The following is a 144,179-nucleotide window of genomic DNA, read 5'->3' on the forward strand; positions in this document are numbered from 1 at the left end:
TTTGTGTCCATGTGTTTTTCAAAACACAGAACAGTCAGAACGGAAAAAAAAATCTGAGGGCCGATGCATCCCGAGTGCACACCCAGCGTACACCCCACTCAGGCCACACTAACTTTTTTATATTGTAATAAAGCCAATTCATAATGACATAATTCATACCATGTGCCGAGGAATGATTGGTTAATCTGTACAAGCTGTCGATCCAAAAGAAGTCATGATGATGTCATTCTTGTGGTATCACACGATATGGGAATGAATTCCTGATCAGTATGAGGTTAACCTTAACTTTAACAGCCACATTAACACAATTACAAAGTGACCTTATTAGCACTTTAAGAACATAACTAGGATTAAAAGATTTAGGTCTCAGCGGGATTTTGAAAAATTTGCATTTATCTTCAGCCAGCTCAACTCTTTTAAAAAGCTGAAGCTAATTCAAATGCTGCTGCTCGAATCTTCACTGACACAAAGATGGTGGATCATGAGATATTGATGAATAACTTTGCCTTGGATATTTTTGAAAATTTACTTTTGGAAGATATTTTGTAAACCTTGACCTTTGACCTTCAGCTCCAAAAGTAAACCCAGCTCCCAAGTAATATAGGTGAAAATCCAACCCTGTATTGTTGACATATTTTGTTCATACAAGCATCAGGATAACACATGGTGTGATCATTTCTCCAGAGTTCATAAGCTGTCCAGAAGCAGACAGTGTAGTTATGTTTTCTGGTTGCTATTAAATATAACTTGTGTGCCGGAAAATGTGACTTATACTGTATCTTGTGTAGCTTACCTATGGGGGAGTATGCTACCTTTTCATAAACATTCACTTAAAGGTGCAATGATTCATATTTTTTCGCTCTACAAGCTGTTTAACATCCTATGAGTAGTAAGTATGACAAATACTACACACACAATAAGATTAGATTAAGGTTCCCCGATATTGTCAAGATAATGTACTTTCAACCCTTTATAGGCAAAATATACATTCTTTCCAAACAAAAAGCTTTCACAACTTTTTTAAATTTGTGTCCCTTTCTTTTTGGTTGAGCAATGGAGGAGGCTTAATCTATAATTAGTAAAGTCACTCCTGTACTTAAACTACACCCAGGGAGCTTTGAGATGAAAGTTATTCCCATGATGCTTGAATGGGATCCATTCAGAGAGTCTGCACGCCACTAGGGGAAATCGGCTATTACCCTCGGGGCAGCTCCTTCAATTCATCTGAAAATGGACAACACATTTGCAACAGTGGAAGAAGTAGTTGCTCTACTGACGCAAACTTAACTAAAATATTAAAAATAATCAATTTAGAATAAAAGTGGTGCTTCCCAACTTACGGCAAAGGTATTTTCATGCAAAGCAAAACTCTACGTTATGCAGAAAGTAGTCCTCTATGTTTGAAGATTATGTTATGAAATAGAGGCTGTTTCTTTTAAGCCTCAACTAAAAACCTTATTTTTTCAAAAGGCATATTCCTGAATATATTTTTTAATCTTTGTTATAACCATTAGTGTTTAAGTACTTCATTCTGTATTTGAACTGTTTTCTTGTTGTGCAGCACTTTGTACTTTGTGCTAAAAAGTGCTCAAACAATAAAGTTGTATTATTATCATTATGTTTTTTTTATAGATTACAATGTTTCATTTGGATGCATTTTAAGCAGCATTTTACTGATTCAAACTACTCTGACTTCAGTTTGATAAAAAACACAATCACGCGTTAGAGGTTATGTTTTGTGTGTCAAGTCTTGAATTGCACATGTTAGATACATGTAGAGAAGCGTGTGCTATTTTCTCAAGTGGAGGCCCACTTGTTATTCACCACATCCCAGTGTTGTCCATCCACACGATGGGAAATCACACATAGTGTCATGAATGAAATGCATCATGTAGCCTTGTCCTGGGAGCAGTGGGAGCTGCAGCGAGCCAGTGACTGGTGGATGGGGGAGGGAGCTGACGGAGGAGTCACTCCCATCCCAACGGTAGTCTGTCTGGGGCAGGAGGAGCTGAGTGAAGGGGGGGCGGGGGGTCAGAGCCAGCCATTCATTCTTCTGTGGTCCCGGAGAAAAACGTGAAGGATGAAGAGGAGACACTGAGCGGCGGAGGAGGTGGCGGAGGAGAAAGAAAAAAACAAACGAAACCGAGCCAGGACCTGGGTCCCGCAGCTGAACTTACGCTGCGTAAAAAAACGCAGGAAGATCCCTCAACTCGCCGGAGTTCAGAGGCGTCGCTGCTCAGCTCCACGTAAGTAACTGTCCCTCTCAAACCGGGCAGGGATCTCCTCTTGTTTCTAAACTAACAGCACAGAGAGATGGTCTCTTTTATGAAACACGTCTTTGTTGCGAAAAGTCCCACATGGATCTTCGTGGCTTCCGCCCAAGTTCCTCCACATTGCTTCTCTCCGGGCTTTGGAGGAAAACTCGTGGCAGGGAAAGCCGAGCAGCCTGATGCTTTGCCAGGCAATGCAGCTCATCGCGAGCCCAGCATGTCACCGAGGGCTGGGTGGATCAACAGTGAGCTGTGGAAATCGAATTCCTCCATTAGTTCAGTTTGAACTGGGTGACAATGCTTCAAGTGTTAGATATAGCTTTTTGAAATTGCACTCGTGTCTTCTTAGTTTTGTTTTTTTTGTCCAGCAAACGCGAAAAGGCAACCAATTTCACATTTCAGAAGTTTAACCAAGATCAGTTTCGGGTTGTTTACCAATAATGACCTAATGAAAACAACTGGATTTTCACCTCTTATAACAATCCTCATCAGTTGTAACCCTAACAACCTTACTCCAGATGGAAAAGAGACTTGTGAGGGACTTAATTTCTTGTTTTATCCATAAACTTGAAGAAAAAGGTAAAAAGAAGAAGTCCAAGAAAAGAGGCTAATGTTTTGAGATGTCTTTCTTTACACAGCCGACGCTGTCAAATCAATAAATGCTCCAACTTAGATCTTCTCGTAACAGATTTTCTGGCATAAGATGATCGATTGGTTCTCTTGGCTCTAAATGGGAATCCCCATGAATGCACCATGACACCCAAACACCTGCTGATCTCTGTATGCATCAGTGGACGCACCGGAGGTCTAAGGTTGCCCCTGCTATTGTGAGGTGGAGGTGAAGTCAGTCAGTGGTCCTGACAAAGTGCGACACAGATTGTTATCCTGTTTCCCGTGTTGTGTTTCCAACAGTAAACATGAGAACTGGTCCGGCCTGTAAACCGGTGTTTGTGTGTGAAACAGAAAGGTCTCCCGAGGGCAGAGCTCTTTCATATACACATATGAAGTCCATAACGCCGTGTAACCAAAGTCAATCATTGTGTCACGTCTTCTGCCTCGGGACAGCCCCACTTTTCTTTTTCCTCCATGTGTTTCCCAGCAAGCTGTGATTCTTCTTTTTTCCACATGTGATGCTTTATTGCAGCGATTTAATAGACAGTGTTCACGAGAGATGTAGTGCTGTTGTTCCAAACCTCAGTCACTGATTTATTGTGGTAGGAAACATCCGAGCCATGCGATCTGTCTTTTTCCACATGGATGTTGCTCCTGCTGCCTGTAGACGACCACTGCTGGTGTCGCTTCGGCTTCCTGCAGTTTAACGTTGTAAATCTGAACGTGCTAAATAGTCGAATTTCCATGCATCATCGTCGCCGTGTTTCCAGATGTGCGAGTGGCAGCAGTGCGACCTCTGTATGGTCTCTGCCGTGAGTCGATATTCTGTAATCAGCCGAAACCATTTCTTTGTAATTTCTCCTTTTTTTTTTTTAAAGTTAGCACAAGTGAGCTTTAGAAGTTTAATGATGCTTATGTCATCAGAGAACGAGCCACTAGCATTAAAGATGGCGGTCAGTTGGAGTCCACCGTCAGGGATTGCCAGTGGTTTCAAGTCATGTGCCAGTGCACGTGGTCCCTCAGGGTTCCGTGTTTGGCCCATTAAAAAAACCTCTGGGCTTCATTCATTACGACCCGGCCGAACGCTCTCTCTCCTCCGTGTAGGCCACAGGAAAAGCAAAAAATACTTGAGTTTCTCTCTCTTGGCAACTTGGCGGTGCAGATGCTTTGGAAAACTTCTTTAATGTTTTTTTTTTTCTCCTTTCATTTCCCTAAACAGAATGGTAAACCTTTCAAAGCATGGAAAAAAAAAACTTGCCAGTCACTCTTTTTTCCCCGGTGCCGCTGAAAGCAGCTGGTGATACTTTTAGTGTAAAAATAAATAAATAATTAAATAAAAAAGTTTCACTGCTAACCCATTCATGCAGACCACATCATCTGCCTGCCGTGCTTCTCTGAGCTCTGAGTGCGTTTGTCATTAATCCAGCATCCTGGCTGTAGTTTATGGGACTGGTCAGCATATTTTTCCAGGAATGACGACTTTACATTTTTTTTACCGGGGTGTTTGATCTACATCTCCTCCGCACATTTGGATCCTAAATAAACAATTCACTTTTATGCGTCTGTGAGTGTAAATATCGCAGAGAGGTCTGCTGATGGAAATCAGACCCGGGCACTATCAGTGTGTGCTGGAAACCCAAGAAGGGACCAGAGTGAATCTGTGACCCGAGTGTGAAATCCACTAATTGAACTGCTGCTCCTGTGTCAGAGGTTAAACCAGATGACTCCGGCCGGCTGCGACCAACATCTGGAATACAGTTTGTCGCAGCACTCCGGATTTCCTCCATTGTCCATGGCCCTGGTAACAAGGCTGGCTTATTTGTACCATATTTCTTCAGACTACTGTAACTGTTGCACTTGTACACGGAACAGCAACATCTGTTTTTTCTTCAGTCTCTGATTCGCCCTACGATCTATATATTTTTTTTGGTCTCTCAGCGAGCGGTCAATAAAGCTTTCAACAGGAGCATCCGGGAAGTTCTCTAATGAAACCAACACACTACAAAGTTTCTTTTTTGTTGGTACGCCCCCTTTTGCCCTGAAGATTGTTTATTTGGCTATAAAATTGACGTAATGTGGGGAAGGCAAGTCTTGAAATTCAGATATATCTTAACTGGGTCACATGACGTTATGAGGACTCTCAATTCCAAGCTTCTAGAGGGAGTACTCCAGAGAGAATGAAAAGCAGCCGTGTGTCCGTCTTGGTTTATAGAACCGCTTCAGAAACGGGCTAAGTTTCTAAGGTCTGCAGAACCCATAGGAAGAGGAAGACGTCATAGAGGCGTTATCTTGTTGTCTGCTATAGGGAATATAAAAAAAACTTCTTCGAATAACTTGTATCTGACCCTGTAATTAGCTCAAATGAAGTAAAACGCAACACAGCCTTAATAACCTGTATCATAAACTCTTTACCCGCAAGTATTTATCGAAACGTTCTCGCATATTTCCCTCTCAGATGTTTTGGTGTCATTATCTTTTCTGCAGGCTTCTCATAACAGATATGAACTAGTTTTCATAAAGACCTAGTTAACTGATCGGAAAATACTGGGCTGCATGGACAGACTGACTACTATTACTATCAAACCTCGCTGTAGACCAATGCACGACCTGCTGCCATGACTATATAGTGCCTATAAAGATACATTTTCGGTTAACTGCCCAGCCCTAGTCCGGAGTGCTTTGCGGTGAGGACCTTACCTATGTGACCTGGTCCGTGCAGATTCATCTCTCTAAACCTTCCATTGACCTCAGAATGATACTCGACCAAACCTTTGCTGGCCGGTACTCACCCCCTCACCTCCCTGCCACGCTGTGGGCCGGCCATGCATGAGCTGATTAGATTAGGCAGCACTGGAGCTAATCACCCTACTTTCTCTTCTCTGCTGCTCTTTGCCTGTCTGGTCCTCTCTCCCCCCCACCCTCCCCTGTGGCCCTGAGCCTCACCCGGGGGGTACATCTACCTCCAACAACAGCTCTGTAGCCCACTGTTTACTAGGAAACCAGCAGGGTGGGGTCCAGGACAGGAACAAAGCCTGCACCCTACACTTGTTCCCTCTATCAATAGAGGGCTGACTGTAGGTCTGTGTGGAACGTACCCTCCCTCAGAATGAAAGAGAGATATCCAGGGAAGTGAATGACTTGCGGAGGGGCAGGGAGAGAGAGGGGGGGAGAGGCAGGACCCTCCTGTCGGGTGAGATGAGGAGAGAGAAGTGGGTTTTGTTTCTTTTGTGGCGAGCCGGGGGTCACTCTCAGGGGAATGCGCGGCAGACAGACGGTGGGGTTTGCAGCTGCACGGCCTCCAGCACCTCATCTCGTCGCGGAGCAGCTGCAGGCTCATTAAACTCCGGCGGTGGTGCTCGGCACTCACTTCAGCTTACGTCTCCTGAGGCAGCGGCAGCGTCTCCTGTTTACATTCCAGCCAACCGCCCCTTTCGCTTTACTGGCAATCCTTGTATCAGACACGAATATTGATTAATAAGCTGGATCTCTGGGACTCGGCCCTCACAGCTGTATGCTAATGGTGGAAGGTTTACGACCCGCCACAATAGGCCGTCTGTGTGTGATGCGCGATAAGGCCGTATCATATGTTTCCCTTTGGCTTAGGTCATGGAAAAGGTTTTGAGATGTATGAAGAAGATAAGACCAGCGTGCACATTGTGTTTGTGTCCCTGCTGAAAATGCCATAGTTTGCTCTCATGTTCCAGTTGGTTCGTGTTACAATGACAAAGCAATGAGATGTGAATGGAGACTATAGGTTTATTGTCGATCCAAAGCAGGACGGCAACGGCCTATTATTTCCTTTTATTAATCAATTATGTGATAGGATTAACCCTTTAAGACTCTTACACACTTATTATGAAGCTTGAACCACAAAGCAGTTTACTCTTTCTAGGTAAAAGAAATCTGTCTACCAGCAACACTCGTCCAAAGAGTTTACGAGACAACAGGGAATCCTCACATAAGTAGCCAATTAATCACCAAAAAACATTCAAGCTTCAGAATAAGATAGTTAATAATATAGTAACATACGTTCTTCATGTAGGTTAGGTATTTAAAGACTTATTTAAAGACTTATTCAAAATTCACACAACTTTCTGCAGTTTCTCTACTGGTTTCATTTTGAGTATGACTCCATATACGACCCTGATTATTTCTGACTGGACAGACCAGACTGGAGTCATTTCACTTTCACTCAAACAAATCTGCTAAATCTCCGCACAGCTGAGAAACCCTCCAGCTGCTTGAAGCCTGTATTACTCACAACCAGAGACATGATTCCCTGTGTTTGGGGTTCTGGTTTCACCAGCACCATGGAAACCCTCCTTTTTGGTTTGGGCTGGCCGACTGTCCCCGGTCATTATCACCGCTGAAGCCTGGTATCCATAGCACGGCAGGACCAGCAGCTATAATGCTTTCACTGTCTCCATCCTGCTTTGGCAGAACCCATTTTGAATAAAGGTGACTCATTCTAAATGTAAGGTAGGTCACTGGTTCAGCCTGATGCTGTTCATATTAATAAATGTAGTCACAAAATGACAATTCGTAATTTAGTTACTGTTTCTTTGTCTGCCAAGCTTTCCATTTTCACATATTACATAGGCAGTGTTCAAATACTGAAAAAGTATTCAATACTTTCAATTAGCAATACTACAAAAATCAATTCCAAGTAAAAGATTTGCATCGAAAACAACGACAACTACTAAATAATGTAATTATAACCAGGTACTTGTACTTTAAAGTCATTCGTCGTTTGTGTAAGTGATAGCAAGTGAATTAATGTCTATTGTCTATTTTTTAGCGTGTTTGTTTTGTACAGTCCGGACCTCAAAATCAATGAAATTACTTTACAATGATTGAAAGGGAAAAACCTTGTAATGTGATATTTAATATAAAAGCTTGGGAACCTCTGACGGAATCTGTCTCCATTAATCCTCAGCCCGTCGCTGAGAGGCCCTGGTCACTACCTAATGGTCTGCGCAGCTGTGAATTGATTTGTAGTGGGAGCGCTCTCCAGGTGAGGGTGACTGCTCAGCTAGACTGGTCGGGGATAATGTTACAGCACCCGTGGGACCACAGAGACATGCATACAAGCCTCAGGACCAAAAATTTGCCCTTTTGCAAGTTTTCTTTCCTGTTTATTTTGTATTGCCAAATCTAATACAATTGAAGTAGCTTGTGACCACTTTTTGAAAAATTTAAAAACAACAGTTAAAAACATAAAATGCCTCTATACTGCTCCTGTGGTTTCATGCAAGTGTCCGTAAGCCCCAGTATCCGATGATTGGATCACAGCAGACTAGCTTACAGACATTCGGATGACCCCACAGGAGCAGTTTGGTGGCATGTTATGTTGTTTTCTATTGTTTCTTTACGTTTGAAGAAGTGATCACCATTTCCTTGAATGGTATTGGATTTGGCTGCAACACTGTTTACCACTGAAACTCCAATAGTGTTTTGTGGACTCAAACACTTCACCCGCCCCTCCATCGGTACAGTGGTGGGTAGATAATGAGTGGATTTTCATTTTTTGGGTGAACCATCCCTTTAAGAGATTTGTATGCCACTCGAAAGATATGCTTGTAATTATTTATCCAAGTTGTGTTTTAGACTTGGAGCCGAGGCTGATGCCGGTTGTTTTTGTTTTTCGGGAGGATGGACATGTGACAGGAGCCTGACGAATCAGCGAAGGCTACTTTGTGACTGAAAAGACCCAAGTGATGTGGATGTAGCCAAAGCAACCAATTGCAGATTAGACAATACGCTTGTTGTTTAGACATGACCAGTGTATGTGAAGTCATGTGAAAAACGTTTTCAGGTGTCTTAGTATGGATGCTTAGCAAAATGTTGTTTTGATCCTAAAACATTTGAGTAAGGACGGAGCCGCAACTGTTTTTGCCAGGAAAGCATCTTCGCAACAACAGTTCACTCCAGCTCTGAATCTGCTGTTGTCTCAGTGTTTATACTTTCATTGCAGACTAGAGTTCTATGATTTCACTTTTTTTCAACCCTCTCTCTGTGATTGACTTCTTCTCTGTTCTTATGCAGCTTGCACACATGCTTTGGAGAAAAAAAGAATGCAGGGAATGAGGCATTTCTTTGTTTGCTGTTGTCGTTCGGGGGCGGCCCTCGACAGCCAAGTGGTATTTGCCGTCTGAAGACAGCAGGGATTACGGCGTCGCTCGCTGCGTGGAGAGGGAGAGTAAACACAGGCCTGAGAAAAGGGAATCATGGAGGGCAGTAATAACAGTGGAGGGAGACGGAAAACAGACACAAAGGAAAACAAATGTCAGAGAGAAAAGAGAAAAAGGGAGAGATGAAAAAGAGGAGAACAAAGAGCTGAACACTCGAGACGGAAAGAAAGAGAAGGTGAGGCTTTTGTTTCACAATTAGCTGGCGCAGCTCTGGGTCACACATCTGTGACCCGTTCTATCAGGGGCAGGAATCTGGAGCTGCCTTTGTAACCTTGCTGCCTGATTCTATCCATCCCCCCCGTCCTTAAACCAGCTCTCATGACTCCAGGGGTTCCACTTTTTAATAGCTGCCTCTGACCTCCATATATTCATCCCTCCATCGGTCAATTATCCGTAAAATACCCTGGAGAGCTGCAGACCAAAACGGTCTTGGTTCTCCTTCCACACGACTGTATGACAGCTTTTGGGAAAAGGTCTCTGAGGTGGATGCTTTGAAAATACCTGTTCACACATAGAGAGAGCTGAATCAAAACTACAGTACTTGATTAAAGGGAAAATATAAAAAACTGACTCAGAAAGGTGCCTCTCTCAACATGTGTAATTGAAATGATAGTTTTTTTGAAAAACAGTCTGATGTTGCTGTTTGTTGGATATTTATGTTTTAAGGGGCCCTTAACAAACACCATTTTTATTAAGCTCTAGATGATGACGGACTTTCCAGATTTGTTTGAGGAACGATGGAGGAGAGCACGGATGAGTTTTATGGATGAAATCATGTTATTAACTTGAGTTCAAATAAAAATATAGTAGCATACTATTTAATATAATTTGGTGCTGTAACATATAGCAAACAATATAAAATATAAGGCATACAGTATAACGGGATATGGATAGTCTTTCGGAGCACTTTAAAATATATAGTTCAATAAAATATAGAGTATATTGAAACAATAAACAATTACAGTATTTTATCACCCAGTAGAAGTTAGTGTTAAATGTAAAAGTATATTGTCAAATGTGAATAAAAAGCAAAGTGACTCAGATTTGACTATTTAAAAAAAAGAGCTCATATTAAAACATTTGCATTTTGAGATACAGCTAGAGGTATTAAAGAAAACATGTTATTGAGAACAGACCCATTCAACTGAACACACCAAACTCTCCGTGTATCTGCAGTTGTATTGACGCTGCTCAGTTGAGACAGTTTAACAGCGGGAAGGCACTTAACCAGATTATGTAAACACTTCCATGATCTTATCCACCTCTCAGGATGGTTAGACACATTAAAGAGGCCGTTATGGGCTAGTTAGTGCAGAGCCATCGGATTCCTGGGGGCCAGTGGCCTGAGACACTGAATGGGAATCTTTATGACTGCAGGTTCACAGGTTCAGGGGCCAGACAGAAAAGACCATGCCTCACCGTCTTTTAGCCTTCATAATGTAATTTGGGGAACACAAGCGAGGTTGCAACACATGCACTGTGTGCGTTTGTGAGTGCGTGTGTGTGAACATGTGATTGTGTGTCTGTGTGCAAACTCATGTGAAACCCCTTTAACCATTATGTCTGTCATCGCAGTCTGGGAAAACTTGGCCTGCATCCAGTCCAGAGAATTGACCCTCCTATTCACATTATAGAGCACTTAATACACCTGTTTTTTATCATATAGAGAGAGAGAGAGAGAGCGCGCAGTGATGACTTCACCACGTCAGATCAAAGAACATTGCACACACATGAACTCAAAGCAGGTTAAAGGTTGTTGTTTCTCATCCTCTTCTTCCTCTTTGATTTCATATCTGTTGTTTTTTCTTTTATCTGCGTTAAGAGTTAGATCCCAGTCTTAATGAATGACGCTATGAGGCCATCTGCTGCGTTTCACTTTGAGCTCACGGACTAATCACTGCAAGGTGATGTCATTTTGTGTGCGGCCTGTGGTTTACAGGCAGGACATGCACACACACACACACAGATATATATATATAAATAGGAGGAAATTGGATAGAGTGTGGATAATCTTTGCATTAGTGCAGAGTGTGTAATCAGCGTGCGCCTGATGGAGTAAAACACACCTTGTGTTTTTACTTTTACACACCGAGTGTTTTTTTAATGGCCCGGCTTGTGTGCGCCTATTTTAGTGGAAGTGGAACGGGGGGGACACTTTGTGTCAGAGGAATTAGGGGCGAGCCGAGGAGATCGCGCTGGACGTTAGTGGCGTAACGTCATCGAAAAGGGGGGATAATGTCACAGAGGATCAGTTTTTATGTGTCGATATCGCATTAAATCCAAAGAATAAATTATATAAAAAGAGATAAAGATCCAAACTGAGTCACATCTGGATTTTTCCATGTCTTTGAATCGTCCACTCAAATGTAGACTGACAGTCAGCACGTTAATCAAGTGTTTGTTAAACCGTAGCTCACCACCTAGTAACAAAGTGTTGCTTCCATTCCCAAGGAGCATATCATTTACTAAGTAAATTAGTTTGTGGGGTTAAAGGTTACGCTAAAAAATAGACCTGCTCACAACTATCACATTTACTATGTAACGTTTCTCTACTGTGTGAACGTGGATGCTGTTAGCGTTAGCGGCTCTGTCCAGCTCTTTATTGGATTTTGGAAAGTTTACTCTCCAGCAACTGGAGTAAACGTTCCCAGTACGTTTGCCAAAAACACCAGTTAGTCCTCATCATCAATGTCTCTTCTGTTTGTTATGTTAAAACCGAATACACACAGTTTGAAAAGGCACAAATTATGTCAGTCGAACAGCGCCATGCTAGAGTGAAAAAACAGATTGATCTTAGATTTATGAGATAATATGAGGACCAACTAACTTTGCACTGAAATACAGGAGCAGTACGGCCTCTTTATCAACTTGTCACCTGTACGGATCAACAACTTGTGAGGATAATCACATTTTGCCTCGGACACCATAGGTTTAGCCTCAGGCTTTTAGCATGATGTTTACATTAGAAACGCCTTTGAACGTGGTTTCTCTTTGGAAAATACATGAAAGAGAAGGTAATGTAAGATTATCTTTTATCAGTCCCGCAGTGGGGAAAATTGCAGAGAACCAAAAAAGACGTAGATAGAAAGTGAGCGAGACCTGCTGTAACAGGCTGTTACTGGAGAGGCGCCATCTTGATATCACAAAAAGTTAGTTGGAGACAGAGTTTTCAAACAACTCGTACAGTTAATGTTAGCATTATTTGATTGTTACAAGTTTCTCCACTTCCTCCCACTATACAGAAATGAAGCCAACATATCCTGGATATGAACCCTACCATCTTGACCCAAATACGCCATTGGCAGCCAGAGTCTGTCACTCACAGTAATCAGGGGATGGAACTGCAGTGACGCGGTCCTGACAAAACAAAAACTTGACCATCGCAAGTCAAACTCAGCTGTCAATCATAGTGTTTCATATTTTTAGCATCGAATAACTAATTTATACTAAACTTTCTAGAACAAATGCACATTTGGACATCAACCATCTTTGAGTTTAGTGACGTGTATTTTGACTTTGATGGCTGGCAGCTCCAAACCTGAATTCAGCTTCAGCAAACTGGCAGTGTTACTTTGGTACACTCAATAAGTGCTATATAACTATAAGTAAAAGGTGTTGGGATTGGTCAACCGGACTTTCATGCACATAGTGGAACGTCATTGTTCAGCCTAGCGCTTGCGTCTCAACTCAAATCGGAAGCTGCACAGGCCCCAGAAAACGGTTTTTCCTTCTCTCTTTGAAGAGATCCTGGCAAAGTTTTCAAAGCCCCTCTGTCTCAAAGCTGGCTCCTAAAATAATGTGTGGTGAATGTAACCCAGCTGCCCAGCTGAGCAGGAACAGACAATGCTTATTATTTTCAAGAACGATAATTGCTTTGATTTATCCCTTTTAAAACGTTTGGCTCTCTTTTTGTGCACATTCCATACATTTTACATGACAAATGGGAGAATGATTACGAAGTGCCACTTGTCCTTGACTCAACGGATCGTGCTAAATATTATCCTCTTGTCCCACATGTCCTGAATCTACTGGGCTGCCATTGAGCGGTTTCTGTGGTGCTGATGCAGCAACAGTTCGCTAGTCCTATAAAAATGTTCCAGTGACACAGGCAAAACACACGCCCCTGTGCGCACACACACACACACACACACACACACACACACACACACACACACACACACACACACACACACACACACACACACACACACTGGCTGCTTAGTGAAAGTATGAAGTCATTGTTGGTCAAATCTGTTTTGTATTGAATGAGTAGACAGCAGCTGCAATGCCCATTCAGTTCCAGTCTTAAGATAGGGGGTTCCTATAACCCAGTTTACACTCACAATATGTATTGTGTTTTTATAAACTCCAGTAACAGATGTTCCCAAATGTTGAATGTTTGGGAATCCAGTTTTATACTCTCCTCTCTCAATTCAGATAAACGTGTTGCATTGGACCCTTTAGAAGAGTTGGATGAGGTGGACTTGTGGATTCGCTTGGGGCTGATCCCTGTTTCTATTTGCAGGCCCTCAGTGCTGTGGAAATGTTTGCCTTCTTCAGCGATCGCCCCCAATAAAGCACTCGTTGAACACTCTGCAGAAGCAGTTGCATGGCGGTTGATTAGTGTTCGGAAGCAGCCTGTGCCCAGCTCCATCCACTAACACCTGTGTTGTGTTTGTTAGCCTGAGGGATGCGACTCCTGAGCTGGTTGTTTTAACGACAATGCTTTCTGCTACAGCCCCACATGCCTCTCATTAAGGAGAGAAGACAATAACACGTGTGGACGGCAGTGGAAGATGTGTCTGATCCACCCTCTGCTTCTCTTTCTTCTCTGCCAGGACACAACAGTAGTGGTTGATATGTCCCAGCCTCGACCTTTGACCCTGTTTAAACAGCACACTTGGTCAATCTTGGCCTCGACGTGCAGCTCCACTTAAACAAATAGTCTGACAGTGGTCTAAGGTAGTTCCTTGGTTTACTCCATATCTCTGTGGAAGCTACAGCCAAGAGCTACAAAAGCTTAGCTCAGCATTAAGACTCCGAGGGAAACAGCTAGTCTAGCTTTAGCCAAAGCAGAGTTCCCTTCAGACATGCACTGAATTCCAAATATCGTGAGAACGCACATGTCGGAGGTAGTTGCTGAGGACTTTTTCTCTGGACATTTTCTCAAACTTGACAATGCAGAGGGATGGGAAATTCACTGCAGTCACTTGGATTGTTGATGATATTTCTAACATGAGACAGATGCCAAACTGGATTAATATGTTTGAGGGCATTTTGGCGATAAGGACTAGAGTCGGCAAACTCCGGTAAATGTCAGGACTCAATTCAATTTTTCAGAGTTGCTGTCAGGAAACAGTTAAGGATTGCAACTAAGTAATTAAGTCAGACGCAAATCCACAATTTTTATATTTTCCTTAATTTGTGAGCTTTACCTGAACACTACAATAGAACCAGGCTAACCATCCCATCCTCATGCTATGCCAAGCTGCTGGCTGTAGCTTCATATTTAACAGATCGATCCTCTCAACTAACCCCTCAAGAGGAAAGCAAGGCCTTGTTCCCAAATGTTAAACTATTTCTTTAAATGCTAACAACCCACATACTTCCCTTCCATCCTGCTCCCCTGTTCCCAAAGCCCTTAAATACTATAAGAAAGAGCCTTTTGTGGTGGGGCCTGGCAGCAGTGAACATACCTACAGACGTCCCCCCCCAGTCCTCACATAATAGCCCGCCCCCCAGCTGTGTTAAGGTTGAACAGCTGAGCTTCAAACACCAGCACCTAACACAGCCCAAACTAAGGTAGTCCCAGGTTGAACACGTGTGCAGGCATTATTTTCTGCATTACTTTTAAAGGCCAGAATCGTAGGTGGCTGGTGATGCTGGGGAAAAATACCCACAGCTTGGCTAATTTTCCAACTAAGTTAAATGCTCAACAAGTATTCACACCGCTGAGGTTTACGTAAGAGCCAAACTCATGGATCTCGTGGATGGTGAGCAGTGGAACACTCCACAGTGATTATACGAGGTGTCACGTTGTTCTTGCCCTTATCTCGGGATGGAGGTTCCCGTTTTATCCTTCACCAGATCCCGGTGTGAGAACACAGTGTGCAAAGTGAAAACTGCTTGTAATGACATGCAACCTGAAACGTTTACCTCGAAGCTGAACACACACCAAATCACTGACAAAGAAATCGCAGCATGTGTGTACAGTCAGTGTTTCATTAACCTCCGCTAGCTCTGTAACATAAGTGGAGTCATGAGCACGCGAACAGACTTTATTTAGATAACACCTCATAATGATTATAATAATAAGTATATTAAAAATTATAATTACAATTTTACTAATTAAGAACTTTTCAGGTTTACAAAGTTCTTCACAGGCATGAAAGCAGAAAATACATACAGTGAATTTTAGTTTAGTTCAAAACAATGTTACAATGAAAGTAATAAATTATAGCAAAAAAACAAGCAATAATCTTGTTAAAAGTTTTAAAAGATTACGTCCTATTACGTTTGCATTATATGTTGTAGACGGTTCATGTTATTTACTATTAACATGTGTGTGATTGTGTGATCAATGTGCATTTTACATTAACACTGAGTCTCCCACGACACCTGAGCAGCGGCCGAGTGCGGAGAGCTTTCCCAACCTGAGAGCCTGTGGTGTTATGAAACATTAGATCCGGGTTTTGTTCCCTACGACCTGGGATTATTTCCCTGTTCTTAGCGGATGAGCCACGTGACATGCTGTTAGGCTCTGTTCTAAAGCTGGATTTTTACTTGTTATCATAGTTACAAGCTTTTCTCACAAGTTCTGGTTTCACTTGCAGAGGCTCTCTGGTGCACCTCTGGCGAGTGAAGCGAGGCTCTGTATACACAGTGAAAATAAACCTATAGCAGAGGCTTTAAAGGGTTTATTTGGTGTTGAAAATGATTCTGCTATTTTTTGTGGTGCCGGAAAAGTTATATATACTAATTGACCCCCACTAAATTATTCATTGGCGCCTGTGTACATTTATTTGGTTCCCACTTTGTGTTGAGTGAAAAGCTTGATAAACATCAATCTCTGTGTTTATTTCTTTCGTTGTGATTCTGATCACAAGGCCTGAAGAATAAAATGATCGCACGTGTTGGAGACTCTCATGATTAATAACGGTGAGGACTGTAAATATTAGATAAAAGCTAAAAAGTATGAAGACTTGAAGCGCATTTAATGGATGCCTGCTGTACGTGGCTGGTATGTTGTTTATTAGCGTATGGAAGTCGTAGGGATCCAAGTGAAGCTGCTGAGTTGAATTATATTATTTTAGGCTTATCTCAGAGTTATTGTGGTAAAATACTGCTTGTTTTTCCACTGTTCATAACTCAAAGCACACAGTTGGCGCTTGGACAGGTTTACACTGACGTCAGTATTAGGGACGGGAATCGGCAGGGACCTCCCAATACAATACTATCACGATACTTAGGTGGCGATACAATATGTATTGCGATTCTGTAAGTATTGCGATTCAATATTACGATTTCTTGCGATTTCTTTTGGTTATATCTTTTTTTTAAATACTGGACCATGGAAAACAGTTGAATCATACCTTCAAATACAACACAGTCAAATTAATTTAGAGATTAACTGAATGACCAATAGAGCCAATAGAGAATATAAATACAAATGTGCCATATTATTGGATAGTCCCTGGCAACTGTACACAAACTGACAGATTAAGAAATGTATACCACTTCAAAAATCTATTTGGGAGGCAGCATGGCGATTTAAAATCGTCATTCACAAGAATCGCGATTCGTAACTGAAGATTCCCCCCCCCACCCTAGTCAGTATCATGGGCTGTTCCCGGCACTCAGACAGTTGTGAGGAGTGGTTTGTGTAATTAAAGGAGCTATTTGATATCATTACAGTCAAATCCATCATCAAGTCTTTTGTGCGTCTTTGTATTTCACTCCATAACCTTAACCGTGGAGATTCTCCTGTGCTGAGTGAGTGTGAGGCCTTCCTGGAGGGAATACCCATTCAACTGTGTCACTCAGCAAACATACAGGTGATCCTCACATGATCCACTTGAGGTTACCTGAAGGGAAAGTGGTCATTGCACCGCTGCAAATTTCACACTCGTCACATATAATTCGGCATATAGCCCCAGTGGTGGGTTGAGGTAGTGCACTTGCCCTTTTTTCAGTTATCAGAAAGGCCACAACACAATAACTTTTACGTCTCATCTTTTGTCACAACAACCTTCCTTCACGTGTATCACAGCTGTTCTGTGACTTTGGTGAAGTGTAATAGTGCTAAATACAATTGGGGGTGCCATCATGAAACCATAAACCATGGAATATATTGTATCTGTTTATTTTCAGTTAAGAACTGTTAGTGTTAGTGTTGCTGGATTATGCTGCGTTTTATAAATCATCAACAAATAGCAGTAAACTCTCACTAATTATACACCATCACATGGTGCAGAGAACCACAGGCCAGTCAACAAACTCTTGTAAGATTAGTTTAAGCATTCATTTGTATACGTCACCATTTTTTCTACAGATTATTGTGGTGTTTCCAAAAGAGGGACAATAGACTAAGAGAGATTCTGGAATAATGGATTTCATAAGGGATTTTTACCAACTTGGTAACCACAACCCTAATGCACACAGCTTTCCAAACCCTTATTGTTTAGTGGTTGCCTGTGTGTTATTGTAATGGCTTTTGTGAGTCTACTGATTTAGTCCACTGTCATATGTCATTCACCCATTTCCACAAAATTCCACTTTTAGCTTCATTTTGAGATAAACCTAAATTCATTGTCTCTTTCCTCTGTTATCTGGTTCCATTTATCTTATTTTAATGTCGTTGAGCACTGACAGCGAAAAGCTCTGCAATCCTGTTATCGCGTGACTATTGATGTCAGATTTGTGACCTGACTGTTAACCGAGCTGAGTGCTGCTCTCTCTGGACAGAATCCATTAAAGGGCCTCGGCAGTGCTGAGTGAGAGGGAGGAGAGTCGGCCATTAGTTAATTATCTACATCCTGACGTATGTGTGGTCTTTAGTATGAGGAGGGCAGAGTGACCTGAATCTGCTGCTGACAGCAGGAAGACGTACGATGAGTGTCATGAGTTTTTATTGATTAGTTCCAAAGGTATGATTGGTGTCTCGCCACATACGGCCCATTGATGAGGTGGTGATTTAATTCTTTAAAACTGTCTTAGTGACAAACATATTTTGAGATTCAGAGTGACTTGCATTTCCAGAGCGAATCATCAAAAACGTATCGGCAAACAGAAAAAACAAACAGAAACCCGTTCAATAGGATTTCCTCAGTATCAAAGTAGGGTTGTGGGGTTAAGCTTTGGGTTGAAGTGAGTAGAAGTCACTTAATAACCAGTAGGACTCATGTTAATCTCAGTTGGTCTGTGTTGAGGTAAAATTAGCATGTGGGGAAACTTGCACCCTTCACACATGGGTTTATGACTAATCCCACCTAGTGCCTTGGTTGGATTACATAATAGACATAGTGTGTTTTGTTGTGCTAAACATTATGAAGCTTTGCCCGAGGGACCCACAATCACGTCAAGTGAGTGATGCAGACATCAGCGTCTGTCTGTCCTCAGTCATTTTTTTTACGAACATGTGAAACAGTTTAAAAGCTTCTCCAGGTGCAGGCCCTGCTCACTCTCCGGTTTGGGTGGAAAATACCGATGAGCACAGAGAAAATGATGCTCATTCTTGTCGAGGAGCCAACAATGACTGAACTCTGGTTGCCTCTCAGGAGGTGGTGTGGTTTTGCGATTTGGACTCATTGCCTCGTTTCTACTGTCTCCCTGCAGGTTGTGAAGAGTGAGAAAGGACTCGCACGGCATCTGGATTTATGCTGAAGACATTTGCCTCTGTGCTCGCCTCGAGACTCCACACAAGAGGTCGGTGTCGTCACTTGTGTAAATGAGTAGATCTACGTTGCATATTGTGTATTTTTTTCCTTTAATTTCATCTGCTCCCTTTTCTTCCGCTCCAGTAAACACTTTGTCCTCCGGAGATGTGTGTGTCTTTGGAGTTGTGCAGACCAACAAAACAAACAGACACTGGTTTCCTGCTTTTCTCTGTGTGATATTATTGGGGTTCCTGGCAGCTGTCTGTTACTAATGGAAACCAATGCTGTTCCCATGACTCCTATTGTTCCGGGCAGGTGTTACCTAACATCGCTCCCTTAAACACCCTGAAAACTTTTTTTTTTTTTTCTGACTCATCTTCCCACTATGAGTAGTTGCTTCCGACAAATTAATGTGTGAAACTGAATGAATACCTGTGGTTGTTTCCTGTCAGACTCCTCCATCAAATGGCAGAATGTTAATGTAATGTAAATCTAAGGAGGACAATTTCTGCCACAACAAAAATGAAAAGTTAAGCATAGTAGATAATAATACACACCGAGCACTCACACAACTGCTTTGAAGGCTTCAATCGAAATTCTGCTCATTCACTTTGAATGGAGTGACACCATGGGCTGCCGAACTGCATTGCGGTTTGCATTTTTCCACTTTTCTTGCGTAGCGTTCGATAGCAGTTGAGAAAAGCTCAACTTTGTGAGCGTAAGCGCAGGTTACACGTTTGGTGACCACAGGTCCTGCCTGATGTCAAATGTCAGTATGACCCTGGAGAGAGTAGGGTGGACCTGGTGTGTGTTCATGTGGTTGTGGACTATATACTGTGTACTTCCCTGTAGCGTTGCATGAGGAACTAGCTTAAAAAGCTGGCTAAGTTTGGTGTACCAAGCAGGAAACTCTGGTCGTTGTTGTGATTATAATTGCGTCATAACAAGGCATCGGGGGCGTCCAATGTCAAGCCTCGAAGCAACGTGTGTGACAAAATACGTTGAAATTATGGCACAATATTTTGACTTACTTGCAAGATGCTAAAATAGTAGGGGAGAGCGGGGTAATGTGGGACATTTTTTACATTTGATCCCCTCTAGGCGAGCTAAAATGATGTATTAGTAAAATATACACATTTTCCATTAATTCAGGATGTTTCCTAGCAATGGAAATGATCAGAATGTCTTCAGGACAAAGGAAAGTGAAAATATTATGTTTATCAAAAAGTGGTCTTGTGTCTCACTTTACCCCGGCAACGGGGAAATCAAGGGGGTAAAGTGATCCACTTACTTTTTCCACTTTAAAACTACCATAACAACACACGTTGTAATAGTTAAAATCCAGACAGCTAGATTGACAACCACACATTCCAAAACTAATATCGAACAAGTAACAGAATCATGGGGATTGGTCAATTAAGCACATTTATGATTATTATGATTAATGTGATCTCTTGCTCACACTAGCTTACCTGCACATTTTTTCTCTGTCCAATTGGCAGGGACAGGGATATTGTTTTTCTCTGCGTATTCAAATGCCAGTTCAGGCCACTTAACTGGAGCAAGGCCATGGAACTGGTCAGCTAGTTGTTGAAGTGTTTGGCTCCTCCTCCATCTATCTGTGAGTATTGTCTTTACCTCAGCTACTGCACCCCAGGCTACTGATTTTACTTTCCATTTTCTCTTTTTTCTTTATGAATCTTTTGAGGGTTGTCTTAAAAAAACACATTTTGTGAAAAAACATACTTTCCACAGCAGCTGCACCAACTTCTCCTTCATTGCAAGGGGGAATGGGAGGGGCTTGAAAACATAATGGTCACATGACCCGAAATGTGTTATGTTGCCTAGATACAGGGGATGTCTCACATTACCCGATGTCTCACATTACCCTGCTCTCCCCTACTTTTCGGTAATGTGAAGAAAAAACAATTTTGATAACAAACCAGCATTATGGAGGAGAATGTTTGTGAGTTTTTAGTCTTGTGTATTACAACTTTTTAGATCCATGGATGTTTTATATTTGTTTAAAAAGTGAGTTCTACGTTACATCATCCAAGTCTAAAGGCCACATGTGAATAATTAACTGAAGGTGGTTGAAGCATCTTTATCTGCTTCAAGTCCCTGTTGTAATTTCATCCTCTGTCATGCTTACTTTTGAAATCAGCCTGGTGTATTTATGCGAATGAGGTCGGAAATTGGGGGTGTTGGTGGGTGGATGGAGGCGGGGGGGTTCCATGTTTTTCCAATATGGAGGAAAACAATGGAGCGAGAGATACTGAGCAGAGACCATCTGTGAAGGTCGTTGCAAAGTGGAAAGCACCGGCTAACATAATAAACAAAATGATCGTTTGTCATTTTTCCTAAAATAGGGAGACCTCATGTCAGCGCGCCCCCGCTTCCTGTTATCTGACACGTGTTTTCTCCTGAACCTCTTTTGTCTTCACGCTCTGTATCGGACCAATCCATTACAAAATGCTGCGCTTTGATATAACAAGTACAAACACTTACTTTTATCAGGGGTTTGGATAAGAGTAAAAATCAGTATCATCTCAGCTGGGGTCCAAGGAATGTCTCCGCTCATGTAATCTGGAGATATGAGACTTGACACTTTTTATATCCTGCCATGTCAGCTGTAATTCAACCTGATAAGTCCTGTTGTCTCTGAAGGACACAGCGCTGGTGTCCATATCTTTCCTGTTTTGTTCTAATCTGACACGGACAGGTTTTTGTGAGGGTTTGATACGAAAAGGCTCGTCGACACTCATCTCTTTGTCTGCAAGTGAAAGCCTTTACACATCTCACTTTACTCCCCCCGAAACCAGCCCGACAAAAGCAACACGCTTCTTCATTTCTCAGCTTCCCACCTCTTCTTTCTGTCCACAGCGTCTCGCTTTCACCCGGGGTCTCGCCTCGTTTGTCTCCGTCCTTCGCCTCCCCAACTCCTACACATGCCGGTAACGTGTTTTGCCAAGAGCCCGAGAGCCGGGGATGATATCACTTGATACGTTTATTATCTGAAACTCAGGAGAGGGGGAGTCTGGTGCCAACGCTCGTCAGCGGTGCTTACTTTTGATTTTGAGCGGAGTATCAGGTTGAACTCCGAGTGCCCACAACAGCTATGGCTCTGCCCCCAGGGGCGTTTGGATAAAGCGGCCGGCGAGATCTCAGCTTGCAGGGGGTTTGTGTGTTTTTTTGTGTGTGTGTGTGCTATAGGGGGAAACTCAGCTGGGAGCAGCAGGTCAGAGCCACAGGGAAGTTAGGATTAAACTGCACTCATCCCAAACACAAAACACAGCGAGAACAATGGTTTGAGCCCCTCCAGAGAAGAGGGCCAAATACCTACCATCCACCCAGCTCAGCAGAGTCGGGCCTGGAAAACAGACACATGGGAATTTGAAGTGGAAGGAGTTTTCTCCTGCGACCCCCTACCTTTTATGGACCCCGGGGGCTGTTTCCAGGCCTTAGGTGGGGCTGGAAATGGTTAAGCATAATGGAGACAGTTTTAGGCCTGAGGGCCCCCAAACTCTACAGCTCTTTAACAGTGGGAAACCGAGCAAAGGGGCTGAGGCTCCTCGGGGTCTCCCAGTCCCTCAGCAGTCAGAGGAAATAGGTGTGAAGAATGTAGCCCATAATTGATATTTCACCCTGGTGAATATTTTCTGATGAATATGTGAAGTACATGAAAATCACATTAGTCTGACCAAGACCTATTTTTTATTACTTTGTAGTTTGTTAGGACAGATGTAAATTAGTCTCAGTATATAACATAATACAGATGCGACAGTAAGTCAAACAATCAATTGGTCAGCTTATCAGCAACTACAATTTATTGGTCAACTTGTGATGACCAATAAATGGTTTAAAGCAGGCTGACTTCTACTGGAGTGTCAGGGACCGAGCAGGTAGACCAGAGAGACCCGGGTTGTTTAAAAAAATATACTTAACAACAACTTTGGGCCCATAAAGATCAACCTAACTAAACTAACCTGAAGACAGGTTAACAACACAAAAAACTGAAACACCGGGGAAACATCCATAGCGGCTGATCAACCCTCAACTCAAACACAAAAGGGGGATAGACCAGGACATACTAACATTTAAACAAACTACAGCCAGGTGCAACTGGACCTCCTTTAGACGGCCAGCCAGACGCCTCCAGCAGCGACCTCCAGGAACTGGTAACTCCAAGAAAAGTGGATTAATTAATATAAAAAATATAAATAAATTGATGAACTATGTTGTATGAAGCCAAAATCTATGTGTCCAGTTATTTATCTGTGACGTTTGTTTGCATTTTAAGTGTGTGCACAAAGAAACTTAAACCAAGCAAATTCAACAGAAAGGTTACCACCATGTTGCAGAGGTTCAGTGTGGGGCTGTTGGTGCGGCCATCACATCGAGAAGCTGCTGTGGTCCTTTTGAATTAAAATGTATTAAACTGAATGTCTTGGTGTTTTTAACTGTTGGTTGGCAAAAGGGGACTTTAAGAAACAGGACACCATGTGGCCAAATTTTACAATGGACATTTTCAGTGTCTTTTTTAGCTGAAGTCCAACAACGTACTGTAGTGTCTTTGTGATGTGTTTTATAAGCAGTCCATACCCAGATTGTTGAATTGGAGCCTGAGTGAGTCCATATCATATACTGTATCACTTTGACAATGTCCAGATACTAGTCTGGCCTAGAGGGATCCTCTCTGCACTGTTTCATTGTGATTGACCTTCTGACTGCTGCTGATAGAGGTTTGAGATATACAGTCTCTCACAGTGAACATTATATGAAGATGACGTTATCATTGTGTGCTAATGCCGCTTCAAGCAGATACTGTCCTGAAAGCGTTCCTACTGATTAGTTCAAGAACAATCAGACTCTCAAGAAACAACTTAACAGAAGATTGAAAAACTAATTTGCATTCTTGGTCCTACTGTGGCTACGTCCTTATGCCTTAACATCCATTGAGTCACGACGGCAAAAATATGTTGGTCCCTATATTTGGGGCTTTTTGTGTTGAAAAAACAAACAACACTGTTTTGGTTTAATCTGTCTTTATAAAAGGAAAGATATTTTGTCAAATTACCCTGAGTTCAGTGCTGTACAGTCGTGCAACAGCCACTTTTTCTGTTTTGGTTCCAACACTATAAACAGACGTGATTGTAGCTCTGCTGTTGTTATCCCTCTGTTGTGATCGATGTTATCTCTGTTTTGTGCTTTTTTAATCCTCAGCTCCTTAAGCACCAGCTGATATCTATCCCTTACAGACGCCATACATATGGCGTCAGGCCAGTGACAAATAAAACTCCTTTGTGACAAGCAGCATGGAGCGATCCTTTCGCAAGACGCCTATCCAGTGACCCCTCCCTCCCACCCTCTATCCCTCCACCACCCGGTCTGCGGCTGATCAGCCGGCCACCCACTTTGAGGCCCGGCTGTGATGTGTCAGATGGTCTTTGTTTTCCGTCACCTCCTTTACCCTCGTGGCGTTGGCTCGCCGTGCGACTGGTGTTATGGTCACTACGAGAAGATGAGGGCCTCGGCCGTCCTCCACTGAAGCACAGCTGCAGAATTCCCATGTCCCTCCTACTGGAGTGACTCCTACTCCACTGCTCAAACCAGACTGACACACAGTCACTCAGATTGTCCAATCACACTGAGATCAAATGGCGGTGTGCATGTTTTGTGCACTCAGTTCCACATGTGTTCATGTGTACACTGCTATGCTGTTTTTTATTATGTATTTGGAAAAAGAAAAAGGCTCTTGGGATAGGTGAAGTAGTTTTCTTTCCTCCACCCCTCATACTTCTCAACAGTGCCTCGGACTCCTGCTCTCAGTCGGAGCTGTTAGAAGTCCTCTGTGACTCTGTGGCCGACACATTCGCTCCACACCTCTCGCGGGTGTACTCTGACCACGAGCTGTGGAATCTGGTCAACACTCCGGTCTCTGCATTAATGTTCCCTTTCCCTCCTGCTCTCTTTCCCACGCTCCCGTCCTACTCTCCCCCCCCCCCCCACCGAAGCGCTCAGTGTTGGGATTTCCTCACCCTCAACACATCCGTGTGTTTATGCTCCAGCGGTACTCCCCAGAAAGTTAATAAATTAGCAAATACACTGCTGAGATAACACTCCCTTTACAAAGATACGGCGGAATAAAACCACTGTTCACAAAAGCATAATGGATGAAAATGATGTGCCGTGACCTCGCCGAGGAAATTGATCTGTCTCTTGACCTCAGCTGTCTTATTAAATCAATGGATCGGTGTCAAATATATGAATTACAGCTTAAGGTTGGCAGTGAAGATATTACTTGCACTTGTATTTACACCCTCAGCGTTGATGTTAATAATGAGGTGGTACAGGGTTCAACTCAGATCTTGTTGGCTTGGACCAAAAATGTGTCTGTAGCAAGGACTTAATATACGATTTTAGTTTTATTCATGCAAAGGCTGTTTAAGGATTTCTTTTGTTAAATAATAAGAAGTTTTTTATAAAAAAAACAGGTCAATGTCTCTTTAAAGTAAGTTTCACCTAGTATTTTGCTCTGAAACTCAATCGGTGTGAGCCCAACCCTGCTCTTGTGAGTTAGAAAATATATAGTTCCCGGTCGATGCGGCCCCTTCCCCTGTGTGAACATGTTAAACATATGTCTCCATGTGCCTGTTGATGGGACTTACACCCATCAAGCTGTGGCGGGATGGTTGGAAGGCCAGATGTGGTGTAAGTGGCCAGATGGTCATAGCTGCTCCCTCTGTGGCATTCTAACCGAGCTCAGACTTCTCTGATTGCACGAAGAAGCAAATGTACAACGGTGAACTCCCCAACATCCATTTGTCACTTCGGATCTGCTTTTAGACTGCATTGAGACAGTCCTTCTTTGGGGGTGTAAAGAAATGCCTGACATATTTGAACGATATAATGAGAAGGGTATACTGTTAACATCCATATGCTACCATCAGGTATCAGATTCTCCTCTTGTCTAGACTTCTGTTTGTGCATCTGTGAGTTTTTCTGTGCATCTGACTTCCCCACACAGTGAGCGGCCATTGCTATTTTCCTCAAGTGGAAACTCCATGAGCTCTCGTCTGAGTCAAATACACAATCTGTCCGTCCGCTGCTTCCACCAATTTTTTTTTTATGTCTCTCCTTCGCTGCCATCTCTTTTCCACAGAGGCTTTTGGAAAGTGAAGTGAAGCCTCTTCAGCGTGGCTGGGCGGTGGAGTGACGCAACACATGCAGGCCCTGTTCCGATTGAAAACACGTGGAGATAAAAAACCTCATTGAGATATCCGAGGCACGTCCGGGAGTCATGTGTCCACACGAGCCAAAAATATTTGATGTAAGGCTGCGTATCTTGCAGATATACTCGAGTTGAGGAGTTGTAGGTCCCCTGACTCGCTTCCCACAGTGTCATGTGTCCAATGACATTTCTTTGTGGCTAGTTTGGAACAGGACATTTAAGGCTTTCATCCTCCTGATGATAGCAATCTTGCTAAATGTTGTCACGAGCCTGATGGAAAACAGATGAGGGGATGCGATAGTGGTGTGTAGAAAAAGGAAAATATGTTAAACCACCTGAAGAACCAAACACGTGACTTTGCATTTCAATCAGCATCCAATCTGTTGACCTGGTGAATGTAAAAACTATTTTCAATCCTTTTTTTTTCTCAGTTTTGCTCTCCACCAACTCCTAAAGTGAAGATCTCTGGAATGTTTGGCAAAAACATGCTCCATTATATTTACCAGCTTGTTGCTAACTTTGTTGTCTTGCTCTTTGATGGTTGAACTGGGGGGGGTGTGGTGATGAGGGCGGTTAAACTGAACCAAAACAGCAAAGTTGAGGGTAATAAAACCCGAAAAGCTGAAAGATGTTGAAATGCTCTGTAGAGTGACAGATTTTGGAGCTGTGGGTTTCTCTCTTTAAGGAAAACCTTTGACCTGATCCAAATATATTGATCTGTGTAGGTCCGAACGTAGCTGAATAGGCAACAAGGATATTTGAAAACTGCGTCTTCAGGACTGATTCGGTGTCGTTTGATTAGAATTGATTGACAGCCGAGGAGCTGCAACCGTTTGTCGATTTAATCAATGGAGAAGAAATCGATTGTGATGTGATGGAAGAGACCTCTCAGAGTAAAGCCTCTTTTCCCACTGTTCAAAACACCCCGTAACATCTGCTCACATCTGGCTCTTGTCTGCAATGGGAATGTACACAATCAGCATTCACTCCCGGGTCAAGTAACTCTGCAGTAGAAACGGGTTTTATGGAACGTGACACCCGAGTGAGAGACTGCCTTTGTTTTTCGGTGCATTTTTGATGTCAAACATGTGGCGCAGGGGGAAAATATACAGAAAGGCAAACCCATCTACTGACGGTGGGGAAAAGGACTCAATCGTCTTTTTTTTTGCAAATTTGTGCGCATTTAAAAAAAACGGCATAGTCTTGCAAATTTGGGTGTAAAAGAGTTAAATGAGGCTGACCATCGCTAGATTGGATTTCTTTTGCACCACCTGTTATCTGACTCTTATCAGCTGTGACCCTGCTTCACTTCACACTCATCCACTTTCCTCAGATCTACAAGATACTATTGATCGGAGTCTGACAGGGAAAGATGAATCACCAGCAGGATAGGACCAGACCCTAGCTATAGCTCTGTCCAATCCGTATGAAGAAGGATTCAGCCCCGGCATGTGTCTGGTGTGTACATGTGTGCGTATGTGCTGAGAGGATTAGGACTGCGGAGGATCTTTTCTCTCCCCTGTCCTCTCTGATCCTCTGGTCTTTGATGTGAGGGGTCTGCGCTGTGTCGGAGCTGCCAGGAGAAATCTCCAGCTGCATCTTTAGTCCCACAGCACCACAAAGCTTTCCGCCAGGCTGAAGAATGATGTGAAGTCAGCCTCTGTCTGGCGTGTTCTGTATCTCAGGGTCGCCAACACCAGCTACCGTAAGGCTACACATCAGATCTGCTAGGGATAGGACCGGCAGAGATTAAGAGCCTCTAAAACAGAAGTAAGGGAACGCTGCTGACCCTTTTAGTGTGGACAGGCAGAAACAGAGATGTTCGGGAGCTATGAGCGCAGGCTAACCCTTGAAAAAAACAAACATGCAGAGAATAAATGCCATAGAAATTATTTTACTATTAGTGTGCAGTGGTGTAATGTGCACAAGGCTCAGATAGTAATCTGAAAATCTCATTGTCTGGTGTATTATAGAAATACAGTTTTCGCTTTCACCTTTCCCTAAACTGTCCAATCACAGCTTAGCGTCCTTAACCAGTCACAGCAGATATGTGTAGCTTTGTATTTCTCCACATGGTGAAGTGGTGTGCATGTGGCCTTGGTGATACTGAGACTCTGCATTGGGGAGTTTTGGAGGCTGGTGTCACTTCAGCCTCCCATAAACCAAAAACCACAAGAGCAGAAGGGTATAGGAATGTGTGTGTGTGTTTGTATGCTGCCATCATAAGCGTGACAATTCAAACTTGCTCCAATCTGTGTGTCGTGGGCTCGGGACGAGAAGCAGCTCTGAAATCGAGGAGCTATTCTTTCAAAGATGACGTTTTGGAGTTGTAAATCTACCACTGTGACCATTGTAAACATCCGCAGCAGAGAGGAAAGTCTGACAGCCGTAACAACAGTGTTCCAAAGTAGGCAGGGTTTAGGGAACAGCCAGTCGTCTTTAAACTTGTCTATTAACTGCTTCCCACCAATTCACAGCAACGGGGAGAGGATGAATCACCAGGGTTTATTAGAAAGGGTCAAAGGAGCGGTTTTAGTAGGTCTGGGAATGGTTCATCTGTGCTGAAAGGATCTATTTTTGTGCTGTCATGGTCTAACTTCCATTCAAACTGATAAGGACGGCCTCTTTTCCTCGGGCCTTCCACGCTGCGCTCAACTGCCTGGCTGACCTATCGGCTCGTCTTCCTGTTTCACAAACTTTTTTTTTCTCTCCGTCTTCATATGGAAGTCATTTGTGAGCGAACACGAGTCAGACAAATACTGTAGCTGACTTCAGTGTTGGCTCAAAGCGCCCTATGCTGCTGCAAGCAATCCTGGAACACTTCTCCCATCAGCCAGAGGTTATCCATTAGTCAGACAGTGAGGTGACTGCTCCATCAGTCAGTTATCTAGACATCCAGACAGATATCCACTGTGCCGTTTGTTGAGATTTATGTTGCAAATGCAACAACCACACAAGCTTTGTGCTGAAATCGAGTAAAATCGAATTCACACACAATTGTTTTTCAGTCTCACTGTAGGAACATTTTAAACAAAAGTTGAGGCTTAAGTTGAACTTTTCGAATTCATCTTCACTTAACGCACACTATTCCAAAACAATTGCTCACTTTCTCTGTTCATTGGCCAGAAGTGTATTTTCACAACAAAAATACACATTAATAGTAGTTATTTAGAACATATATGCATTCTACAATACACTTTGAAGTTAACTAAACTAAATATCGGGCCAGGTTTAACTACACGTCACTTCTTGTTTTTAGCAGATTTGTATCTGATCTAAAAAAACTGCTGATTGTAAATGCGTTCATGAAGCTTTCAGCCTCAGAATCAAATGCAATAAAATCGAAGACGTATTCTTGCCAGATGTTGAAAAACATGACAATGCATCTGTCTTTTCGAGAGGCATACGCAAGCTCCATTCCTTCCATAATATACTGTAACTGCGTCGGTCTGTGGAAATAGCCACACATTGCCTGTTTCTCTAAACACGTCCTCGGTCCGTCTCCTCTGTCCTCCGTTACTCTGAAATTTCCAATTGTTCTTCGTCACCTAAAAGTAACAAGGGAGGGGAAAAACTGCTCCATCAGTTTTTCTACACTTTCGATCAAATACAAGGCGTGCTGAGCTGCTGCAGCGTTTATCTGATCCCTGATCAGCCCAGCCACTGAGCTGAGCTGTGTGGGTGAGAAAGCATTGAACTGTAAGAGCCTGTTTATGCTCCGTCAGAACTCGTCCATGAGATGTGCTGTTGGACCATGTCGGAAATCTGAGGTTTTATACCTGATCCAAAAAGATACAGATGTCCTAGATAAAATATAATGTGGATAATTGTGCAAATTGATAGACAGTCTTTCTAGTAAAAGCACAGTTGTTCACATGAGAGGTGCCACAAATACTTGTGTGAGACAAATGGAAAAACAGAGCTAGAAAAAAAAGTAAAGACCCTGGCTTCACTTTTGCCTCTGTACAAACTGACCTGGAACTGCTTGAAGTAGGTAACAATGTTATATCGTCTGTTTGGGAGATTTATCTGTCTTGCAGGTTTCCCATGAAAAATAAAGTTGGATTCAGTATCGTCATCTGGCCGACAGAGATGCATTTATGTGGATACACGCGTGTGTACAAGTGTGAAGTGTTAGTCTGAGTCTTAAACTTGTCCACTTCCAAGAATGCCAAGAGTTAATCCGACTATATCAATGCTACTGTACTTATTCGCAGAAGTATACTTTTGGGTGTCTGCTTGAGGTTTTTGAACAGCAGGGAAAATGCAGTTGTCACGTAGGCTGATGTCAGATGTTGGCGTTGGCTGATTGAAAGAGTGCAGAGAGCAACGAAAACACGACAAGAAGGTGTGAGAAACTGAGACGGAGAGAGAGAGAAGGAGAGAAACCCTCTGGAGCTCCAGCTCTTGTTATTTTAACCCAGATTCAGCACTGAAATATGGCCACCATGTGGACCCTCTGAAGAAGTGTGGCTCCAGTGCGGGCCCGGCCAATCACAGGGGAGTGCGGCGCTCCAGGGGGAGGGGCGCTGGGAGGGTCTGTGAGTCACAGTCTGAAAGAGGCATTAGAGAGAGTGTGAGCGGTGGAGGAGAGTCAGGGCAGAGGAGCCACATCTCCAGGAGAGCTGGACTTTACCCACAGGCCAATGGAGACAGGTTGGACTACTGTCTTCTTTCTCTTAATTGTCTTGCATTCTTTTCCCATTTAACCCAGCGATGGTACCATTCCTCATATTAACTGTCGGCTGGGTTCCTAGCTGATGCAATGGGATATAAAAATTGGGTTTTAGGTGTTAATCACAACCGCTTAGTAGCGTTCTCCAGGATGTTGAGCAGATGTTGAGAAGTGTTCGGAAAGACTGGCTCCTTCGCAGTGGAAAGTCTGACTATGACTATAACCTTTGTTACTGACTATTACTTCAGAAGTCTGCAATTTCCCTGAAGTAATGAGACATTTTTTTTACTCTAACCTTTAACACAAAAAAGATGCAGTTTGCTTTTGTTGTAGGTCGATTCACACGGCTGTTGTCACCGAACCTGGTCTTTATAGAAGTAACTTTTTCTCCCACATGGTTTTATCTTAATTCCAGAACTGATATTAGAAAAGGAAGTGTTCCCAGACTAGTATTTGAGGTCCTCTGTGACCAATCGGCTCCCACATTCCCTTTCGGTAGCTGCGGGGGCTTCTCATTCAAACGGATCCTCGCAGATTATGAGCGCTGCAGTTGTTTCAAATTTGCTCTGCTGTTTGCCGGGTCACTGAGGCAAAGGGGGTGAGGCCTGGCGATGCAGGGCCTCCAGAAGGCAGCTGGAAATGTCCTAGGCTGTCATTGAGTCATATTAACCACAATGAGGTATAGCTGAACTGCAGATGCTTCATAGCAGGTTGCATTAGTTGCTTTCGCTTGATGTCCTGTCAGTATGGTCAACTTTCCATAAACCCCTTTCATGGTGAAACATGACCACTCGTGGCGTATCCATAGATATGTAGATTGTTTCCTGTCGGCGGCAGCGTAGGAAGGCGCTTCCTGCTGTTCTGTCGCTGTGATAAGAGAAAGGCTGAGTTGACACTTGAACAGGATTTTTTTAGCTTTAAGCTTTTCAGCCACAATAGCAACATGGCTACAGGGGTGGCACGGTTGTGTCTGTCAAATTGTCCCCGCTCTTCAGAACTAAATATCTTGATGATGATTTGATGGATTCCTATTTTCATGTTTCCCAGAAGGATTTTCTTTACAGGCTTTATAGACTCTTACAGACCGGTGATTTACTGACTTCACCTGTAGATCACAATGGCCTTTTTTGTTTTGACAACTTTTGTATTGTCCTGAAATTCAGTACAGACATTAATGGTGCCCAGAGGACCCATCAACATCAGCTTGGTCATCCTATGACTTTTCTTTGTGTGGGTCAGTTTTCATTGATCTCTGAGGTTTCAAAGTTTCTTTCCCTATTAAAAGTTTTTTTTTGTAGTTTTTCCTTCAGCTTGTTGAGGGACACCCGGATGTCACACCTTTTTTAAGCCAAGTGAGACAAATTGCGATTTGTGAATATAGGCAATACAAATATAATTTGATTGATTATTGATCACCAGCAGCTTGGTGATCCTCTGACTCTTCTTTACGTTCCACTAGTATGTCATTATTTTATTGATCATGTTAAAAAGCTCTGTGTTTTCTAGAAGGAATGGTGCAAGATCTAGCAGAGACATTTATTGTGCCTAGAGGATAGATCATCATCAGCTTGGTGATCCTCTGACTTTTCTTCGGTGCCACCAGGGTGTCAATTCCTTTTATTTATCCTGGTAAATATCTCAACATCTCCTCGAAGGGACGGAACACAACATTTGGTAAATACATTCATGGTACCCAGAGGATGAAGGCCAGACTTTTCTTCCTGTGCCACACTCTCCATATCTTTGGTTCCTGCACTGTCGACAGGTCAAACTCTTTTGGGAGCTTGTGAAAGAAGCCAGGGAGTCTTGTAAGTGTGTGCACCCACGGGTATTAGTGCTGGGGGGGGGGGGGGGGGGGCAGAAGGATGGTGGGTGTACTCTGAGGGCTGTAAACTCTTACGCGTATGTAAACTGAAACCCAAATAATCCTCAGTTTCCCTCCCTGGTCGAGGGTCATCATAAATCCATCTAGAGCTCCACATATATAGACTGCCATGCCTCGCTCTATCTTGGGAAACCCCTGTTCATGATAATGGCTCAAATCTGGGAACAGTGAGCAGCCGTCTGGACATAAGTTGTGACAAATACCAGGCCCATTAATAGAAGCAGACTTGTCCAGACATGTTTCAGATCTATTAACCCTCATAGGTGCTATGCAATCAACGGGCACGTGATGCAAACACACTGCTGAAAAGCAAGGTCAAAGGTTAAGTGTCCAGGTCTTCAAAGCTGCGTATCTACCCATGTGGCTCGAGTTGTTTGAGCTGCTACAATATTCCTGTCAGTGAGGAATTAGTCTTTGCCGCGTGCCAGCAAATGTTTGACCTTAAAAACTTTGGACTGCCCCGTGCTTCGTGCCTGAAAAGCCGTTTGTCTCAAACCCTAACGTCAAGCATCAGTCTTGTCGGAGGACTGCTGGGACTCGCCCCCCCGAAACGTCAACAGCCTTTGTGTGAGGGGGTTTGAAGGAGTGTTTCCAGAAGGTTCAGTTAGCGAATGCGTGTGTGCATCTGTTCCTGCATCTGTTCATGGTGAGGCAATGAGAACGCTTGTGATTCATAAAATTAATTTTGGTCCAAATCCACAGAGGCGGCTGTCCGTGCCTGTTCTGATGTCATCTGTTTTACACAGTCCAAACATACTCTACACACACACACACACACACACACACAAAGACAAACACACACACACACCACCCTTGAGAGACCACAGAGTCATTTTCTCCACTGGAAAAGAAGAACTCGGGGGGGGGGGGGGGGGGGGGAGAGAAACTGAACTGTTGTTGATATCTCGACAGGATGACAAAGATCAAAGTTTGTGTAATGCTCTTACTCACACAGTGAGTCTTTCTTGCGGGGATGTGACCGCAGAGGGATGACTGTGGCTCCCCGCCCCTTCTCGGTCCGGGGGCCGAGTGATGGGAACCTCGCTGCGCAGGGCGGCACACGTGTCAACAGCGGCCCCCGGCTCCCTCTGCTTGCCCTGCCAAACACTGCTCAGAGAATGACTTACAGACACCCAGGAGACAGCAGGGAAACCAGAGCAAAAAAAAAAGGGGCTCCAAGAAAAGAAGCAACTGTCAGCTTTGGCCCAGAGCTGTATTTATAACATGAGCACAAAGGCCTGTATGCATCTGGAAATCTTCTCTGGAAAACCTGTTCCTGCGTTTTAGGCTACATCCACATTAGCACCATTTTGTTCATCACCTCTGCTACGGAAACGCTGCGGACCCTGTTTTAGTCTGAAAACTCCGGGGCTGCATTTTAGTCTGGACGGGCTGAAACTGAGAGGTTTAGAAACTTTGAGGTATGCACTCCCAACCGTTTGACGATTGGGTCTTTTCGGTCATGACGTAGCCTTCACTGATTCATCAGGCTCCTCTCACCCCCCCTTCCGTAAATGGAACGTGTGGACAGAGATTGTTTGAGTTTGAACATTTTTAAACAAACATAGTCAAATGGATGTATCCTTAGAATATGTTCAGCGCAGGTTTAACTGTCTCATGTATAAAAGCTCACTTTGTAATTTAACTTGATTACTTTGTATCAGCCTTTCCTTGTTCACAATCTCACTGTGTTGCCTGGTAACTGGAGCCTGTCAGTAAGTATTATAGGGTTAGTGCTGAGTCACTGTATTGGGCTTTTGACCGTTGCTTAGGGAAAGATATCTGGGAAATTAGTGTTCTCTGACATTTCATTGTCAGAGAGAAGACACTTTTCCGTCATGAGTTTATCTGGTGCTTCCTCATTGTGGTGTCACTGTGCGGTGCAGTGCAGTGGGGTTGAAGTCCCAGAGGTTATCAGTGGTCATGTGACGGCCGGACGGACGTTGTGTTATCAACCGTTGGCTGACCCCGGGTCAGCTGTGTGGGCTGCTTGATGAGAGGCCTCGGGCTTGTTTTTCTCTCTGTCTGTATTCGCTTCTGATTCTGCTGTTTCCACATTTGATTAAACCCTCCCATTTCTACACACACACACACACACGCACACGCACACACACACACACACACACACACACACACACACACAGTGACATAAACTTTCTGTTAAATGACTTGTTATCTTTATAGCTTCTGTCGTGAGGATCCACTGGCAGTACAGAGTAAACTGAATACCCTGATTACAAATCCTCAAACATAAACACACTGGAAACAGAGGAGGCTCTCTCTTCAAACGAACACATCCCCACACAACTCATTAGACCCCCCCCCCCCCTCTATCTCCCGTCCTCCCCCCTCTGCTCCTCCTCCACACTTTCCTCCCTCTCCACACTTCTGCATCAAACAACAGTAATCAATAATCCTCTCCGAGCATTATCTGATCAAACTGTTCCATTTTATACACGTCATCAAAGGACTCACCCTGTTTTTCCCTCTCTGTGTTTTATCTCTTAGGTGTGTCTGATGTGACGCCAGCGGGCTGGCTCGGGGAACTGGACTTCAGTACAATGTAGACACCAAAAAGCAGACGGAGTCAGAGTCTGAGCACCGAGCCGACAGAAGGAGGGAGAGTCCAGGGAAGAGGAACAGCAGCTGTGCCGAAGTCACAGCGGCAGAAGATAAGAAGTTACGGAAGCAGAGAGGAAGAAGCGGGAAGCAGCGGACTGTGAATCATTGACGTGAACTTCTCGTGAGGAGCGCGGCCACCTACTCCTTCCTGTGAAGCATACACTCGCTCTAACGTCTCAGCCGGAGCAGGATCACACCCTTCACTCTCGGTTCTCTGAGGGTTTCCGACCCACAGCTTCCCACCTTTCCACCTCTCAGTGAATCTGAACAGAGGGACACTCCAGCCACCGTCAGCATGTGCCATGTCATTGTCACCTGCCGCTCCATGCTGTGGACCCTGCTGAGTATTGTGGCTGCGTTCGGAGAGCTCATCGCCTTCATGAGCACTGACTGGCTGGTGGGATCTCCCCGCACCCCGGATGCCGTGTTCGGCCCCCATGGGGCCACCGCTGCCGGAGAGGCCTACAGGCCCACTTTAGGCATCTACGGCCGCTGTATAAAACTCCCCCACCTGCAGCGTGGGATCCTCTGCGGGCCGTACGCGGTGCACTTTGGGGAGATTGCCAGCGGGTTCTGGCAGGCTACTTCTATCTTCCTGGCTGGAGGGATCCTGCTGCTGTGTGCCGTGGCGTTCATCTCGGTCTTCACCATGTGCTTCCAAAGCATCATGAAGAAGAGCATCTTCAATGTGTGCGGACTGCTGCAGGGGATCGCAGGTGAGATCTACACACGATAACACACATGTTGAAATGGTTCTGGTGCAGATGGATTACTGGCTGCCAAACACTTGTTGAACTCTCCCTTTGAAGTTTTTGTCATATTCTATTAAAGGTTTCCAGCCTCAGTTGGCGCCTGTTTTGTAACACACTCGGGTTTGGAAGAGTGAATTGCTGAATTTGCCTATTTCAAAAACTGACTCTTCACATCAACTGTGTAGAAGCGAGAAAAGAATCAAAAGTTAAACTTACTCTTTCAGCTATTTTTACATAACCACTTCAATTGTTTGCCCTGTTAACAACCCAGTGCAACACTATGAATGACCTTCAGTTTTTAAATGAAATGCTGTGTTAAAGGGACAGTTCAACAATTAAGAAATACAGAATAAAAGAGAAACGTGACTTTTGGTTTAAGCTCGTGAGGACGGAGGAGTCCTGAAGCTAACTCAGGTCATGAAACCCTCATTGTTCCTGTTTGAGTCCGTGGCGTTCCTCAAGGTAAATGAAAAGCTACGCTCTCAGCTGAACACATTCATTACGAGCGCCACAACTTCCACTGACTCAATCGTGTGTTTGGTTGTTGTGGAGCCTTCAATTGACATTTGAACCAACCGGTCAGGACTCTTAAAGACACAGTGACTTCTCTCCTGTCGCTTATTGCTGCTGCTGCCACCCAAATATTTACCTGCTGCCTAGTCGGTCGGAGCTCTCCTATCGCCTGATCGAATAAAAACAAAGTAATTGAACGCGCTTGCGTATCACAGTTTACGTGTGAAGGGTGTGTATTGCTGTGGTTATGTGTCTCGAGGCCACTTTGAGTCACAGTGGTGAATTATGGGAGGGAGGAGGACATGAGATCAGGCCCGCGCAACCTCCTTCTTTAATTTCTTTCTCAGAGACTGTAGCTCTAGGCTCTCTGGTGATTATGGCTCTGCTCCCCCACGGTTGTTTATTTGGTGCAGACAGAAGAGGGTGGGCGTGTGGTGAGGGGAGATGGCGAACTGTTCACACAGATCCGTGCGGCCCCTCTGACCTGGACCATGGTTCGAATCCGTTCAGCCAATCTATTCGATTAGATGATGTAAGAGATTTTGCTGTAACGTCCAGACAAAGGGAACAGACGTTTTAATACTGACTGTATTAGGCAATTGTGGGCGATGTTGCAAATCAACCATGCAGGACTCCAAGGCCTTGTTGGATTAATGTGTGGTTTTCACATCAATGTGACGAAGTGCTTTAATTTAATCAGATGGATTAGCCAACACCAGACATTCCTCGTTGCTTATTTCATATGTAAATAGTTTCTTAATGGATTTTCTACACTGACTAAGAGGCTTTAAAAGGAGAAAATCCAGTAACACGTACTGTAGAGCTGAACGTCTCCTGCAAACAAGACAACAGCTGTGTTCAGGCAGTTTTCACTGTGGTTTGAATGAATATTCAGAGAAGAATCAGTCTAATACCGTGGTCAATTTCAGGACTGATATTAAATAGCTGAGGATTTCTCTCAGGAAATTAATTTTCAGAGGTGGTAAGAGCAGCTGTTTTATTTCCCTGAAGCTTTAAAAGCCTGGTAAACCTTTTTTTTTTAAGTAGTGGGTTTACTTTTTATCTTTTTTTTCTACAAGATTATTGCTTAATATTTGCTTTAAACTTTTTTTGACTTACCAAAAACATATATTTTATTTTTCTACATCATATTCTTTATAGTTTTCAGCAACATAATATTAATGTGTTATCTTAAACAGCATTGGCTGATTTATTGGTCAGGCTCAAGCTCAAAAATATGTCACCGCTTTGCCAATAAATTGATAAATGTGGTAATTTTGGCTGAGCTATGAGTTTATATAGCTCCAAATGTAATGGAGACATGTTTGAGACAGACTGAACACACAGGAAAAAAATGGGACTATACTATTTGAGGTGTTGATTTAATAAGATGTACTGCATGTTTGGGTTTATTTATGTTGCCACAAGAAGACACATCTTTGGAGGAGTATTCCCTTAAGTGCACAGTTCCACTGTACTTCATATGTTAGGTCCATCACAAAACTCGGTTTGTACATTATTGACTCTATTGAATTTGGAGAAAATGGATAACAAGCCGTGGCTGTAGAAAGGTTTTTCGACGCATGGTATTGTAATCACTTGAAATCCTGCTGTTTACCATCTATATAAAGGCCTGAGAGAACAAGGTAATGCAAGTAGGGAAATGCACAGCTGAGTCTCCTCATTGTGGAGAGGATGAGGAAGAGGAAGAGGAAAGGGGGCGACGGGAGCATCAAACAGCAGAGGAGGTGGGAGGGTTTCCTTCTGGAGTTTGAGGCCGATAACCCGTCAACCACAGAGGCAGATAAGGACCATCAGTACGGCTCGTCAGACACCCAGCAGTCTCCCTGCTCTTTGTCGTTCCACCAGCATTAATCATCGCTCCGTTAGCGTGCACACAACCGTCTTCGACTTGAGCGCCGTCTTTCCACGAGGCCTGTGGATGATATCACTCTCACTGATATCCACCACCACGCCGGCTATTCTCCTAATCATTATTTCCACAGCGACTGCCGACCCGCCGGTAATGAGAAAACTGGAGCCAGACGGCAGATGTTTGGGGAAGTGATTGACCTCAGATGGGAAGAGTGCGACGCCTTTGCCAGAGATGGTCACGTCATTGCACTGGAGTACCTCCAAAACCCCATTAACCTAGTCTTCTCTTACACTGATGTCACTGGTGCTTTTCACTCGTTGACGTCCCCCCGGGACACACTCTCTGATGGCAGTTTATTGGCGGTCAGGTTAAGCTCAGGTGGCTTTTCAGATTTCAACCGGGGGTAATATTCATTCCCACGTCTTTACGTAACAGAATGGCTAAAACAGACTCTTCTGCTGAGGGTCAGTGGAGTTAACTTTGCGTCCTGCTGGTGCAAGTTTAAGGGCCCCTGAAGACTCCCTACACACTCCAGTTAGTGTGTCAGACCACCTGAAAGGGAATTCTCTTCACGTTTACACATATTCTCATTCACGTTGAAAAGGATTAGAGACAAGACTGCAAACAGCTCGGCCGTAAAGCTGTCTCCAAATCTGGTGCGTTTGGTGTCGAATGCTTTTATTGCCTGCTGTAAACTTTCCCTCCAGCCGTGAGTCACACAACCCCATCACAAGTGTAACCGCTGAAGGTGACTCTAATCGCCAGGCTGGGAGTGAGGAGGGAAGAAGGGAAACAAAACCTTTACAGGAATTTGAGCAGCGTTGCCGTCAGGTGATGACTCTGACTCTTGTGTAACTGAAAAGAGGAAAGCTGAATCACCAGCTCTCCCTGATAAACACACGCCAGTCCTGTTTCTGTTGTGGATACCTGTGTTTTATAATGGACGTCAGAGGCAGGGCCGCAGCAACCGACAGTATTAACAAACTAAGTGTTTTCTGAACATTGGAGCTGTATACATTGTCAAGTAGTGCCCCGAATTCAAATGGTGAACCGGGGATTTGACTCACGAAAAGAATATTTTGATCAGAATACTTTGACCCAGTTATCAGTGGCGTAACGTCCAATAAGAAGGCCGTCATCAGATTTGCAAAAGCATGAAAAGCAGAAAGAGAAAAAAAAAACTCTCTCTCCGCCGCTCTCTCTCTTTCTCTCTCTCTCTCTCCTGGATCCCAGAGGTGAAAATGGTTTCCCTCCTTTATTTTCCTGAAAAGGGGGAAAGTCGGCCAGATTATTTTGGAGCAGCGTGCAGAGCTGTGTTACAAGGCGGAGGCCAGGGAAGCAGAGGTTGGATCGAGAAGAGGGGATTGGTTCTGAGTTGGTTGGTTGGTTGGTTGGTTGGTGGCAGGGAGTGAGCTATCAGAAATAGATTAATGGTGAAGAATGGACAGTTTGGAAGTTAACCGAGACAAGAGCCAGTGCAGTGGGAGCAGTGAGGGTGGAAGGGTGGAGTGCGTTGGGATATTAGGTTAGAGGGTCTTGGGTCTCGGGGAACTAGTGTGTGCGTATGTGTGTGTGTGTATCTCTGTGGAAGGAGAGGAGGAGGAGGGTTGGGGTCCTCAGAGGGGCGGGGTTGGGAATTAAAACCATACCTTCAATCCATCACTGAAGCCAGTCTGGACGTCAGGGCAATGCAGCAACATGTGGAAAGAATTTATGACCTAGTTTTCATTTCCTTGTTTAATACGATATTGGGTGCTTCAGGAGCAAGAGAATGGGAGGAGAAAGAAAGGAAGCTGAGAGAGTAGGGGGTGTGGGTGGGGGGGGGGGGGGGGGGGCAAAGAGGGAAAGATTAGGAGAGAATGAAAGGAAAGAGTTTCACCTCCACGCATGTTTTTATGAACCACAGCAGCGAGACCTGCTCGGTGGAGGAGAGCGAGACTGGTGAAAACATTCAGGTCTGAAAATCTCATCTGCTGCCTGGTTCATTTATTATCAGTAATTTTATTATTCTAAGTGTTTCCTGCTGAGGTTTGATTGGTGGCAGGCTCCTCCAGCTCACTGCGAAGGCTCCTCCAGCTCACTGCTCCTCGCCTGTGCAGAGCAGCAGGGCATCTGAAAAGGCATTCAAGTCACTTCCTTAAAAGATAAAAAGCCTTCAATTAATTTTACCTGGAATATTGATCTCGTCTGTCACGAACAGGAAAGTTAATCAAACATTCTGGTTGTGGATAGGAAGCTCACTGATTTATAATCAGTCTACCTTTTTATTTTTTAATTGCTGCAGCATATCTGGGTCCAGGGTCAGACTATGAGTTATCTGGCCCCTGGGCATAGAAGATAGAAACGCCACCTGCGCCTGTTTCCATACATTTTCTGTGGTTGTTGTAAAAATATTCCACTCCTTAATTTGTAGAGAACACGCCAGAATCCTCGTGATGTTTAATCACCTGAGGAGGGAAGGTTGTTTTTCGATGTGTGGGAGCAGTGTGTCAGGAATACTATCAGAGTGTTGAAGTCAAGTCAGCACGGCAGCAAAAGTGGGTCACGGTAACACAGGAAGTGACTCCCCCCCCCCCCGTCCTTCCCACCGAGACACAGGCCGACCCTCCAACACAGGATGCTGGAGGGTCGGCCAGGGACTGGGGCAGACGTTGAAACCCTTCGGTCGCCTTTTCCTGTTGTTCTCCTCTCGTCGTTGTGCGCTGACCCGACAGGACCGGGTGCCAAGATTCAGGCATTCAGTCGTCGTGGTCGTCTTCAGTCACATTTCAGGCGGTCGTCAGGAAACTGTGTGTGTGTGTGTGTCTGTGTCTGTGTCTGTGACTGTGTCTGTGTCTGTGTCTGTGTCTGTGTCTGTGTCTGTGTCTGTGTGTGTTTGTGTTTGTGTTTGTGTTTGTGTGTGTGTTTGTGTTTGTGTTTGTGTTTGTGTTTGTGTTTGTGTTTGTGATTGTGATGAGATGCTTTGGATGTCAGGATGGCACTGTGGCAGGAAATGTGTTGTGCGGGGGCCTCACAGATCATATGCTGCAGTCATCATTAACAGAGTCCCTCAGAACGTGAAACATGTTTGATTGATTGTGAGGGTTAGGATTGAGTTTTTCTGTGTAAGGATGCTGACTCTGGTCAATTCTTTTAAGTTACTGTATCTGAAGCTACTCAAACTACTGGCAAGATTACTCTGAACATTGTGTTAGATAGTCATAGTCTCCAGAGGATAGATTCCAATGGTTATTATTAAGGCCCCATTGGCTTTTCCTTTAGCACCCCCCTAACAACCTGTTTTAGATTTTTAGCTCTATGTGTGAAACCTAACACACTCTAATAGGGCTGCAGCTAAAAATGTGTCTTAACACAAACAAATGCTAAACATTAGGAGCGCCTTGAGAACCAATGTTGTTCGACCATGCATTATCAATGTCTGAACTAGTTTTATGTTTCAGGTCTAATGTTGACATTTGTTTACATTTGTTTTTGCACACAATAGCCTCTAGGGGGCGGCTGTGGGTAAACTCTTTCAATATGTTACCTTCAGTTGACTTCCTCCTCCCTGTTTCCCGTCTCGCAGGCCTGTTTCTGATCCTGGGTCTGATGCTGTATCCCGCTGGCTGGGGTTCAGACAAGGTGCAGCTGTACTGCGGCCAAGACGCGGCTCCATACCGGGCCGGCCTCTGCTCCATGGGCTGGGCCTTCTACACGGCCATAGGCGGCACGGTGCTCACCTTCCTCTGCGCCATCTTCTCTGCGCAGGCCGAGATCGCCACCTCCAGCGACAAGGTGCAGGAGGAGATCGAGGAGGGCAAGAGCCTGATCTGCCTCCTCTGAGGCCTCCGGTGCTAAAGTCCTGTGGAAGAGAAGAAGAAGAAGAAGAAGAAGAAGAAGAAGAAGAAGAGGAGAGACCATCCACACTTGCTCTCCTGCCTTTTCTGAGGCTGGCTCCTGAAATGGAGTCCCCCAAATTGTTTACCACTAAAACTGACTTGTTTTGTCCATGTGTGTGTTGATGTGGGAGAAATCTAAGAGTGCCAAGTTCTTTTTTCCTCAATGTGTGTCTTTGTCCTTCTGCCACTAGGGGTGCTGTGTATGTTATTGTATTCATGTGTAACCATGTGGACGCCCAGACAGGCTTTGTCCGTCACCACATGCTCTGTAAATACGTGTGATTATATATATTTTGTACATAGTTGTGATCACAGAATGATCCGAGCTGGGCTGATGATGTCACTCTTGCCTTAAGGAAAGGAACCACACACTGGTGTTGCCTGCAGACCACGACCAGTGAACCTGGATCTTTTAACTGTTTGAGTATGAACTCGAGGGAACCACTACACAGTCAGAATAAACTACTCGCAGCATACAAAGGCCTTTAGCTCAGAGTGGACTTCCTTAAAGCTCACAGAATGTACTGTTATAGGAACGATTGATGTTGTTTTGCAGACCCTTGAAATGTATCAGTGAAACTGCACGAGGACGAGCGAACCAAGCTCTGCGGTGCGTTTTGTTTCCCGTGTCGAAATGAAATGAAACGTAATCCTAGCCTAAGCTAAGAGGTGGGACCTGTGAAGGGTATCCGCCTGCTCCCCCCCCCTTCAGCGGACATCCTGCGACCTGTGCACAAAGACATGGACTGAGATAGGAGGACACACGTAAAATGAAGTATTGCGGTTTCTAGGGATGTCTGGTTTCAGGGAGTCTTTCGAGTCGGGGATATTGTCCAAACTGTTCTCATTTGTTTCTGCCAAATGAATAAAGAGACCCGGGGGAGAAAAATCAAGTTTGTTTCAGATTTGTGAGAGAGTGAAAGCTGCACTGCAGGAGGAGGAGGAGGAGGAGGAGGAGGAGGAGGGAGGGAGGGAGGCGATGTATCCAGTTTGGTGCCGAGACCTCGGTTTGGCCTCAGGTGGGGGTGGGAGCATTTTCCATCCAGCGGGTGATCAGTTTTTCCACTGATGCAGAACTGAACTCTCCGTGTGTGTGTGCGTGTGCGTGTGCGTGTGCGTGTGCGTGTGTGTGTGTGTGTGGTGAAAAGTAACTGATTACATTGATACTTTTATTTAGGTATTTCTGTTTCAACGCCTCTTTATACTTTTACTCTTCTGCATGGATGGATCGTGAGACAGTGGCAAATGTACCTGGGAACATGACCTGTATGAATTAGATCAGACTAGTTTCCCCATGAGCAGCAACAGCTGCATCGTTCTGCAGATTGAGGTCTTCTTTTGATACATCGACTACATTTATCTGATAATACTTGTACACGTTTGAGTGTTTGTACATCATTTTATTGAAACTTTTTTTTGAAGTAAAACATTTGACTATTTTCTCCACCATTGCTTAAATCTTCAAAATTACAACCATACACTTTCCACTTCTAGCCTCCGTTTTGCTTTCTACTCTGTACTGTATCTCGGTGTGTGTGTGTGTCTGTGTGTGTCTGTGTGTGTCCGTCGACTCCCTCCCCAGATGTTCCTCCCTCCCTGTGGACGACGGAGAAATCTCTGGCACAACCCTGTGGCCGCCGTCCTCCACCAGTGCACTCAAACTAAACACAGAGCCTGATGACTTCCAGATTATGACAAATCGTGCAATCCCAGATTCAGGCCGGTTTTCACTGCCAGGGGCTTTTAGTCATGCCTCTCATTTTCCTCCTTTGCAGAAAGCATCAGAGGGGGACGAGAACGAGCGGAGACACAGCCTCCCGGTTTTGCCTCCTTTCACACCTGGGATTGGAAAAATACATAAATTCAAGCTCAGGAGCCGCCTCCTCACTTCCAACGGTTTCTCAGCAGTCTTAACATTCTCTCCACTGTCAGTGCTACTGTCACAACTGTTTCATTTTTCAGACAATACTGTGAAAGGAAGAGCGGCCCTTCCTCTAGCTGTACTGTCGGGGGTTTCGATTCCTGGTTCCTCCGATTCCCTTGAGCAATATGCTGAGGCCCAAAATTGCGTCACAATGGAAGAATGTTTAGAAGTTGTGACATTTTCACGCAGAATCAACTCGTCAATTTTGATTAGAGAGTCGTTATTGTACAGACATGGACCCTTTTTACGACAACCATTTTGACATTAAATGGTAGGTAAACATAGGTGTTACTAATTCCTAAAAGTTGTGCTTTATTTGGATTGAGCCCTAGTGAATATGATTTAAATTACTGTTGCTGTGAAAAAGGGGAATTGTTCTTATTCTTTTGCACACCTGGGCCAAAGCAAGTGCATACACACCGGCCCTCCCCACCCGAGGAGGGAGGAGGCTGCATCTCTACAAACTCAAAATCAAAACAAAAAAAATAAAGAATAATGAATTTTAATAAATGTAAATGCCGCTCCCACAAGATATATGATCAAGTTATTTTGAAAAAAGTAACAAAAATAAGAAAAACCAAGAATTCAAGGTCAAAGTTAAGTATACACTTTGAGGAGCAGTTTCAGACCTGAAACCTGATTGAGTACAGATGACTTGCGGAGCACAATGAGACATTTACCTCCAGCCTCATTTCGTTTCACTGTAGGGACTCACCTCCCAGGCTGTAATGAAATCACCTGCATCAAACGCGTCATATCACCTCAAATGAATTCATCCTTTGACAGCACAATGTGAGCAGAACACACACACACACAATCACACACAGACACACATACACTGTCCTGTAATGGACGAGAGGCAGAGGAGAAGCCCCCCAAGCCAGTGACAGATTGTTATTCCTCATCCGTGCCCCTTCCTGTTGGCAGTGAATTGAGTCTGCTCCCAGTTTCCTCTCCAGTGAGAGTGTTCCTCTGCTTTATTTCACACAGGGCTGCTTGAGAGCAGAATCTCTGGCATTGTCTTAGACTATGTGTGTGTTTTATTTTACAGTGGCTTTAACAGGTTTGTTATTGCCACTGCTTCAATATTGTGAAAAACAGGCAGAATTCACTCTGTTACTCAAAACCATCCATCCGTTCTCTAGACCGCTTACATGTCCCTGCAGGAGGTGAAAACAAGTGATCATTTAGTTCTGCAGTTTATTAGGTACCCCTGCAAACCTGCTAATTCAAATAGAAATCATCCAGTCAGCCAATCAGATAGCAGCAGTGCAGGGGTTACATTCCTGCAGACACAGGTCAGGAGCCTCACTTTAAGATCCCGTCAGAATCGGAAAAGTGTGCAAAAAAAAAAACATGACTGAGGTTTGACTGTTGGAGCCAGACGAGCTGGTTCGAGTCGTTTTAAAATGTTGCTGATCTCATGGGATTTTCACGCTCCACTGTGGAACAGCTTTACTTGTTGAGTAACTTTTAACATGGATAAAAACAACTAAATTTGGGAGCTGTTGCATCACATTGCCCTAATGAGATAACACTTGTGAATGTTCTGCATGTACGGAAGGAGACAAAACGGAAACTCGACAACAGGAATAGGTGAGATGATGAATGAAGCAGAAACAGGGAATCGTATCAATGCTCCTTCTCTATAGCTCAGTGTGCACTTGCAGGGACTGTTGTTTCCAAGATGATAAGTATTGATAATTAATAATAAATACACATCTACCAGGTGCTTTACAAGTTGAAAATGGAAATTGAAAGGCAGACAATTTGAAGATCGCACTGCATTAGAGCAAAAATACAAAAGTAAGGAAAGTAACAGATGGGAAAAGAGTAAAAACAAGATAAAAAGAAACAATGTAAAATGATGAAAAATGGTCTGAACTCTGAGAAATCACACCAACAAAAATATTTCTTTAAGAGATTTAAAAGAGGATTTTAAAAGGAGGAGTTGGTCAGATCTTCATAATTTTCACCATGTAACAACCAATGAATTGTATTGTTCTAAATATGAAGACGGAGGATTCACCGAGAAAAAATAGACGTAATCTGTAACACAGCTGCAGTGAACGTCCCTGTTCTTTGGTCACTACTGACCTCCTCTGGTTTTCAGCTGCTATTTCAATCCACATGGAATCTACATGGAGGAATGATTTGTGTTTAGCAAAGAACCGACAGATGTGAGAGAAACGTTACAGAAGAAGACTTTTATTCAGTGCTTATACAGTAAATATACAAAACTCCACTGCTCAACATGCGACTGAAGGAGAAACCAGAGTGCACCTTTAAATCAAACACAAATTTAGAGCAAACTGCCGACCATCAGTAAATCAGACAAAATATACAAACATCCCATAGTATGTTTCTGAATAATAACACTCCTGAATCCTTTTATTTAAATTTAAGAGAAGCTGGAAAAAGGTTTTATTTTTGTTCTCACTGTTTCCAACACAAACCTTGATCATTAGCACAGTTTAAAGCCACAGTCCCATCCCACAGTTCCCATCACAGTCGACCTGTCGCCTTCTTCACATGTGTTGTTTGTTTGTTTTAAGCCAGAAAGTTTTTACAGTCAGAAATCAGCAGGAATCTCTTTAAAGAACAATCTCATGATGCTTTGTACATGCATGTGCTTAGGCAGAAAGAAATGTACTGGTCCAAATTAAGCCGATGTGAAATAAAAACAGCAAAAAGGGGTCGAGGGAAGAAGGCATGTTGCAGCCTCGGAGGATAAGTTGATAGTTCGAATTAAAAAAATGGCTCCTCTCCAGGAAGAAGGATCCGTACTCTGCCCTTGACAAATATTAGGCTCCACAGTCCCTCTATTTACACTCCTACACGTCACATACTCACAAAAGGCTTAACTGGCTTTAACACGCGATGCAACAGAAAGAAATAAGAAATGGTGAAAAGCTGCTTCCCAGTTCCTAAATTCCACTTACTGGCTCTAAGACATTTTTGCAGGTAAAATGCATTTGAACATTATTAATGACCACAAACTGGTAATTAAAACGAATGACCTCATCTGTAGATGTGATTGTGCATCTGCTTGTGGTTTATTCAATCCACAGTTCTCCAGTTATTAATAAGCAAGCAATCATTAGAACATCACAGGAAATTTACTGACAATGTTAGTGTTCTTTTTAATAATTTTTTCATTGCAACATATTTATTTACAGCACATGTATTTAAATCTAGGTGTTAGTGTCTGTAGTTCTGTACGGCCTGGTATAATTGACTTTTATCCTTGTCATGCAAGTGACGAGCACATCCTGAGTACAACTGAGGTAAATCTCCAGAACACACGAAAAGCTGGAGAAGAATGGAACGTTCCTCTCAAAGAGACTGTATAAACATGCAGCTGTATATTCACAACAGTGTGTGTTGTAGGCTCCATGAGAAACTATGCTGAACTCAGCTGGTGCATGTTAGAACGTATGAATTACACGAATGAGAAGGATGGCGTGAGGCCATTGAAATAAATATCAATTCATTGCACCGATTTTATAAACAATATAATGACTGGATTTAAAGTGCAACTCTGTGGGATTTCACTGTGGATATGAAGATCAGTATAGGCAATAGATTTAAAGAAAACAGAGATACTGGAGAGCAAACTTTAAAGTAATATTCCACCTAAAATAAAAACAGCGTCTAAGTATCAAACGCTCTGATTGGTTGTAATTCCGATGGTTAAAAAAATTAAAGAAACTTAGAGCATAACCGTGGACAAACCAAACACTTTGAATTTACTTTACGAGAAATCATGTATCTACTCCTCACCAACAGAAATACACAATCAATGAATTTATTAATCCGAATAATAATTGGCGCGACCCTTGATACGGAGAAAAAAAACATTATCCCTACAATCGGCAGGAGTGAGTGTTTGATACTTAACAGATGAGACTTCAGTTGAAGTATCTCTTTAAAAGGAGAGAGACTACAGACCTTCTAAAAATCCAATTCTGACTCAAGCAAACAGAAAGCAGAAGGCAAGGTAGTGAACTGGAATGCACAGCATTCAGCTTTGACAATACAAAATCCCTCCACCGGGGGGCAGCAGTGACAAATGATGTACCCCAGCAAAATAAATCGCAGATTTCTGTTGCATGAGCATTCACCGACAGCTAGAGAGCGCTGCATGACTTCTACTTGTCCGATAATAAATTAATTTAAAAAACAGGAAGAAGTGATTAGGTTGATAAATTAAAGAAACACACGGAGCTTCAAAGACGGCTGAGAAATGCCCGAGTAACTCCAGAGTCGGACTTGGTTCAATCTACATTACAATCAGTCTACACACAGGCCTCAAGGCTGTACAGACGTTTATATAAGCAAACAAACAATCATTAAGTTGGCCACACACATACACACACGCACACAACAAACATACAAAAATATAGTAGAGCCTGCTGGTTGAGTGGTGTGAGTGCAGCGTCGATTAGGGGATCCCAGAGTCAGAGATGAGTGTGTGTGATGTTGTCGCTGGAGCAATTAGCCGGTTCGAATCATCCCAGTAGTGGTTTTCTCTCAGATCACAGATCATGGGGTGACTGCGGCACCCTCACATGAACCACTCTGACAGTGTCAGCAGGCTGGGGGGGGAGGGGCTCTCCATGTGTTCAAACAGGCCACTTGGCTCAAGGGAAGCTGGGGGCTGCATTTGTGAGCAGAAGAGGAGGAGGGGCAGATGGGTGAGTGTTGGACAGAGAGTTGAGCGTGCCCTATGGGGCCGATCAGACCTGCGCCTTGAAGCTTTCCTGCGCGGCCCTGGAGGCGGCATTAGCGGCGGCTGTCTGGACCGTCTTGTTGGACATGACGCCGGTGGCAAACTCCTGCTGGGCCTTCTCGAAGCTGGCGTCCGTGGTACGGTACATCCCATGGACCTGGTGGGGATGAAAGGAGAGAAGACAGGGGTGGGTTAAAGCTGAACAGCCTGTTACAGACTCTACTTGAATATATCTCTGGACTTGTGGTGCGTCCACTGTACCTTTTTGAACATGATGAGGGACATGACGGCCAGTGAGGTAAAGAGACCAGCGATGAGGATCAGGATAATGCCCACTGGGATGCTGCTATTCAGGCACATCAAAGCCGAGATCCACCCACTAAGAACAAGACATTCATTAAAGGCTCTGTTTTTTTTTCCTTGTCAATAAATCCCATGAAAAGACCTAAACTAACGATAAATTGCTCCGACTAACAAGTACAGTTAAAGCCTGCTGTGTCCAATTTCCCTAAGGGAGTGAGCTACATTGTTTGCAAACACGTCAATGAGACGCACTGTTGTTCATCGTGAACACCCACGCTGCAGTTTGACTGTCTCAGTCAAACAAACACATCCTGCTGCCTCAAATGTGGAATAATCTGCTGCTGAAAATATGCATTATTTCCTCCTGTTTCATATGTTTAGTCAAAGCTACAAAATTACTGAGTAATTTATAGTCCAGGCAAAGTAGCGTTTTACGACAGACTAATTGTAAAATATTTTTTTTCAGCATAGATCATTTCTAGGTGTCCAGAACAACATACTAAAAGTCCTAAGAAATCCTAGTTGAGGAAATATGTTTAATTCTCATCAATCCGAGATGCGTGCCAATAAGGCATTGCAACAATACATACCAATGGGGCAATCTTTTTCCTTTACTCCTATCAAAATGAAACTTTACACAATGAAAGTACCCATGACAAGTAACATTTTTTGTATTACAAGTTTCTTTGAAAATTAATTAGAATATGCAAATTTTAGTAGAATGTTATGACAGCAAATATTTAATCTAAGTGGCCATCAAATGTTTGAGAACTAAAAGAAGAAGTGACTAATTTATGCTGCTCTCAAAAATATTTATTAATTAATAGCAATGTCATAATCAATGGGACTACTTTCTTCTTTGAGGATATTGGCACGAGGAATAAATGAAGTTGCCTCTATTTTTCTCTCCCTCAGTGTGTTGATGCCTTGTTGTCTTACCAGGCGCCCCAGCCAGAGATGCCGATACACTGGAGGACGTAGATTCCAAACTGACAGATGTACACGAAGAAGAAAATGAAAAATCTAAATGAGCTGTCACTCCTGCAGAGAGAAGAAGAAGGATGTGAATAATTATATGTGAGACCTATGACCAACAGGCTTCTTCTCTGATTTTATAGCCAATGTTTTTCATTAAACAAAACTGAATTTTTATTCAATGCTGTTTCAGAGTTCTTTTAAGCAAGTGACGCATTCTTCAGACCAAAATTTACATCTTTTCAAAAATAAAAGCACTGTCCTTCAGCTCACTGTAAAACATTGCAGTAAAATAACAAAAGATGTGTTTCACTTTGTAGAGAAATTGCAAAAAGAGTAAATAACACTGCTGTGATGAGTCATGGGTGATGATCTACAGATCATCACCCATGACTCGTCGGGCAGATATGGTTAAATGAAAGAATCAAATGATCAAAAATAATCTGCCGGGACAGATAGTGTTGCTGATGGGACAGTTTTGACCTGCAGGCCAACAATTGCTGGCAACTGGTGTACCTTATTAAAGGATGTAGAATAAGACTCACTGTTAAGCCCTGACCCACCAACTGCTAAATGTTGTTTGCCTGTTTACCATATTTATTAATGTGGAACGTATCGAGGACGATAAGATGTTCACCTGAAGGCTCCATAGAGTGGTCGGTACCAACAGACGAAAGAGCAGGGCGTGAAGAGCATGAACCAGAGGATGGCCAAGCCGAAGTCCACCCCACGCGACGCATCCACACAGAACCAGGCCAGACAGCCGAACATGTTAATGAGCAGCGTCCCGGTATGAACTGAGGTGTGAGGGGAAAAAGAGAGAAAAAATAACAGTAAATATGAAGATGGTGGTTTTAGTCAAAGTGGGACAGGCTGACAGCCCTGGTGCATTACAGTGTGTCACTGTATACTGAGTCTCCAGTGTCCTGCCAAGTCAGATTCATTAAGGAGGAGCAGGGAACGCTGATGCTCAATATTTCAACATGTAACACTGTACAGGTCTGATGCAATAAAACACACACACACTCTCAATAATTCATCGTTACCATTTGTTCTTGGGGTCCTAACCGAGAGTGTGTGGTTACAGCCGGGTCTGTAACAGTGAGTGGATTTTACATCCCAGTGTGACATATGACATTATCCTGCTGGCTGACATACCACAGCTGAGTGGGGGGTGGGGGGGTAGACTCTCGTGCTCGAGACATGTCTCTGTTTGAGCCTGGAAAAGATCCAGCTCGTATGAAACTCCAAGTCTTAATTCATGGATATTCTGTGATTAAAAAAAAAGCACAAAATTGAGAGAGAAAGGATCTTTGCCTTTTTCTCTGAAGTGTGTATCTAAACAAATCTTTTAGCAATCATCTGACCAAGTCCCTTCATCAGCCCACATGACTGCGCAACATGTCCTTGTCATGTGCCTGCTGAATTCCAGTAACTCCAGTGACTATTTAAACACTATTATGGCCGAGGCATAAAGGCTGCAGAGGGAGGAATGTAGTTTTTAGTCATTTATAAAACAGACTTTATGTTTTTATTAAGGCAAAGATGTTAAATCAGATTTGATTTACTAGGCAGGTCTTTTTTAAGATTTTTTTTTTTTTTATGATTTATGTACCATGTCGACATTTTGTAGACAGACCCTAATAAAAATAATAACAAGAATAATAATGATAATATTGAAAATTATCACATTTAAGAAACGAGTTATAATAAACCATGGTCAGGGTCATCAGGTAGAAAATAACCTGGCTATTCTTTTTTTTCAATATGATGCCCTCAGGCTCGGAGTTTGGCCAATCAAACTAATGCAAGAGCACATTCCTGGTAGATTACTTACAATAAAAGGTTTGTTTAAAAAGTTGCCAAGGTGAAAACTTTCCAGAGTTGCAAAACCCCGCCTGTGAGTACAACAAACTGCTGTGAAGTCATCACTGTCTGAAAAATCTTTCTTTTTCTTTCTGAAAGTGGAGTTCTTGGATTGTATTTCACTGGATTCTCTTACTGGTACAACATAAAACCCTCATCAACAATATGGCAATATGGGAGTAAAACAATTTCCTGGTGCCTTTCCCCGCTTAGGTAACAATAATTATTTGTGCAATGCCCTAGCTAATAGACCTATAGCTATTTCAGTCTTGACAAATGTGGTGGACTGTTATTATGACAACAGGGGAAAAAAAAACTACAACTCACACATCCAGAGGTAGTACATGATCTTGACTGTCTTCTGAAACTCTACAGGAATGTCCACGCTGATGTCGTGGTAGAAACATGGACCCATAGGGAACTTCTCTGGGAGAGGAGGCCAGTTGTTTTTCCTGCCTGAAACAGGACAATAAAAGACATGATTGTGACCGACCGTAAAGCTTTAAAAGAAATTATGATCTCATGTTTCATTCGGGACTTGTCAAGACTATTCACTGCAGTGTTTCTAGGATTGAAGCAGTGGGGGCAAACCGCATTTGCAATCTACGCACAGTAACTGTTCAAGTACTAGTAACCTCTGATTAGTGCGGGTGTTTATTGTTCCACAGTAAAGTAAGTGCAGGCCAGCGGGGGGAGTGTAAAGGGAGGGTACCACGACAGGAGTCTCCACCATGGTTCAAACCAACCGGGTCAAATGTGCGTCCTAATCCTGAAGCAGTAGCAGTAATCATTTTAATGCGGCGGCCGTAACAGATGTGTATGAATAACATTCTTGAACCTAAGGTTCCAAACTATTGTAAGGGATGATTCTGTTTATGGGCCAGCTGCACTTAAGTGTGTTTCACAGTAACCACATTACTGCAGAACATGTGCAGTACAGTGAATTCATTCTCTGATTTCCAGCCTGGATTGTTGTGTGCATGTTAACATAGTCATCAGCTGATGTGTTTCATACAGATGTCGGCTCTGAGACACGGAAGAGAATCTGTATATTGTGGTTAATGTGGTTCAAAAGAGAAACCTCAAGCTGCCTTCTCTGTACAAGATCTATGATCATTTAAAGGAATCGTTTGTTCTTTCGGAAAATCTGCTAATATGCTCTTGCTGAGAATTAGGTGATGATATCACCTTTCATGTTTGTACAGTAAGGTTTCATCCACATTACTTACATTTGAAAATTAATTAATCTGCTAAAGATACGCCCGGCACCCACAAAAATCCTGAGTTTAAGAGCTGCTAAAACAGAGAAGCTTGCTGGCAATAGTTTAGTTTGAAAATTATGGGGCTGCATTTAAGTCTGGACGGGCAGACACTTGCTGATTGGGAGTTTTCGGTCTTAATGTATCATTCTGGAATTAGTCAGGCTCCTATAGCATCACCCCCTCTGGAAACAACCGACATTAGCCTTGGTTACCAGTGTAGAACTGAACATGGATCATCAACTGCAAGCGTTGCTGACCCTATTGTTTTTGCTAACAGCTGTTTTGCATTTAAACTCAGCATTTTACAAAGTTACAACTGCCGATATGTGTAGGGGATGAGCTGTTATTCAAAAAATGTGCGGCAATTCTGCAACTAACAACCAAACAACACGGGCGGCCAAATAACATACTGTTTCAGGTGTGTTAGTATGATACAGGGTTTAAAACTGATACGGTGCCAAATCACTTGGGTGGACAGAGATTGTTTGAGTTTGTAAATAATGTTTTGAGACAAGAATGTAGATGTATGGATGTAGCCTGAATATGAATAATATCAGCCTGAAACAGCTTACATGGCTCTGCCTGAAGGTAAACCTTTACATTTGACTAATTACCACTATTTCTACTGACACCATTTATTAGATTGGTGCAGTGACTACATGGCATCATTGCTGCTTGCCTTCTGGCCACGAGGTATAAAAAGACTTCATATTTATCATATAGACTGATATTGATGTTCTCATCCAACAATAATGTCTCACTATTCCCTCAAATTAAGATCACGTGTTATTAAAAGTGTGACAAAAAGAAACAAGTAGCATCCTGTTATGATCCTAACAGGGAATCTGTTTCCCGATTAAAAGGGTCATTCTTTTTCTGTGTTCATCTTTCTGTGGTGCCAGTATTGATCTGGAGCGGTATGCCGGTGTCTGGTGCTGACCTCCTGAAGCACTGAGTGACTGCATTTCTCTCTCCCGGCGGTCCAGCTCCGCAGCTTTCTGTTCCAGCTCCTCCTGTCGCCTCAAGAGTTCCGCAGCTGCCCGCGTCTGCTCCTACAAATGCACACACACAATGAAAAGCCATCAACACAATGGTGAAGTACAGGAGACTCTTTGGCAGGCTGTTATTTTTCAGCTCCCTACAAATTCTCCGTTTCTACTTTTGGAATGAATCAAATTCTCTAGAGGGGCGGCACCAGCAGGCGGAGAGACATCACAACAACATGCTGCCGACAAATGAGATGCAGCATCACAAGTTATTTCCTCTGTCGGCCTGTTCGAGCCCGGTAACGGATACAGACAGTTTCCTGCTGAGCTGCTTTTAGGTCCACAAACTCAGCATGAAACCAGCTGTCATTGTACTTCATGTTCTACCTTCGGTACGAGCTTAAATCTCTGCTGGTGATGTTGGACATAGCCATTAGAAATGTCCCAGCCTCACAGCCTGCTTGCTTTTAATGCCTACTCCCAAGAAGGGCTAAGTTGTAGCACTGACGGGCCCGTGCACACGCATTTTGAAGCCTGTTGCTGTTAGTGGAGAGAGCGATCAATGACCAAACTCACGTCTCTGCATGGCATGCATTTTGCGCACTGCGGCAAGGATAAACGCTTCACTTCCTGCATCTGTCATGCACCACTGGACCACGCTCACTAATTACGCATTAAGGTCCACCCATTCAAGTTAGACCCCAAAGTGAAAACTTTATCTAAATTGAATTTAGTTTTAAAACGAGGCTTAACTCCTTTTGGCAGTAGGTGGTGCTATCGCCATCAATATACTAGACTAATAGATCTGTTCAGGTCAAAAACACTCTTGTCTCTCTTCAGGTCGTAAAAAACTTTGCTTCTAAGACATCAAAGAATTCTAAAATATATCTCCATCTTGTGAAGACACTAATGTCCATATGTAGTTGATCTGATGAAAACCCTGGGACAAGTACGGCAAAGAAAAAATTTAGAAAAACTGCCAAAATAGCCACTAAATCGAAAATGGCGGGCTTCCTGTTACGTTTTTCCTATTGCACCTCTAGCCACGATACACATGGTCTAGTCATGATAAACCTGGGCTACGGTTTTTGATCGGTGAAAGCTAACTGAGGGGCGTTTTCTTAGATGGCGCTGATGAACCATTATGTCCCACATATTTAAAATTACACCAGAATACAATTACTTTTTGGGGTTTTGAATTTCCTGCAATCTTTGGTAAGAATTTGAGCATGTCTAGGCCCTGAAAAAGCACAAACGGGAAACACGAATCCTTCGAAATACAATAGGGCCTCCCACCGTAGGTGCTCGGGCCCTTATAATATCAGCACATAAGAAAAAGACGAGGACCAGGAAGTATAAAGTTGCAGAAAAAGCAGCAGTTCTTTGAGAGGGTGAGGTCCAACTGGGGTCAGTAATACCTGTGCCTGAGGCTGCGAGTAGGCCGGAGGCTCCTCTGTTGGTTTCATGATGGCGGGTTGTGTGTTGATAGTGGGCGCAGCAGTCTTGGGTGCCATCCCTGCAGGCGCCTATGGAGGGTAACACGAGTCTGATAAAACAGCCTGAAAAAAATGTTAGAAATCTACCAACTAATTCCACAAATGTCCATCTCTCCGTCTGTCTGTCTGTGGATCATTTATCTGGATAAACGTCACTCTTGGCATTCGTATTCTTAGTAATCATGGGAAGTGCAATGCAGAGTTTGGTGCTATTTGGACAAGCTGTACCTTCAATATTAACAACATCTGAATAAACCAGCGCTCTGTAGCAGTCAGTCAGTGGGGTGGTTTTTAAATCTTCTTATAAATAAGGGCGTTTAAAGGCGTGTAGTTGTACCTCTGCTGTGGAGCAACAACTCTAAACCAGTTTGAACAGCTGCTCCTGTATATCTGGATGCTAAAATGCTTTGTGCAGCTAGAATCAGGTCAGTTAGAGCTTTTGAACAAGGAATCCTTTATCGCTCCCATAGAAGGGGCTACTAAGGTGTCCCATGAGTGGAGAAGTGTGGATAGCTGATAAACTATTTTTAAATTAGTGTCAAAAAGAGCTAAACAATTAACAAGGGTTCGATGTTTGAATTATTCCCACTTACATATTTTGAATTACAGTTCTGGTGGCACAATTGTTAAACTGCATGTTGGACTAATGAGCACAGGGGATGGATTTATTGCACTCCTCAGTTTCTTTTATTTTCCATTTAACACAATATTTCATCGCAACAGCGACCAATCTATTCCCATTGCTACGGCCTCATGTGAAAGTCAGAAATTACAAGGATTACTTTAAAACCTGGTGAATGTTGTTCCGCACCGCTAGTTGATAAATGAGCTCAGTGAATAATCTGTAAAAGCACTCACTGGTTTGGCTTCTGTGAAGGGGTTGTACTCCTCCAGCCCAGGAGGAGCCGTCTGTCTCGCTTGGCTCACTGACGGATCCTGAGAAAAAGAAATAAAAAGAACAGGGGAGAGGCTGAGCAAAAGCAGCAAAAAGCTCACGTCTGGCATCAGAATATCCAAATCTTAACTCGACTATCATTGAGTTTACACCAAGGATACCAGTGCAAAATCTCTATAGTAAAAAAAATACCTCATGAAAGTGTGAAAACCCTCCATTATTCTGTCAAATCAAGGACAAACAGCCCTCGTTATTTGAAACGCAACAGGCCTATAATTCAATACGGACAAAGAAGGGATGATTCCAATAATTTTCACAGGAAGACGTCTATAAATAGTCCACGCTTTCGGGAGCTGGGGCGAATGCTTCTGGCTGCCGACGACAGAAATAAAAAGGGAGACTGTGTTTCTCTAGTTTGCTACGCTATGCACAAAAACTGCTGAAGCACTTTACAGCTCCTGTTACTCACATTCTTGATCTGCATTAAAGCATATTTGAACAACCTTGTTCACGAAGGACTAGCCGAGAATGACAGTTTAATTATCTGAGCACAAAAACTGAAATAAAAGAATGAAGGCAAAACAACCAGACACCAGAGGTGGAATCAAACAAAGTACCTTTAATTAAACACACACTTTTAAGTACCTGTAGTTTACTTGAGATTTTCAGCTACATTTCAACTCTACTCTTCTACATGTAAGAGGGAAATTCTGTAATTACTACTATATTTTAGTTTACTTATATTTTACTACTTTTTCAGTTTAAGATTTTCCTTAAAGTTCATATATTTCCATATAAAATATAAGATTAGTTAATGAAAAATCTTCCCAAGAGTTTATAATATATACTTCTGTTTAAACTGACTTAACCTTGACATCATTAACACTGACATGTTAATACAGCTTCCTCCATAAATATATGAACAACAAATATAAATACAAATATTAAACACTTGGCAGGAACCTTTCATTTCAATAATTAAAGTATATTTAGCTGTCAAAACTTTTGTAATATATGTAAAGGAGTTTTATTACAGCAGTCATGCAATGTTAGGACAATCTGTACAATACCTTACTAGTGAGTGACAATAATATTTTATTATGAAAGACAACTACAATCACCTATGACTACTTATTCCAGTACTTTGGAAGAGGTCAAACATTAAAACAGAATTAGTTTAGTATCTTCCCCCTGCACTTGCATGTTAACTTCCTGTTCCCCAATGACAACACAAAAGCTACATTTTAATACATTTCTTTGATTAACACTCTTACCATGAGCTGTTGTCGGTCAGGCCCTAGTTTTATTCAAATTGCAGCGCAAGCTTATCATCCGATCTGCGTTTTCCTGAAGTGCTACTCTCATCCAGGCTCAGTGTGGTCTGACTTACATTTCTGGGAGCTTCTCTTCTGCTGGTGCACACACATACACACACACACACACACACGGCTTGGTGATGGTAAGTTGTCACCAGACCGGGGTCATTAATATTTCAGTCTATGTTGTGTTTAAACTTTAATGCTTCTCTACTGCTTAGCCAAACAATCACAATCATATTGACCAAGTGTAGAATTGTCAGGTTGAAGTCTGCAGTTTACACCACTCATCGTCCACCTTTTGCATGTTTGTCTGTATGAAAACTGCTATGAAAACGCCTACGGACTCCCTGTCTCCTATAGCGACATGTAAAATAATTGAAATTGAATCCACCGAGATCCTGACGTAGGTGGAAACCAAACTGGCAGAGTTCGGTGTGAGCAGGTGCACTAATCTAACACTTGGAGGACACTTCAACAATGTGCATACTCTTCTGCATTTAAAGATGAAGCTGAAATATGTTAGAAAAGTAAAGAGTCACTGCATCAATCCCACATTTGATTGAGCTACCGATACAATCAAATGTAACAGCTACACTTCCTTATAGATCCTTTCATTTTTTCTGTCATCTGCCCGCATGCAGAAAAAATAGGCCAAAACAGAGGGAACAAATCCCGACACCAGATGTCGTCCACGAAGGCACCATATGATTTCATGAACTATTGAAGATGGCTCAGAATAGTGGAGGAAGCTCCATCTCTCCTCAGGCAAAAACTAAATGAAGTGCAGGCCAACGGGCGACGGGAAAATGGCAATGGAAGGGGTTCATTAGTCATGCCTGTATGTTAATGAGGACCCCGTGAATAATTCACTCTCTGTGCATCTGTACGGACAATCTGTGCCGTCAGCACTTTCCGTCACCACACTCTGACAGAGAAAAAAGGTGGAAGTGTTTTTTTAGTTCATGCAATAAATGAAAGCTTCTAAAATGAAAGATATCACTTTCTGGGCTATATCGTCATAAACTGGAAAATGTGTGAACAATGATGTATCAATCAACCTACATTTATTTGTATAGCCCATATTCACAAATCACAGTTTGTCTCAAAGGGCTAACAATCATATGTGTGACATCATCTGCCCTTAACCCTCATCAAATAATTATAAACTGAATCTGTTGTTTACCTGACTATTCATTTATATATCTGATGTGATGGTAGTGGCATCAAAAATGTTCTTTTATTGTTTAATATATTCATAAAATTTAACATTTTCCAAAAGTCCTTCAGTTTTCCTCTCCTCTTACATTTTGACAAACCTAAACTTGAGAAATAACTTAAACTATTAATCATTATTCAAAGAAATTTAATTTTGTTTCCATGTCCATTGACATGGTTGCAAGTTAACATTACGTTGTTCAAAGTCGAACCAACTGTACAACTACCTGCTGCCATTTGTCTTTGCATAGTGCACCTGATGTGTTGAACTAGAGAGGAGGGGAGGACACAGAGGGAGCACATGATCAAATGTTTTCACCATAACAAGACACTATAAGGACAACACTGAGTATGATTTAGGGTGGAGTCCTAACCAAAGCCCACAGCTCTATGAAAGCATAAATAACATTGAGCAAATGTACAACTACAACATTTTGTACTTTTTTTGGATAGACAATGTGTAAAAATTCTTGGCCGTTTTATAACATTTGAACAGCAGTTTATTTACCTGAAAATAACTGTATGGGTGTTTTTCAGACATGCACTGAACTCCAGATTATTTCCTGACATTTTCCAGTATGTGAGAATCCAAATGGCTGGGTGGAGAATAATAAATAATGGATAATGTGGGAAGGAGCCCCTGTGAGAACACATCAGCAGGTATTCCAGAGGCTTCACGTTAACCTGTGGTCGTTAGATGACACTTCTACAACAGGACTGATGGAACAAAAACAGTACAGATGTCTCTGTAAATAAGAGGTGTCATCCACTTTAATCTAAACAAACAAATGTGTGATCTCAGCAGCTGAATAAACACTTTACATCCTTCTTCTGCTCGCTGCTCCAGCCATAACCTGAACCTGATATGTCTGTATAGTTGTGAAGGCATCTGAGTGGAGAATCTCCTGATGTGTTGTTCATGTACAAGAGGCAACCTACGGAGAAAGTCCAGACCCATTTCTACGGACATTCTCTGGAGGTTATATCTGATAATGTTGACTTTATAAGTATGGGAAGAGAAGGATGTCATACGTGTGGGAAGCTGAAATCAGTGGAGACACCGACAGGCGCTGAAGTGAGTATGAGAGAAAGGTACAAACAGGGCATCGTGGAGGAAACTAAATGGTTTGATAAAACACAACTGTAGTCTTAAAGGTTCAGTGTGTAGAACTTAGTGACATCTAGTGGTGAAGTTGAATGTTGCAGCTGAATCCCCCTCAACTCACCCTCTCTTTTCAAAGATTAGAGAGAACCTGTGGTAGCCTTCAGTTGTCATAAAAACTCAAAAAGGTGTTTAGTTTGTCCAGTCTGGGCTACTGTAAAAAACACATTCCGGCCTCCGCAGAGAGAACCCGCCCCTGATGTAAAGATAAAGTATTTTAATAAAAAGGGCCCTTTCTAGGTTAAAGAAAAAAACAATTAATACAATTTAGACACGAGTGAAAACAGGACTACGGATATTTTATATTCAATTTCTGCAATAGATCCCTTTCACCTAAATCTCACACACTGGATCTTTAACAGCTGTGAGGCGAACACACAACACCGGTTGACACCTCAGTATGTTGTGTCACTACAGGCAGCCAAAGTGAAACGGCACAGATAGAAAGTGACAGTCGGAGGAAATACACCATCTTTAATCAGAGAGTGGAGTCATCACAGCTGTTTACTTCATATCACGCGGTGCTACGCTCCCTCTGCTCGTTATTAATGTGTAACACTTCAGCAGCTAACGCTAACGTGGCTACCTCAGCTAGCTAACGTTACCTGGAGCGGGTTCTTGAAGCTGGGCTCCGCGAACGGGTTGCTGTCGAATTCCGACATTCTCGTGGTGTGAGTCCTCCCCGTTAGGTGTGTGCCACTGGTTTAGAGAGCAACGTTTGGACCGACTGTCGCCGGAGATTAAACCCCGCTAGGTCTCGCTGTGAGGCGGACAGACGCAGGAGGTTTCACGGTCCGACGTGAAGTCTAGTATGGGCAGCACCCAGAGATTGTACCGAGGGGAGGGATTGGTCACCAGCAGCGGATCACGTGAGTCACAACTCGGAAGTACATCCCTTAAATCATGTTGTTTATTATGAAATATCAGTTCAAGTTGCCAAGGTTTTGCATAACTTACATTATCATATTGAAGCATCATGTTCAGTTTACATTGCACAATCCAAATCTTTGCCTCATCTATTTTGGCTTTGGTAAATACCCTGAAACAGTGTGGCAAGATTTTAATAAGTGTATTAATGGAAAATTGGAAACAAGTATACCTCATGAATGATTTCAAATGATCCCATAGATAGATATGTCTTTTCTTGAGGTTTTAGTACTTGAAGTGTTGCTTTATGTTTTTATCTCATTATCTGTTTGACAGACAGACGGACAGATAGATATGAAGATAGCTAGATAGATATGTCAGTATCTGGTATCTAGCTCTAAAAGCCTTGATTAAAAGATCATTTTTAAACAAAATGTCCTCACATGGCTGATGTCTATGTTGCAGATCCCAAATAGCTCTGTCCCACTAACAGAGAGCAACCATGACCATGGGACCATTAGACACAGAGACGCCGGCTGTTTGTTGTGGCTATTGAACTCATCAGTGACGTCACGGCTCTCCCAGAGACAGACAGTGAACATTGTTACGAGTAAATTACATTTGAGTGTGACCTACTATGCAGACATTCCTGTTTCTGTTTTTTATCCATTATATTAATAGGTTATTGCTATTATAACTGTTTGTTGTAAAAGCATAGGTTATTATCAGTATTTATAACAAAGCCTCGTCTTTTAATGTATTTTTGTATTTAATTTTGAAAGTAAGTGTTGGCTGTAAAATAAATATAGTGATTTATGTGATGATGATGATGATGATGATGATAATGATGATGATGATGATGATGATGATGATGATTGACAACAGCGTCAGTGCTGTCAGTGCAAAACTGAATAATGATGCATTCAGAATATCGCTCAAACTTCCAGGATGGATAAATGTGACCCACATATTTGTGACTGACAACCTCCCAACCTTTCACCTTTGGTCTGTTGATACATTTTATATTTCGATTAACTGAGTCCAACAAAATGATCATAACGCACCTTAACAAAGACGACACTATGGTACTCATCTTGTTATTGGGAGCACTGAAAAAAAGCTGTGAATGTGTTTTAAAGGTTCAGTGTGTAGGATTTAGTGACACATAGTGGTTAAGTTGTGTGTTGCAGTTGAATACCCCTCATCTCACCCTCTCCTTCAGAACATGAAAGAGAACCTATGGTAAAGTTAAGTTGTCATTAAAAGGCAAGAGGTGTTTATTTTGTCCAGTTCTGGCTACTGTAAATAAACAAACATGTTGGCCTCCGTAGAGAGGGTCTGCTCCTGATGTAAATATAAAGTGTTTAAATATAAAAGGCTCATTTTAGGGTAAAAAAAAAACATGAATCCAAAAGTACTTCTAAAGAATGATTCAAAGGTAATATTTTATAATTTAGTTTTCATTTCAAGACTTTTATGAGACCTTCTATTATATTATGTACATATTCTGTTGTTCTATTGATCTATTTTTATCTCCACTTTATCTGCAGTTCTCTAAAATTGTTCTTGTTATCCTTTGCTTTGATATTGTCAATGATATGTAAACCACGTTGAACTGCACTAATTTGCATTAAAGCTGCTATATAAATAAAGTTCCATTGATACGGTAAATATTACGTAAAATACGTAAAACGTTCTGTTATTTTTCTTGCTCCTTGAGAAAAACCGTAGTAACGTTGTTACCGTGGCAACCCAGGGGCTCGGAGGATTCCAGACATAGATCTGCGCTGTGTAAACACGCAGCTCCGGCAGGCATCGCCGCGCTGTCTCTTCTGTCTGCCGCGGATCTATGAGCCGTGTGATGCCGAGGCCCTGTCATGTGACACCCGCTTGTCCAACTCACACTTCCGCTGCTGCGTGTGAAAAAGAAAAGTTGGGTGAAATCCGGGAGAAGTTTGCTGCCGCTCGGTCCAACGCCACGAACGTTCTCTAGCGTGTATGTGTAGTCTGCTGTTGTGTTGAGGAGCAGAAGACGGCGACTAATCCAACATGTCGACGACCGCCTTGTACAACGACCAGGGAGGAGCGGAGGCTGCGGTGGAAGCGGGACAGGAGAGCAACGCGACCTCCTCCGGCTCCGGAGCCGCCTTCGGACTCTTCAGCACCGACTTCAAAAAGTAAGACGGTCCGCGACGTGTCCCTCCGCCCAGCGTCAGCACGACTCACCTGCGGTAAAGTAGCACCGCCACAGGCCACTCTGTCGAGCTAACAGCGCGGTGCAGCATCAGTCAGAAGCCGGGCAGCGGGGGCCAATGTCGGCTAGCTCTCTGCCATGGTGCACCTGAGTATCCAACTGTCATAGATATGGATAATGAGCCCGTTCTGAAGACATGTCTGGCTTTGATCGCACATCTGCTGCACTGTTAAATGTAATCTATGATTATCAGCGTCTGTATAAACCCGCTATTCACAAAGAGAGTAGGCACAACCCTGTAATATGTTTGTTTTCAGCCCCCCCCCCTCCTCCTGCAAGTTACACGGCAGCTTCCTTCATTCATTACCAGTACTCGCGAGAGAGACGTCATTAGTATAACTTTTCTTTATGTCCCTTTTCAAGCAGAAATGCCCTGAATGCAGATTCCAAAATAAGAGTATTTACTACTGTCCAACTTGCTTCATAGTAAACCGAGCATAGGTGTTTAACTGTAGGTCAGACAAGTCAAGAACTTACTTTGCTAACTTAGGCTTTATAGAATTAAAATTTATTGATTATCAAAGAAACCTGTATGTTGCAACCTTATGTTGGAGAAATACCACCATGTCCCGGTTGTCCCTGTCTGATGCTTGCTTGACATTGGGAGAATCATAAAAAACGCATCTTTACAACAAATGACTAAAGTTGAATCTACAGCTAACTGCAGTGCCAAGTTGGTAATCCATGCAGCTTTGAGTCCAGAAATATGCTATATCTCAAATTCTCTCTTTGCTCAGTTCAGTGGTATTTATTTTCCTCTGGCCATTGTAACTGGTGGACTCAACATTTATCATGAGAACAGATTGTGAGAGCTGTGTTATTTTATGTGAAGTGAGGAAAGTCTATCGTTAATGTGTTTTTATGAGTTGTAGTTAATATACAATGGCCCCAGTTAAGGTCTAACTTAATTCTTAATTGGATAGTTCACCAAAAAATGAAAATTCACTCATTATCTACTCTGCACTATGCTGATAGAGGGGCGGGTGAAGGGTTTGAGTCCACAAAACAATTTTGGAGTTTGTTGTTATCCTCAGCTCGGACCTACGTTCACACTTGCGTGCACACACTGCATGCAAACTTTTTCCCAAAGGTGTGTGAGACGAAATCGGAGGGAACTCGCAATAAGTATCGCTAGTTCCTTGAGCATCACTAGTTGCGGTAGCACTGCTGCGAGTTTTCGCTGAAGAGGGGGCACCATTTACTTAAATTGTATTGGAATTGGCTCCAACACTGTTTATTCCGGAAACTTCAAGTGTTTTGTGGACTCAAACACTTCACCCGACCCTCCACCGGCATAGTGGGGAATGGATAATGAGTGGATTTTCATTTTTTGGTGAACTATCACTTTAACATGCATATTGTTCTCATTACTTTTTAGTATTGAAAGCAGACAAAGGGTGTGAAAGCCCTAACCCTAACCCTTTTTTTGAAGATCCATGTACTGTAAGCAGGAGTATGTTTGATAGTATATTTACTAAGTTTATAATGTAAATGCACAAATTGAATTATGTTTGCAGATTAATTCTGAATCTTCAGGACCTCTCTGACAACCTGTGAGAAAACTTCAAATATAATTGCTCAGTAGTAACAACCAATCTGTAAAAAAAATATATACAAAATTAGGGATTCGTAAAGAAGAGCAGTAAATCATTACAATACACCCACTATTATGTTTTGATAGTGTTTTGATTAATAAAAAATCCATCTTAGTTTAATTTTTTATGTCTTGTTTTGTCTGACTTACAGTCCAAACCCCCAAAGGATTGATTTTACAATCAAATAAAAGCAGGTTACCTTCATGTTTATGAGGCTGAAAACTTAATCCCTTTGTATTTTTTGCATGAAAATGACTGAGATTAAGTAAAATAATCTTCAGATTACTAGATTATATTTCAGTTTTTCAACTCATTATTGCAGGTATGAAGTTAGTTAAGTCAAAACATGGAAGCTGTTTGAGTTAGGCTCTAAACCACCTGTTTTATAAACTCAGATCAGGCTTTATATAATAATACTTAAGTGAAGGAGAGAACACATTTATTTGCATTTGTATAGTCAGAGTTTGACTAGAATTTGTTGATACCTTTGTTTTTGTTAAAAAATTTGAACATAAATTACATTGGTTACTGATGGAGTGTTATGTGGGGATCCATATAGCTCTATGTTTCCTCGTGAAGCAGCAAGGGAGAAAAAGGAAATACTCTTTCATAACCATTTTAATATCATGAACGTCTAAGATTTGAGTATTACAATCTCAAAGTGGACTGTGAGCATGTTTTGGGAACGTGGTTTGAGTTCCATCTCAGAATTCAGACACTAGAGGGCAGCCAATCATCAGTATAAAATCAGTGGTTATGCAGCTTTGCTGCATTGGTTTCATACATTTCGTCTTTGTGAGCGAGAAGCTACACACCACATCAAACCTTCAGGTGTATATACCTCATAAGAAGGTGTTGCACTGCAGCTTCTCATTTTCTTTTTGAGCAAGCTTTTCGTGGCCTTGAAATTCAAGATGGAGCTTTGTTATATCAATGACTTTCCTTTGCTGTAGTGTTAAATGTTGCTTAGCATGCTAGTGTGACTCTTTAAGCTGTCTCACATGACTAGCTACCCACTCAGGCAACGCTGGGTCATATGTTTACTTTCCTCAAGGCCAGGCTAGAAGATCAGGAAGAGAATAGCAGGGACATGAATGATGCTTTTGTTTGTTCCTGTCTGTCTGACACAATTCACAATACCCATGCTTGTGCATCCTAATACAAGTATCTCCCATTAGTCAGCAGCACGTATATAGTACATACTTGTTAATGAAAGTTAGCCCCAGCTTGTTTGAGCAGTCAATATATGGACTGCTCTGCTACGTTTAAATCAAATTGTGGCTGAATGTTTCCGTCACGTTAAGTCACAGCAGCATTCCTGTAATGCTCTGTCGTCTTAAAGGCTCCCTCTTTGTGACTGGATGTTACTTTAACTTTTATTTCTAGCAGAGACAATATTATGAGTGAGGTTTGTTATGGCATTTAGAAAGCAGTTATATTTCAACCTAGGAGCACTGCAAAAGCCTGAGTGAAGAGTTATTTGACTAGTATTATGCTGCTTTCAAGGATGAACTTTTGATTTGTGTGTGCGTGTGCATGCGTGTGAGTGTGGCGTGGCAACACTTTGATTGAAACACTTTGGATTACATACCCTGACTGTCTTATGTTGTAATTTATCAGGCTCTTGGTTAGTATTTTAAAAAAAGATGTGAATTTTATTCTATTATACTTTACTTTTCTATGGCCAGTGTGTATCAGATAATACAAATATAAGCTCTCCACTTACTCTAGAATTCAAAATAAATATTTTCTGTTACTATACTAATATTACTTTTTGTTATTATACATTTAACTTTTGAAACATCCATTTGCTATTTATTGTGGTGCAGTTTATTAATCCCCTTTGCAGTAGCACAATCCATTAAAAGCCCATTTCTGAATGTACATAATTAAATCTAGAATTTTCTGACCCTGTTCACCATTACTCCACACTCTGTCTATTTTTGTGCAAACTCTCTCTTAGGCAACTGTTAGATGGGTTTGTCTCTGTATCCTCAACAAAACCAGAGCTGGACAGGCTGCATTTATTTTTTTCACTGTTATCTCAGATCATTTTTATGTACACAGAGTTATTCTGTTCAGAATCAAACAAATATAATTTTTTAAACACTGTAAGTGCCAATTTGAGTATTTTTTCTCTTCAAGAATGAGCATTTTTCGTATGTTTTGCACAAATTCTCCTTAGTTCTTAAGAAAAAAATAATTGTTTTGTCAGTTGCAGAGAGCTAGTAATTTTGGACTGGCAGCCATTTTAATTTCATGGTGATAGCATTCCCTCGTTCATTCCTTGCTGAATGAAAAGAGAAATGCAGTCCATTGTTCGACCCTCGTTGGTTTCCTGCAGCCTTGATGGAGTCCTTTCACTCTGCTAGAGAAGGAAACATCTCTTCTGTTTAAACAAGTGAACTCTAATTTGTCATGTAAGAACTTGCTGGTAGGCTTTGAATTGGTTATTGTTCTTTTCAATCAGGAATATGTTTATTACCTAACTCTCTCTCCCCTCTGGCTTTTGTATAATTTTTTGGCAGTGATCTGGGAATTAAAAAAGTCAAGCATAATACAGGTTTGGAGCCAGGTCTTATTTACTAACACTTTTCAGCTCTAAAAATCAATCTCCTGCCTCTGGTTGTGTTGACTGTTACAAAATACAGTGATCTGATGAAAGCACTAAGGCTCTGATGAAAGCCTTAGTGCTGCTGGCTAATATACTTATTGCCACATGGAGGCACTAATCTCTGCAGTCTCTGTCATCCTTACCACTCTGATTTACATCCTGTATGTGTTAATAGACAGATTGTGGTGGATAAACCAAAATGCAGTAATACATATCTGACTTCTTACAGTGAAATACGGAGCTGTCGTAATGAGAAAACATGACCATGTATTTAAGTGAATTTTGTCCTCTCATGTAACAATGCCATTTAATAAGATGGATGCACATGTGGTCTATTTATGAGAGATACTAATTAGGAAACTGCCATAGGTAAATGTATATAATGATTGAATCAGTCTCAGCAGCGATGTAAAAAGGATTTATAAAGTGAATGACTAGCCAGGCGTGATGCTAATGGCTGTTGGATACGTTTAGGTGTTAGATGTGGTTAATTACCTCTGCAAAAAAGCCTATGTTTTCATTGCTGTTAATCGGTCTGTCAGTAGGATTACGCAAAATTTGCTCCACTGATCTGATTGAAACTTGGTGGAACAGTGGGTTACAGGCCAAGAACAAAATCCATACATTTTTGGCATGGATTGAATTAAGGGAGTGGATCCAACAATACCATAAAGCCTGGAGATTCATGATAAAAGTTTTCGGGAACCCAGTCAACTTTGAACAATACCATTCTGTGTTACTCACTGTATTGTGGAAACCAAAATGTTTTCTCCAAAAACACATCAAGACATTGATTGTTTTACCCATTTATCAGCTTGTAAATGGGACTGGAGTCTCTTCATGGCCAGGCTCTCAGATCAGTCATTTCCTCCTACAGAAAAGAAAGCGTGAAAGGCACATTCCCTTCCAAACTTCTTCTGTATTGTTCACATGTTCATCGTAATTTCCTGACATTCAGTCCGTTGCTGTTATCTTCGATGTTAGCCTGTCCTGTTGGCCCGTTCGGCCAAACTTGGAGTGTATGTGCTCTTAGTGGTGTTAAGCTGGATCACAGCACAGTGGAGGTGATGAAAAGTTGCTCCATGTTTACCCACCAGTGTAGATAAGGCCCTCCTTTTTTCCCCTAGAGGGAAGTGACCACAATCACACACACACACACACACACACACACACACACAGGCAGTCACATACACAATCAGAGGGCCAGGGATGAAAGAACATATATAAGAAGACAGGATTAACAGGTTCATATGACGGGACTGCAGCTGACTGATGGGTAGTTCCAGAGGGAATATGGACCTAAGGACCGAGGTCTTACCCCTGCGAGAAGGCACTACCCTCAAGAGTGATGATGACTTGCCATTGGTGAGCTGTCTGGGCATCTTGTGACTCTCTCTGCCCATGAGAAGAGGAAGGGAGTAGTGAATGACAGGCACAAGGCCAGTGCTCTGTGTGCTGTTTTCCAAAGTTCCCAGCTTTGACAGTTCTGAAACAACAACGAGACGAGGAGACAACTAAATGAAAAAAGCCAAGAGAACAGGGCGTCCAGCCTGAGGGGAAAGTAATTACCACAGCTCTGTTTTCACTCTGGAGTTGCTGGTTTTACACTGAGTTGGGTTTGTGGACTTTTGTTTGTATAGCCTCTAAGGAGTTACTGGTTGTTGGAAGTGTGTTTGGGCTGCTTTGGAGGAAAGCTGGTATGGCTGTTGGCTTCTCTCTGCGATCGGAGGCAGTGGGAGCTATGCGGACAGCCATGGTGTCTGCTGAGAACTTGCAGCTCAGTTTGAAGACTGGGCTGAGTCAGGAAGAACAGGCTCTTACACTCAGCAACGGGAGCCCTAAGGAGACACACAAAGTCGGGTACTGTAGTAAGACCACACACACACTCCAACTAATCCACTCTGAAGACTATTGTTAACTGTGAATTTTTTGTTGGCCTCCAAGATAGTTTTTTTGACCAGAAGGCATTAACAACTTTACTTTTCAACTATAGAATATACTGAACGGTGTGTATTTGTGTTACTGCAGTTGTTCATATCAAGATTTGTATCATGTGCAACACTAAGAAAGTTTCTGTTGGCTAATACGACGCTTTTAAACAAAAGAGTTCCAATATTGGTTCAGCTATTTGGATTATTTTACTTCAATTAAGATTATTGTTTCATTAAAAAAACTAGGAAGAATAAAACACATTTAACATTTAACATGATGAGTCTTTTAACTTTACCATATCCCCATGCAAGGTGAATATATTTTCAATTAAAAAATTTGACCTGATGGAGGTGCAAGATGAAAAGGGCAGAGAATCTCACAAGTTGCCCTGAAGTGATCATGAATCTCTGTACCACTTCTCCTTGAAATCCATTTATCCATTTGTTGAGATATTTCACTTCTCTGAAACAAAGTGGTGGCCCAAGTCATATGGGGCCAGTTTTACTCTTGCCTGTTTGCTCTGCTATCTGCGAAGCTTACACAGATGTCGTAGACAAGGAGATTTCACAGCACCTTTGGTCAAGCTCTCAATTCTGAAAAAGATTAGTCAAGTCACCTCAGCAGGCCGTAGCTTCTCTAATGTTGACCATAGTAAGACTAACAGTATTTCTGTCCTCAGGAATGAAGACCTCAAAGAGATGTTGGAGAGCAACAAGGAATCGCTCAAACTTGAGGCCATGAAAAGGGTCGTTGGGGTGAGCGTGTAACACTATAAACACTGTTGTGTGTGTGTGTCCTCTCCTAGCTGTTTTAACAATACTAATAAGATTAGGGGATAACATTGTTTTATTGCTTGGTTTATTTTCAGCTGATTGCCAAAGGGAAAAATGCATCGGAGCTGTTTCCTGCTGTTGTGAAGAACGTCGCGAATAAGAACATAGAGGTATGACACATAAACATATCATGGGTTAACCTCATCATTCCTATTACCACAGTTGATTGTTATGATTCACTTAGTTCTTGTGCCAACCAGCACGTGGGTTCTGTGATGTGAATTTCCTCCTTCAGAACAATAGGCTCATGTAAACTGAATGAATTTGAAATCTTGTTTTTGCATTTGTTTGCTTTATGATTATAATAATAACTATTATTACTGTAGTACTAATTATCATCGTATAATAATACATTTCATTTCACAGCACCTTTCGTGAAACCCAAGGACACCTTACAATATATCATAAATAAACACATGAATAATTAAAGTAAAACCAAATGTTATAAATGGATTGGAAGACAATACACCTATTTATAACATATGTGACTCAAGAATAGTTAAGATTATATATTTAAATAGAACAATCACACACTCTTTTTGGTTTTACTCTAGTAAGATTAAATGAATAATTACTGATGTATTATAAAAAAATTGAAACGACTGAACAAAAATACTTATTTTTAACAAAACCTATGAATAAATTGAATGAATTCTTTCCTGACCAAACCTCATCCTTCCACTAAGTTTTTTTGGTAATCTGAACAGTAGTTTTTGCATAACCCTTCTAAAAAACAAAGAAAAAAACAAAGGTTTAAAACCCAACCACCTTGGAAGAGGTAATTATTTACATGTTGTGCAGCTTTCCTTCAGCAACAACTCAGTTGGTAATAACTCTGACTTCTCTGGAGTGCTGTGATTGAATACAATTTCTTTTATAATAATATATAATAAACACAATAGTTTTATGTTGTAAAGCAACGTGCCGCAACAGATGCTGAATAAATGCAAATTCTACCTGACTCAATCATATAGACTGAGCCAGTCTTCACAGGCAACACAAATCAGTGACCACAACGCTAAGCAACAGCTCGAGAGGGGTTCCCATGGACAGAGCCTGTGAATATTGATTAGCAACAGCAGAATAATCAAATAGCGTGAGGGGCAGCATGTGAGCGCGGGGCCCGAAGCCGGGCGCTGTGTGCAAGGCATGCAGCCGAAGCAACTCATGGCAGGGTAGGGGAGCAGGTGGGGTGGATGTAATTGGCAGAAAAGAGCCCACACTCACGTCTCTCCTCTCCCACCTCTCACACACCAGCTGCCAAGGTAGTATGAGGTCTTGGACCATGTTGTCGCTCTCTCTGTTTCGTTTCCTAGCTCCCTCCTCAACCACTGCATATCTCACTAAACATTGCCTCTACCATTGTTCCCACCCACATCCTCCCTCTGTCCTCGTCACTGTGAGCTGCCATCGATCCCCACTAAATAGTAAACAGCACAAGAGCATGCCGATTATTGACAATGCCGCGTGATCTAATAGTAATGGCCTTTATTTTCCTTAATGATTGCTGCAGTTCGTTTTAACAACACATATCGTACACGAGTGAATGTTTCCATGCCCAATCATATTTTGAAAACATATTTAACTTACAGGTTTTACAACTGGCAAATCTTTCAATCGTCTACTTAATGTTGGAGAAATTAAATCAGTTGAATAGTTTGTGGTCATAGAACCCAGATCCAGGAGGGCAGATGGGTTGTGTCTGCTCTTATAGTGAGTAATGCCATTAATCCCAGCAGTAATGACCGAAATGATGATTGAGAACTGTGCTGTGCTGCTGCAGGTCAATACTCGCTGTTTTAGAAAAGCCGGTTGCTGATTAGCGGATAAAGCTCTTGGTGATTGCGCCTAAGATGTGACCTTACCCCCGACCTCAACCTTAAATCAGTTCTCAAATTCAATTATACGTACCCTTTGAAAGTAAGTCCTAATTTTTTTTAAACTACTTTTCTTCCAGTTCCAGGGTCTATAAATCCACATCCTTATAGACATACCCCCCCCCCCCTCCTTCTAGTAGTTGATGTCAATCAGCAATAGAGAAACCTTTGGTCTCTGCTCAAACCTCAAACTTGTTAGAAAGAAGGACAAATATTATCTCAGGCTTTCCTGCAAGAAAAGAAGAGCTGTGGAAGTCAAAACACATGACGGGGGGGGGGGGAATAAATTCAATGGCAATTTCAGAAAGGAACAAAAATTCATAACCTTGTTCTCCGCCTGAAACAACACTAGATTGAGTCTGCAGCGAGTGATATCAACACAGGAAAACTTTCTGTATCAACTTTCTTTTTCCAACCCCTGAAATAACAAATTCAGGTATCCCACAGATTAACCAGGCCGAAAGAAGACTTTTGTTGCTTAATACATTATTGTTTATTTTATCCGTTTTATGGCCCGAGACTTTTATGTATTATTGAGGGTTTTAAAAAAAGCAGCACATCCTTTCAAATATATCTGCTTAAGTTTTTTAAAACGCAGCTGGTTTCCTAGATTGCTTTCTCCATATGCTGCAGTAATTCCCTTTTGCAGCTGGTTCAATTTACTGCTGTTTGATTTAATTGTCCTCTGCAGCTTAAGAAGCTCGTATACGTCTACCTGGTGAGGTACGCAGAGGAGCAGCAGGACCTGGCTCTGCTCTCCATCAGCACGTTCCAGAGGGCCCTGAAGGTAATGTTTCTGCTTCTTGACGGTGTTACTCTCTTTTATCTGTATTAACTTGATAAAGAAGCTGTAATATTTTAAGAGATTGGATAATTATTTGGTCTGCGTGATTGTCCGGGCAAATTGTAATTTTATTTTGCCAATATAATGATCTGCCTTGTTGAGAAATAATTCAACTCTATGAATAATTAACCTATATAATAGGTTAAACCTATACCAGCACTTATGCATTACATTCATTCATTCAGCCCCTCCTCATTGTGCTGCCCCTCTTTCCTCTTTCTGTCTCTCTATCCTTCCTTATCCCGTCTGTCAACTTAGACCGGCTAAAAGCAACATCATTTGGTCATGAACACAAATGGCGGTGTTTGCACATAGATTTGGGAAATTCCGCATGTTAGAAGTTTTTGCCACACTACGTTTGAATAAACAACAAATTACCTCAAGTATGTTTTTTCAGCTCAACGTTACATCCAAATTCAAGCAAAAATATTCCAAAAAGGAAAGAAATTGGAAGCTTTTCCATGCATTTTAGTGTGTCCCTGTGCATATATATGCCACCTGCGGGAATATATCGTCAGTCGTTGGCTGATGGTTACCGATGGAAATTTTTTGGCATATCGCCCAACCCTAATATCGAGGTTTGACAATATTTAGAAAATGTGGCTTATACGGCGATCAGTAACAATATTAAAGGTTTTAAGGGTTGATCTATGTGTCTGTGTGTGTTTGAGCATCTTTAAATGTACATAATAGATGAAATATTAACCATGTTCTTTTTTTCTTAACTGGCATTAATATTGTCAAACATAACAATAGAACATTTGTGTGTAACCTCGATGTTCTGTTAAATGCTTCGGCCACATAAATCATTTTGAAAAGCTTGAATTGTTTCACACACTGACAGTCAGCGGTTCCATTTCTCTGTGCCAGGACCCAAACCAGTTCATCCGGGCCAGTGCACTGAGGGTTTTGTCCAGTATCCGTGTCCCCATAATTGTCCCCATCATGATGCTCGCCATAAAGGAGTCTGCAGCCGACATGTCCCCGTATGTCAGGAAGACTTCTGCCCATGCTATCCAGAAGCTCTACAGGTACAGATTCATAGGCCTGCAGCACAAGCAGCAGAAAACACTGGGGAAAGCCAATACCAGTGACTGCACCCTTTAGCTTTTCTGGCTCTCTGTCTGTACCACTTCATTCCTGAGGCAGTGAAGTAAGAATTTTTTCAGTAAATGTTGAGTAATGTTGACTTAAAGGGATTTGCCCTGCTTTTATCTTTCTTTTATCAGCTGAGTCTGCATATTTGATTCACTGATTGATGTCAAGAAAAGACCGGGGCTGTGTCTGAAATCCCTTTCTGCTCACTATGACCTGTCGCTGTATTACTGTGCGCGATTTTATTTGAATGTCCAAAACTCGAGTTTCAAGTCCATGCTTTATATCGTGCACTTAGAATTGCCACAATTAAATGAGAATAATGGTATGCTAGGGCTAATACTAACAATATTTTCATTGTGGATTATTTTATTTATTAACCAATTCCTTATTTTATGTGTTAGCTGTATATATTTAGTTTTGTGTTATATAATAGTAATCATAGAATTCCTCAAACCCCAAATTTTCTATTCAAATAGATTGTTTCATTCAACCAACAATCTAAAAACATCAAAACTTTCCCTTTGCAGTCAGCTATAACACAGAAAATCAGGAAATCAACACATTTGAGAAGCTTCGAGCTGCAAATATTTTTGTTGTTGTAGAAAAAGGACTAAATTTGTTTGTTAGTGATCACTATAGGTTAACCGTTTAGTGTCTGTTGTGGGAGGTTGTAAATAAGGCATCTTGGAGCGATTCCGTAAACATCCTTGAGAATAAAATGAGGGTGAGAACAAAACATGTTGATAGATATAAGTGATTGGATGTGTTGAAAGCACCCGGATGTATCTGTATTCTGAGCACACAGAGGGGACATGATTTAATTTGTAAGTCCATCAAGTTTTCATATTATGTGAATAATTGCCATTCCTCAGTCGATATATATTTATTTCAAAGCTCCCTCCCTCTCTCTCTCTCTCTCTCTCTCTCTCTCTCTCTCTCGCTCTCTCTCGTCTTCAGCCTGGATCCAGACCAGAAGGAGCACTTGATTGAAGTGATAGAGAAACTATTGAAAGATAAAAGCACGGTAAGTAGACGCTGAGCAGTAAGTGCAACATAGTACACGTCTCATGTTGGTGACTGCATACCACTGGAGGGCGCCCAAGTCAAGCGATTTTCCTCTTAGCGCTACATCCCACAGCTCATTCGGCAATGCCACGGTTTGTTAACGCCCACTTAAACCCACACATCTTCAGATGCTCCTTGTTAAGTGTCCATTTGGAGGGAATTTTCGCACTGATGCTAGTGTCAGCTTAATTCTCTCAAAGGCCATCTTTTTCCCTTTTTTTCCACCAAAATGGGTCCGTAAAAGAATCGGATTCTCAAACTCTCTGTTAAGTCCAGTCACAGACACGATGCAGCCAGCCCATCAGAAGTCAGCAGGCAGGGCGTTCATTTTCGGAGGTCACAGCAAAAACGAAGGGTGTTTAAATGGCAATTTCTAATATGTAGAATGCAGAGTGTGTCGCGCTGGTATGTGCAAGTCACAGTTTGGTTTTAGTTATGTATTCATAGCGTATACCTATCATTTACAAACAAAACAAAGCAGCCCAGGCCAAGGGGGGATGGAAAGCCCACCACCAGATGCATAGCATATTTAGCCCCGGTCGCTAACGAAGACAGATGACTTCTCCCCGTTTGGAGCCCGCATTGTGAGTGTGGGGAGGCAGAGAGAGGGCACTATCATCACACAGAAGCACATGCACTATCCGCTGGTGATGCATGGCGAAAAAACCCAAACACAGTGGATTCTTAATCGCTAAGAAGCAATGCATTTTTTGGTGATATTAACATCTGACCATGTTCCTCAACACTGTACAGTCTTCCTGTCAGCTTGCTGCAGTACTATGGGAGGGTGGTCTCGGAGTTGAATCAGTGCGGAGGGGTTCTCCTGGTCTTCTTATTGTGGCACCACACAGAATTCTCACATAAAGGCCAGTTTACTATTCAATAGGAGGATTACTGTTAAACTAGTTTATAATGCTTTTTGCAGGAACCTTTTTATAAAGTGACTCATGATATCATTGGGTTTACTACAATTTAGACTTGCAGGAAATAAATGGCGTATGGAAGGCTGTGTTTGTGTGTGAAGTTCGACAAGAGCATTTACAATGCAAGGACAAAAATATGCTATAGATTGCATCATTGGAAACATAGGATGCTGTGTTTTGACTCTGGACCTGTAATAGTAAAGAAAAGTAGGATATCTCTTTGACTTTCTTTTTTTAATTCCATCGCTTGCTGCATTGGCTCTAATAATTCTGTCGTGTGATGATACTTTCTGGAGCCACCCAGTAAATGAATCCTTCAGAGATTGACATGTTTGAAACATTCATGCACTAGTGGAATTATTTTCCAGTTATTAAATAAACTGATACTTATTTGCGTGTTAAGCAACATTTAACTCTATTCTTAACCTTTCTAACAATGACACTGCCTGCGTCCATGTCACTTTCATGGTCCATGTGTTGTACCTGTTTGATTACTGGAATACTTAAATGGAATAAAACCCTCATTATTTACTAAGATAATTCAAATAGCTTGTGTTCAAAAAGATTTAACAAGGCTTCTGTAATGGGTTAGCTGGTTAGATATCTTTTTATGGCAGACCTTTAGGTAAAACCAGTTTGTTAATGGTGGCTTTGCTCCATTTAATATTCTAGTATTATATATATTAGTGTGCACAATACCTTGACCCTGGAACTTGTCCGCCCTGAAAAACAGTGGTTACTAATGATATTAATCGCCCCGTTTGCTTGTCCTGCTATTAAATATCCACATAAAGCCTTGCATTCCACCTTACATCATGTTTTCATTAAAACAGCCAGCTTTTCAAATATGTTTTTTGTGTTTAGTGTAATTCTGCTGCAGTTGATGTTAATCTATTAATTTAACCAAAAATCATTCAAATCATTAGTGTTAAAGCTATTTAGTCACTTTATGTCACTTTGGGGCCTGTTAAAAGAGGAAACCTTTGGTTATTGTTCCAGGCTGTGGCGCTGTCCAGGCCTCCTGACATTTACCTTTACAGATGTGCCTGTTTGGTTAAATGGCTGTGACACACGGGAGCCTCCTTATAGGCAGGATGGTTTAAAGAGAAAATGGGAACGCCTGATGACAGAGACAACATAGGAGTTTGTGCAGCTGTTTTACCGTGATGGATCTATTATCCAGCCATTACAAGATAAATGATCGATCCCTCCCATGCTCTTCCCCCTTGTACCCTCTGCAAAATTGAAATGAGAACAGAAAGGAGGGGCGGCGGGGTGGAGGGGTACTATGATTAGGGGCTAGGTGAGACACCCATTAATTTAAGCGTAAAAGGAGGGAGAGGGAAGAGTGCAGGAGAGGAGCGAGCACGGGGAGGATAGGCCGACCCCACAACGGGCCATCAATCAAAAAGGCGTGCGTTGTCTCTGGCGTGATGACCCAGCACTCGCTGCCTCTCTGGCACCCTAATTAGAATTCATAGCAAAATAGATGCAAGGAAACGGTTTGGGCCCCTCATAATTTTATAGGAAATTTATTGTTATTAGAAGAACCATTTGCTTAGTGTGATTTTTCCATTACCGGCTTGTCACGCAGCGTCGATAATATGGTCGAGGGTGGACGAGGGGGGGGAGGCGTTGTATGAACTCCATAGATTGGGGTGTCAGTTTTGTTGATGGTGCATGTAGTTTACCTTGGAGCTGTGTCTAATGGGGGAAGTTGGTAGAGAATGCACAAAGGCTTGCAGCGGGATCCACATGCTCTGAAATGGGGCTGCCTGTAATAGCCTCAGAGACAGGAGAGGTCTGGAGAGAGCGCCAGGCGAGGATGACGCCCCCTTATGCAAAAATGCACCAATTCCCGTTGAACGTATATAATCTGATTGACTACTTTGAGTATCTGAAATGATTTGTGGTGAAGCTACGCTAAGACAGATACAAGACTGTATTACTTTGTTTCTTCATGAATGTGTTTATACTGTGCAGTATTGCTTCTCCTCAATGTTTGGCGATGTTTGTTCGCTGTGAATCGTTTTCAGCGACTCTGCTCTCTAATGTTCCCTCTAAAAGTAGTTTACTCCGTGTTTAGTGGATTATCTAGAGCAGAGGTCTTCAACAGGGGGTCCGCGACCCCTAGGGGGTCCGCGGAGGTACTGCAGGGGGGTAGCGAAATCTTTGATTGATTAGACAATTTTTTTAATTTTTTATAATTTTTTTTTTTTTTTTTTTCGAACCAATTTTTCCCCCACAACTTAAATGTCTTTGAATACACATTTACATTCATCCAACATATTGTTAGGCTGATATGACCCTCTGCCTGACAACCTCCATCCGTCCAAGATTAGATAAGTTGTGTGCTACCCATCAGGGTCCGACATCTCACTAATGTGGCCGTATGTGTCCAATCCACAGATGGCTTGAGGATTCACTGTCTCTTCCACATGCATGTTTACAATAAAACATGAATCTGTGAATTACATTAATAGCTCAGTGTTGTATGCAAGATGTATGTTTATAAATGGCAGTGGCATGGCCACCCTGTACCTTGCACATGTTTAAATTAACAACATGAATAAATGAACCCTTGTAATATTTGATAAGCTTAATATTGATGCACAATAACAGGGTAGCTATGTTTATACAAGGCACTAGGCCCAGTTTAATATAAAACACTATTTTATAGGGGAGAGCAGGGTAATGGGGGACATCAGGTAATGTGAGAAACGCCCTGTATCTAGGCAACGGAACAAATTTGTGGTCATTTGACCAATATGTTTTCAAGCCCCTCCCATTCCCCCCTTGCCACGAAGGCGGAGTTGGTGCTGGTGCTGTGGAAAGTATGTTTTTTCACCCCAAAAATGTTTTTGCATGTAAAAGTACATTTTCTTGCTTTGAACTAAATCAACCGTTCATTATATATTACATTATATATGTTTTATTTTTAATGTCATCAACATTGTAGAAAAGCCATCATGCCAAGAAACTATACACCAGGAAGACAACCTGGGGCCAAACACCCCTCGCAGAGATGGAGAGTGCAGCCGCTGAGGTCATGCAAGGAAAGAAGTCCTTAAGAAAAGCTGGAAGGGATAGAAATATTGACAACCCACAAAAGATTCATAAAGAAAAAAGAGAAAGGGAAAGTAAAATCAGTAGCCTGGGGTGCAGTAGCTAAGGTAAAGAGAATATTCACAGATGAGATGGAGGAGGAGCTTGTCAAACACTTGAAACAACTAGCTGACCAGTTACATGGCCTTGCTCCAGTTAAGTGCCGTGAACTGGCATTTGAATACGCAGAGAAAAACAATATCCCTGTCCCTGCCAATTGGACAGAGAAGCAATGTGCAGGCAAGCTAGGGTGTGCAAGAGATCACATGAATCATAATAATCATAAATGTGCATAACTGACCAATCCCCATGATTCTGTTACTAGTCCAATATTAGTGGTAGTCAATCTAGCTGTCGGGATTTTAACTATTACAACATGTGTTTTTATGGTAGTTTTAAAGTGGAAAAAGTAAGTGGACCACTTTACCCCGTAGCTGGGGTAAAGTGGGACACAAGACCACTTTTTTTAAAACAATCATATTTTCACTGCACTTTGTCCTGAAGACATGCTGATCATTTATATTGCTAGAAACCATCCTGAATTAATGGAAAATGTGTACATTTTACTGATATATCAGTTAAGCTCGCCTAGGGGGGAGCAAATGTAAAAAATGTCCCACATTACGCCGCTCTCCTCTACTGTGTATGTATATATATATATATATAAAAGAGAATATTCACAGATGAGATGGCGGAGGAGCTTATATATATATATATATATATATATAGTAGGGGGTCCCTGCTCCATCTCTTGCCCAGTTTGGGGGTCCTTGGCCTGAAAAACGTTGAAGACCCCTGATCTAGAGTAACAGGGACACTGTTGAAAACAGATTTTTTATGTGATTTCTCAATGCTTTAAGCACCTCAGATCAAATCACATACACCTCCTTTGTATTTGGGTTGTGGCAGATACATCTCAGAAACTGGCTAAATGAAACCAAAACGGTTTGAATAGCAAAGTACCAATAGACCCTCTTCACAGCATTTTCATGTGTCACGGAAGGAAGAGCACAGGATTAAAAATTCTATATAATTCTTGATGGCTCTGATCCACTTGGATTCAGTAAGCTAGTATGCACAACAAAGAGACCCCTAAAACTGTCACATCTAAGTGGGATACATTTTATCTAACAGGGCTTTAATTTCACATGCATCTATTCTGCTGAGAAATAAGGTCTACAGAGTTGCTAGTGTTTGTCTTTTAGCATTCAAACTAGCCATGATCCGTAGATATACCATGGAAATATAATACTTCCTACAGGAGGGTTCAGGGAAGTCCTCATTATGCTTTAGATTACCAGTGAAACCCTTTTAGCACACTTAACCAAATATTGCTAAAATCAAGTATCGTGCTTGAGTTGGTTTCTCCGTTTTCAACAGCTGAATCCAAATATTTACAGAAACTGAACGCATTTAATTTTCCAAAGATGGATCATAAAGTTCACATCCTGTAACCTTACTGGTCCTGCCGGTGGTGAATCAAATAAAGTCATAGAAGAGCCCTTATTGGTACAGCTTCAACTGCTTGAAAAGAGGCTTAGGGTTTGTGCTCTGACAGCTCATTAATATCATCACAGAAATGTGCGAGATGCTTAGAGAAAAGCGCAGACGGCAGTAGATTGTGAAAACTTTATATATAATATTTATTTAATAATCCTATAAATGCTTTATTTAGTTCACTTAAAGCTAAACGAATACAGTTTAACTTTAACTTTATTCAATCCTACCTTCATTCAGTTTATAATACTTTTTTTGTTGTTTTAGAGAGGATGTACTTTGTGGTGCTTTTGAGCTTTATTAACAAGTTTAAAAAAATATATTTTGTCCACTCTATTTATCCCAATGAGGCCAGGGCTGAATAACACACCTCTCTCTACAAGGCAAACTGCGTCCTCCAAAATGAATGTCATGTTGAACCAACACTTAAACAACATGAAGTACTATAACTTTAACCTCATGAAGGGAGGATTTAATTCAGAACTGTACTGACTACACTAGTTTTAGCTTGATGAACCTCAAACTGCAATTGTGCATATTGTACATCTAGTTACCTGGATACTGTTGCGTTAAGCTAGCTTCATCATGTCAATACTCTCGCTGGATCCACTTGCAAGCGTCTTTCCTTGAATGTACGTAGGATTTCGGTGCAGGTCACTCGATAAATAAAACGTCCTACCTCGACCTGATGGCATATAATGTAATTGTATGATCCTCCAGTGATTCTTTCATCAGTATTAGTACTGTGAATGTCAGAAAGGCTAATAATCATTCTGATTTAAGATCCATGTTTCCTAGAGCATCTGCAGACGGGCGCCGTGCACACACTTATTTCATACACACACGGTGATGCACACACAATCAATGCAGGCTCATGACAACGCTGATGGGTAAACGCACTGGGTTCCCACAGGGCCACCGGGGGCCAGAAGGCTTTAATTGGGACGACCAGATTCTGCTCCCTTTCTCTTCTTCTTCACCCTTGCCTGCCCGTGATAATGTTGTTTGCATATTAATACACAGCCATGTCACTCACTCAGCCTCACAGCCAGTCTGCGAGCCAGCAGGCAGTTGGGTGGTAGGGGGGCATGCAACGGCCAAATGGGTTTTTCCCTCCTACCAATGAAATATAGTTGATTATTGGCTTTCTCAGCTGCGGCTTCCTCCATGTCCTCCTAGCGAATTGAACATAAATTAGGTTTGTACCTGAGGAAAAACTAAATCTAATCTATGAGGAAGATGTGAGAAACACTTATTGATGGATTTGTTTCACAGATTTGTGTAGAATAAGTCACTTAAACCTTTAAGGCAAACATTTTCATTTAATGATCTACTACCTACTCAAAACTCGAACTGTTTGTATTGTAATCAGCATTAATGGTAAATTGGCATTGTGTTTATTTATTTTCCTCCAAGTGCAATTATAGAACCTGTTTTGACCAGGGTCATATCTGTTAGCGTTTATTATGTTACGGCTTGCTAAAGAGTTAAAATAAGCTAAGCATGCTTACAACTTCATTTAACTTTAATTGTAATACTGGAGTGAAATAAATGTATATAATAATTGTTTCCCCTTGGTGCTGCTGTTAGTACCCTGGTTTAAATAGTGGTTTGGTCCAGAGTTTTTCTGTGTGGAGTTTATATGCTCTTCCCGTGTCTGTGTGGGTTTCCTCCGGCAGCTCTGGCTACCTCTCTGAATTGAGTCCACGTGAGTGTGAATGGTTGTCGGTCACTGTAAGTCGGCCCTGTGATACACTGGTATCCCCCCACCATGACCCTCAAAACGATAAGCGCTATACATAAAAGATGTATTGATGGGGAAAAAAATGTATTCATCTATTCATCACTTCCCATAGCTGGTGGCCGGCAGCGTGGTGATGTCCTTCGAGGAGGTGTGTCCAGATCGCATTGACCTGATCCATAAGAACTACAGAAAACTGTGTAACCTGCTGGTGGATGTGGAAGAGTGGGGCCAGGTGGTCATCATCTCCATGCTGACCCGCTACGCCAGGACTCAGTTCGTCAGTCCCTGGAAGGAGGTGAGACACTGAGGACCTCAAGGACCAAATTAAAATGTGGAACAAATTCCATAAAGGGACAATTCACTTAATGTATAAATCTGGACCTCAAAAGCAGCGACTAACAACTCCTGGTCATGCAAACTACCCATGTAGTTATTATAACTGTATCATGTCATGTGCTCATGTGCACCACTGGAAAAGATAAATCAGGCAAAACCCTGAACAACAAGACACTTACCGCTTGGTCTGAATCATGAATGTGCTTTCTCAGTATGAATTTTGTTTAATGTGTACATCTGTTTGATCTTAAGTCTTTTAATGGTAACGCTTCATCTTTTTCTCTTTTGTTAACAAATCCCACTTTATAAACAAAGCCAACAATGAACAGATCCTACTTAAAACAATTGTCTGTGTATCCAAAAGCTGATAAGGCTCTAGTCTCTGTGCCGTAGAGCTCAATTGTCTGAAAAGACATCACTGAGCCTCACTGCTCATGCTGTATTCCTTCAAAACAATCATGGTTATTTTGACTCAATTTAACATACAATGTCCGTCCTGCTGCTGAAAAAATAATCCTCCATAAATACACTATTTACTCAAATTTTGAGTAATATTCTCTTTACATTTATAAGCACCCAGCTGTTTTAGAAAAGTATTTTTTTTTAATCCGTTTTCTATTATAAGGTTGTAGCTGATCAGTGGATATTCCTGAACCATTTCTAAGTTTATGACTTAACAATAAGAAAAAAAACATATAATAACAAGTATTATTGCTTAAAATATAATCCCAAAATTTGAAATTAATTGATGAAGTTTTGGCTTCTTCAATTGGGATTTAAGAAAGTGTCTCTTCTCCTGTTTTTAAAGGTTAACGTTATTTAGTACCAACAGCCAGAGTTCTAAACTTACTCTTCATTGTTCCTGTACCCAGAACCATAGCCCAGAAAAGAAGTTAAATTGTAGCTCACAGGGAATCAGTTGAAATAAATTGGTATTTCTTCTATAGTGGATATTTGATAGTTCACTGTGATAGTATAAGGTATTTATGTGTTGTTTGTGTTTCAGGGTTCTGTGTTTGATGAGAACAATGAAAAGGCGTTCTATGACTCTGACTCTGTGGAGAAAGAAGACAAGACGGAGGCCAAGACTTACATCATGGATCCGGATCACAGACTGCTGCTGAGGAACACCAAACCTCTACTGCAGAGCAGGAACACGGCTGTGAGTCAGCTTTACATAAACAGAGACCAAGGCTAGTTGTCTTTGAGCCATGGAGGTGTAGCTCTGGACCCATTTCTGCAAACATTCTCTGGAGTTTAAAAAACTCTAACACAACTAGACATTAATAATTTTCATTATAATTTCCTTATTATACAATGATTTTGTAGGGGTACATGCACATACCTTCTACAGTGCAGTACCCAAGATTTGTGTCTGAGAGTGTGTGTGTGTGTGTGTGTGTGTGTGTGTGTGTGTATATATATATATACTGTATAGACATATATTGTAGTGTTGCAGTGATTGCAGATCTCCATCAGCCAGGAGTCTCAAGGTCTCTGTCGCTGTGCAGCAGCAGCAGGAGAAAAAATGCCCCCAAATGAAAGTGTTGATTAAAATGTGACACGCTGTGTCTTCAGGCACGACAACACAGTGACATCCTCCATCTTCATAGACGCCTGAACCCTTTCATCCTGCCTGCAAAGATGGACACACATCCTCTGGCTATTTAAAGCTTCGCTGAAAAATTACCTTTATAAAGTCATGTCATGAGTGCCATTGTGGAGCCCTATGACATGCATGCGAATTAATGTATTTGATTCTAGCGCTGGTTGACAGATGGCATTGCACTGTAGGTGGTGTATTAATAAGAAAGCACTTAAAAGTTTGAAAGTGCTTTTCAAAGTGTTGCATAAAATCAAGTGAGAGTAACATATAGAGTTAGAGGGCTGCCCCTTCTAGAAAGTGGCTGAACATTGAAACAAATATCAAATAAGGAAAGGAAAAAAAAACTTAAAGACATTATCTAAAAGCAATTTCTAAAAGTTTGTTCTTGGAGGATCAGGTGAAGAAGTTGAATCCTTTTCATTTCTGACTGTGTTGTGTGTTTCCAGGTGGTGATGTCTGTGGCTCAGCTCTACTGGCATCTGGCCCCTAAACACGAAGTTACCATTGTCACCAAGTCACTGGTGCGACTACTAAGAAGCCACAGGTAGAACATACTGCTCATATGTTTGCCACCTCCCTATGTTCACTGTAACACTGTGTCCATGTAATTGACGTCTGATTATGTGATTTGTTTCTGTATTGCAGAGAGGTGCAGTACATCGTGCTTCAGAACATCGCCACTATGTCCATTCAGAGAAAGGTAAGTCTTCTTTGGACGTCAGATCAATAAAGGTGTTGACCAGTGATTGAGGATGTGTATTTATCTATTTATCTTATCTTCAAACAGGGGATGTTTGAACCCTACATGAAGAGCTTCTATGTCCGGTCTACAGATGCCACACATATCAAAACACTAAAGGTAACTGCCATTTTACTTTTGTGTACAGTATTGGATATAATCTCCCAAACTATGGACTCAAATGGGGGTCAGTACGATTAATAGCTTGTGCAGTGATGTTATAAATCATTTCATCATCCTTTGTAAACCTGCAAAATGCATCAGTAGCTGTAGAGTAAAATTTGTTCAGACATCACTGGATATCAATGGTGTTGTTACGCCAAAGAACAGCTTTCGTAAACACCTGATTTTAGGTTCAATGCAGAAAATTGTGTGAAACTCAGTTTTAACACAGTGTGACACTCACTGCAGTTTAACATTGAGGTTGGAAGTAGGAATATTGCTCCTGATAAAGTCACAATGTTACAATAATAAGATGTAGTATTACGAGGACGAAGTCATAATTTAGAAGGACGTTGTAGTATTACAATAATAGACTCATAATATTAGGAGAAATAAGGTTATATGTGAAAACTATACCTAAGTATAACTTAACAAGACAATCAATTTTCCTCATTTATCGCAGGGGAAAGGCAGATCTTCTGTAATCCTTTTCTAACATGACCCATGGCCTAATATAACTTTATTCTCATGATATTATGACCTTTATCTTTAAAATCACAGATTTTCCCTTTAAATTCGTGCTACTCTGTCGTAGGGTACTGAGTTCAAAGATAAAACCTTGGTTTTTACACATTTAAAAAAAAATTTACAACTACCATAATGTTTTACACATTTACAAATTGAAATTTCTCCTGCAGTTGGTCACTGATGTACAAAAGTTCATGTGCAATTATAGGCTTTAAAATATGTTCTAAACATCATATTACAAGCTCATAATGTTATTGACCTATACTTTAATCTCTCATGCTTGTTCAACTTTTAAATAAATCTCTCCTTATATTTTTGCAGTTGGAGATCCTGACCAACCTCGCCAATGAAGCCAACATCTCCACTATTCTGAGAGAGTTTCAGGTTTGTGTTTGTACTGTTAATTGACATCAACTGTCCTGCGTTAGATTTCTAATTTTGAGATTTTGTTCCGTTAAACGTAACCTGTTCTTGATCTGTTATTTTTTTAAGACCTATGTGAAGAGTCAGGACAAGGCATTTGCTGCAGCCACAATTCAGGCCATTGGCAGGTGTGCCACCAACATCTCTGAGGTGACAGACACCTGTCTCAACGGTCTGGTCCTTCTCCTCTCCAACAGAGATGGTAAAATGTCTGCTTTATATATATATATACCTGCAGTACAACTCCCACAGTATAATGAGACACTGTAACTTTCCAGTTTATTTGTATTTGTCTCGTGAGAACTTCTTTTGTCCTTGCAGAGACGGTGGTGGCCGAGAGCGTTGTGGTCATCAAGAAGTTGCTTCAGACTCAGCCAACCCAGCACTGCGAGATCATCAAGCACATGGCCAAGCTCTTTGACAACATCTCTGTACGATTCACCATCGCATTATTTGTACTTTTGACCCATTTTGCATTTGTTCGCTCTGAAAAGTTGAGACAGGAACAGTAGTCATCTTTTCCCTTTGTCAGGTCCCCATGGCCCGAGCCAGCATCCTGTGGCTGATGGGAGAATACTGCGAGAGGGTGCCGAAGATTGCACCCGATGTTCTGCGTAAGATGGCAAAGACGTTCACAGTGGAGGAGGACATAGTCAAGCTGCAGATCGTCAATCTAGCAGCCAAACTCTACCTGACCAACTCTAAACAGGTAACAGTTTAATCATACCAGCACCAAGACACTTTCATTGAGTTGATTCCACAAAATAAAACAAATGTGGTGCTGGGTTACATCTGCAGATTTCTAAAATAAATATGCACATGAGGATTCAGATCCAATTGGCTTTGTGTTATCTAAAAGCTTTATGTAGCTCTATCTAACTTATCACATTTTCAACTCTGAATTAAATGACTGGTTTAAATATAGAGCTGTGAAGGAGACAGCTTTAATTTAATGGTGCATCTCGTAGTGGAGCTTGGTGTCCACAGGCCCATTCGGTTAGATGGGGTGATTTTGGCCTCTGAGCCGGGTTTATGAGCCCAGACGCCACCTCCCCAAATGAGCACATCATTAAACCTCTTGCTCTTTGTAATGTGCCGCGGAGGGGCGAGGGAGACACAAAGTCAATGCTGTAAAGGATTTGGGTTATTATTCTGGCTTCACTGCAGCAGTAAGTTGTGTTTTTGTGCCGGCCTAAATACTTTGCAAGTGCTCTTTGCAAAGGATTTAACTTATCCAGGCTGATTTATGAACCAAGGTTATACAGAGAGAGGAAATGCTCAGAGGAATTGTAAACCTTGAGTTTCAGACATATCTTGGATTAGATTTTCTTTTGTAAGTAGTGAATAGTTCAAATTTTGGTAAATACACACTTTTAAGCATTTGGAAGTACTTGTATGAGGCTCAATCAAAGTTCGAACAAAAAAACAGCACATCTAAAGCCACCAATTTACCTACAATATAATATTGTATTTAATATGAAGAAACACTGAAATGTAAAGATGACAACTTTTGGGTTTATAGGAAGTTAGTGTAAGTGAGTGGCATTGCCCACAATGTCAAACCATTCCTTTATGCACCTCACCTTACCTTGATACCTTTTCGGGTTGGGTCGGGCTCGCTTAGTTTTCTTTCGGGCTTAGTTGGATATGGCTCACGAGATACTCATGATGATTATCCACATGCACACTACTTATCCTGCCTCTCTTATGTTATCCTGTTGTCTTTCTCTGCTGTCTTAACATGTCACCCTACTTTTCCCTCCCTCAGACCAAGCTGCTGACCCAGTACATCTTGAATCTCGGGAAATACGACCAGAATTATGACATCAGAGACCGAACGCGCTTCATAAGACAACTCATAGTCCCCAGCGAGAAGGGCGGGGCCCTCAACAAGTATGCTCGTCGCATCCTACTGGCCCCCAAACCAGCTCCTGTGCTTCAGTCTGCCTTCAAAGGTAGTTCATACATTTCTAATATCAACCACTTACCCTTATTTTGAAGCATGAAATCCTCTAAATAGCTTGAAAATTTCACATTAGCTGCCATTCTTCTTCTCATGTGTCTGTTTAGTTTTTCATCTCACCAAACACATATTAACTGGACCTTTTTATCTCACATCGAGGGGCTCCATTTCCAGTAGTATGCTAAGTTTATTCAGGCAGCGATATTAATATTCCGGTGTGACTGTCTCTCTGAAGGGCAGTTAGGTCAGACCCCTTTGCCTTGGACTAATGAGATGGGTAAATTATTGAGCTAATGTTAACCTTTTTCAGACACTGAGAGGGAAAATAATCCCTCTCATTTAGCTGTCTCCTCTTCTCTCTCTCTCCCTCGTTGACAAAAGCGACCGAAACGGCCTTGTGTAGCATTAACATTCAGAGGCGGTTTGCACCTACTGGATATTTATGGAAAGCATTAACCACTACTGTCATTCTTAATATTCACGTGTAACGTTCTCTCTCTCTCTCTCTCTCTCTCTCTCTCTCTCTCTCTCTCTCTCTCTCTTTCTTTCTTTCTTTCTTTCTTTCTTTCTTTCTTTCTTTCTTTCTTTCTTTCTTTCTTTCTTTCTTTCTTTCTTTCTTTCTTTCTTTCTTTCTTTCTTTCTTTCTTTCTTTTTTGCTTAGCAAAGCAGAGTTTTTAGAGCATGTACCACCCAGGGCACAGACATTATCCTTGTGTGTTGACCATTAGGGAGAGAGATGAGGAAATGTGTGTATCCTGGTCATTTGTAATGGAGGAGAGGACGCCTCGATCTAATATTAAAGTCATCATCATTTGGCCTCCTCTCGCCATTTCCTCACCATTCATCAAATTCATTACGGGCGTCCTCTTCTTGCAACCAATCTCATCTTTATTCTCTTTTCGTTACCTCCAGATCGAGACCGTTACCAACTGGGAACACTCTCCCACAGTCTCAATATTAAAGCAACAGGATACCAGGAGCTCTCGGACTGGCCGGCGGTTGCCCCCGACCAGTCTGTGAGGAACGTGGAGGTCATTGAGCCAGTAAGGGATCCACCTTCCTCACCCACTTCTCAGATCAGTTTGTGTTGAAAAAATTAACATGCACACCTATTCACATACAAAGACGAGGACTTACTTTATCACTCCTTTACCATAAATTAAAACAATTAGAAAAATTAAGTGGCTTTGTTTTTCAGTAAAAGATTAATATTGATCCTAGTTTTTTTTTTTCTCAGAACCAGCTTCAACTTTAAAAGCTTTATCGCTGCTACTTTGTGGCAACTAACGAGGGTTCCTAATAAAACAATGAAGGAGAAGAGAAAAAGTTGTTTCGAACTTTTATTCCCAGTTTTAGGTTAAATGCAGGCATATTAGGAAAATATATTGGTTAACAAAAAATGTATAAATCACGGTATTAGTTAATTGACATGCACACCTATTCACATACAAAGACGAGGACTTACTTTATCACTCCTTTACCATAAATTAAAACAATTCGAAAAATTAAGTGGCTTTGTTTTTCAGTAAAAGATTAATATTGATCCTAGTTTTTTTTTTCTCAGAACCAGCTTCAACTTTAAAAGCTTTATCGCTGCTACTTTGTGGCAACTAACGAGGGTTCCTAATAAAACAATAAAGGAGAAGAGAAAAAGTTGTTTCGAACTTTTATTCCCAGTTTTAGGTTAAATGCAGGCATATTAGGAAAAATATTGGTTAACAAAAAATGTATAAATCACGGTATTAGTTAATTGACTAATTCCAGAGCATTAAACTGAAGTAGAATCAATCGTTCAGGGTGAATATCCAGTTTGTCCAGCTCTTAAAACACTTCTTACTTCACTTTGAGTTGGTAATGACATGACAGCTGGTGAATGACTTATTTTATTCACATTGAGCATTAGAAATATGATATGATCATTCCTTTTAAGCAAAGTATATTTAAAAAACAAATGTAATCTGGAAGTTTCCCTATCCCTAAATTATTCATCTCGATTGGCTGTAATTAACAACCTCTCTCTTCTGCCATATCTGTGTAGGTGAAAGAGTGGGCCCCATTAGTTGGGAAGGCCAAGAAATCCAAATCTGCTGATAAGTTCTACTCAGACGATGAAGAGGAGAAAGAAGAGGAAGGATCTGATAGCAGTGGCAACGAAGAGAGCAGCAGCAGCAGCAGCAGCAGCAGCAGTAGCAGTGAAGGTTTGTGTCTGTCTGTGTGTGTAAAGGTGGATGTTTTTTTTCTGGTAGTTTTGATCCTTTTTAGAGAGTAACGACACAGTAACACTCATTTTCTTATGTGTCTTGTCTGTTAAAACTATAACCATTAAGATTTCAGTTCTGGTCTAGATTTTGCAACTTGCTGGTTACTGCTGGTTACAGCAAATGCAGTTGAAAGACTACTTTTCTGCATTTATGTTCAGGAAAAAATATATCTGTTTCAAACAATGGGATCGTCACTGCCCACATACCTCCATGCATCCTGTACGTTGCATTGGTTGTTAAGCTATACATCCACTAGAAGGTAAGCTGAGAGTTTTGGACAAATTTAATTCCAGTCCAATCTCCTCCCAGCTGCTCGACAGTAACTGTCCCTGTGCATGTCTGAGGTAACTTCATTTAGATGCCTATATCTTGACAAACTCGCATCTCTCCCCTCAAAAAAAAAAAGTCTTCCTAGTCTTGTAGCTTGAATTGCTGGCTACTTCCCCCCATGCTTTCCGGTGGTACTGCTCTGTTAGGTCACTTTAGAGGAAGTGCACAAACACAGACTTAATGAACCCACACTACATACAACGTGCTCAGCCTGTTTCTGTATATGGAGCTAACATTAACCATACATAAGCCCTATTCCAACTCCAAACACTTGCTGAGCACATGCTTTATTAGAATACAAAAGAGGTGCCACCGATGAATTTGACTTCTTCACATAAAGCAGCAGGAATTGTATGGTTTGAATTAGCAGTAACTTAATACAATTCTGATACGGAAACGCACACAAAATGAGATGTAAGGAAAATGCAGGCCATTGATGGTATTAAAACAGGATTTAATTGCATGAAAATATAATATATAATTAATTTGAATGTGTTTAATATTGTTTGTGTGTTCAGAGTCTGGCAGTGAGAGTGAGGAGGAAAGCAGTGAGTCAGAAAAGACCTCAACTGATTCAGGAAAGAGTTCAAGTGGATCTGAGAAGAGCTCCAGTGAATCTGAATCAGAGAAAAAGAAGAAGATGAAGAAGAAGACCAAGAAGGTGCCGCAGAAGAAAAGCAAGCCAGCTGCTGCTCACAGGTACAGCGAAATCCCTCCTGCCTGTTTGACTTTGAAAGCATCATCTCTCTTCCCTGTGAATTCGCTGTGTCCATATGTTGCCTGTTTCTTTCCATTTTTCTCTGTCCGGGTCAGCTAATTCGACAGGTGTGTGTTTGTGAGAAGCACCGGCGTCGCAGGCAACAACAAATGTGATGAGTGCTTTGCTGCATCAACCTCCATCTGTTCAAAACTTCAGCCATTTTCTAATCTAGATGGCAACCCACCCCTTTGGCACGATACCTCCTTCTTCTCAGTTGGATCTTTTCTTCCTAATCATGCAAACATTTTCACTACATTGCTAAACATAGCATGGAAAAACACAGTCTTGCATCTTCCCTTGTAATACTTAAATTCAGACAAAATTATATTCAGGAAAATAATTCGGGCACATTCCCCTGAATGGACAAAAAGATGAGGTTTATTCCAACACTTTTTCTTATTATGCTTCAGTAAAACCTGAACAACTCTTTCAGAATTTTTTGGGGTTGTATACTTTGTCTAAATACGTTTTTAGTTGGGCCTTGTGTGCACCTCTGACCTATATCACTGATCTCTACCTCTTGATACTGTTATGTATGATTTGTCTCTGTGTAGATGGAAATCTCGGGTCAGACAGCTTCAATTGTTTACTTATTTTTTTTTGTAAACTTGATGATTAATTCCTATTAGTTAATTTTATGCAAATGTTTTCTTGCACATCCCGAATCCATTTCGGCAGAGACAGCTTGAGCCCGAGAATGAATTAACAGACTGGACTTCTATGTGTCCATTGTAAGGACGGTTTAACCTGTATAGATGTTGTTGCAGCTTTATGTGCTTATATCCTAGTCTGATTCAAGTTAATACCAATAATACATCAATCATTTATTATTAATAAGTTGTAAGAAATGCATGACAAATTTGGGAATCAGTATGAAAAATTACCTGTATATTTGTAGTCAAACAGAATATGCTCAACTAAACGGTTTGAATGAAAGTTTGGCATTAAGTCATTGGACTGGAATCTCAAAATTCTAAATTATTACAAACATCAAAGGTTTGGCCAACTGATTATTTGGCCAAATACATGATTCTACTAAATCTGATCTACATCTGGGAGAGAGAAACAAAATTATACAACATCAACTCTGTAGCATATACTCACCTATTGTATCACACTGTAAATACACTCCTCTGTCCTCTCTCTCTCTCTCTCTCTCTCTCTCTCTCTCTCTCTCTCTCTCTCTCTCTCTCTCTCACACACTGGCCTGGCGAGCTGCTGGAATGTCGTTACTGTGGGTTCCATTAACAAGCTAATCAAGGAGAATTTTCCTCCTGTAGCGTAACCCACATTTACATGGCTAATGGATAATGACTTTTGATTGGTCATTTAGCAGCCTGGTGTTACCAATGAATGAGATTTAAGTCATTACTACTGAATATGCTCACGCGCACTCTCTTACACAGCGGCAAATTTAGTTTCTTACGCACTCCACTTCATTTACTCACGGACACACAAACTCGCACGGAATGTACCTGATTCTGCTGTGTGACAGGCCGCCGCCTGACCCTGTTCTCTCCATTAGAGAGTATAATTAGAGCAACTCACCCCAGTGCTCCAACACACACAAGCGTGCACACACACACATACACACTGTAATTAGAGCAGCTCACCCCAGTGCTTCCACAACAAACACAGCATAATGCCCTCATTATGGCCCAGTCATTTCAGGCAGGGCCTAATCAGGCCCACAGTGATTTATATCACTTTTTCCTGTTCGCAGCAAATGAAATCTGTAGGCCAAATTAATACTGGCTTTTCATCATCGCCCAAGTTAAAAAGCCAGTTACCGTCACAATTCCCCTCATTAATTTAACGGCTGAAAATCCCGGGCAGGCAGAGTAAACACTCATTATTGGGACAAATTGAAGAGGGACGGAGCAAGTGATAGAGAGAGGAGAAAGATTGTAGGAATCTTTTTTTGAGTGAACGCAACATTGAATTAACTTCACAAACAAAAACAAGTTGATATTTTTTGGTCTGACCGCGTCTCTCTCAACCTTCCAGATTAGATGGATTATTTGTACAAATAATATACATTGAGAGCTTTTTTATGTAATTGATGTTATAAAAAGCAATATTTCAAATTGGCAAGTACAGGTTTTCTCTTCCTTGTATTGATCCCATGTCTGAGACAGTTTTGTGCTGTTCCTGTGTGTTTCAGTGAGTCAGATGAAAATGGTAATGGACCTGTAGCCAATGCCAGCAGCTCATCCGCTGAAAGCTCCTCTGGCTCAGAGACTGATTCTGAAGATGACTCTGACTCAGACTCCCCCACAGTGCCGAAGAAGAAGAGTGAGGTGAAGTCCAAACCCAAGGTGACATTTTGATTTACTTGGCTGTAGGAAAGGTTCCAGGATGAGCCAATGTTTCCACTGAGAAATGTTTTGTACATTTGAGGATTCAAATGCAGGGAGAATGCAAACCAGCATGAGCTCAGTCTGTCAGAGATAAAACTCCTCAGTACACTAATTAATATTCTAGTGACTAGAATATAAATATGTTGCCTTCATTAGACTAGTGTCTGAGGTGGATCCCAGACATTTATCGGTTTATCAGACATGTGAGTTATTAATCATCATAGATACTAAATATTCAGCATCGTATAAAGAAAAAAATTGAGCACCACAATTTGAGATTTATTGACTGCTGTGCTGCAAAAACATCCAATAGAACAAATTTTACCTACATTTAAAATAATTTTTTTTATCAAAGGTTGTTGATTTATGACATTAAATAGCACTTAACATGGCAAAAAATACTCTTCTTTGGTCAGACAAGGTAGTTTCTCTTTTGAAATCATTGACAAATGGTCAATATCTCATTTAAGGTATTTTACAATTTCTGCAGAATATCATCTTAGGACCAATGCAGGGTGTTAATAGAGAGACGTGGTTTCAGGAAGCAACTGTCCCTCACATCCACATGTGCAGAGCTTTGGAATCACAGTTTGTACTGTGAGATTTTTGCTTCTATCAGCTTTATTTCTTTAATCATCTTCAAGTCTTTCATTCGCCTCAGTTTTACCCCTCACCACCTTTTTCTTACCAGTAAGTAAGGCTCATCACATTATTTCTCGCCCTCCCTTTCTTTTTCTGAATGATGAAATTCTCATTTCATACAATTTGTTATTTTGCAATAGCCTATGAATTATGCATCTCTCTCTCTCTGTCTCTCTCTGTCTCTCTCAGTCTATCTCTCTCTCTCTCTCTCTCTCTCTCTCTCTCTCCCTCTCTCCCCTGCGTTCTCTACATTTATCTGTCTCATGCTATTTCAGACCTTCAATTACTAACGAGATTTCCTTCTCTATTACCACCACCAGGCGTCAATCAGAGAGGATCTGATAAGATACGGACTCTAACTTTTATTGTTTGCTTTCTCTCTCATTCCTCACTCCCTCATCTGTCCCGTTGTTCTTCCTGTGCCGTCTGCTCGGCACGGAGTAGGCACAGTGGAATTTTATGGTTCTTTATGTGACGTGAATGGCGCCCTGGTTGGTTAGGGGGGTGTGGAGAAAGGGTGATAAAAGCACTCGAATGTATGAATGCATTTTTATTGGGCCGGTTGTGGTGCGAGATAGAGGCGTGTGTTGCAATTCCCACAAGTCAACACCTGACAAGCCTGGCTCAGTCGCATGAGGCGGCGTGAATCGGCTGTGACACGACACTCTGCATGACTGGCCATAGGAAATTTCAGACATGTTACACAGAAATGTGGAGTGCCCGGTTTTGGGATGAATGTGTCGTGATTTTGAAAGACTGTCGGCGAAATTGAGACATTTCATACACGGAACAGCACAACACTCAACTTGAGTACTCTTCTTTTGAAGTGTCATTTTTTCTGCCTGGTCCTATTTCCTTACATCCCCTCCTGTTGTCTGCCTTTTAGGTGGAAGGAAAGTCCAAGAAGGAAGTCTCTCTACTGGATCTTGATGACTGTGAGTTTCGCCCCAAAATGTGTGATGTAAAGGGGTCACCTCTTATGACCAATTTACCAAAAATTAACACTCAACTCAGCAGCTCCATTCTTAAATCTGGTTCATTTTGTTGATAACATTTTCAGTTTTTCGAAAATCTATTAACAAATCCCCTTTTCATCAGCAGCATCAGTGAAAAAGCTCAAATAAAAAATAACATGAAAAGACAGAGGAAGTTGACAAACTCCTATAGAGGAAGCATCTATGTGCTGCTGACCTAGAAAGTTTTCTCTTGAAGCCCAAAAAAGAGCTAATATGAGAGTGACTACTGGGCTTATTTTTGTCACATGGTCAGATGTGCAGCACTGAATGAAGGCCTGGCTTTCTCCATGTCTGCTTTATGTCCAAATGTGCATTTAAATTCAAATGCCACAACAACTTGAGAACGCAGGGGTAGACGGAAATGTGTGACACCTTGATGAAAATGTTTCCTTTTATAGTTTATCTAAAACGTTTAACATGTTTTTTCAGTCATTTAGTGTATCATTCTGGAAAAAAAACATTTTCAGACATATTATTTATTACTATTTTTAAATTAATAATTTATTTATAGCATTTTGTATTATTTATACACCTTAATGTACATCGTAAATAATAAATGTATCATTAAACGAGTGATGTATCGCATGAATTCGAACCTCAAGTCTTTTTGACTAAAGATGCTTTTTTGTAATCTTACAAACAATTGGGAGCGAACAGTAAGGATCATAATATGATGATATCTATAATAACCCTACTTAATTTCAAGCTGGCCAATAACTAGATCTTCTGTCTTATTACGCAACACAAACATACACTTGCTAAAGTGAGTCAGTTGTTGTCAATATAGTTGTCTAAGCTGTATTAATGGGTTAAAATAACCCCATACACAATCCTTAAACATTCGTATAAATCAATTACATTTTTAAATGAATCGAGATCAAACTAAGACAAACTGATCATCTTAAAATTAAAGGCTCCAAAAGGGTTTGTGTTTTCTGTTTTTTTTCTCCAACCTTTAAGTGACACCAAAAATGAATTTATCTTCAGTGTCAGTATCAACAAGGACCCAGTGGTATATGGCAACGTGTGCCGAAGCAGCGTTGTAGCTGTCGAAGGTTTAAAAAGTGCCTGTTTTGAGTCTTTGTTTTCTTTGGGTTCTTCAGTTTCTCCGGCAGCGACAACCAATGCGCCAAAGTCTGCACTCCTCTCCTCGAGCCTGATGTCCGACCTCGAAGGCCTGTCCCTCTCAAACGTTTCCACTGACATACAGGTTAGTATACTGGTGTGTGTCTGCATTAGAAACACACAGGATGACATTTCCTCCATCAGCATGTGTGGAGAGTCAATTGTGCCTGACACTGACAGAACAGCAGAGCAGTATATGAAATGGTGAAATGAGCCTCTCTCCCTTGAGGAACATTTCTGCTCCAGATGCCAACTATTGACCTTTTCTGCCTTCTTATATTTATAGCCAGTCAGGACGGTACAACTGCTCCACCTGTTTCCTGTATCTCTTATAGTCTGTCTTTCTCACCCTAACAGTCTTTTGCTCTTCCACACCCTTGAACTCTATTTCTGCGTGTCATATAAGTCCACCCACTCTGTTTCTCTCTCTCCGCTTCTCTCTCAGTCTCTCTCATCTCTCCTGTCTGGCACCCTCCATATCTCTCTGTCAGATGTTGGGTCCCTTGTGTCTCCATGTGGTGTATATCTGATGGTTGACCTTTCCTAGTGTGACGGCTCCTTTCTCTCTTCAGCATGTGAGCGTCTCAGTGTATTTTATATCTTGTCGTTTCCCCCGGGAGGGAAATGTCCAGACCATTCTTCCTGCCGTTGCTGTATCTATTTTGTGTTTCATGTTCAGGTCTGTGGTGCCTCTGCTGTTTGAAGATCTCAAATCAGAAAAGGCTAAAAGTTTCAATAACCAGATTGATGTGTGACTCATGTTTTTCAGCATGCACACAAAAGAGCCTATTTTTTTTATTTATTTGAATTTAGTTGAATGTCTTCGGCTGTCACTAAATTATTTTAATTGTGGTTTAATTTGTTTATAAATATAGATTTATTTGTTGAAAATTACTTAATATTATAAACTACTACTATGATGTACTAGTTTTCTCCAAAGAACAGTACAAAACCCAACTTATCTGTATCTACAACGAATAAATTAAACAGTTAACTGATGATCAAAATTAAGTTTTTTGCTGATGACTCATTCATTAATTAACGTATAGTTAAGGTTTAGTTTGTCAGTTTATCAGTATTTATGTTATGTATGTAGTGCAGATCACATATTTGTCTAAGAGGGCTTTTTCATCCTAAGCAACGCAGTGCGGCCTTTGTACTGTTTAAAAACAGGAAGAGAAACTACAACAGAGCAACAGAGGAAGGATCCATCTTGCAGGACACAGACATTCAATAGGTGCCATATCTAAAGGGACGTCACAGTAGAAACAACTGTACATTAAAAAACCGACCTCGCTTCTGTGTCTGATATGTAAAGACAAGGCAGAAGTTCTTTAGAGGAGTGCAATTCCACAGAGGGCCAGCAGAGTCTGGCTTCCAAAAAATCTCTGGTTCCATAGAGTGCCATACAGCATCTCATGAAAGACTAAATAGCATGTCATTAATGCTGTCATTTGCTAAATTCACTCCCTCCTATCAGTGTTCTGGAGGGTGATCTGAAAATAATTAATGTCACAATTAATAGATATTATGGCTCAAAGAGCAGTGGGAGTAGAAGTACTTCTATATTTTGAACAATTACAATTCATTTTTGGGGGAGAAACTTGATCTCATTCTTGCCAAGATTTAGATGAGAGTATTGACACCACTGTCACCTTTTGAAGGGTTTATAGGAAAGTGCAGCCAACAGCCAGTTTATTTATCTGAGCATAAAGAAGAAGGAACAGGTTGGCTCTGTGCATAGGATAAGAAATTCATGAGCAGTTGAAGAGCTTCAAGTAAAAGTATGGAGGAGTAAAAGCTTCATGTCAAAGTGTGGATGTTGGGCAGCATCATGTTAATGATGCTTTCAAAGTAACAGATATTGCTACGTATTCCCTTCTAATTATGAATAGTTTGTTTGCATGCATGTAGATGAATGTGTAGCCGCTGCTGCAGAGCGTGAGCGGCCTCCACACTGTCGAGTGGCCAGTTACTCAAAATGCTCGTCAGTCCTGCCCGCCTGTCAGTCAGTATGATTGACAGCTGCTCTCATGCCAGCGTTTATGCAGCGCAAGTTAGTTGTTAGTCGCCCTCCTCCTCCTCCTCCAGGTGAAGGCCAGGGAGTAATAGAGAATAGAAATGCAGATTAGAGCAGGGAACTTTTTGCACGTCAACATCTGATTTAGAGTCAATTCTATGCATAAATACATGATGGGCATCGGGATTCATAGACAAGGGTAAATAACCTCACCTTTATTCACACACGCCCCTCCTCACCACATGCACACGCTTACATATAAGCTCTCTCTCTCACACACACACACACACACACACACACACACACACACACACACACACACACACACACACACACACACTGGTCCCAGTGTCATTTCTATTTTTCAGCAATCTGCCCACAGAGGCAGCGAGTCTGTCTCAGCTGAGCGCTCGGGCCCTTTTAGAGAATTACTGCATGGTTATCAAAGGCATTTAGATTAACCCTGGTCACTGTGTTTGACCCACCTCCTCCTCCTTCTCCTCCTCCTCCCCCCGGTTTCTGCATGCTACGGCTCTCTCTAATAACATTTTGACGTTAGGATCTCTCACAAATGCCTCTTAAATTCCCCCACCCACCCTCCCCAAACCTCTTCCGTCCCCTGTCCCTGTGTGCGGCGGGGTGGCTGAGGCTGATAACTTTTCATTCATAATTAGCAGTCAGCGAATGGGACTGTGTTGGGGGGAAATTGAACTGTCAGCGGCGGGGCGCAGGGTGTTTGACCCCATCACGCCCAGAGGGGGCCATCATAATTTGTTCATTTGGTGTCCATCAGGCGGGCACCAGCTCACCCCCTCCTCCTCCCCCGTCTCCCTCCTCACCCCTCTGACCTCCCCCGTAGTGGGCGCTCTGGGTTCACGTCTAATTATGAATCAGCAGAAGGACCCGAGCGCCACGAATATAGCAGCCCCTGCCCTCCAAACCTCCCGCTGCCACTCAAACTGCAGAGATTGCCTCTTAAATAGGAATAAATGCCCACACGGAAATAGCCAGTCAGTGCTGCGGCCTACGCAGCTATTTGGGAAATATTTGTGTTTTGATGCAGCTGTTGGAAGCAACATCTCTTTCTTACTAACTAGTTTCGGTAACCATGTGAGTGCAGGTTTCTTGTCTCTGTATTTGTGTATCCAACATATAATTATAAAGAGGTTACAATTGCTTTAGTAATTTTCTAACATAAGTGAAAAATAAATCTGCCAGTATAGTTAATGGTTTTCTGGTGAAATTGACGTGTTCAAGAATTTTCTTGAAATAAACAAAATGAGGGATTACTGATTTCGATTTTTGGGGGAAAAGAGATGAAATGTAGTAGAAGAGACTTATTTAGTTATGAAAATTGATTTTTTTTTTTTTATCAGACTGGTACTGACTAACAAGAGCAACAAGAAAAATGAACCTGTGATTCAGAGGAAAAACAATCGCTTATTAGAGCTTCTCAAAAATGAATATATACAGATTTTCTTAGTCTGATGGTAATTTGAATAACTTAATAATAGTGTTTGGGCATTACCATTATTAATAAAATAATTTGATAACAAAAGGATTCGTTAATTCAGTAAGAAAATAATCAGCAAATAAGCGGTAATGGATGTAAAAAGCAGTCAAAGCTATAGTGCATATCATGCTAACACAAAGAAGTGTGGTCACTTTGTTAAGAAGTCTTGCCAAGCCAGAGGAAGGACGCTCCTGTGTCTGAATAACAGTCCTCTATTATTGCTAATGTTCTTTGATGGAAAATTTCTAAATTAATCATTTTAGAACATCTAATTTAGCAACAAATTAGCGTAAATGAACTAACCTCTGTCTTCCTGCGCTGGAGAGACTTCTTGTTACATTAAAGGAGTTTTAAAAAGGCTGTAGTAACATTTATTTAATTCAATTTGCTGTCAAGGTCTTTGTGATGCCCCTCAATTAATTGTCATCTTCTGACTGAAGGGAACAATTAGGCCCTAAAGTCAAACACATGTCCCTGCCTTCATCCACACAACTCTTGTAGAGCATAATGAAATCCTGTCGCTGCTTTTGGAGGCAGACGGTGTCTGAAAACCAGAAATGGATTTTCATTATATGTCCATACATCTCTGTACTCCCCGCACCCCGCTCTGTTAAATTGGCCTTCTTGTGCAAACGGCACAAGGCTGCATGGCTCCTGTTAGCCTTTTTTGAATATGTCAGCGGGATTTTCAGGTCATTTGCCAGAGAGGATTTCGGGAACGTAGCGTCCGGGCTCTGAAGGTGACTGGTGTCTGTGTCATCCATCACAGGGGCTTCCTTTAAGTTGATGCATAATAGAGCCTCTCAATCAACTTCCTGCCTTATTGTCACCTCCCTCTTTCCTGTCCAGGGGAGCCAAAGGGAGGGGAAAAAAACAGAAAGAGGGACTGACAAGAGGAGTCAAGGTTACATCCCTCTTATTCTCTTATTTACACTTCAGGTGTTATGGTCTCGTGCTTCGCAACAAGACAACAATGGATGGAAGGGTGAAGGGGCTTGTGTGGGCACTCGTGTCAGGCTTTAACTGTCCACTGTGTCAAATTGGTGATAATAAGCAGTTTGAAGCCTTGTCCTGTCCCGCCCCCCCCCCCCCCCCCACTCATGTCGCTGCCTCCTGCTCGGGGCGCGGCGACAAGACAGGACCTTGAAGCAGGATGTGTCTGTCAGGGAGGTAAATCTCCGTTGTGATGGGGTGGCAAACATTACGGCCAGCTTTATCGACACCGACTGCTCTGACACATCCAAAAGTGGCCCAATAAATTTGCAGGCTGCCGGTGGCGTGACGGGCGCTCGCGAGGGCGTAGTGGCGTTACAGCACAGAGACAAATGTTTGTTTGACCTCCTCCACAGGCGCTGTGCCGGGTCTGGGCACAGGAGACACTGCTAGTCTGTCAAGGAGATGAAGAGATAATGTAGTTGTTTGGGTTTATTCTGTATCTGATAGGACCTGTAGTTTACTCTTTGTTAAATGCTGGTGCCTCTATGACACATGAGCTCAACTCAAGCCTATGTTGCATCATTTAGATTTCTGTTATTTAGCCTATACCCCCATTGATAAACATGGGGTGCACAAAATGATAAAATCATGTTAATCTTCAACAAACAGTGATTGGGTGACATTATAACTTGGTTGAAAGGAGGATTTATTGCAGCACTCTTGTATTATACTTTATTACATTTAGCAGGGTGTACCTAATATACGACAATGCACTCATAAAAAGGTCATTTGAAGAAAGGGAAGTCAGGCACCGTTGATAGACATTAGGGTTTGAGAAAATGGTTATACATTACATTTGGAGTTACATAGGACTAATCATTTGTCATGGGAACTTTGCAGACATGGGTTAATATTAATGGTGTATTTCACTATTTTACACATAATAGTCTGTTTACCATTCTAGAGGCTTTATGCTGCTTGTGAAATAGGTGGTGTGATGTCTTTTGTGGCTCTGCAGGACGTTTTTGGTAAGAAAATATCCAAGATAAGTTTTTGAGATTAGAGGAAACAAATCTTTTCAACCAAGGGGTGTAGAGTTTCAAAGATCTGGGCATGCAACAGGCAAGAATGGCGAAATGAAAGATCCTATTGAGTTGCATGATGGGAAACATAAGGTCCAGGGAGGTAAAATTATCATATTGTGGCTTTGGTTGTTACAGATTTGGCCACTGCTTCAAACCCTTTAAACTTCTGTTGGGTTTCTCTTTACCATTTTCTGTCATGTATCTACCTGTCAATCTGAAGTTATTGACAGAGGTTCTTTGTTGATGTACTTCACCATTCCTTGTAGAAAATAAATTCAAACTGATAACAAAAAGACTATGTTGGCGTTTAGCGAGTGCATAACTTTGCAAAAAGTGTTTTGAAAAATGTTGGAAAAACCATCCTGGATTGGCCCGTTTATCTGGTTCTGCTTGAAAACGTAGTGTGTTCCTCCTTAGGTCACATCCCTGGTAGACAGTACAATAAACTAACCTTAATAAGCAACATTCTCCTGTTTCATGATTAGATCAGTAAATATTTGAAATAGCATTGATGATATTAAAAAGGACTCTGACCTTATCACCTCAGTGTTAGTGAGTGTGAGTGTCTCACGCATTACAGTTTTTTCGATCATTAAATTAAGAAACCTGTTGCATTATTCTTGTCTCGCTCTCACAGTACATTGATGGCGAGTGTTCGATCTCTGCTCAACAATCTCCCCCTCCAAAATGAGCGCGCTGGAGCCTCGTCTCTGCGCCACGTCTTGCACGTCAAACCGATCCTTCATCCTCACACGCTACACGACAAGTCTGTGGATGCCTCGAACATTTCTCACCCGAGTCAGAACGGGGAAGGGGGGGGTTGGTACATTCATTTTCAACAAAACAACACGCACTGACACCACTCAACGCTGTGCCTTCCCATCATGGCTGCATGTGTCCACTGTGTTTCTTCATGTTATATACTTAGTCATATTCAATTAGCGTAATTACTTAACACACATCGCCTCTTCCTGAAGTCTGTTGTTAACAGGAACTGTTCTTATACTACTGCCTGTTGATTTTAATGTACAACTTCATTATATGTCCTATTATTTTTGCCCATCACTCTCTACTTGTGTGAAAAAAATATATATTTGGAACTGAGAAGGGATTTTCTTTTCTTTTTTTGCAGTCTCTTAACTCATGCTCATTTGCACCAGGATGTGTTGGCCCTGTGTCGGAGTGTGAGTACACTCGGGTGCTAAGTGTTTTAGAGGGTGTGAAACGGCGTTATCCATCCTGGTGTTTAAAACTAATTAGTGCTGCCACTCAAAACAGAAGGACCTCTCTGACTCTTACTGAAGAAAGAAGAGGCTACACATGCTTGGCACACTTTTGTGATGATTTGTATTGGTACAGCAGAGGCATGCCTCAAGTTGATGCCTATTATGGAAATATTCTCATAGATAAATATATTTAGATAGCGTGTTGTTGTGTTGCATTGTGTGGGCCGCCCCTGGTCTGTCTTACAAGAGCTGACAGGTGCCACCGTCAAGTGGAAGAAAACAAACGCCACCAATTGTGAACAAGATTCGTCGGAGTGATGAGAATTAAATAAATATTTTATGAGAAAAAAAAATACACCACCTCCACCACCTTTCTTTTCCACACCTCTCAGGGGTAATGTAGTTTCCTGCCTCTGAAAAGGTAAAAGCCCCTTTTAAAAAAGGGCTGCGAGTGGCAGTTTTGGCCCGTGCAGGCACTTGTGCTTCTATTCATTAGAGCTTCTATTTATTCAGCCGGGGTTCGACCGAGCATCCAGCCCATTTCCATCTAACTAAGCTGATTTGGAACATTTCTTAAATGGGCCCCTCTTTACCCTACAGAGTTAATGAAGGGAGTGGTGGTGGTGGAGGTTTTATCAGCCAACATTCTGTCCCTCGCCACAGAAAAGTGCTGCATTCTGGCTTCTGATTGGACACAATGAATTGCATGAATGTATGTGATGGAAAGAGCGGGGATTCTTGCATTAATCTGTTCTCTTGTGTAGATGCATTTGCACTGTAATGCACAAGGCGTCCCTGGATATTGTGTTGATGTGGCGAGCGCTGAGCTCCTGTGCAATTTTTTGTATGTCGTTTTTTTTTTTTAATACTTCCGTCTCCTCTTCTGGTCTCAGCCTGCTTTTGTCGCAGTTAATAATTCATGGACCAATCACAGCTTTTGATGACAATAATGATGATCACATAGGATTTTCAAGAAGTTTGATTCAACATTGTTTGTTTATACATTTTTCATGCTTTTTTTCAGGTCACCACTCCATCTTTCGGCCCCGTGACAACCTATGAGCTGCTTCACCACATGACAGGAAAAGGTCTCTCAGCCAAGTACCACTTCCCCAGGCAGCCTTGTCTATACCAGCCCAGTATGGTGGCGGTGCAGGTCGTACTGACCAACGGCTCGGATCACAGCCTGGAGGAGATCCATATAGGAGACAGAAACCCTGCCAGTCTGAACATCCACTGCTTCAACACCATAGGTGAGTACAGTGGACGCACATCCGAATTAATCCACTGCTTCTACAGAGCACTGGTCCCCTGGTTATTCAAAATTTGGAGATGAACAGTTGAGAGCTATGCGTTTCTTTCTGAAAGCGATAGTTTCCTTGGTAGAAACAGCATATCTGCATATCACTAAGCATTACTTCACATTACCAATGGATTTAACATTATCTAGAATAAGTGAATAAAGTAAATTTAAATAGGCATTATGAATCCAGTGGTGGTATTTAATCTTTTATCTCTGTGTGTCAAGTTCCTATTTAGAAAGATAAAATATGATTGTGAGGTGTATTTTTGGGGTATAGAGCTCCCACACAATCAAATTTCCTCTCTTTATTTTATAAAAAGCCCACTGGACTGTTATTATTGACTTAGTGTCAGACCTCATACAGGCTGGGTGACAAGTTGGTCAAACTCCAGCATGACCTCAGTTGTCTGTTTTTTGCGTTTCATTCTTGACACGACACATTTTCTTCCCCTCCCGTGTAATGTAAACAATCACATTTATTTCAATCTGAACTTTCTCCCTTTCCTCCACAATGGAGCTCTGCCTTTACAATGATTGTTTTTCAAGAAGATATTAAATGATTATTGTATTGGCTGTCAGCCCAGCAAATAGCCCGATCCCTATTCGGCTAATCCCTGTTCGTTAGTATCGATCAGGACCGACGGACACAGACTTCATATTTCTTGTCACACTGTGGTATGATCGTTACACTGAGTATAATATAAGGCTGAGAGCAGTGCTCCCACAAGATTTTCACATACACACACACACACACACACAGCAGGGCAGTGTGCGCTGGAGCACATTAAAACCGTCAATTGCAAGGGATTGATTGGGCATTGAAGGAACTCAAGCAGCCAAACAGTGGCTAATTTGGATCGATTGAGCCCGGCCACTGTGAGCGTGCGGCTGGAGTTGATTTGGCTAAGTTGCAGACGATGAATACAGACAAAGCTTTATGTTGTGTTGCGTGTTAGATAAGGGATAACACATACAGGTTTGTATTTAATAAGAAATATTGCACTGTGCATCTACGAGGTGCCAAACTTCCCAGTGCTGCTCGTCTCCATGTTAATGGCTATTTAACACATCATTTTACTGTTTAAAATATGTAGTATTTGTGATTCTGTCGCAGCTAATGTCCTGCAATGGTTCCGTTAATCAATTAACAAGTTAATTTGCTACTACTAGTCACGTCCTCTACTTTTAATACATTCCCCTTGTGAAACCAGATTTAAATCTGCTTAATGATTTAATAGCACACACTAATTTTATCAGAACTCTAAATACACCTTATTATCTTTTTCATTGAGATCCATACAGTATTCACTGGGAAATGGGAAAAAAAACATCAGGATCCGCCCCCTTTTCTTTTGGATCCATCCCAAAAATTGAATGGGTTCTGTCTATCGACAAGTTTCCAATAAATCTGATTTCCTGCATAATCCTATTGAAACCCAAACAAACCAATAAATGAACCGGGGGAAAGCTTAACGTGGCGGAGTTTATTAGCTATGTGAGTTTTCTGTGTTTTAAAGGAGAATTCCAGTTTATTACATCATGGCTTTTAGTTGATCTTGATCAATTCTGTTTTAATTAATATTATTACATTTATAACTTCCTGCTTCAATTTAGATGCACCACAATAACAGTAGTTGTGCACATTGCACACACCGTTTTTCTGTCATTTTGACAGCCTTTATATCTTTTCTTATGAGACACTGTTGTTCTTAAACTAAAGCACTTCAAGACTGTTTTAAATATGTGATGGAAATCATTAAAAACATCACAGTAAGACCCGAGATTGCATAACTCCTTTCAATAAGCAGTTTCTGAAAAACCCTTTCTGAAAGCAGAGCAGAAGATCAAGCAGTTTTTGAATTGACTGTAGTGTGACTCACTATTTTAGAACTAACATTGAAATATCAAAAGAAGAATGATTGTTGGTTTACAGTGTGAACAATGGTCTTTAGCCCCTTGTTGAATCTTCACATTTATTCTTGAAACACCTTTTGACTTCAGATGACATTCCAAATTGTTTATCTCGTAGTATATACATAGACACAGAAGACCAGGGAGTAGTAACAAAGACAGTGTGAGAGAAGCTGTGATGGCTGGATTAGGAGTGAGTCCATGATGGCTCTGTTTTCAGAGGGTTTCCTCAGGAGCCTCCTATCTGCTCTGCCCCGGCTTTAGAAAGAGTTATAAAGTAAGATAGCCCTGCTCCACGGAGAGAGAAACGCAGCCCGACTGGGGGAGCGTGGAGGATGTTTCTGTCTGTCTGTGTTCTTCCCATCCCTAACCTCTCCCCCCTCCTCCTCCTCCTCCCGTCCTCCTCCCATGGCATTCAGCTGTCCAGACTCCCTCTTCAGCGTTTTTTGGCTTTACTTAACTCTCTTTTTGAACTCGCGTTTCTCCCACTCCGTCCATCTCTCTTGATGCTGATGCCCTCTTTGACAAGCCTGTAGTTTTGGAAATATGCTAGTCCTTCATGTGTTTTTTTTTTTTTAGAGGTGTGGGGAATGAGATTGAAGGATGGTTTTCACGCGGTGGCCTTGCTTTGTGAAGTAGAAAACACAAGTGCTGCGGATGCCTGTCTGTTCCACTCTGCTGCTGCCCTCCCCCCTCCGCCTCCCCCCCTCTCCCTTTGCAGCTCCATCCCTCCAACGCGATGCACACTGTGCCCTTGTCACTCACTCTTCCTTTTCTCCTTTCCTCCCCTCTTTTTTCATGTTCAGAGCGACTGGAGCCCGAGGCCTCAGTGACGGTTTCCATGGGTGTTGACTTCAGCGACTCGACGCAAGCAGCCAACTTCCAGTTGTGGTAAGACGACCTGACATCCGCTCATTTCAAGTCAGGTGTTTGTTTTTTTCCCCCTCAGATTTTCAGGTGTACCTCTTTTTCACTTGGTACCCTCTGCTACACATCTCTTTCCGTCTCCACCAACACATCTCCTTTATGTTTCTCTTAAGTCCATTTGTTTCCTCTCTTCTCTTGTTCTTTGTTAATTCTCCTTTTCCTACCCGCTCTGTGCCAGCACTCCCAGGTGAGACATCAGCCACAATTGATCCTGGTTCACTGGGATAACAATTATTCCTGCAGTAATCAGCCCCAGCCCAAATCAACCTGCTGAATGCCATTGGCACCGCTGCTCAGCCGCTCAATAACCTTATCAGAAAATCTGTTTGGGATGGGGGAATCAATCCGGCACAAAATGCCATTCACAGAGCTTGGTTTGCAAAGCAATCAGAAGAGAAGCATTTCATACACAAACAAAGCATAAACACACACACATACTCACAAACACTATACGACACATGTTGTTCTGTATTCATCCAGATTAAGATGAGTTGTAAATACAGAATATCAAGTCAAAATTATAATCTTGATTTCCCCTTTACGTTAGATATTCTATAAATACATCACTATTCATGTACTCTTCTCTTTTCTCCCTCAGCACCAAGGAGGACCAGTTCAGTGTGTCCATCCAGCCGGCTGTAGGAGAGCTGTTTATGCCCAGTACCATGACAGAAGAGGACTTCTGTAAGGAGCAAGGTGAGTTCACTTTAGATCGTCATTACTACTCAATATAAACTGTTATTGTACCAATTCAAATTACAGGACCTGTTCTGACCTGTTGTTTGCTTTTATCAAATATTATTTACTTGCCAGAAAGTGGCAGAAACATCCAGACAGGAATTAGTTTTTAACAGATGTAATGTAAATAGACTAATACCCTACCTCAAACCTTTTTGTCATATCTGAGTGTTAGTTTCTTGTCATCAGCCCACAATTGACATGATACTGAAATATTTGCAGCTAGAATGTCACTCAGTAGACTCTGCCAAGGCTAAACAGTCCCTTTTATGAAACCACGTTTAAATTCACTAGATTCAGATTATTTTGAGGATCTGCAACAAATTTCACACACTTATAAATATCCATTTCCTAAACATTTTCCTAAAGTGTCCTTTCCCGCCCTCTGACCTGGATCCACACCACAATTTGATAAGATCTCCTTGGCGGAGGTTATAATTGGCTGGTAGATTGATCAGTTCAGCTCTGGTAATGAAGGAACATGTCACTCAATGTTACTTCTGGTTCATTTATATGTCTTAAACTGTGTTTCAATGACAATGGAGCTTTATGGCACAGATAATTAAATGTTATCAGGCTACACCAAAACAAAAAATACAAAATATCGCCAGATCTTTTATCTATAGGTGATAGAATTGTAAGAGGAAAAATACATTTTTCACACAATCTCCCTTTAAATCTTATATTTACACCGTCATGTTTTTCTTCTTTATTGTCTGCAGTTTTCATAAATGATTCTACAAAGAAATAAAATCCCAGCCTGCCTCTAAACATTTCCTCACCCGTAACTCATTAGAGCAAATTGCTTTCTTCTTATGAGGCACTTAATGGTATTTCCAAAACAAACCTCCAAAGCAGAAGCACACACACCTGTAGAGCTGCGTGCTGTGGCAGCCATTGAGAGCCGAGAGCACACTCGTATCTCAGCCATCAGTGTGCTCTTTAAGTGCCTTCTAAATGCTGGTTCCGCCTTAATTAATCTGCATTCACTGTGTTCAGAGCTCGGCTGAATACAACTGGCACTCAGACAAGAGTGGATTGAACAGAGAAGAGCAAGTTGCCTTGCCGGACCCTTTTCTCTCTCGAGCACGATGCCACATTGTAGCAATTGAGTGAAGTTAATGAATTCTTTAATTTAACAGGTTTTCATTATATTTGCCTTTTTAAGACCTCGTTTATTTCTACCAAACCTGTGCACATGTATCTCCATTCTTTTTTGAATAAATTCTTGTTCATTGATAAGAACACTGCAATTTTTTTTTTACTTTATTTGCATTACTAATAGATGCACAATTTTGTTTCCTTTTCCGATTTGATGAATCATTAAATGCTATTTTAACATGTTCTGTTAGTGTCAGACCGGAAATCAGGAGCTGTAATTTATTCCACGCTAATACAAACGCACAAGCATATAAGTGGTCTTGATTTAAACTGTGCAAATACATTCAATTTACAGTCGTAACTGAATTTAGCCTCTGTTCGTGTCGGTCTCTGTTTTTTGCGGTTAAACCTTTTTGCATCTCCTCAGGTAAGCTCCTGGGCATGAATGAGACCTCGGAAACCATCACCATGGCAACAGCAAACACCTCCAGCCAGTCCATCAGCAAGCACGTCCTGTCTGCGGCCAACGTCGGAGTGGTGTCGTCCAGCCAGAGCAACGTCCACAGGTGAGACGTCCAGAAATGTGTTGTGTTTTTTGTCACGCCGAAGTTAATTATATAAATTCTGTCTGTTCCTCACTGGGATTATTAGTGTAACTTTATGGATTGGGAACATTTTCATTCTTCAAATAAATAATTTAAAATAGATAAGAAGTAAAAAGATAGGAAAGAAAAGTGTATGAAAAGCTGATGTCTTGTAATATAATATCTTCAAATATACTGTATTAGTTATCTGACTGCATTTATTATCCAGGTGACTGTTATGTAGATGATGTGCAGCTTGAAGGGAAGTATGGGATGTTTTCTCCATAGCTTGACAAGCATTTCTCGCTAAGTGATTTACTATTTCCTGTCATCTATTGGAAAGGTTCACCCACAGAGCAGTAAGGAAAGGAGGGATGATTTCCCAGTGAATGACACAAGCTCTTCTCTTTATACAAAGGCCCATTTTGTCCTTGATAAACACATTGTATGTATATGATATTACATATTACATGTCACAGTCTGAAGTAAATAGCAAATTATAGTTTTATTAAATCAGCTATATCCTGTGAGGATCTCACTTTCAGGGAAGACCAGAGTACATGCAAATTATGGAAGATACTGAAGAGTAGTAATACATATACAAGTGTGGGAAATACAGTAATGGAAGTTAATTAATAATAGAAAAGGAAAGTGTAAAACTTATTTCATTGCATGACAACACATACTCAACCCCCCCAGATATGTGTGTCAGCAGGAGCAAGATTGATGAAGTGATGAACCCTCACATCAGGAGAAATAGTAAAAACAAAGATCACACTTTGACGCTCTTCTGAGAGTCACAGATAATTTTACACATGGACTTTGTTTACCGTGTCAGAGAGCGATAAGATGAATGGTCCCGGCTACATGTGCCAGTCATAATTGCGCTTTACGTGTTTAGTCAGACGGTGCATGTGCGTGTATCAGAGAGTGAAAGTGCCTGTGTTCCTGATCACCCTCACACACACATGCCAGGGGAATGCCCTGAGAAGCCTGGCTGTGTAATTGGTGTACACAGAGTGTGCTAATGAGCTTCCTCCTCTGTCACGCACACCCGAACACCTGATAGATAATTACACCTCCCTCTCTCTCTCTCTCTCTCTCTCTCTCTCTCTCTCTCTCTCTCTCTCTCTCTCTCGCCTCATCTCTGCACCCCACCCCCCATCTGTCTCTCCCTCCACGCCGCTGTCTCTCTTTCACTTCCTCTTTGTCTTTCACTCCATCCCTTCGCGCCACAATCTGTCCTCCTCCTGCTTGTCCGTCTCTTTCCGTTCGTCTTTGGTGATAATTTCTTTATAGATTTAGCTTGAATTAGAGGATGGAGGAGACTGGGACAGCGAGGAAGTCAGAGTGGGGGATACAAAGAATAAGGAGACCACAGCACAAGGGCACAGAGAGCTGAAAGAGTGAGAGGAGATCAATGTGAGCCAGTGGGAGAAGCTGGCATCCAATAAGCCCATACTTCATTCAGAATAACCAATAACTCAAATGACTCCAGGCCATCAATCTCCCTCCTGCTTCAGTGATGGCTAAAGAGGACGACAGTCTCCCAATGTTACCCTGTAGTCTTCGAATAATAAAGACAGTCTCATATTGTCCGGTTGTGTCCGTGCCACTTATTGGAAATGATGGAGTTACTCACTGACAAAATCCTCAGTGTTTGTCTCCTCAGACTGAAGCAGTGGGTTTGACAGCCTTGTCTTTGAGAAATGCGAAGGAAGCAAGTTTCGTTGCCTTTATGTGTCATTTATCAAGAAGTTCCTCTACATCTCGTCCATCTATGGTTTAGATTCAATGCCATTGGCTGGGCAGGTTCATGATGTTTAATTTAAGGTGATCAAATAATTGACTGACTTTATTACGTCTTCCAATTTGTTTGTTTGCCTGTTTGTTAATTAGCATGATTGAGCTAAAACCCTGGGAGGGATTGCCACCAGACTTCGGATCTGGATTAGGGGGCGGATATTTTTTTTCTCATTCTTTTATATTGTGAGAATAATTTCTCAGAGAATAATAAAGGATGAAAAATCATTATGTTAAATATGGTGCCGATGTAGATAAAAATCTGAATGTAGTGAATTAAAATGTGTTGGTGAAGGTATGGACTCTATTGAGTACAATAGTTGTGTTATGATTAGAGCTGCAACAATTCCTTGATAGACAGAACCTTAATCTCCTACAGTTTAGCTACATGAGTCATGTAAGTCATTTCAAAGCAGCATTAGGCTCTTTTCACTTTACAGAGCGATGCTTTGAGGTTTGTTTATTCTGTCGACCTGTTTTTGTTTGGGAACAGTTTTCCTTTGAGATTTAACATTCATCATCATGGCTTTATTTAAACTACATCTTCCTCTTCCCAACTGTGGATCTAAACCAAGTCTTATAGAACAAGATTACAAGGATTATCATCTTATGATTGTTGTTTTTTTATCATTAATATCAGACAAAAGTGATAAATCCTCAGTTTTTTTCCGGTTACCAAAAAATATAAATATAAAAAATTGTATTCAGATATAAAAACAGGGAAAAGCAACAAATCGTTATGTTTTTAGAAAATTTGTGAACCAGTCATTGTTTGACTTTTTTCTGCCTAATAACAATTGACTGTTGAAGTAATCAGCTAATCTTTTCGGTCCCTGTAATTACTTCGATCACGGTCACTGTTGTGTATTGCTGCCGCATATACTTTGAATAACAAGCAGATCGATCTGATCGGATACACCCACTGAGAGCTTATCGTGGAGGTCACCTCTCTCTTCATGTCTACTGACGAGAGAGGTGACCTCCATCCAGGCCTCCCTGATAAGTTCACACAAAGAACCTGCCCTCACAGGAGTGGGAGTTTGGGTTTAGTGTAGAATGGATGTTATTTCAATAAGAAGCCTTTGAATGATAAGTGTGCTTCAGACAGACCTAGTGTTATTGACGGCAGCTCCGTGTATGACACCGCTTCGGTTGAACAAAGCGACAGCCTGCCTCCCCCTCTGCACCACTGCTTTCCCTGCACTCCCCTTGTTTATCAGCAGGGTGCAGCACTGCTTTTCCCCAAGCAGGCGCCGGAGCGAGCGGAGGGGGATGCCACAGAAACACAAAAATTGATTGCTGGAAAGGAGGATGGCAATAAATCAAGCAGGAAAGCAAATGTAGACAACGCTGTTCTTGTTTATGTCTAAACAGGCGGAATAGAATAAATGTGCTCTATTTTTCAGTCCGTTTGAAAGCAAATTTGATCGAATTTTGCATGCATTGCCAATCCCTCTGGTTAGATCCTAATTTAAAAAAAAAAAAAGCTGTACCCCTTGATTTATAAGCTGTGCTTTCTCTTTACACTTTGATATAATTAAATTATGTTTCTTTAAACACTGGGAATTTTCCTCTTTTCAGTGAGGTTGAATTCTTGTTCCTATTTAACATTTAATTGAGTGTCATTTGTAACCTGACTAATTAAATGTCTGGTCTCTCCATTATAGATTGCTTAGCAGACACTGTGGCACATGATCTGTCTTCAGATGATACGAAATGCACCATGAAACCGATGTAATGTGGGTTATTTTCAGACAACAATGAAGATGCAACATGTTTATCTCAGTTATCGGTGATGTGTTTTCCTCAAGCCCTTGAGGTAAATTCTCATCTCCTCCTCCCAACTTGTCCCTGTTCTTCTTCACCCTCTGTCGTCCATACGTCCTCTATACCGTTTGTGTCCATCTGTGTGTCTGTATGGCCGAGCTCTGGAGATGTGTGAAGGGTGCCTGGTTGTAATTGGGGCTAATGGCTCTGGCCATCTGCCTGCTCTGAGCCTGGTCACTTGTGGGCGCCTCTGCTCTGGCCTCGCTGACCAGTCGGTTGAAGGACGCTCTTCCACTTGTCCACCTGGCCCAAGAACCAGGATGGAACAATAGCGTCCAGCTTCAGCCGCCACACAGTTGCCCTCAGCCTTTCCAAATTTCCGATTTAAGTGAAAACATGATGCGCTTTAATCGTTTCCAGAGAATGATAAAACATGGCTGAACGTTTTCTCGAGATTGTTGTGGGACTCCTGCATTCTTGGTTGCTGGGCCGAATCATCAGCGGCCCGTGTCGTCTCGGTGTGAGGGTGAATGCAAAGGTGAAGCCCACTTTGTGTTTGCAGTGGCAGGGTGGAGGGGAGGCAGATGGCACACACAGGCTCTCTGCACTGAGGAGAATCACAGATAATTGGAGAGTGATGCTTAGCCGCAGCCCTGCCGATCGATGCCAATCCGCCTGCTCTAAGTCCAGGGGTTATGCTTTGCTTTTCTTTCCATACACTGCAATTAATCCAGTGTTTAGCCCAGTATGTGAAGAGTGCAGGGGAATACCAATGACCCGTTTAAGGCCTCGCATGTCCTTAATCTTTCCCATCTAGTCCTTAAAAATGCACCGATGTTGTGTTAGATTCTTCCGTGAATCGGGGCCAGTCTCTGCGTTTGGCCGCACACCGACAGCAGAGTAGAAATATTCAAAGGAAATGCGCTTGGAAATCAAACACAATCACAACACGCTCCTGTTTCCTTGACTCGCTCCTATTCCATCACATGAACAAATGCCCACAGCAGCGTCTCCTGAGACGAAATGAAAGCAGCCTCAGGCTAGTGTTAACTAGCTGAGTAAATGATAGATTTATATCCTAAATCCATTAGCAAAGCCACAGGGACCACATAGACACCTTAAGCTGGGGACAGTGGGGGCGAGAGGGGGACTGTGGGAGCTGGACACTAGCATGCATGGTTATGATTGCGTGTTGAAACTAACATGTAAATGAAGACCGGATAAAAATGATTATTTTTGGCTGCGAAGCACATCCTGGATTTCCGCAGTTAGTCATTCAGAATAATACACAACCTCTGAATAATTTAAAGAAGCGAGAGCCGAGCAAAGAGTTGGTGTTTTTCAGATAAATTAATCCTCTTCTTGAATGGCTTGCGTTTCCTGCTGAAGTGGCTAATATTTTAATTAAGCCTGAGGAGGACTCTCTCTCTTCTCCCTGAGAGCTCGCTGATAAACTCCCTCCCCTCTGTTGATGGTAATTTAGCAGCTCCCCAGAGACACACCCAGACAAACTGGGTTTGTGAGCCAGCACAGAGTCATTGTGCATGCATGTACCCTCCGCGGCGCCCACCCTCCCGTCCCCATCTTTAACTTGTGCGTGCTAATTGGTGGACGTGCTGGTTGCTTCCATCGCGCAGCACAGGTTTGCGGGGCTCTCGTGACAGCGCCTGTCCACAGGCCGTCCTGCGGGGCCTCTTCACCAGCTTTAGTCAGGCCTAAGTGGGGCTCTTTGTGGGCTGTTTGTCAGGCCTAAGCGGGCTGCCACGGGGGGTCTTTGTTGCAGGGATGTAGTGCTAAATTGAGGCAGATGGCTGGGAGTTAGCCACGTGAGGCTCTGAGATGCAAAGGGCCAGAGGGGAGCGGGAGAGGGGGCCCAGTTCGGCTCTGTCACCCTCAAAAAGGGTCACAGTGGGTCATAGCCCCTGTCTGCCTCTTGTTAGCACTCTCAATGGGGACCATGTGCACCCAGATCTGCCCCTGGTCCGGTGGGACAGTATCCAAGGAAACGAGGGGGACTGAGAATTCTAGCGATGGCCCGGAGGGAGCTGGTGGGACGGGGCATCCCCCATCCCAGTCCCATGGCTCCCACACAATCATAGACACCCACAGTCCATAAAAACAGGCTAATTTCTAATTGACTGGCATGAAGGGCGTGTCTCACCCCTAATGGCTCTTTAGTCAGTTGGAATAATAGACTGTCTGTTGCTTCACTCTCTATATTTCCTGTCACATAGTTTTTCCTCCTTTGTCTCTCTCCCTAATTTAGGGTAATTACAAGGTGTGAGATGTTAGAGAATTTTCTAATGTGAGGATTTATGGGTGGAGGTGAGAAATGTGAGTTAAGTGCAAAGGTCCCTGGCTGGCCAACGCATTTGTCTTCATTTTTAAGCTGCTTGATGTTTGTTATACATTAGCTGTTCAATAATATAGTAGTCACTGGCTTCACTTCTGTTTTTTTATGTTAATTATGTTTGTTGAGTTGAAAAAGGGAACATGTGGGTAGCAAAACAAAGTAGAAATCATCAATTTTTTTCTACAACAACAATATAAACACAATTTCACTAGAGTGGGGGTTCACACCTTTGTTTTTTTTTCATAAAGATCCATGAAATATTTTAATAAACCCCCAACTCGTGATTTGAAGAAAGTGGGGGAAAATATCCTAGATCCGCCCACAGGTCTAGTTACTCACATAAACGTTGAGTTGGGTCCACAAAATATCATTGTAACTGGTCGAGTACTCTTTGAGTAATGCTGCTAAAGAACAAAAAGTAGTTAAAAACATAACCTGCTTCGCGGAGATAATAAACGCATTATAGAAATTATTAAAGATAAATTACAAATAAGTCTCATTCTGCTTAAGTTAATTTCCTTGTTTTTATTTTCAAACCGCATCACATACCTGACACCCGCCGTCATCATCACTCCGTCCACTAATGATAAATGGCTGAAATGTACTTTTCCATTTTCATGAAACCTATTTGCTTCAACCAAGATGATGGAAGTGGGTTGTTTTTTTCAAATTTTGACTTTTGCAGATGAATCCCCCCTTAAATGAGTCTGACAGGTGGATGGAAACGTATTTCGTAATTAAGTCTGGTGACATCTAACGATGATGATTATTGGATTTAGATATTTCTCACTGAAATGTATCCATAAATACACAAGAGGTGAAAGGAATTTTTTTGTGGTTCTTTCAGCATCGAATCTCTTTCCAGAAACTGTATCCCTGTTACCTAAGAAGCATTTTTGTTTGGACCATTTCTTTGGTAGAAGGTAGCTCCAGTGAAATCTTTCATCATTCACCATAAGGCCACAGCTCCCACAGTACATGTTTGCCCTGGAATCTGATGAATCTGATCTCATTCCCCTGCAGGTTTGCTGGGCGGACGGTCAGCAGCGGAGCCCTGGTCCTGGTGTCCCTGGAGACGAAGGAGTCCTCCTGTGCCCTGCTCACGGTCAACACAGAAAAGAGCGTCATGGCGTCCATGTTGCTCCGAGACCTCAAACAAGCCCTCGCCCAAGCATAGAGCAGACACCCCGTAATCAAATATTTCATACATTATATTTCTGTGGTTTGGGAGGATTTAGGCATCTGAAATCCTGAGACTGGAGAGCTATAGCTTGAACTTGCGTGCCCACAGAGAATGAGCGATCAGCGATTCTTATTTTTCTGGTCTGCTACTTTGGAAAAGATTGTCCTGAACCACGGGAATAACTTTGTGACATTCTTGAATTAAGTGTTTATCCCCTTTAAAACACACATGATGCATCATAAATGTGTTATTACCTTTTTTAAAACGGGACACCTGCCCTCAGCTATTTCTGTTCGTCCAACTTTGTCCTTCACAAACATGACACTCCTCCATCAAGAGAATTTCACACTTACTGGTCGTTCATCTCAGAAGAATTCATAACGTTCGCAGTTCTTACCAAGGGTATATTATATTATTAACCAGAAATATTGTGCAGCAAGAGCTTACTACGTCACAATGCTAAAGGCCAAGCACTCAGGCCCTGTTTATTTCTTTATCAATCAAGATGCTCCACAAAGAAATCTGAAGCGTCACTCTCCGACTGTATTGATATTTGTGCCTGAGCCATTGATGAATATAGTTTCTTTTAAAGCAAAGAGAAGCAGAGTAGCAGTGCCAACCCAAGTGAACATTGTCGTACATTTATAAGCTTTTATCAAACCAAACGAGTCTCTGTTCGTGTTGTAGTTTTACATTCCAACTTTAAAACTGCCCGAAAATCCCATTTTTCAAAGTGCCTTTCACATGATTTCAATAATGTTATTTAGAATACCAGACATATAGATTAGACGTCAAACGACAAGGTCTTTTTATTTGTATCGCATTTGCTGAACAATAAAAAAGTGAACTTACTGAACTTGTTTCTGTGTCTTGCTGCTGCTAACGCTCTGGGTGTGTTTAGTGTCGCTGCTGTGATATATCATCATTTAGCTGAGTGGGGCTGAAACACAGGAACGTTAATGGTGAACGCTGCTAAATGACTGAAGTATAAACCAATGCACTCATTTTTGCCACTCACCCATTCACACACACATTCAAATACTGCATCTTTTGGCAGCACTTTATCTATCACACAAAGCGGTGTGTGAGTGAGGTTTCAGTATCTTGGAATCAAACTGCCAACCCTCTGGTTACTGGACAACCCGCTCTACATCCTGGGCCACTGTCTTGTGTCCTGTAAAAACAGCTCATTGTCCAAACATGTCCTCAGGACAAAAGCTGTAAGGAAACATTTCATAATCAACAACAAACCAACTTGTTTTTTCTCAAATCCACTGTAGATAACAATGCCAATACAAGGCTTGTGTAAATCTCATTAAATAAACCTTGTAACATGTTATAAGACTCAGAGTCTGGATGTGAAGAGAAGCATGCAAACTGCAGCTTTACTGTGCCTCATACTGCATGAGTAATGTTACAAATAAATATTCTACTTATATTTATATATTAGACATTTCAACAGTTTTATTCCATGTCCTATTTGACTAGAGCAGAATTGTATTCTCACAAACACAAATATGTCACACTCAATTTCATTAAACTGTTAATAATACAACCATAAATAAAGCAGTTGCGTCTCTTGTCTCATAACACAAAACACACATTAACATTGAGGTTATTTTTCACCAGAAGCTTCTCTAGCCACAGTGAATTTCTCCTATGTATTACCTTAACATATGAGTCACACAGCGACACATACATTTTCCTGAAAATAGAAATATGATTTGCTTCTCGAAGGCAAACACATGTGTAAAATCTAAACCAAAAAAAAAAGTTTGTTACGGTTGTTTCTATCCAGGGCGCTTTTATTTACTATTATTATTATTATTATTATTATTATTTGCTGTGCTATTATTTTTACGTTCATACAAACAAAATGAATAAATAAATCATATGTTATGTGATTTTCTATTTTGTTGTTTGCCATGAATACATTTCTTTCCACCTGTGATAGGAACGACTGTCTCAACTCGGGTTAGAATTTCATCTTTATCGTGCAGCGAACAGAATTATTTTCATCCAGATATTTAAAAAAGTCATTGAGAACAGTGATAGACGTTGTTAAACACTGTTCTTGGCTTTAAGATGTATTGGCTGAGTAACTCTGTCACTTGAATGTAAGGTAATACAGACCCTGAGAAAAAACTATCAATGACATTACAAAACTATTGTGTCTTATTTTTAAATGCATTATAAAAGTTAAAATGAAACAAAGTGCTTGTGTTTCTGGCTCATCGGTAAAGTATTGCCACCCCCACTAAATACTGTCCCATGCATGGCATTAATGATTAAAAGAGAGTTGATCATTCGCTGAAGAGCCAGTGTACAAGGGATTGTTCAAAGCAAAATGTAAATCCACTCATTATCTACTCAGCACTCTGCTGATAGAGGGGTGGATGAAGTGTTTGAGTCCCCGAAACACTTCTGGAGTCTCAGGGGTAAACTTTGTCCAATACAAGCAGAATCCGATACATTTAAAGATATCAGAGGACATTGAGGATTAAAACATGATGTAAATTAACTAGTTTCCAGTCGAATACGAATGTCGGGGCTTGTGGACACTTGGACGACACCACAGGAGAAGTTTGGAGGTATTTTCTGTTTTTTCTTACACTTGAAGAAGTGGTGACCATTGTCTTCAATTGTATTGGATTCCTCTGCAACGCTGTTTACCCCTGAGACTCCTACACTGTTTTGTGGACTCAAACACTTCACCCAACCCTCCATCGGCCTAGTTGGGATTTAGTGGGTGAACCCTCCCTTTTAAGAGTTCAGCAAAGTGATAGCAGGGTTGTTTCTCAGCTGCAAATTGAAGAAGCCAGGTTAATGCAGACCAAAGTGCTGGGTCGCTGTGTAAATTCATTTAATGTTAACATTCCGTCGATGTCTGAGGACGCTGTGCAGGGAGAGTGATGAGAGGGCGTCAGCTCCACTGTCGAGTAAAGATGCTTTTAGCCGACTAAAGCCTGCCCACTGCCTAAAGACACTTCCCCTGTGTTGTTCATCGCCGAGTAAAGTTGTGCAGACGTACGTGATGTGTTTTAGCGTGGAGCGAGCCGGCGGCATAGTGTGCTCTGCGTCTGGCTGTCTTTCCCGGCTCATAAATAGCGTCTCTCTGAGGACTGTGGTGAACACCTGTTAGCTCATCTGTCACAGGAGCTCCACTCGCATCCATCACCTCTCCCTCTGTGCTCATTCCCTCAGCCAGCTGTTCCCATTACCAACACACACGCACGAGCGCTGTGTCAGACCTGACAAACACACACAAAAACACACACACACACACACACACACTTACACCTTCCAGAAGTGTTTACCCATTTTGCAAATTCCGTCATAAAAGCAAACAACCCATGGAAATCAGTGAGTGTTGGTGAAGTTCCGAATGGTCTCAAAGTAAAACCCAATCTTCCACCATTTTTGTAGTCATCAAACAAACACTGACATGCTGGTGTACGGACTGAGACAAGCCCACAGCTCCAGTCAGGTGGGAACAACATCACAGAAGGAGAAGGGGAAGACAAAGACAGTGCACAAGATGAATGAGTTAAAAAAATCACACTCACTGAATTATATACCCACAGACATGAAACCCATGTAGATACAATGGCGACGTTATTCTCTCTCATTCTCTTGGATGTCCTTCCTGAATAAACCTTCATAACTCTGCTCAGAAACACAGACTGACTGCTTTTAAATCCAGAATTTCCCTGAGAGGAAGCAACGTGCCATTTATGCTAAAATACATGCAAAACGTATGAGACGTTTTTACACATTATCTCATTTCACACTGAGCTGATTAAAAATAAAACTATATGGAAGAGCAGTTCTTCCCCTGGAAATTACTCAGAGCTCCTCAGAAATGTGTTGCTCCAGATGGATTTTGAATTAAGGGACGCAATTTTTCTAAATTATAACCAGGGAGGGGGTGAAAGATTACCCACATATGTGATCCAGATTAGAACAGGTATGATATTTAAACCCCACCACCCTTAGAGAAATCTATCCCTTCCAAATCGGGCTTAAATCACAGTAGGAAAGATTTGATATATTTGTATTTCACTTATTTACTTTGGGTTTAAATCCTCTATTTTGTAGTTTGACTAAAAAATGAGACGAAGTTTAAAAAGAAAAGTGCATTTCAGCTCACCATCTTGAAACTCAACATAAATCTGTCTGTGCTGTAACTTTAGAGGAAAATGCCTCTGATGTAAACAAACTCTTTAGGAGTGAATGTAGAAACTTGAATCCATCGGTTTCCTTGCCTCTTGTGCGTCCACATTGTGTAGCTCTTCTCCGACCGGTTCCTGCTGTTGACAACCCACCACTCACTTTACTCCCACCCAGAATCTGAAAACGCTGCACAATGTTCCACGTTGTAATTATTTGAATTAATTATGAGCGCAAACAGAAGAACAGAGCAGCGAGTATTGAAATTGTAAACAACAGGACCCCAAAGAGTGTTGCTGATGACGGGGGGGGATTTCAGTTCCTCTTCTTTTCTTTTACTAATCCAGCTTTTATTATTATTACTAGTCCCAGAAACAACTAGAGATCAACAGACGTATATTAACTCACGTACAGTTTGAAAAGATAATATCTTCTCTTTGTTTAACTTTAATCGCTATAATGTACATGTAATTAGCTGAATTAGTCTCTTTTTATAGCTGCACATATAATTAAGATTGAAAAACCGGTCTGTAGATGTAAATTCTGTGGTTGTGGATAGTGTGTTCCCCCCCCAGTGCGATGCGGAGAGGCGGCTGTGTGCACGTCCTTTCCTGGATTTGGACCAGATTCCAGATTATCTAAAAGAAACATACGCGATGACAGGGTCAGTCACATATTTTGAAAGGTCGGGGGCTTTGGATAAACATTAAATGGGATCTATATTCCATGATTGGTCACTTGGCAATTTTTTTTTTAAATGAACCTTTGTATGACCACATTCATGGTCCTTTCCCGATGAGTCCTTATGATTGAGGTAATCCTCTGACTTTTCACCCTCACCAGGTCACAATTTGAATTTCCCTCTTACTGGTTTGTGACCGAATACTTGCAAATACATTGTTTTAATGTATGCTTATTCACACACATTTTAGCTAACTGGATACGATGATGCCACTAGACCGTTTTACAGTGGCCACTGACAGTATTGCAATGAAGACTTTTGTTTCAGCTCATTTAAGACACCTAGAATGTTAGCATGCTAACACGCTAATCCAATATAGGGAACATGGTGAAAAAAACTGACCCGCCAAAGTATATTAACATTGTCGTCGTAATTTACAGCTCCAAGGATTAATGTAGGAAAGAACCTATGATTCAAGGAGCATAAAAACCTTACAGGCCCTAGAGAGGCTGGTTGGTTTGTCTGTTCTAGGCCACTGTAGAAACCCATTCTAGCCCCTTCCAAACAGGAATATTAAGAACAGGCAAACCCTACACAACCCGGACCTCAGTGTACAGGCTCACAGAGCTGGTAGCGTGGCTGCGTGTGTCCTAAACTTATTTCATCATCTTCACACGAGATGATTTGTTGTTTACAGATTTGATCCTTTTTAAACTTGAAAATGAAGGTAATTTTAAGAACACTTCATTTTCAGTGGGAATCTTCATACTGATAGATTCCCAAAGCGTGCGTGCGTGCGTGCGTGTGCGTGTGTGTGTGTGTGTGTGTGTGTGTGTGTGTGTGTGTGTGTGTGTGTGTGAGGGATCCATCTCCCGGTGTTGGCACCTGCTATAATGGCCTTTGGGGAGGGAATGAGAGAGGTGGGGGGGGGGGGGTGGGGGCTGCGTCTCTTCTCCCCCTTCACCACTCTCTCTCGCTCCACGTTGCTGTGCTGTGACAGCTTGATTTCATTCCCTCTCTGGGCTCTAGGCACGGTGACATGATGGGCGCCTTCAGCTGGTCTCATCACGGCCCCCCGTTTGAAGAAGGTACAGAGCGGGTGGAGGGAAGGGGGAGGCGGGGGGAGAGAGGGAGAGGGGGAAACGCCTGCCTGACCTTAGCACTGAGAACAACTTCTCATTAGCCGGCACGTCTCTGATCACAGCCCCTCCGTTCGTCTGTCGGCGAGCGGCAGAGCTGCACAGATGCAACACACAGGCGTGGAGGGGCAGTGTCAGTGCACAGTGTCAAGTCATGGATTTCCTCCTTCAGTATAGTAAGGATATGAGATTTCGATTGGATGGCGCCTGTTTAATCATGTCGGCTTCTCTCTGCTTATGGAAAGCGCCTTAAGCATGACAGAGAAACTTTGGAGGGGAAAGTATTCTTGTTTTTTTGGGTGGTTCTTTGTCACATTATCCCATACTAACCAACCACACCCACAAAAAACTAATGTAATGTTCACTCTGGCCAATTTGAAGGGTTGGGTTCTGAGAACACTTTTGGAAGTGAAGATCTTCTATCTGTATTATCTGATAGAAATGCAGGGTTCACACTGTCTGGCTTTAAAATGCTTTCTGAGCTAATGTTAAGGAAAATGTGTATCTGACTTTAAAGCAGGTTTCATTACTTCTTGGCTGGAACCTTCCAGTCTGTTTTCAGTGGTTTGTGTCAGGCTGCTGTGGAGGATGAGTGAAACTTGACTTATATCTCTAATTTTAGTGAACTGACCCTTTAAACTGGGAGATTAAAAAGTGACATTTTAACTGCACGCAGACTGATTTCTGCTTCAAATCTGACATTTTAATGCTAATAAATCTTTTAGCTGATCATTTCACTAGTCACCGACACAGTTAGTCCTCATAGCAACACACCTCACTCCCAACACGGACCTGCACAATGACGGGAAAATACACAACATCTGAGATGAAAACCTGAATCACATCTGCTCAAAAACCACTTCTTCCCCCCAAAACCAATCACGGTGTAACTCCGGCAGACCCATGGGACCAGTAATTGTGGTGATTATGCCTAAAACGATGCTTTACAACTATTCCTGCAGTCTCCTATTGTAATTATATTTTGTTTTTTTCCTCCAATGAAGTTTCTGTTAAATGCTTCTTTGGAGCATGGACACTAATGGCTACATGTTTCCCCACCGAAATGTTCAATCAGCCGATGATTAGGGAGACAGACACATTCGGTTCTGCTGATTTGATTTCTCACTTTCCTTTTTTGGTGGCCCACATTTATCAATCTGCAGTCCAGAGGAGATGAGGAGGGAGCGGTGTCACACTGAAACTCGTTTTCATTTGAATGCTCTGATTCAGAGGTTAAAGCACCAACGCATTCAATAGATGTTTCCAGGTGCAATTATAACAAGCCGTTGTTTCCTCACTGATATTTGGCAAGAGTGAATATTAAAACAACCATTAGCTTCTTAGAGCTTTAAATTGATCTTTTATAGACATCAAATTCTTTAAAAAAAATGCTTTTTGAGTAGACTGTGGCTTTACAGATGTATGCACTGCTCGAGTTTGCGCCTCCACTTGGAGAGCAAGGAAAAACGAACCATTGCAAATTCTCTGAAAGGCCGTGCTTTCAGAACATTGTTTACCTCCCATTTCCGTGTGTCCTTTTTTGAAAAGACGCAGCGTTCTCCGAGGGCCGTCCTGCAGGTGCATCCAACAATTGACTCATGCTTATGTTTGTCCTAGAGTGGAAGCATGCACAAAAGAAAACAGAGCATTTTATGGTCAGTCGACAAGAACAAAAACCCACCAGCCCTTAATTAACATTTGATTGCACTTTAGAAACCACTCAAGTGCATTAAAAGGTGATCACACAGTCAAGATGGAGATTGGCTTCATTAATAGTGACTAGGAGGTTACAATGTGTGTGTGTGTGTGTTCACAGAGGTAAACACATTTTGCGGCCACCTCTTCTCCACCCACAACCCCTGATTTATTTGCGATCCAGCTGCAGGGCTGTTGACAGGTTAAAATGAGTTAATATAAGTTAATAAGTTAAAAGGGGTGAGGAGAAGGTGAGTGCTGTTAAAGTGCTCCGCTGTCCTATTCGCCACCAATTTGCCCCCATAAAGGCGTGCACTAAAACAGACTCCCTCTGACATAGTGGCATATTAGTGGTGCAAAAGACACATAAACCACAGTGATTCACGCACACAAAAGCCCCTCGCCAAGTCTCTCCACGCTCCTAATGAAGACCTGTATGTGACAGCGAGTGCACAATAAAGACACAGAGTACCCGGGCCTCTCCGCCCGCAAACACTTTGCATCCGCGAGCCAGCCTCCGTCCTCTCAGTGGTTGTAAAAAGCCACAGAGTGCCTCTGTGTTTGTCCGTGTGTCTCTCCTGAATGAATGTTCTCTTCATTCAAGGAATTAGCTTGCATTTAGAAAACAGTATCTGCCTCCTTTCCCTTTTCATCATTTGCACCCTGGCCACCGCCGCATCTGCTTGTTACATGCTGCGTTATGTTTGCATGGGTTTCTGCCCTTTAAAAACATATTATTTATACCACATGATTCATAATCATAGAGCTGCAGTGGCTCGACTGAACTTTAGAAATGGACTCGCTCATTTTTTTCATAACAAACTCACTAAACTGAAGTTGCTGACCTGTATCTGCAGGACTTGATATTTTACACTCACATGTGACTCCAGACAAACTGCTCTGTGAGTGCATTTGAAACATTACAATGACGTCAGCATATTTAAAATTGGGTTGGAAGTTTTAATACTTCAAACTTACCTGAGTAGCAACCACAAAGATTAGTTAATGGACACAGCTTTAACAGTTAGATTTTGACAATTGTTGAAAAATTTCAGTCATTTTTAAGCAAAAGTTCCAAACTCTGTGTTTCCATTAGTTGGGAAATGCCGACTTCTTCATCTTGTGTTATTAAAAACGTATTATCTTTGGGCTTTGGAGGGTTGGTCAAATTAAACAAGACATTTGAGGATGTAACGTTATGAAAGTGTCATAAACACTTTGATTGTAATTTGTGATGAAGAAGCAACACACACACACATTGCTGCTCAACAAAGAACAAATAATACAATGTTTCAGTGTCAAGTATCATCCACCTGAAGAAGGTCTTTAACTGAAACTTTGTAAAATGTAAACATAAACCTTTTCTTTTAAGTTCATATGAGCAAACACAAATGCTTGTACTTTATATTGCTTGGGTTTTAATCTATCCTATATAGATTAATTATCAGCTTGATCAGTAATGACATAAATCATTAGTTATCTTTAGTAAAACCATAACTCAAACCCTAATGTAGAGTTTGCATTTGTAGAAGGTTGTTTTGAATCTTGATTTAATATTGTATCTTATACGAAATATTGTATTCACTTTATACCATAGTATTCTGGAAATTACATGTACAAGAAATGACATCCAGAAAGTCTCATGTAAAGTTTCTGAGTCAAAACACGTCCACACCAACCAACCCACTCTTCTATCAGTGTGGCATTAAGTTGATGTGTTGGATTTTACTGACAGGTTCACATATTTTGTATCTATCAAACTTATCATGAGATCAGTAAATAAATCATTATGAGATATTTTCTTCCTAAATGCAGAAATGATATCTAAATACACTGACAAGTCATTGATCGACCTATTTGTTGGGTTATCACAGCAGGACACACATTGTGAAACACTTCCCTGTATGTTTTTTGTGATTAATAACAATAATTGACAGCGAAATAATTTATCAATCAAAAAACCATGTTCAAAAGGTTTCCATCTTTTCAAATGTTAGATTGTATCTTCTCTCTGATTTGATATGTTAAGGCTTGGACTGTTGCTGTGACCAAACCCAATATCGGAAGACCTCCTTGTGGTTCAAGAGGTTTGTGTCCCTGACTTTCTGAATAATGCATCATTTGGTGGAGAAAACATTCAACACAATGATACTGATAATCACCATTCGTTACAGTCCCTGGTTTGACTTATGTTTTCATGTTTAAAGTCTAAAAGGTTCAGAGACAATGGTGCCATCTCTCCTTTTCTCAAAGTTTAAGTAAAAATACTGGAGGGTCGACATGATGACAAACGTGTCAGGTTGTGTCAACTAGTACAGAAATACCCGATGTGTTGTTTCAAATCTGATTTTATAAACTGTTGTAGTAAAGATTATATTAGATTATATAACACTTGGATTAGATGAGTTTAGATTAGATTCCTTTTTGGCCAAAATAATAATGTTGTGTTGTCATCCGGTACAACAACACAATACTTTCAACATCAGTGCAGTGTCAACAAATAGTGTTGGTAGCCAAGCTGAAACTAGATGAACATTCTTTCAGATAATCGATTGTTTGTCATTCTTTGAGGTAAAAAGACAAACACTGGCAGGTTCCAGTGAGGATTTGCTGATTATTTTATGTGATGGAATAAGTGCTCAGACCTTTGAGTACATCTATACCCAGATGTAAAAATACTCTATAACAACAATCCATTCAAACTCCTACAAAAGTAAAAATATATATTATCAGCTAAATGTACATAAAGGGCAAAAGAAACAGTTGTTGTTTGGCAGTAAAATGGGCCCCCTGGCTGATTTATGATTATATTTGACATTATAAGAGTGTAAATTTGGACGCATCAGTACTTCATCCTTCACTGGATATTTTGTAACTATATTTCATATAGGTAGTGCATTGGTTGAGATTCTAGGGGCCAGGCTCCTCCAGATGTTTAGAAATAATTAGTGAGTGAAGATGGAATGAAAATGTTTTTACCTCTATTGGTTTTCTTTCTTATTACCTCCATCTTTATGTTTTCACCTGTGTCCACTCATTTGTTTGTTTGGCAGCAAGATTACCCGAAACGACTGACACAATTAAACTTGGTAGAGGGATGCAGAATCTCACATTCAATTTGGGTGAGGATCTGGATCAAGGATAATTATTTTTTTTATAACCTTCCAGATTTCAACGTTTTCATTTATCGGAAACGTCAATTAAAGCAATCAGATATAATTAGCAGACAGATTTATGTGAGTGTGTGAAATATAACCAGAACCAGTGGTTTACTCTATAAAAGTGAGTTATACTCTATAAACCTGCAAAACTAAACTGAAACGTTAGTATAGATGACAGATGAATATGAAATAGAGGCATATACTTTTTTTTTAAAGGCGGTAGGCCTATAGTCAAAATAAACCACTTTGAGAAAATGAATCACGTTGAGTTGTGGGAATTTGTGATATTTGTCTGACACCATCATTTAATAATAATCCACATATAACTAAGCAATAACTGTATTTTTTATTTGAATACCTAAGGTAAGGTGTGGACTTCATGTTTGTGAGAATTTAGGAAACGTGGTTTTCACATTTCTTGTTTGTCTTCAGACCAAATGGCATCAGACAGTGACCGGTGAGACTCCTCCATGGCGCAGATTGTGTCCCAGGCGGCCTTCAGCATCCTCCTCCGAACTCTGAACTGTTACAATCTTTAACTCTTCGTGTAGCGAGGCGCCGTGACGCAGCGGCCTCTCATCTGAATGCTAATTTGCTCTTTAAAAATCCTCCTCTTCTCTGAAACCACAGATGTAGGGAGCATCAAACCTGCACCTCCCTTTCTCCCGCAGCCCCCGACTGCCGCTTAATTAACCCCCGGGCCGGACGGCGGGGCGGGCGGGGAGGTTCCCTGGCAGCGCGCGGCCACAGGCGGAGGACCCTTGTCTCCGATTTTAAATGCGCATCTCATTTCCACGCACAGGCAGCTCCTCTTTACGGAGGGGGGGGGGGGGGGGGGGGGGGTCAGTGTGTAGCAACCCCAATTCTCCTCCTAAATCCAGCATTTAATCCCCTGGGGGGGGCTTTGAGGGGGCGGATCCATGGGTCGGCCCGAGTCACTTTTTAGGGAGTTAAATGCTTGGGAACGATCCTTTTGTTTGCGCCACGCACACAGCGGCGATCCTCCGAGGCAGCTTAAATAGAAAGTGACTGGCCTTTAATTGGAGTAGTCGGTGAGCAGTTGTCATATGGAAATATTTGAATAGAGATCGTGTGCAGCACTTCACCCAAATCCACTGGCACCGCGGAGGGTTTGAGGACAGCGGGGAAACTCAGGGATTAGATAAATGGACTCAATCAGCCAATTAGCACTTTAACCGGCTCCGGGAACATGCTGGTTAACATTTGAAAGGACTTCCAAGGCCTGGCCCACTCGTGCGGCCACCTTTGTCCCCTGCGTTAATAACAGATGTGTCATAATACGGGGGGATTACACGAGAGGAGGTGGTAATCTTGTTAGGTTAGGATTACAAACTGTGATCGTGTGGGCTGCTGGAGAGTTTTCCCTCCCCGGGCTGAAGTTGCTGAGTGTTTGGATGAGTGTCACTTGTTCCATTTTGTTTCATTTCTCATTGGAGATGATTTCACATCCGCGTCGCCGGCTGACAAGGTTACACGCTGCATTTGTTTGGGTTTGGCACGCGTAATCACGGCGCTTCCCATTGTGTGATTTATGTGCGCCGTCCAAACGCGCGCCATGATTACGGGCCCGGCGGCGGGCGCGGCGTGGATGTGTGCGGTGGAGGCGCGCGGCCCGGGAGTAAATGGGCGTTTTATTTATCACCGGTGCCACAGCCCCCCTGGAGCGGAAGAGCGCCCTCCTAAATTGAAATATAGCGGAGTTTACTCTCCTGATTAGGGCTCTGTGCGCCGCGCTCAGCCCAAGGCTATCATCCAACTGAGAGCAGCGGCGCGCTGACACCTAATTGCGTCTGGATGAATGTGGCCTGGACTGACAGCAGCGCAGAGCCACATCACCGCGGCAGCCAAGACAATGTGCCGCTGAATTTATGAGCTCTTAAAGCAAACAAAGCATGAACCACTCATCGGATCTATTTACATTATTTATTTACATATTTACACAGCAATGGATTCATATTGGTGCAGGTGTGCGCAGCTTCTTAGCCATGGCAAAATTAACAATGGCACTTTTTGTTTCATGGCTGATTTGTGGTGGTTAGATCAACACACATGTATTTCTACTCATACAAGGATTATAGATATAAACATAACATATTATACAGTATCAAAGTTATGTGAATCAAAAGACACTTTTTCCCTAATTTTTTTGAATATTTAGTTTATTTATCATGTTGGTTGAATCTGATGTTCAGCTCAATCAAAAATTGCAAAAAAAATCAACTGAACATTCAATGAAAACTGCTAATGATCACATTCATAAATTAAGATAAACAATATGAAATTTGGGCTAATATTTACATTCCTCAAAAAGTTGCACAATGTTGTTAAAATGTATAAAAGCAAAACATATGTATGATGACAGATAGAAAGGATGAATGACTTAATAAAGTGATAGAAGGCATATATGGTCAGGTATTATTAACATTTATATCCCTTGGATTTAATATTCCTTTTGATAACTGAGTTGGCGGTTAAAGCCATACATGGATTATATAATAAGAACCTGAACTATTAAAAAGAGACAAACTAACAAAAAAGAAACTGGGGAATAAACATCATTGTGCAATAATACAGACAATAGATCATCAGATATATTTGTCCTGTATACCTATATATGTTTGCACAGAGAGAACCTGTATTTCAATCCCATCTGTCCTGTTTTGGAAGTGACAATAAAGTTAACTTGGACATACTTTGAACTATGAAAAGTTTAAATTGATTCAATTCAGTTAAATTACACTAAAGAGAAGCATATGTGCTCAAAACCATCAAGGACAATAGGGCAATCTGGAGGTTTGTTGAATTTTGAATTTGTTGAATTTTCAATTCTGTGGACAGTAAAACACGTTTTCAGTTTCTTTAAACATATCAGTAGCATCATTGTTTTGAAGCCAGCAGCCCATAGCTCTTTCATCCCCTTCACACATCATCGTTCCTCACTTGATGTAAAAGTAATTTATGAACCTGATGAGAGACTGTTGCTGTAAAGATGGATTTTATATTAAATGATCTTGTTGAATGATTCAAGTTCTTGTGGACAGGACTGAATGTGTCAGAGGAGAAGTTACCAAATCTGAGATGAGATGAAACTTAAGTGACTGCAATTTGAATAACAGTGAATTTAAAAGAAACGATCAACTTACTTATCCTTTCAATAAGTTACCATTTTATTTTCATCCCTCTAATTGGTAGATTTTCTTTCAATTAATCCACTAACATCAGTGTTAAAATGAATTCCAGAAAATATTGTTTAAATTTGATCACTGTTTACCCACAATTATATTGTTGATGTTTGTTCAGCCACAGTCGAACATTTAAAGGTTTAAATTTCATCGGAATATTAAATTGTAAAAAATGAATTAATAAAAATCCTCACATTTGAGAAGCTTCAGATTGATTCATACTTGATTTTGGCACGTTCGTTTAATAAGTCACTTAAACAATAAGAAGCATAAATCCTCAAATGCTGCTTTGTCTAAAGTGAAGGTTAATTTATGTCCTAAGACTTCCACTGATTTGAATTGTAATTATTGTGTGTATTACCAGTATAAGTGTTAGTGTACAGATTTAACAAGGATTCAGATCAAAAAACACTTTCCCAATCATAAATTAGCACAAACATCAAGTGACATGTTGCATTTAGTATTTAACAGCACAGTACAGAGAAGCAAATTATGCAAATGAGATGCAAATGCATTTAAGAATCAATAATACAATATATAATAAAATGAAATGAATAAAAAAGTTGGAAGTCCCGAAATAATGGACTAACGCAATGCTGTCTTTCTGTGATGCTGGTATTTTTCTAAATTTTCTTATCAACAAATCCCATGTAAATACTGAAACCAAGAATGTGACCATCAGTTCCTTCTAAAGACATGAATCTTTAAAAACTGGCGAATAAAAGTACTTACAAATTATAATTGTATTTTAATAAACTTTACCTCAACTGTGTGTGAGGGGCTCTGAGTTTGTTGACTTTATGGGATTGATGGTGTCAGCGTTTCATGGCAACGATGGAAGTTTACCAGTGCAGCACTGAGGCACAGTGATGTGTTTCTAATAGTTAGTGGCGCTCTGAGGCGCAGAAGATTGAAGTGAAACTACCTAAATCAGCAATGAATAAACAATAAGTAAAGAGAACCTCACCTTCTCTGTTCCACCGGACTAACTTCTCTCTGAGCGCCCAAAGGCTCATGGGAAGTCAAGCCTTCCATTACCTGTAAATGCAAAAGGTAAAGTTGTGTTATGAAAAGAAAGACCCCTACCCCCCATCTCCATCCCTCGTCTCCAGCGGGCCGAGACCCCCTTAACCTGAACCAATACATGTGCACATGTGTGTGTTTGTGCATGAGGCACCGGGCGAGCGGCCCTGGAGGCGCTCACCTGAGCGTTACCGTACAAACCCGCCATAAAGCACCGGCAGCCTGTGACCTTTACTATAATTCATCACACGGCGAGCTGACACAGGGGCCCTTCACAGGCCGATAATTTGATTACTACAACATCTGTAACATCAATAATGTCCGATGAGATTGTTTTGCGCAACCAAACATGCAGAGGCCATAAATGATTGTTGTGAGTATGGGAGGAGGGAGAGATTGAGGGGGCGTGCGTGTGCGCGCGTGTGTGTCATGACATTTAACCGCGAGCAGTCAGCGTGGCACCAAGAGAAGAGGGTGATGCTCACACTGATGATGTTGATGATGGTGGTTTTGGAATCACTTTTACGCACGGGTTTAAATGACGCGTGCGTAAAAGGAGAGTGACGCCTGTGCACTGAGCTGGAGCCACGTGACGTACAACCATACAGTGTGTATGAAAAGATCTGAACCTCGTGAATGAATGGGATTTGTTTCCGAATCAGCCGAACAAAATGACTGCGGAAGGCTCCGTGGCCTCATTACGCACACGTCCGTGTTCCTGCAAAAAATGTTTGCGTGCGTGCGTGCGTGTGAGTTAACAGAAGTGGTGTTCGAGAGAGGGAGAGAGGTTGTGGGATATAAATGTTTTGCTTAACCAGAGGAAACACTGTCCCCGCTAACCGATCGTCGAATCCATTAAGCTAATTTATTAAATGCAATTTGCCGTGTGTCATTGAGCTGAGTAATGCTGCCGGGGCAGAGCTGAGAACGGGGCGACGGAGGGGCCACTGGGCGGGACAGCGGGGACACGCGGCCCTGACACGCGGAATTAGAGAGGAATTAAGAGACTCGTTGAAGAGGTGGTTCCAGGATAAACAGAGCAGCCATCACAGACAGACAGACAGACAGACAGAGAAGGCGCAGAGGAATCCGGCGCCTCAGAGGCCCTCCCTACCTCTTTTTCTTCTATTATTCCTTAATTCCATCTCTTTTAAGTTCGTAAGAAGCTTTTGTTTCTCACCGGTCCCGATGTGTGTTAATGTTACATTATAAGATTGATGTTTCATCATTTTGACCATGATTGTTCATTGGTACCGAATGCAAAGACACACACAGAAAGGGAATCTCATGCGCCATGGTTATTAGCTCGGGCAATTTATTCTGTGTGTGTCAGAAAGCAAGAAGACCAGAAAAAAGGAGAATATATATGGGCTTTCTTTTCCATTACCAGACATTACAACCTTATTTCCATCACTGCACCGTTAAGTAATTTGCGGAGGGAAGAAAAAAAAGCCAACAGAGTCTTGCGGCATTCTCGGTGCGTGTGTTTAAACCCATTACTTTGCCTTTTAATCAAACGGCGCGCTGGTGTCAAAACGCACTATTTTCTCCATGCATCTCCCCTCCCTAGTTCCAGTTCACCGGGTGACCTTGAGAATGTTTGCTCTCCTGAACGTCTCCCTCTCCCTCCCCGCGCTCCGTGCGCTCCCTGCACTCCCTCCTCTCATCCATCCCCGCTGCGTGATCCCGGGGAGAACACATGCGCGCTCAGACCGGGGCCACAGACGGTGGAGCCAGTGCCTGGCACCGCAGCAATCACCTCAAAGATAATAATAATGATAATAATACAAATAATAACAATAGGCTAATGATATTAATAATAATTGCTGTAAGAAGAAATTAATTGCACCTCCAAATATACGTGAATTCATGTCTTTTTTATGTTTAAAGCTTGACACGATTGTATGATTGAATGTAATTTGGATTTATGTGCGTATTAAATGGCCTTTTAAGCGCACTAAGAGGAGGACATAAGAGCAGACCCCTGCACATATCACTGCCATAAGAACAAAACAACAACAGGTATTTAAAGCAGATTACGCAGCGTGGAGGTTCCCTGTGTAAATCCAGATTAAAGGCAATATTAGTGCATAATTGTGTCATGGCACCGGGCTCTGATAATAGACTATTACCCTGCTGATCCGTTGGTTTAACGCGCAGGTGCAGGAGGCGTGAGAGGCCGGCGCATGACGCAGTGAACCTACCTGAGATAGAGACGGAGATGGGGGGGGGGGGGGGGGGGGAATGTAACACTGGCTTGTATATGATTTATCGCGACGGGAACCCAGCTCCAGGTTTTTTTCTCTGTCGGTGCCCGGCCTGTCCTAACGCATTTCGCTGCAGCCATCAGCCATGATTAAACACCTGCTGTTGCACGGGAACAAAGCGCACTAATCCAATATGTATTTCTGACATCTTAAATATCAGCCAATCCCCTGACATCACGGGCCGCGCTTTTTCCCCGGGATGGAATTCTAAAACATATTTTTCTAATTTATGGACGGACTATAAATCAAAATTAAGCCGGCGGACAACGAAATATACATCAGTGAGGAAGGGGGGGAAGAGGGAGAAAAAGAGAGAAAGAAAACAAAAAGTGACGATGGGGGAGGCTCTTATAACACAGGACTGAGCCCCATGCCACTGTATAAGCATCTGAACCATTATATAAATCCATTATATACATATTTATATGATATTGTATATTATTGTGAATTTATACTTATATATATATCTGTGTGTGCATATATATGTATATGAGCGTGTGTGTATATATATGTATGGTATACTTAAAGAATTGTGTATAAAATGTGTGTATATATTTATATATACATGTATAAATATACATTGTTATATCGTTATACTATGTACAATAAACTGTATAATAGGATGAGGTTATACACAGTTATCTAAATCTTTATTTGGCATATAGCATTTTATACAAATATTTATTTTCAGTCTAAATGCATGTATATAGATATATCTGTTTTATTGCCCTCTGGGGATCAATAAGTATCTATTGATCTGTCTGTCTGTCTGTCTGTCTGTCTGTCAGTCTGTGGGTCTGTCGGTCTGTCAGTCTCTCGGTCTGCCGGTCTGTTATAATAATGTATAATATTTCCTTATACTAATGACAAATACAGTTTACATCCTCGTGCAGTCGTCATGAGCCACTGCACTTCGCTCAAGTCTTATCTACAAACATTATTTCTGTCTAGTAAAAGAAAATATTATTTACTCTTCATTTTCATTTCTTGTTTTTATTCTATTGCCATTTTTATTTTCTTGTCCACCTCATTTTCACTCTCTGCTGCTTAGTTAATATTCCTGGTTTGGGATCAGTAAAGTTTGATCTTATCTTTCCTTATCTGATTTTGTGTATCTTATATTATCTTGTCTTAGGCCTTGATGTTTTCATTCAGTTTTTCATAATAAAAAAAATCCTGATTGTGATTCTCTATTTTTGGTCATCTGTGGTTTTGTGCTATACAAGCCCTTTCGGCCATTTTAAACCCTCACATGTTCATTTGGCTCTACAAATCGAATCAGGACTAGTGATAAGTCCTTCATTCGTGCCTTTTAAATGTGCTCGCAGTCGATTAGACACAATTTAAAAGCTAAACTGGACAGGGACTTGTGGGCCTCCTGTTTGATTGGTCTGTGCTCTACACCACTTTTTCTTCAGCCTATAAACAATATGCACCATGGAGACCTGCCATTGATGATATTGGAGGAAAACACCTTCATAGTGTTTGTGCCTGGTAATTGCTCACCATGTATTGTTTTAAGTTAAAATAAATGGTCTTTAATCAGTAAATAAGTACATTTATTGATTCTGAGGAATACTTGTATTTTACTGGAGTATTTCCATTCCTTATATGTAGATAGTTACTTTACGTATAGGTAGCCAACTCTTTGAATGCAGAAAACAGAAAACAACATAAACATGTTTTACCATGGTTGACATTCTCAGCAATATACAAGTTCAAATAAACTCCGCCTTATGAGATGCAATTTATACTCATCAGTTAGAACTTTTGCCTAATAAAGATGATTAATCGATTATCAAAATTGTTGCAGATTGATTATTGTTTTAACACTGAGTCAAATGACAAAGTAATGGAAAATGTATACACATCCCCCCCAGTGCTTTCCTCACAGTGAACTTTGTCCCTTGTCTCCCACTCTACTCTCTTAATTTGAGCCAACGTCAACACTTCTGTTTGTGTTTTATAAAGTAAAACTAAGTTTCCCTGATTCCTTCAAAGTTACTGCAGTGTGTCAGGAGGTGCTGCTGAACCCCCCCCACCCCCCCCCCCCCCACCCCCCCAACTCCCCCGGCCTCCTTCCACCCTCAGGCCACTGTCCCCCAACACCCCCCACGCACACACCCAGCTCTCTGAGGTGACACTCATTGTATGTGACTCCTCAATTTCGCCGCTTCCCCGCATTTACAGCACATTTCTGCCGCCGTATTACCACGCTATGAACTATCTGGACAACCGGTGTTTGCACCAGGTAATGGATTGTTTTTTTTTTATCCTCAAGACCCCACTGCTGATGTGCTGAGATGCCATTTCTACCTCGCACCCCCCCCCCCCCCAACTCCCTCCCACTTCCCTGTAAAAGACCAAACATTATTCTATTTGTTCATTTTCCTGCTGTAGGAATCCACAGCCTTTGTTCTGCCCTAAGTGGCGTTGTGTAGAAATTAGTCCCACTGCGGTGTTGATTCTATCACAACAATGACCCATTACAGGATAACTGAAAAAACTAACCCAGATAATTGTTTATAGTGGCCTTAATTAATGCACTAATGACTGGATTTCATGCCTCCTAATGAAAATAAAGTATATTTTCAAGCATATAAAGTTTGTGGCCAATAGGGCGGGTAATTGTCATAATGTCTTCTTATTGATATTTATGTAAATAAGCAAGTTTCTTTAATCACACCACTGGAATCAGGTGGATTTCATTATAAGGCGCGTGCGGAGAATCAATGCAGCATTCATTTTTAGGCCCGTGGACAGCGGCACTTAAAGCTGAGGACGTATTGGCCCATTTGCATCTAAAACGACTCTGTCAAGCATGTTTTGGTAATGCGTTTATGAGTGTTATTCAGGCATTAGTGCCGCGGATAAGGAGCAATATTAAGGTGGATTATGTTCCCTCGCTGCAGTTAAATAGTCAGGACTGGTAGAGTGTTGTTAAATAGTTGCACTAAAGTGGGCTTAAGTTAAGGAGTCTAACAGTGACAAAGAGGAACATTCCTAAAAGTGGCATCAACATAATAAGATAAAATGGAGACTCTTTCAAACATAACAGTCCCTTTTGGAATCTGAGATTTAAGGCTTTGCAGTCACACCAGGAAACACAGCTGAGGATGTTTTCTCCTTGTGAACAGTGCTAACAGGATTCTGGGGAGAAACGAGTGGCGTTCATTAAGAGAAGAGTGAAAAATGCACACATTCCTCTCCATTCAGCGACTTTTATGTCAGACAGCACAATTTAACGGCGATGTCAGTGTCCGAGTTCTCGCCGTAACGATGATTTTCATCATCCTGACAAATTGGCATCTTTTGCCTAACATACCTTCCGTGGCTGCCACTTTAACGTCTCCCACAAAGCACACAGTGTTTCTCATTTTTCACCAACGCTGGTTCCGTCGTCCACCCTCCTCCTTCATGAAGCTCGCAACACTGAATCACCTCTTTACTGCCTCATCTTATATTTACACAGCACAGACTTGCGTTTATTGTGTGAGGATAAACTCTATACGACATAACTAATTAAGGGTATGCACTGATTGGACGTAACCTAGTACATTTACCCAGTTATTTCACTTAAGCACAGTGTTAAGATAGGACCACTGTACAGATGAAATTAGCTCCACTTTGATCAGCTGAAACGGTTAAATACTACAAACTAATGCATCAGAAAAGATAAACCATTAAATGTGATCTGCATTAGTAATAACACATACATGACATTTTTAATGCAGGATTTGTTCTTGTAATAGAGTCTTTCTATATTGCAGTATTGTTACTTTCACACTAGTAGAGTATCTGGATACCACCAATGAGTATATATATTTACATATATTTATATATATTATACAGAGGTTGGAAGCAAAGACTCATGTAAATGTAACTTTCAAGACGTCTTGAGAACTTTACTTTGAAATTGTAATACTGTAACATGACTTTATACTGCACTACATTTCAGAATGGAAAAGAATATTGAACGTAGCATTGAAGCACTAAGATAGACATACTTAACAGTCAAAGTAATAGTATTACTTATGGCATGGCATTTTTCCCAGATTTCAAGTATTTTTTATTTGTAGGGAGGCCTGCTTCTTGCTATTTACTGTATGTACTTTCACTCAAGTACATTCTCATTGCAGGACGTTTACTTGTGAGTACATGTAAATTGCAGTATTGGGTTTTTACGCTTAAGTCCAGTTGGTTGAATTTACTTATGTGTATGTGTCTTTACTGAAATCTGTATTTTGCCACATATCAGTATAAAAGCATATAGCCCATATAGTTCACAGCTGTGGTAACTTATATTTACTGCACTACATTAGACTACTGAATAAAATATTGTATTCAAATAAAAATTCTTGCTCCGACGCCACCCGTTAAATCATTAAAATGCTGCTTACACATGTATAATTGTATGATGATAATAATAATCTAATCATCATCAAATATAAAATATAACACTGACAGGAACCACTCTGTTACATATAGAGTGGTTTTACTCTTAATACCGTAACTACAATTATAGCTGACAATACTTTACTTAAGTATGTATAAATCCATATAATTGTTAATACAAATTTATAAATACAATTCTCAATCCACCATGTATGTAAATGTATTTTTTCATTGTGGTAATGTTCCTTCAAATGAAGTTAAGGCCCTGAATACCTTTTCTGTATTTTCATAAAAACACAATACAGTACAAAGTCTACTTGATAAAAACATTATGCAACCGCTCCAATCTGGAAACACACAAACACATACATGGATTTGTGTGCACGAGAAATGAGAAGTGTGGAGGGAGATGATTTTTCATTTAGTGTTTCGCTCCCGCTCTGGCCCCTTCTACAGAGGATGCAATCAATCTGCCAGCTATTAAGTTTGTTAATTGATAATGCATACTAATTAGGCCGTGCGCGGTTACTTTGGAGACTCTGAGGAGGTAATTGTAGGCACAAGTCCAAATGGAGTTTAAAACAGTCTGTGCCAGGTAAAAATTCATTAGGCGGATAGATTGGAGAGGAAGAGGAGAGGGAGGGGGTGCGGAGCGGAACAGGTGGAGAGGAGGGGAACGGAGAGGGGGGGGGGATGGGGGTCAATGCTGATGCCAGTCCATGGAGAAATTTCCCACTGTGATCCAATCATTGTTCCTTTACCGTGTGGCTCTCCTGCCTATGGACAGAATTTTGTTGTGGCTCTGCAAACTTGTGCGTTCGGCTGCGAGGTCAAAAGACAAACCCCCGATTTTAGTTTTCTATTCCGCTCCAGTGGAACTTAGCTGAACTTTTCGAACCCCGCACATATGCGCTTCATCTTTTATTTTATTTTCTTCAAACTCACACATCAGGACATAGTTTTCTACAACCACCACCAAGGCAACTCACTCACATCACCATCTCCTTCATCGTGTTGCCCTGCGGCATGTGTGATTGACATGCATTTAACATAATGAGACCTATCTCCGGGATGCCCTCGCGATGGCTTTGAATCAAAGGCCCCGGCTGCTAATTGAGACTGCTCTGGTGTGTTTACTGTCCACTTTTCGGTGTCAGCCTGACGACCCTTTGAACCGTCTGTCAGTCTCCCCGACAAATGAATGTGTCCCTCACCGTGAGAGGCATGCCAGGGGATCATGTCAAAAGCATGTTTTACAGCTAGCCTCAGTGTCTTTGTCACCGAGACAGAGTGACAGATATGCACTGTGCAGGAGGGGAAATAGATTTGACTCAGAAGTGTCTTTTGAGATCCCTGCAGGAGTTGAGGGATTGCGTTTGGGGGGGGGGGGGGGTTGCAGTGGACAGGAGAACACACATTGTTTCGCTCTAACTGAATTGAAACATTTGCAAACACCTATAAGAGCCGCGGAGCGTCGTGCACTGGCTTGACGTGAACTTTTCTCTGTCAGACAGTTGTCTTTGCTTTTTCCATCTCGCTGCCTTTGTAGCTGACAAAGTGAATTAGCTATTCTGCTGCGGTAATATGAAAAAGCTGAACAATTTTTTTTGCTATCTGAAACTCAATGAAGAGAGACTGTAAACTCCGCAAATTGCTCTGATGTTCTGCTGTTGTCACATTATTTATCCCTTGTTTTAAATATCGCCAGGGCCCTTTTTTTTTCATATAGTGAGAGATTTCTCTTTCAATGTGAGCCTATCCTTCACTCTCTGTTTTGGCGACTTGTTAAATAATCTCTCTCTCTCTCTCTCCCTCTCCGCCTCTCAGTTTTGTTTGTTTCCCGCTCGCCTCGTGGGATACCCGGAGACAGACAGCCTTGCCAGATTCATTTTCTGATCAAAGCTGTTTGATTTGGTCAATTTTGCCACATTGGAGACGTTCTCTATTACTGAGATAAATAGCCTCGGGCTAACTGTCAACGAAAACTTGTAAGCTAATAAATTATTCCAATTTCTTCCAGCTGGATTTCTCTTGGGAGTCAGCCTCTAGGAAATACACTTTTTGATTAGTGAATTTCTGCCGGTGTGTGTGTGTGCGTCTGTTTGGGTGTGCTAGCGTGCACACGTGTGTATGTCTGGACATTCGGATGTGTCGTTTTTGATTAGCGGGCAGGCTGCCGGAGTGGAAGGCGGCAGAGGGGGCTGTCAGTAGAAGGAGGCCTCTAATGCATTATGCATTGACAAGGCTTTGGATCCTGCCACCTTCACTGGCACGCCTGGGAGAGGAGGCTGAGTCGGGCTCACCTGAGGGGCCTCCGCTCTGCTTTCCCTTCCCTGCTCCTCCGTCCTCAGTCCTCGTTCACACTCCTGGGAGAGGAAACTTTGACAGGAGCCAGCCTCCTCCCCTCCTGCCGCCGCCGCCCGCCGCCGCCGCCATCGCGACTGATCCCCTCGGACACCCCTCCCTGGTGTGTGCTCTTTCTCTGTCCCCCCCTCTGACTGACAACACACACAAACATGCACATTCAAGACAAATAGACACAACCAGACTTTCTTTTTTCGCTCCTGGCCTGGAAATGGGCCGACGGGCAGAGAAAGTGTGTCATCAGCAGAAACGGACAGAGTGAGAGGACATGACTGATAGGCTGGAGGGGAAAATTGATCGGCTCCACGTCTCCCAGCCAGGCGGTCTGTCCTCCCTCCATCGCTCCGTCCCTCCTCCTCCTCCCCCTACTCCTCCTCCTCCTCGACCGGCCTGTCTCTCCACTCAACTAGCCCTGGTGACTCAATAAGGCTCAGCATGCTCCACATCTTTGGCCCTGCTCGGCTGAGTTTAGGCTGGAGCAGATAAATGTGCGTTTGTGTACGAGCACCAAAGCCACACACACCATTCATCAACCTACCAAAACTGTCCCTAGATGATTACCTCTTCCAAGCTCCCCAAAACCAGGGGGAGGGAGATAGAAGGGGGGAGATGGTAAATGAAACTTTTGAGGGGTCAGTGGTTTTGTACTTTGGCTATTCATCTTCTCTCTCACCTCGCAGGGCTGCAGAACAGCAGGAGTGCTGCTGGGTAATTACCTCTCTGCGTGCCGCACTGCTTCATTATGTCCTGCAACTCCAATCCACTGAAACATTTGTAATTTAGTCTGGGAAGCTTTACACAGGCCATGCTGCGAGGAAGATGGTTGTGTGTATATGCTTGTGTGTTTGTGTGTGTGTGTGTGTGTGTTAGCCTCTGAGGGTAATATGTGTATGCATATTATTGGTTGGGATCATTTCTATCTCTGCCTATCCCATTTAGGAAATGAATCGAAATTTAATTCATCAGTTGCAGAGATTGCCCATTATTTTCAATGAGTATTGTTTTTCAAATCAGGGACTGGATCTGGATTTACTGACCCTGGTTGAATGGGAATATTTCAGTATGCATGATGCATACTGAAATATTCTTTCTGCTGAACACTGTGGTATTTTCAAATGCCCTGCAGCTACTGCTCACGGAAATTGACCAAAAGCTGACATGCCTTCTTCATGCTTGGCTTCAGCGTAAAACACTAAAATATCAGTTGGACTAGAAGTTCCACGTCTTTCCTGACACAACCTTCACCTAATCTTCTGTGTCAAACCCTCGCCCAGTGACATTACGCTAAGCTGGAGTCAGACCAGCATCGCTCCACTTGTCACGAAGACAATCCAGTGAGAACACAATCATACAACCAAACCCCCATGGGTCTGCAGTGCAGGACGAGGCCTCAGTCCCTCAGATGTGGACTCAGACGACAGGACGGATGAATGAACAGGCCTGTGTTTTGACAGATCCAGTGGGACTGGGGTTACAGTCCCTGGCAAGATGTGTTTTCTGATCTACTAAAGGCTCCAGTCTGACAGGAACCACAGGGCTGTCACTCAGACGGCTCTGTAGACGACACGTGTTACCTCTCACTTAACACACCGCGAGGCTCTGTGTGATCCACCAGGTTCAGATGAAGCTTTTAGACCTATGACATTAATCAAGTAATTGTTTAATAATGCAATGAATTCAATACTTTTTTATTTTTGTCAGCGAACACAATTATACATAGTTGAACAACCATGTTAGAGATGAAATGTACAGGTTAACACTCAAGCATTGGACGTCTCGTCACATACTGGCATCATACCTCTTTAAAATATGGTTCGTCACCGAAGCACAAGGAATTCTGGGATAGACTGGGGTGGGAGAGATCCACCCGTTGGAGCCTGAGTTACTATGGCAAGAAAACATTTGTCAGCCATATTTGAAGGAGCTTTCGAAATGGCGTAGTCTAGTTGCAGCGTTGTGTCGTAATCAATCTTAAAATGCAGCCTCCGAAGGAGACACAGCTTATATGAGAAACTAGTGTTCTGGCCATAGTTAGCAACTAGTAGCTTCCACTGTCACTCAATTGCGTGTAATAAATTATCAACCCCCCTCTCCTCTGCTCCATTAGGTTTGTGTTGTTGATATATACATGAAACAGTATATTTGGTTGTATTGTTCTACATGTACTTTCTGGTCAGGGACAATGGATTGCGATTTTTGGATCGCGGATTCTGTGTCATGTGGGCTGATCGTGGTGCTGGTGGTGGACCCTGTGGCGCGTTGGCATTGGGTACGGGCGGTGGACCAGGACCTTGCTGGTGGCTCGTGGTGGGTCCTGGTGGGCGGCAGTGGACGGTGACTGAGGACTGGAGTGGCAATCTGGTCTGGATGTTGGATCGTGGTCCTGCTGGTTGCTCACCATGGACTGTGATTGCAGCGGGACTGCTTGGCATGTCATGTTGGGGTTATCTTTTGGGATGTTTACCCTCATCGTTGCTGCTAAAAACTTTAATCTGGATGATGTTTTCCTACAAGTGGCATCTATTGCACTTCTGTCCGTCCTGGGAGAGGGATCCCTCACATGTGGCTCTCTCTGAGGTTTCTATGTATTTTTACCCTGTTAAAAGGGTTTTTAGT

At 41.8% G+C, this 144,179-nt stretch overlaps 3 protein-coding genes and 1 long non-coding RNA gene across 6 annotated transcripts; 2 read left to right on the forward strand and 2 right to left on the reverse strand.

Annotated features, from left to right (window-relative positions):
• The first annotated feature begins 2,083 nt into the window (after nt 1-2,083).
• On the forward strand, nt 2,084-43,273 carry LOC133975174 (LHFPL tetraspan subfamily member 2a protein). Of its 2 annotated transcripts, XM_062413071.1 has the most exons (4): nt 2,084-2,246; nt 18,908-18,997; nt 35,248-36,077; nt 42,068-43,273. In XM_062413071.1, the coding sequence occupies exons 3-4, from the start codon at nt 35,657-35,659 to the stop codon at nt 42,322-42,324; spliced, it is 678 nt and encodes a 225-aa protein (XP_062269055.1). In that variant the 5' UTR covers nt 2,084-2,246; nt 18,908-18,997; nt 35,248-35,656; the 3' UTR covers nt 42,325-43,273. The 2 variants fall into 2 exon arrangements, with proteins under 2 accessions (XP_062269055.1, XP_062269056.1); XM_062413072.1 differs by lacking the exons at nt 2,084-2,246; nt 18,908-18,997 and adding an exon at nt 30,734-30,835.
• Nucleotides 43,274-46,496: 3,223 nt separating this feature from the next.
• Nucleotides 46,497-61,253, reverse strand: LOC133974649 (secretory carrier-associated membrane protein 1-like). The gene is made up of 9 exons (XM_062412293.1): nt 61,121-61,253; nt 56,783-56,860; nt 55,847-55,954; nt 54,383-54,494; nt 52,508-52,636; nt 50,952-51,111; nt 50,279-50,380; nt 49,298-49,415; nt 46,497-49,193 (listed from the first exon to the last, which is right to left on the reverse strand). The coding sequence occupies exons 1-9, from the start codon at nt 61,175-61,177 to the stop codon at nt 49,044-49,046; spliced, it is 1,014 nt and encodes a 337-aa protein (XP_062268277.1). The 5' UTR covers nt 61,178-61,253; the 3' UTR covers nt 46,497-49,043.
• Nucleotides 61,254-63,268: 2,015 nt separating this feature from the next.
• Nucleotides 63,269-118,316, forward strand: ap3b1a (adaptor related protein complex 3 subunit beta 1a). Of its 2 annotated transcripts, none has more exons than XM_062412292.1 (27): nt 63,269-63,559; nt 70,457-70,532; nt 70,646-70,720; nt 73,179-73,274; nt 74,202-74,362; nt 75,387-75,453; nt 82,876-83,058; nt 84,106-84,261; nt 85,152-85,249; nt 85,351-85,405; nt 85,493-85,564; nt 86,456-86,518; nt 86,627-86,759; nt 86,879-86,988; nt 87,090-87,266; nt 88,326-88,512; nt 89,433-89,563; nt 90,559-90,718; nt 91,630-91,810; nt 94,036-94,189; nt 95,760-95,808; nt 96,993-97,099; nt 104,819-105,047; nt 107,815-107,899; nt 108,534-108,631; nt 110,202-110,340; nt 117,305-118,316. In XM_062412292.1, the coding sequence occupies exons 1-27, from the start codon at nt 63,432-63,434 to the stop codon at nt 117,456-117,458; spliced, it is 3,324 nt and encodes a 1,107-aa protein (XP_062268276.1). In that variant the 5' UTR covers nt 63,269-63,431; the 3' UTR covers nt 117,459-118,316. The 2 variants fall into 2 exon arrangements, with proteins under 2 accessions (XP_062268276.1, XP_062268275.1); XM_062412291.1 differs by lacking the exon at nt 63,269-63,559 and adding an exon at nt 69,472-69,705.
• On the reverse strand, nt 68,636-69,344 carry LOC133974650 (uncharacterized). The gene is made up of 2 exons (XR_009924681.1): nt 69,164-69,344; nt 68,636-68,968 (listed from the first exon to the last, which is right to left on the reverse strand). It is a non-coding gene; the product is annotated as an uncharacterized LOC133974650 (long non-coding RNA).
• Nucleotides 118,317-144,179: the final 25,863 nt, after the last annotated feature.

The sequence above is a fragment of the Platichthys flesus genome, chromosome 19, assembly GCF_949316205.1.
Source record: "Platichthys flesus chromosome 19, fPlaFle2.1, whole genome shotgun sequence".
Classification (NCBI taxonomy): Eukaryota; Metazoa; Chordata; class Actinopteri; order Pleuronectiformes; family Pleuronectidae; genus Platichthys; species Platichthys flesus.

Coding starts and splice junctions, on each gene's coding strand:
- LOC133975174 (XM_062413071.1), top strand. CDS start 35,657: ATGTGCCATGTCATTGTCACCTGCCGCTCCATGCTGTGGACCCTGCTG. Junction 36,078..42,067: donor ACTGCTGCAGGGGATCGCAG/GTGAGATCTACA, acceptor CCCGTCTCGCAG/GCCTGTTTCTGATCCTGGGT.
- LOC133974649 (XM_062412293.1), bottom strand. CDS start 61,177: ATGTCGGAATTCGACAGCAACCCGTTCGCGGAGCCCAGCTTCAAGAAC. Junction 54,495..55,846: donor ACTCGCAGCCTCAGGCACAG/GTATTACTGACC, acceptor GTGCATTTGTAG/GAGCAGACGCGGGCAGCTGC. Junction 49,416..50,278: donor ATCTCTGGCTGGGGCGCCTG/GTAAGACAACAA, acceptor TCTTGTTCTTAG/TGGGTGGATCTCGGCTTTGA.
- ap3b1a (XM_062412291.1), top strand. CDS start 69,545: ATGGCTGTTGGCTTCTCTCTGCGATCGGAGGCAGTGGGAGCTATGCGG. Junction 73,275..74,201: donor CGTTCCAGAGGGCCCTGAAG/GTAATGTTTCTG, acceptor TCTCTGTGCCAG/GACCCAAACCAGTTCATCCG. Junction 90,719..91,629: donor CAGCAGCAGTAGCAGTGAAG/GTTTGTGTCTGT, acceptor TTGTGTGTTCAG/AGTCTGGCAGTGAGAGTGAG.